General features: G+C 38.1%; 6 protein-coding genes across 8 annotated transcripts in view; 3 read left to right on the top strand and 3 right to left on the bottom strand.

Moving 5' to 3' along the window:
- The first annotated feature begins 12149 nt into the window (after positions 1 to 12149).
- rab14l (RAB14, member RAS oncogene family, like) lies at positions 12150 to 24152 on the top strand. Its single transcript, XM_079256790.1, has 8 exons — positions 12150 to 12227; positions 16788 to 16847; positions 17546 to 17599; positions 18298 to 18475; positions 20060 to 20126; positions 21378 to 21465; positions 21648 to 21678; positions 21778 to 24152. Exons 2-8 carry the CDS (start codon positions 16796 to 16798, stop codon positions 21953 to 21955), a joined length of 648 nt encoding a protein of 215 aa, XP_079112916.1. The 5' UTR covers positions 12150 to 12227; positions 16788 to 16795; the 3' UTR covers positions 21956 to 24152.
- Positions 24153 to 24409: 257 nt separating this feature from the next.
- abl1 (c-abl oncogene 1, non-receptor tyrosine kinase) lies at positions 24410 to 60042 on the bottom strand. Of its 3 annotated transcripts, none has more exons than XM_079256833.1 (12): positions 59820 to 60042; positions 58417 to 58781; positions 34921 to 35085; positions 33284 to 33579; positions 31337 to 31609; positions 31014 to 31098; positions 29329 to 29506; positions 28593 to 28777; positions 28247 to 28399; positions 28060 to 28149; positions 27727 to 27855; positions 24410 to 27349 (listed from the first exon to the last, which is right to left on the bottom strand). In XM_079256833.1, exons 2-12 carry the CDS (start codon positions 58541 to 58543, stop codon positions 25689 to 25691), a joined length of 3342 nt encoding a protein of 1113 aa, XP_079112959.1. In that variant the 5' UTR covers positions 58544 to 58781; positions 59820 to 60042; the 3' UTR covers positions 24410 to 25688. The 3 variants fall into 3 exon arrangements, with proteins under 3 accessions (XP_079112959.1, XP_079112960.1, XP_079112961.1); XM_079256834.1 differs by having other exon boundaries at positions 31014 to 31094; positions 31333 to 31609; XM_079256835.1 differs by lacking the exons at positions 58417 to 58781; positions 59820 to 60042 and adding an exon at positions 40985 to 41304.
- Positions 60043 to 61330: 1288 nt separating this feature from the next.
- On the bottom strand, positions 61331 to 65874 carry exosc2 (exosome component 2). The gene is made up of 9 exons (XM_079256111.1): positions 65548 to 65874; positions 65238 to 65339; positions 65076 to 65121; positions 64878 to 64967; positions 64735 to 64800; positions 64570 to 64638; positions 64124 to 64300; positions 62038 to 62166; positions 61331 to 61477 (listed from the first exon to the last, which is right to left on the bottom strand). Exons 1-9 carry the CDS (start codon positions 65667 to 65669, stop codon positions 61397 to 61399), a joined length of 882 nt encoding a protein of 293 aa, XP_079112237.1. The 5' UTR covers positions 65670 to 65874; the 3' UTR covers positions 61331 to 61396.
- A 1306-nt stretch (positions 65875 to 67180) lies between these two features.
- Positions 67181 to 102067, top strand: ric1 (RIC1 homolog, RAB6A GEF complex partner 1). Its single transcript, XM_079256771.1, has 27 exons — positions 67181 to 67723; positions 73587 to 73694; positions 85431 to 85510; positions 85858 to 85965; positions 88604 to 88749; positions 88840 to 88976; positions 90175 to 90266; positions 90677 to 90765; positions 91600 to 91744; positions 91920 to 91968; positions 92062 to 92232; positions 92327 to 92539; positions 93622 to 93660; positions 94358 to 94468; positions 94707 to 94796; positions 94907 to 95067; positions 95832 to 95970; positions 96055 to 96171; positions 96251 to 96658; positions 96811 to 97122; positions 97224 to 97382; positions 97697 to 97833; positions 97938 to 98218; positions 98688 to 98900; positions 98982 to 99159; positions 99257 to 99445; positions 99535 to 102067. Exons 1-27 carry the CDS (start codon positions 67583 to 67585, stop codon positions 99848 to 99850), a joined length of 4329 nt encoding a protein of 1442 aa, XP_079112897.1. The 5' UTR covers positions 67181 to 67582; the 3' UTR covers positions 99851 to 102067.
- Positions 102068 to 106284: 4217 nt separating this feature from the next.
- Positions 106285 to 121583, bottom strand: ermp1 (endoplasmic reticulum metallopeptidase 1; the record flags this gene model as incomplete). Its single annotated transcript, XM_079256230.1, has 15 exons — positions 106285 to 106634; positions 107407 to 107570; positions 107768 to 107883; positions 107973 to 108175; positions 108981 to 109133; positions 109350 to 109540; positions 109742 to 109916; positions 112734 to 112954; positions 113093 to 113305; positions 115224 to 115316; positions 115487 to 115633; positions 116381 to 116486; positions 116678 to 116805; positions 118503 to 118807; positions 121309 to 121583. The coding sequence occupies 15 exons, from the start codon at positions 121581 to 121583 to the stop codon at positions 106458 to 106460; spliced, it is 2667 nt and encodes an 888-aa protein (XP_079112356.1). The 3' UTR covers positions 106285 to 106457.
- A 2770-nt stretch (positions 121584 to 124353) lies between these two features.
- The window catches only part of oaz1b (ornithine decarboxylase antizyme 1b), a 3876-nt gene continuing 1001 nt past the window's right edge, over positions 124354 to 127228 (top strand). The window contains 6 exon segments of the mRNA XM_079257248.1: positions 124354 to 124526; positions 126088 to 126139; positions 126141 to 126227; positions 126489 to 126661; positions 126956 to 127041; positions 127161 to 127228. The exon segment at positions 127161 to 127228 is cut by the window's right edge and continues 1001 nt beyond it. Of these exon segments, the coding sequence (XP_079113374.1) occupies positions 124402 to 124526; positions 126088 to 126139; positions 126141 to 126227; positions 126489 to 126661; positions 126956 to 127041; positions 127161 to 127228 (591 nt within the window). The 5' untranslated portion in view covers positions 124354 to 124401.

Here is a 127228-nt window from a genome sequence, read left to right on the forward strand (position 1 = left end):
TGTTCTTTTTTCCAATCAAGCATCTATTTTCAACAACTTGTCCCTTTCAGGACGTGAGGAAACCACTGAAGAAGACGTTCATTTATTTAGTTCCTTCACTCAATCATCCTCTCGCTCGACTCTATGCCTGACTGGCTGCTGAGCTGACTGACTGCCTGGTTGGCTCCCTCTCTCACTGGAGTCTCACTATCGGTTCACTCAAACAGTGCGCGAGCTTCGCTGAGGCAGAGGTGGAGAGACAGTTGGGCTGCTCAGGCTGTAGAAAGCAGAAGCTTTATGAAATTTCTCTTTGTGTTTGGTTTGGTGGAATATTAAATGTGAGCAGAGGAAATCTCTGCCTCCTCCAGCACAGACCACTGACCACCACTACTGTGCTGCATCCATGACTTTGCATAACTGGTTTGTGTACGGATTTGGATTTATCTTGGTTTGGACGCTCTGCTTGGCAAAAGGTGAGTGGGATGTATTTTGAATGTATGATGCATGTTATAGTTTACAAAGACATACAGACAAGTTGGATGCATTTGTACACACAAACAAAGCACTAATGATGCAGATGGTGATCTTCACTACATCAGCCTTTTGCGTGCAATCAATAACATGATGTACAGTTGTAACAGCAATATATTTTAAACTGATATGAAAAACAGCTAAAGTTGCAACATTTGCAAAACATCTAAGGAACAAGAGTGTAACTATAGAAAACAGATTAGTGAGCAATGTAATTCAAGAGCATAACAGATCACACAATGAGCAACCATATCTCACAAGCTGATTTAAAAGAATATGCCTTTGTTCTGGCTGTAATTGACCTGGGATTTTAAATCCATGTCTCCAAACAATATGTAATATCCATACATACAAGAGGCAAACTAAATTTCCCTGTAGAGCAGTAACGATTGACCTGACTCAGCTTGGGTTTAACCCTAACCGTCTCAGAGGGATCCAAATGAAAAGAAAAGGGGATGAATCTGTGTGCTAAAATGTGTTTTGGCTTCATTTAAACCTCACAGTTGCATCTGAGTCAGAGAACCAGCTATCCAACTGGGTGAGGCAAGATCCTGCTGGTTAAAGGTTGTGTACTGAGAAGACAATGTTCATAAAAACTCAACAGATAAGACAACCAATGGTACAAATTATTATATGGCCTTATACATGTCATTCCAGTCTGAATTCATTTTTGGTTTCCATTGGTGTTATTTTTGTGGCAATTTACAGTACTTTCTGAAATAACTTTAAAAAATCAATGAAAAGTATGAAAACAATCCTTCTAGCCTGATTTGAAAAGGTCAGCTGAAAGATGTCACATTGGACTTGATTTTTTATGGTTCTTAAAAAACTACTTTGTTAGCATAATTTTATTGAAGAAGTGTTAATAAATATTTGTTACCGTTTTTTTCTATTCAACTGCGCATTTTTCGATGAATTCAACATAGCAAAATAATCCTGCTCTGTCCATAAATGTGTTCTTTTTTTTTAGATGTTTTCTATGCACTCATCATAAAATAATGAGCAAAACTGGATTTAGGCTGCAACAGATTCAGAGTTAATCAACGTTTTTAATGCATACTGGAAGAGGACCTGGCATGGGCTCATAATAAATTGTACTGTACAATGGGAGCTGACTGTCTCCCTAATGTAGCCTCATTATGTTGACAAATGCTCATAGCAGGCAGCTTTTCAATGTTTCATGAGTGCTTTGTGTAACAGCACAGAATGGTGAATTGCTCAATCAGGTCATTTGCCAAATGTAAATGACCATCCCACTGTTTTATATTTCCACAACCGCTACCTCCCGCTAATGAAATACTGCAGTATTTATAAGAGCTTTTACTTGTGCCAACAGGGGAATATGACACATCCCCTACAGACTGGCATGTGCTCTGTGTCCCTGCAAGGCTTTACATTGATTCCAGCAGATTTTTAAAGTGATTTTTATAAGAGCATTTGCCTAGGATTAGTTCGCTCCTGAAAGCTCCATCAGAGCTTTTGGTGGGCTATTTAACAGAGCAGAGGCGGCGAGAGTCTGCAGCCCTCTCTCTGCCCTCACATTGAATCCAGTGGGCTGCACAGATAAAGAGGGAGGATTGGTTTCAGTCAAAGCTGATCTTCCATCTTATGTGGGTAGGATTCTGGAGGACAGGCACAGGTGTGTGAGCGGGCTGAATTCACTACAATCCCTTTAAGCTCTGGTGGATTTGTTCTGGTTAGGCTTAGCCTTACTTTCTTAAAAGAGTTTAACAGTTGAGAAGTGAGACAATTGCAAGGCGAAAGAGGGAAAGCTAAGATGAAAGGATCCTTTGGAGAATTTTAGTTCTGTTAAAATTAGCGTTATATTCTATTGTGCTGTGATCAGTCCACTACCAGCACCTTTTCCTCAACTGAAACGAAGAACATTTTTTATCACTCTCTCTAATTTCTGTTAAAAAGGGAAAACCATTTAAATAAACCAGCATCATAATGTCAAGTCTTCTCAACTTGAGCTTCCTCAAATTATTAAACTTTGTTATAAGTGGTAAAGGCATGGCTTTGAGATTACTAGCTCAAGTTGGCAGGTAAACAGCTTGCAATGCAGTTCATTATTCAAGGTAAGTCCTCGAGGACAGAAAATAGGATTAAATCAAAGTCCAAACAAATGTTGCTAGCTTTAAATGTTTATATGGAATCTTTGTGCCACAAATCTCTCAAAAACAAGATAATGGGATCAGAGCTTGATCCCTTTTTCCGCCTTATATCTAGATCTTTGGAATTTAAATGAATCAAAACAGACTCTTATGGTTTGGATTTAGGTTTGCAGATGCCCCATTAAGAGCATCACTATTACCAAAATTGAATAAAGTTAAAAGTAATTATGAATGATATGTCTCTGTCTGGATTAATCTGGAAAACTGTAGAGTAAACATAGAGGAACATCTTAAATAATCAACCACATAGAAATGGTAAATAACCTGCTAGCATGTCACAGTGTTGTAGATTTATTTTTGCAAACAAGAAATGAAAAAGAGCTTAATATAATATTATCCACCTTATATTTTAAGGACTAAATTCATTTTTGTGTTTTGTTTAAAATTTTCTGTGAAAGAATGACAGAATTACTTGAAAATGTAAAAAAAGCTACTTATCTTTTTACTTTTAACATGACCAAAAGACAGATACAAGTAAAATATTGATAAATGGGTTTGTCGTTAGTTTTGAGAAATGGGGTTGTTGTGTTTTTATATACAGTATAAAATCACACAGGTTGAAAGACACCATTATTATGCACATCCAAGCATTTATATAAATACACTTCTTACCATCTTGTCATGATGAGAAGTGATAATATTGGGAAAATAAATCTGATCTTGTACATTAAATATTCTTCCTGTCTTCATTCTGTATAAAAACCAACATTTAATTGGTTTTAATAAGTTATTCTATGATGACTATTGTTAGCTAAAGAGTGTGATCCACTTTGCGCTGAGAAACGAGTCACGTCGTCCTTCACTTCACAGCTCTTTAGAGAGTGTTGACTCATTTTTGGGTTTATGTCATTAACAAAACCAAACAGACCTAGGCCTCATGAGACCAAACACATGTTTACATATCAGCAAAACAATGAGTTCACAATCATCTTTATACATCTTCCTGAGAAAGTTATCTCTGAAAGGAATATTCAGACACGTTACAGTCTAACAATCCCAAATTTATAATATCATGAGTCAAGAAGAGCCAGCAGTTAATATAACGGCAATAATATGTTTTTAGTTGAAACATTGTTGATACTTTACTTTCTCACTTGTTCCCTTGTTGAGGAAAGTGACGGTGAATTGAGAGGAAGAAAAACACAGAAGGTTCTTAAGTTGCATTTATGACATCCAGATGTTGGATACAAACATGTTTTCAATCCCATGCCCCAAGTATAAAAAGAACTATGTTCTTTGTTCTGACACATTGTCTGTGAAGAAGCACATAACCTTCAGCTGAAGAATAAACCTTAAAAAGAAGAGAACTTATCTTGTGTATCCAGTACTTTACGTCATCTTGTCTGATTATCTGCACAAACTGAACCTCACCAACATCTTGTTTGACCAGAAGCCAAACAAGAGGATGACTAGGTAACTGAAAAGCAGTCAGCAGGCTCTTACCCAGCAGCAAAAAAGAAGGCAGACTGTGGGACTCTCAGTGAAGCAGAAATGATAGACTGAATCTACTGACCCTGGCCTGGTACCCACAAGCTGAGAGTAAAACAGCCTTCATCTGACTGTGAGAAGGACCTACGTCTGGTATAGTAGCAGAAACTAAGGAGCAGTCAGCCAACTTAATAACTGCCCAGGCATGGGTTTGGCACTGACTCCCCGAGATATTGCAGTGGCATTGTTGATAAGTAGCGGTGGAAGGTGGAGCTGAAGGGGCAACAGCAAGACCTGAGGTGGTTTGAGTTCCACAACACTGAGCAGCAATGATTATGAGATATTTGTCATTGCCTGCAAGGGTGGTCTCCTCAAGCTCCAAAAACAGACTACACTAAGAGATTTTGGAAACCAGAGCTTTGCATGAAAATATTATATGCAAATTCATAATGACAAACAAGAAAGTACTACATAGCAGAGCTCACCTGGAACACTTCAGAAGGGAAATCGCCATCTGCAGGGTGGCTATTGGTTATAAATTAGGATGCAGAAGACAGCCAAGTCTCACACTAAATAACAAAACTAGTTCTAAAAAAAAAAAAAAGTCATATTAAATGAGGCAGTCAGCAAATTAAACAAACAAGTTACAAATAAAATGACAAAAAGGGAAAACAAGTATTAATCGCAGAGCAAACACAGGGAATACGAGTAAAACAGAAGCAATAAGACTTGGGTTAAAAGAAAACAAGAGTAGACCTTTATTTCCTGCAACAATATCACAACACAGGTGCAAAGAAACTGCACACAAGCACACTTCACTTTTGTTCACACTTAATTATTTAAAAAAGTCCGTTTTTACATAGTGGGTCTCTTTTATTAAATCAAGATTCAAGTGATGTGCCCACACTTTTCAGATAAATGAAGATATCTTTCCTCTAATTGTGCACTAATTACATTCTGAGACCTTAATTAATGATAACCATTGTGCCAATGTGTACAGCTGCCAGTGATGTAAATACCCTCTCGTTCGATCGAAAGTAAATTTACAAGCCCAGCATTTATATTTATGTTAATACGAATGACACTCAATAACCTGAAGAATTGGCATCTTTTCCCATCATTTTCAGTCATCCAAATATACATCAGTGTTTTTGCAACCTGTGTAAATTTTTGATTTTTTTCAGAGACAAAATGAATCCTTGAGTTTGAAGTTACTCAAATTCAGCTTCCACACCAATGCTTTATTTATTTTTCTGTGTCATCTCTGTAGTCCATGGCTTGCAGTGTTATGGCTGCAACATTATCCAAGGCCAGAGGTATGTGGACGTGGGCTGCTCCAACCCAGAAGTCATCACTTGCACCCACTCACACAAAGGCTTCAAACATCGATTCTGCATCAAGACAGAGAGCAGTGAGTAAACCTCCATAAACAACGTAGTTGCCTCTGTTTCTCCTCTAGTGCGCTTATGTGCTTGAATGTGATACTTATTCAGGGAATATTTAAGGAATAGCAGATTATAAAGTCATGACAAATTCACTTCAACGTACCACTTGGCCACTGGCATAATCACTTTTAATCATACTTTCATGTTAATGTTCTTTTTCTGGCTGATGTGAATATTTAATTTCTCCCTGTGCAGAGGATCGTTACGCAACTTTGTTGTGGTTTGCTGATTATATTTTAAGTCATTCATTGTTTGATGTCAAGTCAAATGGAGAATGTGGACATCTAAGGCAGGATGATGATGGTCAGATGAGTATATCCAATGAAGCATGGACAATCCAGCTGTTTCTTTGTTTGACGTCTCAAGAAAGTGTGCATGGTGAAATGGCTGATGAGGCAGTTTTTTTTCCATTTGCTCAGAGAAACAGCAAGCTCAGACAAGTACTGTCTGTCACGCAGAGTATGACAAGCTCTATGTCAAAATCTTACGGCAGTGTCTTGGTGATAATCTGTGTCTAGTCAGCCTGTAAATCTTCATCTAGTCATGTCAAACCCAAATTCAACAGATGCTTGTGAAGTTCTATAAGAGACCCAGTCCTAGAGTTTGTGTTTTCTTTGTCCTCTGAAAAAAACATTTATCTCTTGCCTTCTCCAACTCCAGTATTGTTTTCTCCTCAGCTGTCCTCTTTCGACAGGGACTAACGCAAAAATGCTAATAATGAAATACATCCCACAGTTATCAGCAGATACTACACCTTCTTTTACAATAATTGGCAATGAAATAACAATAGCATGTTTATAGATCAAAAGTCGATGGATGAGGTGAGGCTCTTCCTGATGAAGCTGTTGCTCTCATTTACAGACAAGTTTATTATGTCTTGGGTTTGGATTTGGATGAACGAATTGCTCCTTGTACAGGGATGCAAGATTGCTGCTTTTCTTTTAAGGGTTATACAAAAAAGAGATGTTGTTGGGTTATTATAAAGAATCCACTGTTTAAGTCATCAAAGAAAAATACTGGAGAAAAGTCCAAAGAAGCAAAATTAAGATGATGTTAAAATAAAGTGTTAGCAAAACATGTCTTCCTGGTTAGATAAACTGGGAAGATGTTTACTAAACTTTTAGTTAGGTAAAGATTTTTATGACTTTATTGGTCTTTTGTCTTTTTATTTGTCCTTTTATGACTTTACATGTGAATATTTACTATATTTTTAATTATTCAATTGTGAAGCTATTTTTATATACAAAGGCATTATATGAATAAGACTGACCTCCTTCCTTCCTTCCTTCCTTCCTTCCTTCCTTCCTTCCTTCCTTTCTTCCTTCCTTCCAACTAAATGCAAAAAAAAAACCTACTTTGATCCCAATAATTATAATTTTTTTTTAAAATTACATGCCAAGCAGAGATTACAGGATCTCTCCAGAAGTACAGCTCCTTACATGGATGAGGGTTTAGATGTTTCATCCCTGCCTGCTAAAATGTCCTTATTTGTACATACATATTAATTGTGTCCAGTTACATAAATTATTTGTCAGACTCATATCATATCACATAACTGTATAAAATGGCCAATATAATTTTTTGTTTTCTCCAAAACTCACAATTCACCAGAGGACTGGTTTCTCCCTCTCTTATGCACTCTTAAGATCTCTTAATGCCCTCCTTATTATCCACTTGCAGCATTTGGTGCTTAGTTATGCTTTTTTTTCCTGCTGAGCCAAAGACCAGCTCATCACTCTTATCTGACTGGCTGTCTCTCCATCTGCCCCTCCAGCGGCCCTGGGAATCGTCCTGACCAGCGGCTGTGCTACATCAAGACACTGCCAACAACAAGAACTGCCAGGGGTGCGAATCCACTGCTGTGACTCAGACCTATGTAACAGCACCCCCATCTGGCATCCCAGTCCACTCCACTACATCTGTGCACTGTTCAGTGTCCTGCTGCTGAGGATGTGGTTGTGATCTGCTCAAAAATAAAATAGAAGGACTCTTCTCATAGCTGCTTGTGTTATCAGATGAATGAGCGTGTAAGTCAGAGTGGTGTTACTGGTGCGCACCACGAAAAAGTTTTTGTCACAATGTTGGCTTCAGAGTAATGATCACAGAAATGTCAAAATAACACTGTGAACACGGTTAAGCAAAAGAATTCTGCAGCATCTTACAGTCATCAGTGAATTTATTGTGCACATCCACTTACTCAAATGTAGCTTCAGGTATGAGAAATTGTGGAACATTTCTGTTGGATTCATCCTGTCAGGTCAGTGAAATAACAACACCTTGTATGATTTATGCTTTCTAAATTCTTAGATCCACTTCAACGGGAAGACATACCCTTTCTGTGTCGAGGAGTTTAATATCTTTTTCAAGATCAAATATGTGTTGGATGTTGGATATGTTATTCTGAAGTCACAGGATATTTACTTTTAAGAGTGAAAAATATGTTCTCAGTTTGTTGGGTAGGGCCACAGGGAACACACTGCATGTAATTCTTCTATGGAATATTGTTCAGTGAAAGCATGTAATGTTGTGAATCACTGTATTAAAATGTTTGATATTTTTCAAAAGAGAGCTGGCTTGATGTCTGCCAGTTTTGTTATGTGAAGATACACAATGGCTGTCTCCAAACAGCTTTAATCTACAAATCCCATCATAAAATCCCATTTTCCATTTTACTTGTGTGGGGTTTTGTTTTAGAAATATGTCACTACTGTGCAAATATAAACCCCAGGCACTCCATGTTTGTCTTGTAAACTTAATTTATTTATTCTACATTGATTAAACTTTAAAACTTTCCACAAAGAGATAGGAAAGCAACATTTTGACCCTTTTATCATTTTTCCTCTCTTTGTCAACATCTAAAGGACTTTTTGGTATTGAGGATACCAAGTGATGAGGACTTACAGATAGAGTTTTGTTCCCGTTATTCTTGCAAACCTGTCTTATAGGGTACAGCTGTACAATGTCGTGATTGTGGCAGTTTTCATACAAAAATTCTTCACAAGTTTTCTCTTGGGGCCATTCAGGACTGCAGGCAGGCTGGTCCAGTAAATGCTCCCTTTTCTACTGCAGCTGTCCCCAAATGTGGTTTTGCATTTCTTTTTGAAAAATTCACAGATACCATTGAAGGTAAAATATATTAATCTAAAAAATTGTGTGTTCTTCTCTGCATCATTGCTGCCATCACATAAGTGTAAAGTAGCTTTACAGAGAAAATTAAATGCTAATTAATTTTACATACACAACTTAATTAACAGATATCCAAGCGAAAGACAGACATATGAGAGATTCAAGAAGATATAAACACAGACATACATATATACACACATACAGTACATATACACATAAAAATATAAATAATATTTAAAATAAATAATTCACAATAAATAAATACCTTGTATGAATAATGAGATGAACTGTGATTTTAAGGTATAAAACAAAAGTGCAGTGGTGTATGAAGAAAAGAAATAAATTAAGCAGGAAAGGTAAAACTCAGTTGAGAATCAGGAGTCTCTGACAGAGAACTCGTGTAAAGTGTGGGCTTGTTGCAGGTAACACTCTCTGTGACAGCAAAGCTGAACGAATCTCCTGAAGAATCAACTCTGCTGTGTGCCCACAGTGTGGTGGAGAGGGTGGTCTGGATTGTCCATGATAGATAACAATTTGTCTGCAGTCCTCTTCTCCACCAGCGCCTCAAATGTTTCCTGTCTGCAGCAAGCTTTCCTGATCAGATTGTCTAATCTGATCTCGTCTCTGGCTCTGATGCTGCTCTCCCAGCAGACCAAAGAGAAGAACAAGACACTGGCAACAACAGACTGGTAAAGCATCTCCAAAATCCTTCTGGACATATTAAAGGATCTGGGCTTCTTCAGGAAATAGAGTCAGCTCATCACCTTCTTGCGCACAGCCCGGCTGTCAGTCTTCCAGTCCAGTCTGCTGTCGATGTTCACATCCAGGTACTTGTAGCTTGTCAATGTTCCTCCCCAGGATGCAAAGAAGCTGTGAAGCTGTCCTCCTCCTTCTTAGGTCAACTGCCATTTCTGGTCTTATCTATGTTCAGCATCATTCACCTCATCATGGGGCAAACTGCAGAGGTCAATGGCCTCAGGTTAGCAAGAATGGGAAAAATAAAATATATTGAACATATATTCATTTAAAAAAGTAATTTAACAAAAAACAAAACAAAACAAAAAAAACAAACATATATATATATATATATATATATATATATATATATATATATATATATATATATATATATATATATATATATATATATATATATATATATATATACACATATATGTATATATTTATATATCAGAATGTGAAACCCATATATTACATGGATTCATTACACATAGAGTGGAACATTTCAAACATGTATTTCTCGAAATGTTGATGATTGTGGCTTGTAGATAATGAAAACTCAAAATGCAGTGTCTCAGAAAATTTGAAAATTACTTATGATCAATGAAAAAAAGGATATTTTAAACAGAAACGTCAGGCTTTTGAAAAGTATGTTAATTTCCATGCACTCAATACATGGTTGGGCCTCCTTTTGCATGAATTACTGCATCAGTGGAGCATGGCAATGGAAGCGATCAGTGTGTGGCACTGCTCAGGTGTAATGGAAGGCCCGGTTGCTTTGATAGCAGCCTTCAGGTCATCTATATTGTTGGTTCTGGTGTCTCTCATCTTAATCTTGACAATACCCCACAGATTCTCTATGGGGTTCAGATCAGGTGAGTTTGTTGGCCAATCAAGCACAGTAACATCATGGACATTGAAGCAGCTTTTGGTACCTTTGGCAGCGTGGGCAGGTACCATGTCCTGCTGGAAAAAAAAATCAGCATCTACATAAAGCTTGTCAGCAGAAGGAAGCATGAAATGCTCTAAATTTTCCTGGTAGATGCTGTGTTTACTGTGCACTTCAGAAAACACAGTGGACCAACACCATCAGATTACATGGATCCCCAAATCATCACTGACTGTGGAAACTTCACGCTGGACTTCAAGCAACATGGATTCTGTGCCTCTCCACTCTTCCTCCAGACTCTGGGACCTTGGTTTCCAAATAAAATGCAAAATTAGCTTTCATGTGAAAAACAGTCCAGTCCTTTTTCTCCTTAGCCCAGGTGAGATGCTTCTGTCTTTGTCTCTGGTTCAGGACTGGCTTGACACGAGGAATGTGACATTTGTAGCCTTTTTAGGGCTTTCCCCCCTTGTGGAGGGTCAACGACCGTCTTCTGGACATCTGTCAAGTCATTAGTCATCCCTGTGATGGTGTAGCCATCTGACCCAAACTGAGAGACCATTTAAAGGTTTAGGATATCTTTGCAGGTATTTTGAATTAATTAGTTGATTAGGGTGTGACACCAAGACTTTCTAAGATTGAAATATTTCACAATATTCTACTTTTCTGAGACACTGCATTTGGGGTTTCATTATCTATAAGCAACAATTATCAAAATTTCAAGGATTGAATATTTGAAATGTTTCACTCTATCTGTAATGAATCTATAAAATGTATAGGTTTCACATTCTGAAATGAGGGACAAAAATATTGAACTTTTACATAATTTTCAAAATTTTTGAGATGAAATTGTGGAGAAGTATTTCAGAAGATCTGCAAAGCGTTGTCACCTAACACCCATCAAATAGCGCCATTGGCGCAACACCAGGTTCAGCCATACTAGATATGAAGGTTCTGGAGGACTGAACAACAAGCAGCTCTTAACATAAGGCACTCTGCCCATGTGATAACATTGTTGTCAAGACTTTTTGTCGACTGTATACAATAGAATAACCATTAAAGTATGCGACTGTTACGCAGCTAAACATTTTACTTCATAAGGTCAAGCCACTGATCTCCTCAGTTATCAGGTGAATATATACTGTAAAGGAAAATAGTACAACACAACTGTGAACATAACTATGTCGAAACTTTTTTGAGATACTGGCGGATGCTGGTGCCATCAAATTTACAAATAAAAGTGTAACATATTGCACTTTATAAGATATTTATGGATTCATTGGACATTTTGAAAGGTCTCCCAGAAATCCCACTCTTTTGGACATTTGCTCTGAGACATTATTATGAATAAAGATTATTAAGAGTTAGAGTTCTTTTTTACTTAACACAAAAGTGGTAAGCTGAAGGCCTCATCTAGTTTTGTTTGTTTGCTTATTTGCTTGTTTGTTTGTTTGTTTGTTTGTTTTTTTTTAACCTAATCAGTTTTAAGCATATACAGTCTATGGTTTTAAGTTATGAAATAATAGTATAATACACAGTACTGGTAATGCAAATAAACTAAGTCGAAATTAAACCTATCTAAATTAAACCTATCTAAATTAAAGGTATTTTACAGCTTTTCATTTATTTATTTATTGTTTGTTTGTTTTGTTTATTTTTTGTTTTATACCTTTTCAACACTGCTACCTGAATACACCTGCTTTGATTGTCTCCTTCCAGCAAGCAGTGCAGTCAAGTGTACAAGCTGCAAATCGCCGCAGACGAGGCTCTTTGTCCCAGAAGCCCATTGTATAGAGCGGAGGAAACCCTGTACCGTGAGCAGCCATCTTGGATAGACAGATCATACTTGAGCCAGGATAACCTGCATACCTCTTCAGAGCAGCTTCACAACTCAGAGCTCAAAACATTTATTTCCTGGTAAGGACAAAGAACAAGGAATTATTGAGACCCTTAGACATGTACTTTATCTAATGTATGTTGATACATGAACATTTATACTAAGAAAAAGCAGGCACTGTTGAACTTCATCTATGTGTGCCAGGAATTAGCTTATTAAAAAGCAAACACAGCTAGCTAACGAAATGCTAGGTTTGTTTTTGTCTGTGTGTTTTGACTCCATTAACATAATGTATGTATTCAAAAGGAGGAATATAATACCTTAAATGACAACTAAGTTGGTCATTTGTTATGTACAGGCAAAAAAAGCAAACTTCTTCCATAAACTGGTAAACTGCCCTGCTATCGCTAGCTGTCGTTTGGTGTGTTTAGCTTTTGTGAAATAAGGCTGAAGCCAAGTTAATTTGTGAGTCTAGAGAAATCATAATGTGTTACTTAAATGACTATATGTGTGCAGAAAGCGGTAGCTGTCTTAGACGTTGTCATTTGTTGGGTTTGTTGTTAAATAGTTATGTCAGCAAGCAGTTAAGTTGCTGTAGCAAATGCTAATTTAGCTGTCAAAATTGCTAATATAGGGCGGTGAATTTAATCAGCTCGACCATCTAGCTAGTTAACCAAGTCGGTGTCAGGTTGTATTTCCTCTTCCGCTTGGCAGCTTTAATTTCTTTGTTATATCATTAAAAACACTTAACTAGTCAAACTGGTGCCGTCATTTTGCCGGTTACTAAGCTAACATTAAGCTAGTGACCGACTTTAGGGGCATGCTAGGTGTTAAGATGTAAAATCAAAAGGTTTACATCTGGCACTGTAGTCATTTTTGTTGTTAATTTGACAGTTCCCGATCAATGTTTTTCTTGTAAAGAAGTGGATGCTATAATCATCTCTGGAGCAGTTTTGTACATAAGGGCTAATGCTAGTTCTTAGCCAACAGTGTGTTAGCCACCACATAGGCTATATGTTTTTTACAGTTACACACAGTGTATATGTGTGTGTATGTATGTGTGTATATATATATATATATATATATATATATATATATATATATATATATATGAATGATAGATAGATAGATATATTTTCACATCAAATGTAACAATTATTTTGAAAACATACGTTTTTCATTTTTCAAGGTGTTGCTAATTTCAGTACCTGTGCGATTTTTTTTTATTATTTTTTTTTTTTACCCTGATGCGCTGTATGGTTTCGGTTTGTGGTTCCAGCAATCTCTGTGTATGAACAAGCTTCATTAATCTACCACCAAGTTATCTGGGTTTTTGTCAATTACAGTCAATCCTCTAAACATGTCATCATTTATACATTGAATATGTTTATATGTGTGCACTGTGGTTGAGTGCTTTGTCATAGCTTTAAACTTGAGGGATGATCTCTCATGTAATTTCAGAGCTTGTAAGGTGTCACATGATTTGAATAGTGGGGCTGAATTTCAGGTGGACATTGGTGCATGATGGTTCTTGTCATGTGTGAAGTACCCATTGGGAAGCAGTTGTATTGTGAATTGTGGTAAAAATTTCAGTTCATGATTGTGGAATGGTTGCAATGAAGTTGATTTAAAATAGTTTATTTTATATGACTACTATTGTATAGGCTTCACAATGGATTCATAATTGACATACAAATTAAAAACAAAAGCAAATTAATTCATATTACAATTTCCTGTTATTGTAAATGGAACTGGTCACTAAAACAATCATATAATTATGAACAGTAGTCTTCTGAATTGTGGTTACATTGTAGTAGTTTCTTTGGTTAACAGTTGTGGCACTAAACTTTCCCTCAGGGGTCCTAATTTAATCATGCCATCAAAGGGCCAAAAGGTTAAACTTTAAAAGTTGGAAAATGGTATAGAAGAGGTGGAAATGTAATTTCTTTAATATGTATGTGTGTGGATATATATATTATATACATTATATATATAATCTATATGTCATTTTAGTTAACCTGAAGTAAAATATGAAGTAGCAAAATCAGGAAGTTATGTATGAACAGCTATGAGAGCCTACTGTGTATAATTTGTGTGATTATCTCCTGTTAACTCATGGTTACTCATTACTCATATTTTAAACTTTTCTCTTTGAGGAATAACTGTTTGCGAAAAGAAATGCTGGCCAATTTTTTTTGGAGAGAAGTGCATTGCTGAGATTGCAGTGTAGTCACATAGTTCTGGTTTGCCTTTTCCCTTTTGATGGGAATTTGTTTTTTATTTCAGTTATGGAATTTTATCTACCATAGATATAGATTAGCTCTCCCATCACACCACTGGTCACAGGAGGGTCATGTGACATAAGGCATCTTGGATAAGGACCATGGAGTCTTATATTTTCATGGCAATGATGTAACTGTATGGATCTGTTTAATATCAAAACTTAAATGGTATATTATCATTGTATTGTAATGCTCACTACAGTTTTATGAACTTTTCTCCTATCATAGCTGGAGCTGAATTTACCAAATCAGGGAAGAATAAGTTTTTCTAAAACTTCCATCCTCTGAAAAATATGCACATGTAAACAAGTTTGTAATATCAGTTGTAAAGATTATTTAATCTTTAATGTGAAAGTAAAACATTGTTATAGATACCTAGATCACAAATGATGGATTTGACATGTTTAAAAATATTTAAGTTCAGTAATCCATTTCTTATTTGCCAAACTAATTACCAATTCTTGGGTACACGCACAACTCGCAGCCAGATTTATTTTCTTGTGCCAACAACAAAACTTGTATACTCAAAGATCCACTTTTTCACACTTTTCCTCTTTCATTTTTCAAACTACAAAAAACTATTCATGTAAACATTTTAATATTTTATATGATTTTGTTTAGCATATTATTAGGAATCAGATTTGTAGTGTTTTAACAGGATTAAGCGTCTTCCAACATGGGAAAGCTTGACCTTCAACCTGAACAGCTAGAATGACACCAATATGTGTTGTCTTTTCTGTGGTGTTCCAGACAAAATGCCCACTGCATTTTGTAACCAATCAATCATAAATGATTAACACACCAGGATGTTTTGTCCTGGTATGTTTTGCCCACGTTAGTTAAATGCACCCGACTGATACACAGAGGGAAGTCTTGTGGTCTTGTGTTTACAAATTGTAGGTATTGTGCAGCTTTAAGTAAAATAAAATATGTTGACACAGAATTAGTTAAAGAAATATTTTCACTGTAACTTGTATTTTATCATTATATATAATTTAATGTTTTACTGAGTTTCAAGTTCAGATGCAAACATTGCATCTAAACTTGAAACTCCATAAAACATTAAATTGGTCAAATAACTGCACTGATAACTCTAATATGACATGAGCTGCATTTGCAAAAATAGCATGCCACTGATTTAGATTTATTTTAGTATGGACAAAAAAAAAACCAGCAGTTTGAATTGTGCGTATAGCCAAGGTTTCCAGTTTCTGAGGGTAAAACGTTCAGTTTAGAAGTGAAAAGAAAATAGACACTTGCTGAAATTTTCTGGCATTAAACTTCCAGCAGACAAGGTGAAGACTGAAGGTATAAACTTACATAAAAGTTGTTTCGATTCATCTTTCTAGTCTGTCAGTCTATACCTGTCAAGGATAAATCTGGAGAAACCTACCTGCTGTAATTGGACTGACTACATGGCTCGCATGTAGAAGTGAAGAAAGAGCTGGGATTGAGTGGATTTGCAGATATGCTGAGCATGCCCAGTGGGACTGACATTTTTGCTAATGCATGTAAATCTGTGGAGCATTTTAAACAATTGCAGCTAGCACAGTACCATTGTAGCATCATCAAATTGAACTAAAAGTTCTTGCACATCTGCTACAGGAAGAGATTCTGGCCAGATTTAACAGTAGATTCTATGATCAGGGGTTCTCCTCAACAGAAAAAGAGTCCTCTGAGCCGAGATTATATATAGACCACAATTCATCTGCAATGCTGTCAGACTATCTAGTATTACCAGATTAATCATATATATCTTGGTTCCCATTCAACACATTCTCTCGGATTTTAAATATTTAAAAATGAGTCACGACTGCTAGATTCAAACTACCTTTGTTTTTTATTAAGATTATGGAGAAACTGTAAACATCGTCTTCAGTTTATTTTAGAAGGTAGTTTTTATTATTGTGGCTATTATTATTATTATTATTATTATTATTATTATTATTATAATATTAAATAATAATAAAAAATATTTTAATATCTCTGTGCCATCAAATGAGTCAGGAACACAGCGTTTAAGGTTGGAAAGTTATGTATTGCTTATTTTTTATTACAATTTTGCCAACAAAAAAAAAAAAGTATTTATTGTGTTAGCTTTCCCATGTATCAGTCTAACATAGAATCTGCACTTGTGCTCTAATTTTGTGTGTATTGTACCACTTATATTAAATTTGTAAGTCCAGTAAGGATAGACTGGTCTGTATAAATGGTGATATCTGAAATTTTTTATATTGATGTCGAGTGTAAGTGCTAAATGTTGAATAAGCTACAGTTGTTAAACTTGCTTGTGGTACCTATAAAGTTTAAATAACTAAGCTGTTTCCTCTTCTTTTTTTTTTTTTTTTAATCCTCTAGAGCCCAAGATGGCCACCGCACCATATAACTACTCCTACATTTTCAAATACATCATTATTGGTAAGTGAGCCCTGCCACTGGCCACCAGTGTGCAGCCATTCTGGTTTGTAAGGGGGAACCTCATAACACATAGCACACATTTTACGTCAACTATATGGTTCATGGAACTTTGTGGCGTTGTCGTATTTGTTTTTATGATTTTTGTTTTTATTATTTTTATTCAAAGCATTATCAAAACTTGACAGTTTAGTTAGATATTTAGTGTAAACAAATGAGATTGTTTTTAAAATACTTGAGTGGTTTTTGAGACTGCCTGTGACTGGCTGTCACCATCTTTATCTGGAATGGGAATCTGAGATTTGTATTTCCTGCCCTTAGTTTTTTTTTCTGCATATTGTATCACCCTCCAGAACAAGGCCTTATACTCTACTTTTGATTTTTTTTGTTTTCTTTCTTTTAAAAACAAACTATCGGTATTAAAACATAGCAGTTTCTTAAACAAAGTGTTTTTCATGTATTTCATATTTGCTGTTGTTTTTACTTTACTGTCTTTAGCAACAAAAACAACATTTTAACATCTGGAAACATTGTGTCCCTCCTGTGTGCTGTCTTCATAAGTCCACATGAAATTTTAAGTGACTTTGCTGACTGCCATAGAAGAAGTGCTACATCATGTATGGGGAGAGCTCAACTTGAATAGAGAGGAGTTGTTCTGTTCCTTGGTTGACCTGAGTTTTTCTCCATGTCTCTCTTCACAGGGGACATGGGGGTAGGGAAGTCATGTTTGCTTCACCAGTTCACAGAAAAGAAATGTAAGTGTTACCCTGCCCAGATTTTTTTTTACTCCTTTTCATCTGTGCATGTGCTTCTGTGCATGCAATGTTGCCAGATTCCAGTGGAGTGCTTAGATCACTTTGGATTTCTTAATTTGCCAGCGGAAGTCGTGGCATAAAAGATGAGTGTGAGCTCAACAGTGAGAGTCTCTTCTCCTGTGTATGAGCCAGCTGCAGCCTCACATTGCTATTCAGCTTGGTAATGTTTGGTGTTACTATTAACAAGCCAGATGCAGAGTTTCTCATTCATTTGTCTTGGATCACATCCTGCCCATATCCACATATACAGACATGTGCACACATACTTCAGGGTGATTTAGGAAAAAGCTTTTCGCAATAAATTCAGAAGAAATTTTCTTCTTTCTAGTTGTTTACCTTTAGCGTACAAAGCTCAGTGACTAAATGTTGTAATTAATTATGCTAATGCTAGTTGATACCAGAATGACATAGATGTATGTTAACTTTTACAGGATGCATGTTAAGTTTATACTGTTTGTATGTTTTAAGTTTCAACAGGTAAAGAACGGATAAAATTGATTATTTTTTAAAGCTTATGAATGATCTATAATACATTTAGTGACAAAAATATTGAAAACATTATCAAATATGGAATTGCAGCAGAATTAATTGACAAAGAATGAAATTAAATTTGGTTTACCCATGTTTCCTCCCTACAGTCATGGCAGACTGCCCTCATACAATTGGCGTGGAGTTTGGTACAAGGATAATCGAGGTTAGCGGACAGAAGATCAAGCTGCAGATTTGGGACACAGCAGGACAAGAGCGCTTCAGGGCCGTCACCCGCTCCTACTACCGCGGAGCTGCAGGAGCACTTATGGTGTATGACATTACTAGGTAAATTATGCTTTTCATTTGTGGAGAATCCACAGTTGCTACATAGTTTACCACTTTAAGCTTTTATAGGTGGTGATTATCATCTGATGATTTTACAAGAACTTGAAGCTGATAGAAAAAGCATCTGAGAACAACACACCGTATTAGACTTCCAGAATAAATATAAACCAAACATATCTCTCACAAATCTGTGTCCAACCCTATTCTCATACTGTTTGATGGTATCGTAAGTATAGGAAACAGCTCAACATGGGGCGTGTCTGTCTAAAATGCAAGCAAATTTTGCTTTCGTAGTAGGACATAAATAGTACTTTCCCTGAAATATAGATATGAAATGTTTACATTACTGTTTGTGCAGTTTCTCCTGGTTCGATGCACAGAAATGGATGCAAAATAGAAGTGTTTGCTCTGTTCTGCTTGGTAGCTGTAAATCCAAAGATGCCTAAATCCTGTAATTAAAGGGTGTGGCTCTAATAAAAACAGTGTTGTGTTTTATTTGTTTCCCCTGAAGTGTAAATTTCAAATTGGAACTTGGGAAGGTACAATTTGTAAGTCCGTTTTAAATTAATTATTAGTACATGATGAATATTTGAAGAAAGATTAGAAGCATGCATTCAGGGGTCTAGAGTGTACATGCAAAAGACTTGTAGCATTTCTGTCAGCAGGTACCATTAATATAGAACACGGGTATTCAGATAGGTCCTACAAGGTCTGCAATCCAGCAAGTTTTCTATGTATCTTTGTTCCAACATAGTTGACTCAAATAATGAGTCTTTGTGCAGAACTTGATACGCTGTATGATCCATTTCATTTAAAGCAGTTGTATTGAAGCAGCAGTACATGGAAAACCTGCTGGATTGCATACCTCCAATTGACTACCTCAGATACATACTCCAGTGAAGTTGCCTACATTTAAACTACTGTCGTCATACAGGACAGATTCTCCCTTGGAGTGTACAGTATCAGTCAAAAGTTTAGACTCACATACTCATCAGTTCTTGGGTGGGTATGTCCAGGCTTTTTGATTTGTCTGTACATGCCATCCTGAATGACAAAAGGCTCGATGTGAACATAAGCATTATATATTGACATTTTAAATGAAAAATCAAGGACACTGTGGAAAAAATAAATAGGAAATGCAGAAATGGTCTCAAAGGTCAAAAGCAAAGCTCATAAAGTTGGATCAATCTTTTAGTCTTGAAAAGTTTACTCCCATAACTTTTCATACTTTTTTTAATGTCCATTTTTTCTTTTATATGTTTGTATGTTAGAACAGACTTGTCTGTATGGCCATGTTAACATTGAGGCCAGAAAAAAAGTTAATTAAATGCCAGTCAGCAATAAGATGGTCTCAAAAATGAACTGATATCCGAAGCATTATGTTGAGATGGCTGGTTGAACTTATGCAAATATATTTTACTTAAGTCAAGCTGTAATATTAATTTCACATATATCCTCCCAGTTTTTGACCTTGTAGGGATGTTTTCATGTTGCTGCTGCCATTCTGATAATCCCTCTTCAGAGATGGCAAGATGTCATGTCTTGGCTTGTTCCCATAGTAACTTCTTTCTGTTTGTCATTCAGGAGAAGCACTTACAACCACCTTAGCAGCTGGCTGACTGATGCCAGAAACCTCACCAACCCAAATACTGTAAGTCATATGAACTAATATATTGCACTTTATTCTTTTGTTGTGTTTTACAGTTATATGTACAGACCTACCCTTTTAAAATACTTATTTATACCCACATCACTTAATGTATTTGCTTTTTCCTTTTTCATAATTATATTTTTTTCCCTTTTAGTGTCTTTTTCTGGTTCCTTGAAAAGTCGTTTTGAAACCACAGAGCTGTATTTCTTAAATAGATTGTTGGTGTGCTGGATGATGTCAATCTAATCAGATTTACCCTCAGAGAATTGGGTTTGTATGAAAGACCACTACCATAAAGTCGTGTGTGGGTGGGTGGGTGGGGGGGGGGGGGGGGGGGGGGGGGGGGTATAATTTCTTCCAGCCAACACGGTACTTTTATATCCATAAATAACAATTAATTATTTTGAATGTATCTGTCATTGTGCGAAACAAAGTTCAAAGGGTTTTTATTGAAATCTTCTGATATCAGCTGACTCACTGAAGGCATGTTTTTGTTTTATATGTACCAGAGATAAGAGCCATGTCACTTAAATTTAATTTTTACTGCCTCTTCCAAAAGCACCCAAAACCTACCCCTATTTTCATCATTTGTTGAAGTATCTGGTTTTGGCCAAATGATGGCACTGTTGTAGCACAATCATGGTCTTGCTTCTAACTGGAAACATCAGCCTGCTTTTAGTTTGATTACTGAATATTAATAACTTTTTTTTTTTTTTGGATCACAACACTGTTCATTCTAATGAAAAATTCATCAAAAGAAATCTTAAAGAAACAATTACTGTTTTCTTTTAAAAAATATATATATAAAAAATAAAAATATTTATTTAATTTGTTGCTAGTTTAACTCTGTAAGGCCATGTGACACTGTCACAGCAGTTATTTTTCATCACAGCTAATGATGCAGTTTATCACATTGTGACGACTTTTATGAGTTTTTTTAATACAACAAGGAAATCTATTTGAATAAAACATGAATATGGCGAGCATGCAGCAGTTCTGCTAATGAGCTTCTACATGGAAGCTCATTGTTTTAGCACAGTAGAGGTCTAATGACTTCATAGTCACTGTGCATTTTGTGTTCATTTGTCCTTTGGTGGAGCTCTTTATCAACAGACATCTCAACAGTAGAGTTGAAGCTGACTGAACTGGTTTTGGCTTTATGATGCCTTGTAGGCCAAGAAAGTTAATTTCTCCCATAGATGCTCTGCTGTCAAAGAGGTTCTCTCACCTGTTGTGTATCTGTGCCATCAGGTGATCATTCTCATAGGAAACAAAGCAGACCTGGAGGCCCAGCGAGATGTCACATATGAGGAAGCGAAGCAGTTTGCCGAGGAAAATGGTGAGACAGACATGAATGCATGTGAGGAAGTCAGAAAAGTGGCTTAAGATTTCCATCCTTTTGTTTTTGTTATTTTTGTTCAAGTCTGAATTTGTGTCTTTAACTTAAAGTGGATAAAGAAGGGGCTTGGTATGCAAACTTGGAACAATGCTTTATTTATTATTTTATTTCTGTCTTTACAGGTTTGTTGTTTCTGGAAGCCAGTGCAAAAACGTAAGTCTGTAGAACTTTTTTAGTTACTGCCTATGTGAACTATTCCTTTTCCTGTATGTATTGTTAGCCTTCTTTCTCACATGTTGAATCTGCATTTAGAGGTGAAAATGTTGAAGATGCCTTCCTGGAAGCTGCTAAGAAAATCTACCAGAACATCCAAGATGGCAGCCTGGACCTGAATGCTGCCGAGTCTGGGGTTCAGCATAAGCCCTCGGCCCCTCAGGGCGGTCGGCTAACCAGTGAACCACAGCCCCAAAGGGAAGGCTGTGGCTGCTAATGACCAAGCAAAAACCCCCGAGCCCTCCCTTCATCTCTCTGTCTGTTCCCCTTCAACCAAACCCCACCATCCATTCCGACACCTCCGTACGTTCACCCCTCCCTGCACCAGAAGCTTCATGAGAGTTGGGCTGCGGAGGAAAGGAACGGGGTGAATACCGACTTGGGCCAGACTGAGCTATGCTGTGTGGACTACATCTCCCCCTCCTCCTCTCTGCCTGATCCCCTTCATTTCTGTCTCACTCATCTTAAAACTCAGTATATTTTCATATCATAACTCCTTTTTCACTCCTCTCCAGCTCTGCGCCATTCACTCTACCCCCTCCCAGTCAGTAGAATCATAGATACCACCACACATTACACTGGTCACTGACACTTTAGATAGATGTAATGTCGACATGATAACAAAGCAAGACTGTTTTTTATGTTTGGTTTTATTGCTATATATGAAATGTAAACACTGCACTTAGTTTAATCAACCTCTCATCAGTTGTCTGTAACCCAGATCTAAATTATATTCCCAAAGTCTTCTCTTGCATGGTTTACAATTCCAACATTTTATCAAGACATGCAGATGACAATTCCCACTTGTGCTTAATTTGTGTGGGGCAGAAAACAATGAGTTAGTGTAATAAGCAGCCACACAGGCAGATGCTCAGTAGTGTTTGTCCAGGAATGTCGAACTGATTGAGCTTTTTCGCAGGATTTAAACGTGCCTGTGACTTTTTAATCTCATTTTTGCTGCTTGGCACAAAGTAAATTGCTTTGTCAGATGTGATAAACTCAGGAGAGATGCAGTAGAAAAGAAAAGTAAAAAAGTCAGAAATCATCACTGTAAATGTTAGAAATTACCCTCAGTTTCTGAGATGTCACAGGAAGAAATGTTGGTGTTTTCCAGCTGGTCTCTGTGTTACAAAGTTGGATCTACAGTTCTTTTAAGTAAGTTAAGATGTCACTTTACAAAAAATAAAAATAAAAACTTTTCTGCTTCTAATGAAAAGATTAATTTACATCAGGTTTTTTGCACCAGCTTTCCAATTCATGCATCGAACCGCTGAAGCTCTCATCATTATCATCATCATATCAACGCTGTCTTTACCAGCATTTCTTTGTCATTGTTTGTTGCCTTATTACACTAATTACTCTTTAGTCTTTGTTTTGCTGCACCTGCTTTTTGATTCACCTCAATTCAATTAAATGTACTTATTTAGGAAAATGCTTGCATTTTACTGGAAAATTAAATCAAGATCTGGTTTATAATGTCTTCAATAATTAAGTGTCAACAGCATGGTCTTAAAGTCTCATTCTAACTGTTTGGGTGTTAAAAGTAATTTCTCACACTCCCTTATTGAAGCTGCACTGAAGAACTGATTTCTTGTCCGTGTGGGCAGTTGTTGCTCTGCCTCAGAAAACACCAAGCAGCATGCCCCCAAGATATGAAGTAATCAAAATCATGTTATGTTTCTGTTCCCTTAAAGTACAATTTCTCTGTAACATAGCAACTCCCCGATTGGACAGCTGTACATATTGCTTCTAAACTGCTGGTGATGACCTTGCTACTGTACTTTGGATTTAGAAATTTATTTGGTGGCTCTGCCAAGATCTGTACAGTTGGTGTGCTAGTGGGTTGCCTGTAATTCATGCTTGGGAAATTCTGTAACATAGTTTCTATTAATAAATGTATGTAAAGGACAGACACCTATACACCCCCCCCCCCGGGCCATCCCGTCTGCACACTACTGAACCTGCTTATTGGTTAATGAGGGGAGTGGGAGTGGATTGAGATGATCACAGTAGTATTTATGTCAGCAAACCTGTTATTTCTGTACAGAATGGAGGATGGGGCATGTTTGTGTTGATATTCTGTTTTTCTTTTTCCACCCCCATCATGGCTCCTCTGTGTGGGAGGGGCCTGCATCGCTGTCTTAACTATACGGGAGTGGGGATTGGTTTATTATTGTGGGAAGTGGGTGGGCTGGGGCTTCATTTTTTTCCTGTGTCCCACCTCTTTGCAGTTTGAGTGACCACTTCCTGCTTTTGTCTGTCCACAAGTACAAAAAAAGTACATATGTATAAATTTTTAAGAAGCTGTGCTAACATTTAAATGCGTTCTTGCGTGTATATGATTTTAAAAATGTTGACATTTTGATTTTAATGACAAAATAATCTAGATAGTAAAATAAATTATACATAACCTGTTTCTTTGTCTTTTTGTCTAATGCTGTAAAATACTGAAATAAAAGCAGGTCTTAAATGGAGACAAGGCCGCTTGTATCTGGTTTAAATTACTCTCATTTTTCATTTAAAGGAAGTCAAGAACTACTGGATACATGAGTGTATTTCAAGTAGCACAACTGCTTTGTATTTTATTGCAACAAAAATTGCACCCAAGTTAGAGAAAGGAAAAAAAAACATTTACAAATGTAAAGTTTGTCTACAAAAATTTGTGAAGGCTTAGACACAAAAGAGTAGTGGTATGTTTGGTACAGGGGAGGAAATTAAAAAAAAAAAAAAAAAGGCAACAATGACAGTACCATATTAAAGTCAAGGCAGGTGACTTTTGTCGTCAGGCATCGCAGTCAGTCAGGGCATGTGTGATGAGCCGACTACAGCACAAATGGTGAAAATGTCCAAGAGATGCATATAAGGAAGAAACATCTTGTACTGGTCACCTTCCAAGTTACAAATTGTTGTGTTAGACAAAGTGACAGATCCATAAACATTTCAGTCCAGTGTTTCCCCCAGGATATATATATATTTTATTTATTTCTGGGGAGGATGTAATCTGCAACATCATTTAAACAATATGACAAGTCCATTCTTTCAGAAACGGAGGCCTGCCAGAGAAACACTGAGTCAGTCTGTTGCCCCGCTTAACCAAAAAAGCAAACTGTTGCACGGCCAAATTAATGCTGATGACTTTTTATGATTGGCATATAGAGAAGTTTGCATCAAATGTTATAGATTGACAATTTCAGTCTTTAAAAAGGTCCAGTCAAAAGACAATATAAAACAACTGATCCACAAAGTTGCTGATCCTGCAACCTGGTCCCTCTTCAGTACAGACTGGAAACAAAAAGTTTTTGGTATAGCAAACATAACCAATGATCAATTTATCTGCAAGTGAAAGTGTCAAGACCAAAACCGCCCACCTAATAGCGTTTAAGGCACTATGTGTTACCAAAGTGCGCAGAGAAGCGAAATGATGAAAGGTCATTCTCCCTCAAATGCTTCTTTATGGCACATAGTTGCCAATACTGCAGAAAATTCCATACAAAAATACAAAATTTCATCTCAGCATTACAACCACTCATCGATGCGATAATGCAGAGATAAAGGTGTTTTCCAGAATTCTTATAGATGTCAAAGGAAAATACAAGCACAAGTTTTATAAGACATCCTGGAAAAAGATGAGGTTAAGTTTATTTGTTTTTGCTCGTCGCAGCATCAATGACAACGCACCATCAAAATGGGGGGAAAAAAGTCATGCTGATGAAGAATTGGCCCCTTAGCCTTATATTAAGGCCAAATGACAATGTGCATTCATAGTTAAGGCTGATGAGAGATCCATAGTAACCACAGGCTGAAGTAAGTTAGAGTGCACTGTAGAGGGAACATATGGTGTTGCTCCTTTCAATCAGGCTTTACCCTTTATCATACGCTCAACAGCCTGGAAGGGGTAACATACAGTTTATATGAATTTCCTAGTCTTGGTAAATTGTGATTTCATGACGCTACCTCTGAACAATATCACTGATCTCTTTGACGGAGGACAGCAGCTTGCTGAAGTCCTGCTGGCTGTTGGAACCACCTGTGGCGGTGGGGCAGATCTGCAGCTCACGCAAGTTGTTCTCAAGTTTGCTGATGGCCTCTCGAAAAGCAAACTTGTTCCTCATCTGCTGGATGGACTCAACGTAACTTGAACAGTGCTTCGACAGGTTCTTTCCAGCCTCCAGCACAGCACTGTGGCTACCTGTCTGCTCTGAGTTGCGAGAAATGGCTGCCCGTAGCAACTCTGCTCCCTCCAGCACCATCTCGCGTGTCACAGCTGAGTTTGATGCTTGGCGGGGTGCAGTCTTGCGGAGAGAGCGTCTGGGATCCACTAAAATTCCTGATGCTCTCTGGAATGCAGGGGAGTTCTGATCATTGGGAGAGGTGAGGGAGGAAGACAAGCCTCCCAGGCTCTGGCTAGAGGATGAGGTGGTCACTGAAGTGGAGGAGACAGAGGTCTTTAGCGGTTGAGGTTTGGAAGTGGAGCCCAAAGGCAGCTTTTTGGCACCCTCACTAATGGTTGAGCGAACTTGGTCACTTGCAGAGACTGCATGATGAGAATCTGCGATGGAAGGAAGGCACTTTGCTTTGATGTCTGTGGGGGAGTTAAGTTCTTGAGTGGGGCTACGTGAGATCTTCCCTGTTTTGGCACTTGGGGGTGGCGGAGGTGGAGCTGGCTTGGGTTTCTGCAACTTTCCTCTTTCCCTGACAGACGAGGAGTCTACAGTGGGCTTGTTTCTGCGAGCTCTGCACTCTTCTCCAGCTGCACCCAAAGCAGGGAACACGTTGGGTTTAGAAAGCTCGGCATGGAGAGCACTGGTCTTGGAGCTTTCCTGTCCTGGCAGACCCAGTCTCTTGACCACCTTAGGTGTCAATGTCTGCGAACTGGAACCAGGACTGGGACTATCTTTGCTCAGGAAGATAGAGGAAAAATCTGGTGATGTGTTCAGGCGTGGTGGGGGAGTCAGGGTGCCCATTCGAGGGGCGTTTTCCCCTTTTTGCTCATTGGTCCTCTTTCGTGGCAGAGCTGGCTTACTTCCCAAGGTGCTTGATTCAAAGTGCCGTTGGCCTAGATCTCGAGGCAGGGTGACAGATTTCCACTCAGTGCCATCGCGACCATTGGACATGTTAGTAGACCACAGGAAACAGGTTGTATTAGATATGGATTCTTCCTCGCTAGGTGGTGTTGTAGCTGCCTTACCTCCAGGACCAGGCACTGCTGGAGCTCCCTTCTTTCGAGGGAACAAAGGTCCTGGGTAGTTAGGAGCACCACTGGTGGTGGCCCCATTATTACTAGTATCCAAGAACTTTGAGGTTTCAAAGCCAGGTGTGGCTTCATTTAGAGACAATGATGCTCCATTGTTGAAATTGCTACTGTCTCGAGGATCTGGGGTCACGACCCTCCTGTCAGGGTGGATGTCCATCTCTCTAAAAGAGGAGCTGCGTTTGGGAGGAGCCGGGGCGTTTTTCTTCTTTTTCATGATCAGGTTGAGTATTCCAATGCGAGTCCTGTCTTTGTCTTTTTGTAGCAAACGATCATCCTCATTCAGGTTGTTGTCCAGAAGGGGGCGCTCTTTCCTGGGAAGCATTGGCGATGACACAGCCACCTCTGGGTCCACTGGATCTGACAAATGCCATAAAGAAATCAGGGAGCCACCAATATATTCAAGAGTCATCCAAATCATGGAAAAAAATAACCATTAAGTTTAATAAAGTCAACTAAACTTGTATTGTTTTGGTTTTGTTGTTGTTGTTTTTTTTTAGTTGCTTTCATTCATGCTCTGACAATTACCAATGACTAAAATGACCTGAGACATTCTTAAATTAAAGCTAAACTTAAAAGGTATTATAAGTAATATAACCAAAACATTTTAAAAACAAAAAAAAATTAACAAATAGCATCTAAGACGTTATCAAGCATTAATTCCAGGCATTCTCTAAAGAAGAATGAATATAAGATACTATTTTGCTGCATGGTGAAAAACATCATATACATCTTACCTGTCCCGTCTCCATCCCGGTTTTCCTTGTTTCTACGCAGCGTTCTGGTCTTAGTAGGTAGCTCTGGAGCCTGCTGCATGGAGCTTAATGTAACCTTCTTCCACTTCTTCCCCAACTCCTTTTCCACCTCTATAACAATAACAAGTTGGTAAAGACTCAGTCAAACATGAGGTTTAAAGATTTCAATAATTAAACAAAACAATACTTGGAAACACTTTTCCATTGGATTTAATGGAAAAGTGTGTCTTTTCACTGGTAGTGTAGATAGATGAGAATTATAAAATGTCATCCCAAACAGCATATATTCTAGATGTGACAGAAAGCAACACTCACCATCAGAGATGCTGGATTCCTGGAACATGTTCTCAAAGGCTTGGTGTGTTTCAGCGAAAGATGGACGTTCTGAAGGGTTCCACCTCCAACCTGATAGGAACAAAGAATTATAAGAAAAAGAAAAATCCTGTCCAAATAAATAAGAATCAACTACCCATATTCTAAATAGGTTTATTTTTGTACTTACAGGCTCTCATGAGTTCATACACCTTCTCAGGACAGCCCTCTGGTCGGTCCATACGGTAATCTTTTTCCAGCAGCTCATAGACCTGGGATAGGTCAATGCCAGGGTAAGGAGACATGCCATAAGTGGCAATCTCCCACAGCAGAACACCGAATGCTGAAGATGTAGGAATGTGATAATTAGTCTCATTTCATTCATCCGATATACAAAACACAAGAAATGCATCAAGAACTACAAGTTAATGGTGATACATTAATGTCAAGAGAAGTATTGTAAAAACAGCAATCAATAAGAAATTCAACTGGAAACAGCTGGTGTACATTTTAATATAGTCTGTGATCAAACTTACCCCACACATCAGACTTAATAGAGAACTTGTTGTAGGCCAAACTCTCTGGAGCAGTCCACTTGATGGGGAATTTGGCCCCAGCATGAGCTGTATACGTGTCCCCAGTCATTAGTCTGCTCAGGCCAAAGTCTGCAACTTTCACCAGGTGGTTCTCCCCAACCAGACAGTTACGTGCTGCCAAGTCCCTGAAAAAGAGAGAGAAGGACAATGATGAGGATTTAAAAAAAAAAAAAAAAAAAAAAAAAAACAATAATATGGGGGAGCTGTTAGGAACACAATAATATCAGAAAACAGTATGTGCTGCTGTAGCAACTGCTCTGCTGCTGGATGTCTGCATTTGTTGCGCATGATACTGAGCCACATGCTGAGTCTTGTTAGGCTTCAAAATTAAAACGCAGCTTGGCAAAATGAAACACATAAATCATCTCCTATCCCTTCTTAGGGACCTTGTTATACGTGCCTGAACAAACTGTTATATCAATGACTTGTCTATGATGCAAAGAAAGTGAGATGAGATTTCTCAGGAATGAAGAAAACAGAGAAGGGAAGATTTAATATCAAAGATGTTTTTGTTTTTTTATCCTTACAGATGTAACTGAATCTGCTAATTATACACTAGCAAACACAAGTGGAACAGACACTAAAGGCTACAATAAGTATTTGTCGACCATTTAAAGAACTTACTACATTATCTTCAATTCAACTTAAGAGTGTGTACACACACATACACACACACCTGTGTATGAAATTTTTTTTCTCCAGGTACTCCATGGCAGAGGAGATCTGTGTGGCCATGTAAAGCAGCACCACAGCATTGACCTCCTCTCTGTTGCACTCCCTCAGGTAGTCTAGAAGGTTACCATGGGTCATGAACTCAGTAATAATGTAGAACGGTGGCTCCCGTGTGCACACGCCTGCAGAGGAAACAAGGATGCAAAGCAAAAAGTCACGTTAAACAATTTATTGCTTTATGTACATTTAATCAGCCTTTATTGGGATGGTAAATTATGAAGATGATATAAAGGTCAAGATTATAAATTAAGGGTTTCCCTGCACACAAATGATGTGTGGCACAGCGCCACATTATCAACTCCAAGCATCACAGATTCCACAAATAAAACCAACTATTAGGCTACAATTTAACGTAAGGGACCTGCAATATTGCATTAGCCCATTTCATTCCACTCTAGCATTCACGTAAAAGTTATTAATAATGTGTTTCAACTCTCACACTGACAGCCGCTTCGTCTGCTGTTCATCTCCATGCACAATGCATGAGGTGGTGCAAAAGAACACCTGAAACAGCAGGATATTTGACAGAAACGTCTGGAGTTTACCAAATGTAAGTATGACATACGGTGTTGAATCACACCGGCTCAAAAGTTATTGTAACTCAGAAAACATGAAACATAAAACACAAAAAGTTTAGGTATTTGAAGAAGCAAACTACTTCTACTGGCCTGCCCTGTAATGTATGTAGTTGGGGTGAGAAATGAAACCAGACAGGTTTTCTGTTGTCCTTTCTTAATGAACTCACTTTAACAAATTAAGATTGAGCTCAATAATTTCAAATACTTCTTTTAGCTTTAAAATAGTCTCAACAGGGGATTCTGATTTTTTTTTTTTTACTTCAGAATAAATTATTCAGAACTGAAAAACCCTGAATTAAAGTATTCTTCTCTGTTTACATGGAAATAGTAATTCTAAATTCAGGTTTAGATGGAAAAGCGTTTAATCGCCTTCATTAACTCCACTTAAGAGCTGGGGGTTGAGAAAGGTTCTGATTGGACAGAGGGTAGACGCGATGCATTTATGTCTGCTGGAAGAAAACGAACGCCAGTCCCATTTTTGCTTTGATTTTGACTGGAGTTTTAAAGGAGCAGCTTGAGACTATAATACTATGTCATGTTTGCCAGCTAAGGAGGAGATAGGAAGATGAGAAAACCAGAGAAGGGAATATGTCTCTCCCAGCATGGAATATGTGTGACAAGACAAGGAAACGACCAGAATCAATTTAAAATAGAATTAATGAAAACATGTTTTCATAATCATTTAAATCTTGGGATTTAAAATAAATAAACTAACAACTTCCTTTAGATTTACCTGAATTCATAATGACTGTTTTTTAAATGTAATTTTTTATTATTTTTTAAGAGGATTTAATTTTTTATTCTGTGTTAAAGGTGAATAAAAGCTCATGTAAACAGAGCCCCTGAAGAACAATAGATAAGCATACAGGTGTATATTTAATATGGCAGCTCAGATATTGTGTGTTTGAACGCTGGGCACTGCATGTACCCTGAGGGCCGAGTCCACTGACCACTGCAATACTGCCTACACATTAATTCCTCACATGCTCGGTCTGTGGGAAACTTTGAAATTATGTCAGGATATTTACTTTTTTTTTCTGAATTTACATACCCAACAGTTGAACCAGATTGGGGTGTTTAATTTCTTTCATAACAGCCGCCTCTTTGAGAAACTCCTCCACCTCCATCGTATCTTCCTGCAGAGTAGTTAGCAAAAAAAAAAAAAAAAAAAAACAATGAGAGAAAGCTACAAACAGGGTGTAGTTGTATCTATTTAGCAGCAGATGGCAACATTATTCAGCTAAATCAAAGATTCATATCTGACCCAAAGATAGTATAGATTGCCTGCAGATGGAAAATGTTTCCACCAGATAAGAAGGATTTTGACATTTACCATGTGCAGAAATAACTTCAGTCTTTCTCTTTGTGACTTGCCTTTAGTGTCTTAACTGCCACGGTGAGACTGTACTTCTTCCAGACACCCTCGTATACCTCCCCGTACTGGCCTCCTCCCAGTTTGTGCTTCATGGTTATGTCAGTGCGCTCCATCTCCCACTTATCATAGTTGGGAGAAACTCCATAGATGGTGGGCTTGTTGCGTTTCGGTGCTGGGTAATGTAGTGTGGTGATGAGGCCATCAGAAACAGTGGAGTGGTGGTGCACCAGCTCTGCCAGGGTGTTGAAACGGCTCTCTGACGAGACGTATAGCTGGACAAGGAGATCGAGATTAGAGTAAATACATATAGAGGGCAGTTCAATTAGTTGTTCATTACGAGGAAAACTAAACTTAGCTTCAGTATAATTTTTTATAAATTCCCTAAAAACGAGGAATTCTGAGTGTGAGCAAAAATGACTCATTGTTATCAAAAGCAATTGTCAACATTTAACCACTTGTGTTTTAAATGCATAAAAGTAGTTTCGCGTACACGTCGTCTGGAAACATTACTTTAAAGGGAGCTGTCTGAGACCAGTGATAGCTGGAAAAGCATAGATGGTAGACTATTCTAAGCTTTAGAGGCATGTGTCAGGAAGCTTGCGGATGAAAGGGTATTGGTCAGGGCTCAGTGGACACAGACTTTTCCATCATACAAATGTTTTTCTCCATCATGTTCCTTCTGTATTATTTTACATGTTTACGGTTTCTCGTTCACAATACCAGGATATCTGAAGGACAGCAAAAAAAATAAAAAGAAAAAAAAGAAAAAAGAAAAAGAGACCAAGCTTGACTGCGGCAAATCTCTCAAACTTTAAGAGATATCAATGTCACCTAGCTCCTCGCCAGTTTTTATTTTTAAAACAACATAAAAATAATAATCAATTTTTTAATTCTGAGTGGATTTAATAACACAGTTGGTATGGAGAAGAGGAAAAATGCTGCTATTTGAGGGAGCACCGAGGAAATCTGAAATCATTGGAGAAATCTCTCATACCAGACTACTGACTAGTACCTCAGTGGGGTGATGGAAAACAAAATGAGAAGGGGAACCTTGTGCGTGCATATGAGCATGTCCCTGTGTTTATCCATTTTGGGTTTTTTTAAATGTGTGCACTGACATATTTGACAACATATGTCTGTGCTGAAGCATGTCTTGGCATGGGGTGTCCGTGTCTGGATCAGGCCTCTCGTCTGCCAGCCGTTACAAGAAACACAGCAGTGGTTATGGACATTCTTGTCATAGCTAGAGTTCTTGAAGCTCGCTCATCCCGCTGCATCACAGGCATCAGGGTGACAGGCAAAATAGCAGTGACTACTCTGGGAAATGCCAAGCTAAATATTTCAAGCACACATCCAGTAACAAGAGATACACGTATCTGCCATGAATGGGGTAGTCCTTATCTTATTTAGAAGTTTCTGCTCAAAAAACTTTTCTCCTTTGCACAGCATCAACTCCATAACATACTTTAGCCTTTGTAGAGTTTGTAGCCTTGAAAAGTTTGAATTTCCCGAATAGAAATTTTGGATCATTTTATTGTGCTAAAAGGGAGGATTAGCTTTGCATAATTTCTTTTACAGAAAGCTGAGACCTTTTTCAGAGGCATAACATGTCTACAAAGTACAAACAGGACTTCTCTGACAGCAAACAGATGCAAACAGAAGGTTGTTAAATCTTTTCTCTGGGGAGTTTACATCAATGAGAAAAGACTTGCAGCACTATTGATACTGCAAGCCAACATACAAAACAGTCTGACACCCCCTCTGACTTCCATCATTCTTTGAATGGTATGCCAAAAAAATTAGAATACAGTTGTACATTATATGTTACTAAAGTGCCTTTAGATGAACTGTTTGCAAATGCAAGTAAAAACAGGATTAACTGCAAGTGTATTTATTCATGGTGTGAAACGCAGTATTTGTTTGTAGGATATTCCACTAGTGCCTACCTTGCCATCAGATGCAGTGTTAATCCTGTAATGGTAGACTCTCCCCTCATACCGCAGAGATATGGACCTCTGCCCAGGGCTGCTTTCACTTTCCCGGACCAGAAAGCTTCCGTTGATGCCTGAACTGAGAAGATACTCCGCAGCATTGCGGGACACAGGCCCATGGTACCAGCTGTGCTTCTCTAAGCTGTTGACTGGTGTGATGTAGTTGGATGGCACCCAACCTTGGCCGTTCTTGGTTTGTGCTTCACACCACTCGCCATTGTGGTTGTAACCAAGAACACGCAACTTCTCTCCTAGTCATCAGAAAAGATACGGATGTGAAAATTATATGTGCTTATCATTGCTGAGGAACTCAGTGGAATAGTTACACTTTTTCCAATGATATCAGCGTGTTCCTTAACTGTTTCTTTCAGTAAAGCGGTTGCAACACTTTCACAATGTCAGCATGAGACAGGTGACCATAACAGGACACTGTGCAAGAGCCTACTGAACAGGTTTTGGGTCAGACATATACTCTTTTCACATATCAGTCGCCCCTTATCAGTTAGAAAAAATGGGGGGAAAAAACATACTCCTTTTGTTTCCCCTCAAACCCAGAATCACCCAAGCAGAGTTTAATACTAATCAACTCGTCCTGTTAGAGCCACAGTTCTGCAGGTTTTCAAGGCATCCTGGCTTCAACACACCTGACTAAAAACTAATTAGTTATTGTACAGAAACTCGTAGGCCATTACATCAATTTAATTTGAGTGAGGTGTGTGACGGCAGGGATAGTTTGAAAACCTACGGGACTGTGGCCCTCATGGGACTGAATTAAATAGTCCTGGCATAGTTGGTTTCCAGTGACTAATCCCACCAACAATTCCAACTTGTCTTTTATATATATATATATATATATATATATATATATATATATATATATATATATATATATATATATATATATATATATATATATATATATATATATATATATATATATATATATATGTATATCATATTAGTAAGATGCATAACAACATTTCTATGATCCAATTCTGGAAATTCTGCAAACAATGTTAGCTAGTCATTTTAATAAAAACTATTTCATATTTATTTGTCACTGCAGGAAATTTTCTTGTTTATTTCAGTGCCTATGTTCCCTTCTTCCTTCCTCCATTTGTCTGTATGATCCATCTGCTTTATTATTTTACAGTTTGTTCAGTGAAAAAAAAACCACATGTGAGACTGTTGTCAGGAAGTGAGTCAGATGAGTATGAGGACAAGTAGGGGAATGCTGATCAGGAGATTCCCAGTGTGGTTCATTTCTATGTCACTTCCAACCTAAAGACACTAATAAGAATATTTTACATACTGGCTAACCCTATTCAAACTATAATTACTACATCTACATTAAAACACAACAGCAAAAAGGGAAACAGTCTGGATTATTTTGTGTGGTTTCACAGTGACCCAGGAATTCAAGACGATCAGTAATGCCCCAGTTCAAGTTTAGCTGTTGAATTATTTGTATAGCATAATCCTATTTTTTCCTGCCTTGTATTTATTTAAATTTCATTTAGTTAAATCTTTAAAAAAAACAAGGCAAAACTATTTCTACATCCAAATAAGCTAAACCCCCACCCCCAACTTACCTTTGGTAATGCTTAGCGTGTTGTCACCACTGGCGACAAAATCATAGAGTGCAACAAACAGGTTGGGGTCATTCTCGCTGGGTCCTGCCAAAAGGTTCTCCTTGGAGTTCCAGCGGGCTGCTTCTGTCAGACCCTGACCCTCAAAGTCTGGTCTCTGGAGAGCTTCTAGAACACACACACAAAAGGATAAACCTGTCAGAATACATGCTAACACAAGAAAAAGGATGATCATTCTCTACTGGAGAGCAACTACAAGATTTTTAGGATTATAATAAGCATTGATGATCATGTTCAGCATTTTCCCAGTATAGCTACTCATGAGTATGAAGATTTAGCAAAATGTCCCTCTCCTCAAAGCATAATTTAAATTATCTTAAATTTCCTTCAACCTGCTCCCACATGCAGATTATAAGCCATGATCCCATCGTGGGACTACAGTAAAAAACCTGATCATGTGACCTGCACCGTCCTTCATGTCTCTCCAACTTTTCATTTCCTGTATTATCTCTTCTTAGTTTAAATTTTCCTTAATGCCTCCAACATCCCCACATAAGACCATGAGACTCTGCCTCAGCATGAAACATGCTGTCTGTAAAATGAATGTGCTTGAAGCTCACGGGTGATGTTCAAAGTGCTTCAGTTATGTTAATTATAGACAGTGTTTGAATTGCAGCTATTCTGGAGCCATAAAACTGATGGATATATCCAAAAATGTGAGAAAATAGGGAGCAAATAAGATGTTTAAAAGGAAAACAGAAAAAGAAAGTGAAGAAACATTGTTTCATCTGGTGTTTGGCCCAAACTTGAGTCTAGCTGTAGTTTTTTCAGCTGTTGGGACATGTATCTGAGAGGCTTCTTACAATTCATTCACCAAGCTCACACGTCTTCTGATCTGAAGCAACAGGATGGAGCAGCAGTGGGTTTTCAGAGAAATGTCCAAAAAAATACTTTAAATGAATTAGAAAGGCAATAGAGGTATGAGTTCATAACTGCCGTAACACCATCCAGTAGCATTTCCAAAACCCCCAAAAATGGGCTAAACTCAAGGACAGAAATAAACTGTACAAGTTTCCACAATAACAACTAGTAGAACAAACAGCTGGCTACAGAAATGTGATCAAATTAAGTATATGGCTACTGGTAAATCAATCATTTGAGGAAAGAACAGCTTCAGGCTCGTACATGTCTTGTTTGTTACTCTGAGGCTGATCGGGTCAACAAGAAACTGGCTGACTAGGATTTTAAAGGCTTTTGCTGACGTTACTCATCTACAGAGTTAAACACTTTGCAACAGAAAACAGAATATTCACAAATCTCAGAATTAACATTTAATGTTCAATAGAAAAAAAAACACTGGACTTCAAAATGTGTCTGTCTTTTGTCATTTATGAAGCTAAAAAGTTTACAACAAAGTTTTGACTTACTTAAAAGGTAAAACTGATCAAAAGGTAATTTTGAATAATTTATACAAGGTAACACAACTGCAAGTCAGCTGGATGTCTGTATGAATAAAAAAAAAAAGAAAAAAAATGAAGAAAAACTTATCTAATTATCATGCCAACTGCCAAGAAAGGATGAAGTTTTATTATTGATCGGCACTATGTCAACAATGATGAGCTGTGAAAACTTTATATATAATTTATATATAGCTTAATTAATTATTAAAAGATGCATAGTTTCAAAGCTAGGCTTTTGATTAGAATAACTCTGCAACTGATCGAAGCAGGTCTATCACCAATCACAACAACGTCAAACCGATTCCTGTTATTATGTGGTGGAAGGTACTTGAGAATAAACCATGAGTCCATGAGTTGGATAATGTAGCATATCATAACTTGGTCCCTACTCCTATAGCTGGTATTAGCTGTGAAAATGTTAGAAATCTTTGACGTGTGTACCTTGGTCTCATGTGCAAGAAAACAGGTTCTGTGTGGGTTGAATTATTCATCCCAGAAGAGTTATTATGTGACTAGATAAAAGAAGGACAATGTGTACTACGATGAAGGCACAGCTGGATTTCATTATACTTACAGCAGAGCTGATTACAAAAACTGCTCTGATCATACCCTGTTACAAAATAGGGATTGAAGAGCCACGTGCTTCCTCTCTAGTTTTCAAGTAAAGAAAAGGGGGAGTTGATATAACTTAAAAGTTTCTCAAAACAAACTGGAAAAAAAACGAGCTGAAACAATCAAAGCCAAATGTGGCGCTTCTTTTAGGTCATTAACCTGCCAATTCTCCTCTGAAAACATATCTGAGTTTTCTGGAGCATAACACCTGGCTCAGCCTCACAACCCTAATTCCACTTATGTTGTTTTACTTATGTAAAACAGAAAAGAACTATTTGCAAATCCCTTTTAACCTATATTGAATTGAATACAATACAAAGACAAAATGTTCATTGTTCGAATTGATCAACTTTTTTTTTTTTTTTTTTGCAAATATTCAGCCATTTTGTATATTATGCTTGCAACACATTCTGACAGGAAAAAGAACAGGGGCCACAAAAGACTGGGAATACTGAGGAATGCTTAAAAAAAACACCCGTTTAGAGCATTCCACAGGTGAACAGGTTAATTGGAAACAGGTGAGTGCGGTGAGCAGGTAAAAAAAAAAAAAAAAAAAAAGGAAGAGCGTCTACAAAAGGCTCAATAGTTCACAAATAAGAATGGTGCAAGATTCGTCACATTGTGAACAACTGTGTGAACAGCATTTTAAGACCATCGTTTCTCAATGTACAGCTACAAGGAATTCAGGGATTTAATAATCTACAGTTCATAATATTATCAAAAGATTGAAAGAATCAGGAGAAGTGACCTTTGATCCCTCTGGCAGCACTCCATTTAAAGCTGCCACCGTTGTGTAAAGGATAACACATGGGCTCATGAACACTTCAGAAAACCAATGCCAGTTAACAGCTTGTCGCTACATCTACAAGTGCGAGTTAAAACTCTACCATGCCAAGCAAAAGTCTTGTCAACAACACCCAAAAATGCCACCAGCTTCTTTTGGCTGGAGCGCATCTCACATGAACTGACGCAAAGTGGAAAAGTGTGTTGTGGTCTGAGATTTCCACATTTCAAATGGTTTTTCCAAATAGGAAAATGACTATCAGGATTGTTATCAGCGCAAAGTTCCAATGCCAGCATTTGTGGTAGAGGGGTGTGTGTTAGTGTCCATGGCATGGGTGACTTGCAAAATTAATGTTAAAAGGTACATACAAGTTTTGGAAAAAAAAATATGCTGACATCTGAGCAATGTCTTTTTCAGGGATGTCCCTGCTAATGTCAGCAAGACAAAGCCAAGAAACATTCTGCACATGTTACAACAGCACAGCTTCAGAGTAAGAGCATATACTAGATCTGTTACTCATTGAAAATGTGTGGCATATGAAGCACAAAATATGAAAACAGAGACTCCATACTTCTGAGCGACTCAAGTTATGCATCAAGTTAAAATGGGAAAGAATTCCACTTACAAACCTTGTTGTTAAAAGGACAGGTGATGTAACGCAGTGGTAAGCATGCCACTATCCCAGGTTATCTGGAACATGTTGCAGACATCAAAATCAAATAATAAAGATTTGAAAAATAAAAGTTTATCAGGTAATAAAAAAATAAGATATGTAGATTTTTGTATCTTTTTTTTATTTACATTTTACACATCCAAACTTTAGTGGAACTGGGGTTGTATATTTCAATGGGATCAAGTCTTAAAAAGTTAAAACCTGTTGTATTAATACAAAAAATAGTGACAAACTTTCCCAAACCAATTATTTCCCTTTTAGAATTTGAACTTTTACAACTTCCCCCTGGGAATAATAAAGTATTTTTTCATTCATTAAAAGAAAAATCCAACTACTCTCTACAGAGTCTTCAGCTCTACTACCAAGCTCCAATTTTAACTGAAGGCTCAGATTTTCCAAATATAAAATAAATACGACATTTTAAGATAGGACAAGCAGCCAAAGATTTCAATTCCAGTTTATCCCCTGGTAACAACAACAACAGCGGTGAGTTCCCAATGAATACTGCAAAATGAAAAACAGATGTGGCCAGAGATCAAGCGAGATAGAAAAAGAGGCACCAGTGAAGAGGAAGACCTATGGGTAAGAAAGACTATATCACTGTGAGTTTGGCCAGGTCATAAAGTGTGGGCAGAACATTTGAGCAGTCCATGCCACAAACGTCCACTTTAAGGGCCATAAATACCACAGGTCTTTGTGAAATGGGTGACAGCATACTGACACGCAAGTTTAGGAAACATACACTCAGAGGTAATGGGAAAGAAAAAAATGTATGACAAATAAAAGCTGCAAAGTATCTGAAATATAAATGTATCGAACATTAAAAAAGGTCCATCAGAGTGAGGTACTTCAGAGATGTGGAGTGGGAAAAATGACCGAATGTCTTGACTGCATTACTAAGATGACAGTCAAAATGATTAAATGCCTATGGCACTTGTAAAGAATGTGTGGGTATGACTGCACTGAGAGTTACACACTGATGCAAGGCATAAACTTTCTTCAAAACCAGACCACTTGAAGAAAAAACATCTTGTCTGGTAATCCTGTCATTAAATCAGCCAGTGTTGGTAACCAACTACCTGGCAGCACATGTAACCAGGCACAGTCCAGGTCCAAAATCATAAATATAACAGAGCAGCCTCATTTCATTAGGGCAGCACAAGTCCCATCTACATACAAATTAGGGCTGAGGGGACATATTTTTCTTGTATCACCTGTAATCACGTTTGTGGGATGTGTCATAAAACAAAGATGGATTCAGATAAACATTTCTGCTATGGCTCTATCAACTGTAAGAGGTATTATGAGGAAAATAACATAACTGGGGCAGGAAACAGATGAAACTGAAGGAGAAAACTGGGCCATTAAACACTGAATAAATAATCTTTTAATCAATTTAGACTACAAACGGTCTGCTGTTATATTAACCCTTTAACTTTTACACAAACATAAAATGCCTGTTTGTTTTGGACAAGAATAAACAGAATAAATGTTTTTTTGCAAATGGTTGAGGTGTTAAAAAGTAGAAGTGAATAAAAATTTGAAACAGTAATGTTATAACACTTAGTTTGGGTTTTACATACCCAAACCAACTGGTAGAGATGGCTCAGGCAGGTTTATTTTCACAATGTTTTAAAATTATTCATCAAAGTCACTGCAAATTTGAGTCTACCAAATGACTAGGACCTTAAAGGGTTAACTACAATTTTTCTAATGGTGTCAAAATTGTTTGCTTGCAAAAGATAAACAAGGGCTTCTTGTTAGAATCTTTGATTTGGGTTAAAACATGTCAGCTTGACATCAGCTGTTTCTTCCACCATGTGATCTAAAAATTTGATCATTTACTGCTGTCATCTTTTTCAATGCAGAACTTGCCACAACTATTGTCTCTATTGGAGAATATGGTTGCATTGTCTTTGGCATGTCCGAGACTTCTAATCAATTAATGGATTATTTAGAGATGAAGGCTGCCCTGGATTTTTTCATGTGGATTTTTCTGTTTCACAGATCATGTATGAATTAACTGCATATTATGTTAAAATAATCTAATACAATGTATATAATATTAATTTTAAATTTCATTATGAGCCATAAGAACATGTTTAAAGTACTGGAGCGTAGCAGAGGAGTGAAAAGGAGAGTGCAGACTGAGATTAGATCCTCTCTCCTCATAAACAAGAGTTAAGTGGGACATGGCAAGGAGTCAGATTTCCTTGTATTCTCTCCCTGTCTTTTTTCCCCCCCACTTTTTTTTCCTGTGCAGCCAGCCAGTGTGTCTGGCCTTCCTCACCCTCCCCTGTGATTACTCTCCGCTTTCCCCTCCCCATTTTTCAGTTTCCACAGCTTAGAAGTCATTGTTGTGACTTAGCACAGCGCTACCTAATATTTCATCGGTCGCCGTTTATTTATGTAGCACTACTTTTTTTTCCTACTTTTCTGTTACGATACTTCTGATGTTTGATTTTATTTCTTCCAAATAAACTAAGATCAAGATCTGAGCAAAGACATAATATTAACTGGGTTAAGAAATATTCTTACCTTCCAAGTAACAGCTGGAGGATGATGAGAGGCCTTTCTTAGATTTACACCCCACCAATTTTAGGCATATCTCCAACATTTTCATTTGCTTTTTTTCCCTCCTTCCCGCTGAAAATGTTGTTAGTTTTCAAATCAGATGTTCCTACAATGTTTCTCGACTACATGTGTCTAACACAGGGGGAAAAAAAGAAAAACAATCTTTTAAAAAAATTAGAGGAAAAAATCTTAAAAGGAGAAACAACACCACGCTAAAACGTATACTGATTTGCTTTTCTTCCAGCTCCTGGAAAATCCTCTTTTACTTTCTTTTCAAAGTGAAAGAGAGTGCTGTCCGGCAAGGTCTACCAACTTTTTCTTATGAGCGTCTCCATCTTTTTTTTTCCCTCTTCCACTTCAGGACTTGCGGTTAACTCCACTTTCAGAAGATAAAACAAGAATCCAGCAGAGCTAACTTGGTCCAAAAGGTTGCTATACTTGTAGATAAGTCAGTTGAGTGGCCATTAGGGGAGTCCGAGCGGTGCCATTCCTCTTTTCTGTCCCCTGTGTGAGTGTGTATCTGAGGCACAGTGACTACTCGTGCTACAGCTGCCAACAAAGGGCCTCTTTCAAGCTCAGCCTGCTGCACTCAATGACATCAGCTTGAGCCCTCCCACATCCAAAAGTAGGAGGTAGAGCACAATACACACACACTCTCCAAGAGGAATAGAAACACCTCAACTGCATCCACAATCATGAAATCTCAGACAAAAGCTCCAAAAGTCTCAATCAAATCTTATAGTTTACATGCAGAGAGTCCTAAAACTTATTTCCTCTCCCTCTTTTGAAGTCATAAGATGATTACAAGATGCTCTTATTCAAACTTTTTAACACCCTCCCCCACACAGTCTTTCTGCCGTTCTCTCTCAGACGCAGCCACGGTTTGTCTCTCTTTCTGCAGTCTGAAATGTTTACAGGTTGAGGAATTAGTTTTGCAACTGGGGTTGTTAAAGACATGGCTAAAGCCCTAAATCTATGAGGAAGAAAGTATAACATTTTCAGTATTCTCTGCAATTTATCTTTCACTTCAGGGCTTATTTTCTATGAGGCTTTTTTATGAGAATGATTAGTCTCTCAGCATGATGGCTTATATTTTGTGACATTGGGAGAACTTTGTGTGACCCTATAATTAAAGATAGAACCACTTGTGTAACCCTATCTAAAGGGAAAAAGAATCCAGGCATTCAAAAACACACCATTTTTTCTTTGACATTCACTGATCCCATTGAGGTCTGTTATCTTGAGGTTTCTGTTGAAAGCTGTACAATGTTACTGCTAAACGTTGGATATTCTAATAAATTATCTCATACATTGCAGGATCACACAACAGGGTACTGGCTACAGTTAATATGGTCAACACCACCAATGTACAAAAAAAAGGTTTACATTTACAAGAAAAACAAACACTTGACTCTTGACAAATACAAATATTTGTAAAATATTAGGTTAGCTATTTCTAGCTGTGCTTTCTGTTTTTTTGTGAGGTACTGTAATACTTTTCTTCATTTTGTCCACTTACAGCCCTGAAACGATTAAAGGTCATCATTTCTCTCAGACCACTTCAGTTAGTCATAAATAACTTCAGTAAAATAATTAGACAGCCTTAATATCAACGACTTTTAAAATCTAAAAAGATATCTATAGAGATATTACTTTGTATGAAAAAGGACTGACCAGATATTCATGCATACCAAATCCATTTCAGCATATGGCCTGTAGAACATGAGTTTTGTCATTAGCATCCATCTGAGAGAGCCCGTATGGGTACTTCCTATTGGAAGCCCATTCCCTGCTTGTTGCAAGTTACCCTGACCATTCATGCAATTTTCACTTAAAAGGTTGCCCTCACAAACCTGATGGAGAGCAGAAAGCACAACACTGATGCTTGATTTAGGAAGAAATTGACCATTTTCCACATCTTAAGAAATCTAACCTGAAAGAATACAAAGATTATAGATCACACTGATGTACATGAGTGGAAAGCTTTGCTGCACCAGACCATAAAAAGTAGTATAAGTGGAATTTACTTGAATTCTATTCATATATTATAAATTTAAATTCTAGCATAATACATGCAATCCCAGGGATCTTTTAACATGCCTCCATTTCAGTGGTTTTTGTTAAGAGCAGCTTCTGTAAGCCAACTATTAAGCCATGTGGTACTAGGCCCCAGCATCATCACTGCAGTGCTGGTATGGCAAACATTTGTCTTCCTCTCGTGCACCACACCAAACACCAATTAAAAAGAAATGCAGGCTTCCTAAAACTCTGAGAAAGGCTTATTAACTAACCGCAGTCACAAAGTGTCGGGAGATGAGAGAATAAGGCCAAGAGGAGAGGGGCTATAAAAATGGAGGCAAGAGGAAAAAAGGTTGCAGATGGAGAGGCATGAAGCACATTGTTTGGAAATGAGCTCATAGGAGAATCGCTTGCGTTTTATAATGTGAACCTAGTATGTTAACAGTTAGCTGACGTACATCCACCCATGAGATGATTTTCTGCACTTTGTTTCTAAAGTGCCCCCTCCTGTTTTCATGAGTTATTTCTGTAAACCTTCATGCAAAGAACAAACATTATTCACAAGCTCTACTATAACAGATTGGATAAAACAATAACAGTGCAATAATCGTTACTGCAGATAACAATCTGCACTATTTTGCCCTTGAATTTGTTTTAATGATATTAACATATTAAATGAAGGCAGAGGTATGTCATTGTTTGAGGACTCCTCAACTTAGTCCATCCACTTCATGCACAAGAATACACACATAAAACTTAATCATATCCTCTTATATTGTAAGAAGCTGAAGAGAGCCAACAGTTAGCATAAACTCTGAGCATCTATGTTATGGAACAAGAGACTTTCGAATCAAGTCAGCGGTCTAATTACAGAGAAGGAAATGATAACAGACTGGGGGTGACATAAAGCTGTGTACGTTCCTAATAGTGATTCTGCACTGCATATAACTTATCATTTTAGTGTTGTGCCTAAGTCAGGAGGTAAAGCAATCTGTAACTGTCAAGTAAAGCTAAATATCTCTCAGGAATCAGGTATTATCTGTGTGGTGTGTGGATGTTTGTTTGCACATGTGGCTGTTTACTCTGGGCCCTCCAGAGAATATAGCCAGTGTCTGAGGCATGCAGACCAGCAGATGAGGTTAAGGGGCTTAGATTTCCACATAATTCTCCACTCAGAGCAGTCCACAGGGAGAATGGACACTTAAGAACAAAACAATCACTGCTGTAGTTCAAGGTTTAAGTTAGGGCATCAGCCTGTGATGGTAATAACTTAACAATGGTGACACATCAGTACATTTAAACACCAGGAAGGGAATATATAGATAAGCAGATCAATTAATTGTGTTAAAAAAAAATTAAAAGTTTTAAAATGTTTGTAAGCATGTTGGACCAAAATTGTAGGAAAACCAAAGCTCTAAACACTGGACAAAAATGGCCGGATAATGTGGGTGTGGGTCAAATTACTCCCTCTTGTATACACTCAACTTGACTTAAATTGGTTTAGGGACTCTCCACAAGCTCCATAGTTCCCATCCCAAGCTTTGACCTGAATATAATACGTAACCAAAATAAAAACACTTTGTGCACCTTTTATGTAAAAACAATAGACTTACAAAATGTACAGAGCTGTAAAGATGTTCACTTCCAACATAGTACCAGTTTGCCACAGACTAACTCATGTTACTACAGTCAACAGGGAGAAATCCAATACCAAAATGCTACAAACAAAAAAAAATAAATAAATAAATCTCATGTGCTTTGGACAAACACAATTCCCCTTCAATGTCTAATGCAACAAAGACAAGAGTCCAGTTAAATAGCAAAACTAACTGTCGCTAGACTCAGCTGAGTGTGTCAAACACAAAAACATCATTTGTGGGAATGCCCTTACAGGTTGTGATGCGTTGCTGGTCATCAGTGTAAACTTAATGTAAACAAATCTTCACAGATTTTAATAGAGAACAGCACTTTATGTTGATTTTCTCGAGTTTTTTTAGACAGCCTTCCATGTTTGAGGGATCTTACACATAAAGTTGACAATTTAATATCCGACACATCTGGTGCTTTCATAAACATTCGTCTTGTGTAATTTCCATGTGTAATGTGCAACAAGTATTGTTGCAATTAACATATCGAATCAGCATTGTCTGTTGGGAGAACGTTCAGTCTGATTGGCTGTGCATTGTGACATATAAGTACAAAAGAAGAGTTATTTTCATTTCTCCAAAATGAGCCATCCTTTTTTTTTGCGGATTAAAGAAACAGATTAATAAATAATTATGATTCGAGAAACACAAGCTCTCTTAATAAAAAGTCCAAAGCACGTCCTGCCATGTTCCTATTTGCTTTCTATTTTCTTGTTTCCTCTCTTTGTCTTTGTCGACAGTTGGAAATCATCTCTGTCGCGTGTGTAAGTGCCAATTTGTTTATCTGGGTGCTGGCAACGTAAGAAAACATAACAGGGGGCCTCTTGTCACAGCCCATACTGAAATAGTCAAACTGCATCTGCTAACACAATCCATATCTCATTGGCCAAACCCCTCTGATTTGAGGTGTCCCATTAAAACTGCGCACACAGCTCAGTTTTATGGCAATCTTCAGTGCAGACTTACAGGGAAGCAAACACACTGAGCTGTCAAAGGAGAAGAGTTTATGCAAAAGGAAAGGAAGAACTATGATATCAAAATAACAGATGCAAAAAAAAAAAAAAAAGATTAAGCAAAACCTTCTCTTGCTTCTCCACAGTCTGTTTTGCCAGTGAAATGCAAATTATGCTTGAGAAGATATGCAAACACAAAAAACTGAAATTCATTTCATACTTCAGTACAAAGACAAACAGGTCAAGGGAAGACAAATACACACTTTTCTGATTTAAAAAAAAAAAGTGCTAACCTGTGAAAACTAAGCAAAAAAGTGACCGGACAAATGAACTGCAAAGCAACAACCAGTGAGTGAGTGAATGCATGTGTAGAAGTTAGAAGAGCCTAATCCATTCATTTTTATCTGAACTACTCAGTTTGACCCAGAAAGTTGGCATTAAAAACAGCTTTTCTTCATTGTTTTATGAGTGTGCAAACTATGAGAGCCAGGCTCTATCAGGAGGAGAAAAAAACTGAAGAAAAAGAGCATGAGTTGAAGGTTTGCTGTGCAATAGCAACTGAAAGAGAAAGTTGGTATTAAACAATTAAATTCTCTTTTACTTTTAACTTAACTGTGTAGTTTAACAGCCTAAAAAGACTATGTCAAATTCACTGAGGAAACAGGACAATAAGACACTTCTGTTTTACCCACTCCTCCTGCTATTAACTTTAATTGTTTTGGAGCTATTATCTAGATGCTTGGGGAAAGACCCCGTTTGTCTGAATGCCCAGTGAAGGAAAAACAGCAACAGATATACGGGACAGCAACTCTGGGTATGAGCCTCTTTAGCTGCACTGCAGTGGTGGAACTGCTTGGGCTTAGTGCCTAAGTGGATCCAGATGCAGCAAGCATTGCAGGCACCCTCTTACAGTGCTATGAAGAGGAGTTTAATGCAACACAAAGCAACAGGACAGCATGCCAGTAAAGAAAATGTTGTGTTGATGAGAGACGAGAAGGGAAGCAAACAAAGCCCAAACTAGTCACACAATGCCTATTTACTTGTTTATATGTTAAATCTCAGAAAGGTTCTTAAGAGAAAAAACAGAAAACTACAAAAACAAGCTTTTAAAGAAAAATCAAGAGGCAAAAGTCCCATGTTTCATCAATCAGTCATATAGGATTGGTTATCTGGCAAGCTGAAAGCGGACAAAGGATTTCTGCTTAAGGCAGCTCAACTTTACTAAAAGACAGAGCTGATACCATCTCTGGCTTTTTGGCATCCAAGGTAGCAGATTGTCTGTAGAGAAAACAACAGCTGTGTCTGAAGCTGTGGTTGCCTGCTTGGGCATGGAGCGGGGAGCAGGGGGAGTTGTTGTTTTTTTTTCCCTGAGTCCATGTGCATGTGTGTGCATGGAACTAGGTGGCAACAAGCTCTCAGGCCACATTCCTTACTCAACTTACAGATTCTGTGAATGTGAGCATTATGAATATATGTAATGGTATGTAATGGTAGAGTGAAGGAAAAGATCCCACATGCTCCTTTGTGACTATAATGAAATATAGCTGACATTAGATACCCATAAGTCTGAACAATTTATCAGAAATGATCACTCAGCAACACAAGCTTTTAACAAGCACAAAGATATCTCAGTAGATAATTCTGTTCTTGTCAGAAACTGGTCAATCATAACACTTTGTCATTCAAATGGTGAAATTAACTCAAATGTAAAAAAACAAGGCAAATCAGTGACTCAGACTCAACAGGACTGTTTGTCCTAAACCAACAAGCGTACACTTTCAATTGTTTTGTGGAAAACACTGTGTCCCAAGTGCACTCTGGAAAAAAGCTTTGGTTACAAGTGCTTGTTTGCAGATTTGTGATTTTTTTTCTTCTTCAGATGAATCCCGTAACTGTAGCATCTTAGTTTATATACTTCTAGCTTGTAGTATGATGAATAAAAAAACAAGTGAAAAAAATTGTCTGTTAATGTGTAACTAAAAACTACTATAGAGCAGATACAGTGGATAACTTAATCATTTATGTAAAACAGAGCATTTGAGAGTGTAAAAGCATTCAAATGAGCACAGCACTTCCACAGAAACACTGGAAACAAAGATACAATAATGAGTTTCTACCAGGAACTCTAAAATGTTTCTGTGCAAGTTGGCCCTGAATCAGCTCTGATTTCTAATTTCACTTCAGCTTTACTCCTATAGCACTTAATCTGGAACAGCAGATGAAGTAAGATCCCAAATCACCAGCATTACGTGGGAAAAAAGTACTGACGAGGCGTGTGACCACACCACAGACAGCAGCTAAGCAGAAAAAAAATCTGTCACTAAAGCCCTGTTTACATGACAAACTTTCCAAGCTAAACCCCAAATTTTTCCTTCTGTGTATCAAGAATTGTCATTACTGAGAATAAAATGGACAATAAGGAGTCTGAGTCTGAACAATGCAAATGCGCATTACAGGCTTGTAGTGGGCGGTGAAACTTTCCAGCTGTATTTTAATTTGCAATAAACAATTGACCTGGTAATTTTATACTTGATGAGAAACTTTGTCAGACGCAGGGCAGGATTGTGCACACAGCATGTCTATGTCTTTAAATATCACATGCTATGCTCATTTATGCACTTTTATGAAGCGTTATCAAACTATATATATGTATATCATTTTAGTGTACTAAATTACAACATTTATTTATATTAACCTTTTTATGATATGCATGAGCAGTCAGTGTCTGCAATTTCCTCCTGGATTAAGTTTATTTTACTTATTCAATGTTTTTTGTTGTTTTTAATGCCTCATTTTTTGCATGTAGTTAGCATGTTGCTTGATTTGGTTTTAATTCCATTTAGAAAAATGTTTGTTAAAGTGTATAATCAAATGAATTTATAAAATGAAATTAAAATAAATAACAGCAAGAGAATAAAAAGACAAAAAAGAAGGGAAGAAAAGGATTGCACCAGTTATTTGTGAGAAGAATGCAGAGGTCACATACTTCTCACTGCAGCAGCTCACCCCAAATTTAACTTTCTCTGTGCAAAATAAGCTAAATTACTCAATACACATCTGGTGCAACAGATTATATACAAACACATGCTATTCTCTCTCGGACACAGAGTGGACTGGGTGAAGAGACAGACAATGAAGAGGCTTTGGCAGAAACCCCTGAATGATATGGTCATTCTGGCCAGATAACTCAGTTATACAATAGACATTTTTTCCTCTGCAGACAGAGCACAGGTGAAAAGAATCAAATTAATGATTCACACTCAACAATAAAATGCACCGGTCTATACATAGTGACTGCTAACAAACTAGTCCTTTTCACACAGCAGTGGTGCAGAAAAGGAATCCTCAGTAATGCTAAGCTGTTCCCCCTAGTGTGCTTTTGGTGTCGTGGAATTAGCTGCTAGAAAGTAGCATTGTTGGTACAAGTGGTATTTTTGCACAGCTTGTCCTCCTACTGAACACAAAGACTCCAGATTGTATTTGCAAATAAGCTTCCTTGTCAACTCAGGTATTTATTAGCAGTTCATCAAACCCCAATGAAGATCCATCCGTTCTGCCTTAATTTTTTTTTTTTTTTTTTTTTTCAGTTCTGTCTTAAATGGTTAGGGTGAAAAGGACTGACTAAACTAAACTTTCCTCTTTCTGGGACAGGGGTGTCTATGAGTATGCTAACCAGGCCCAACTCACAACTTTAGCAACCAACAGATGGCACTGCCTGCCCCATCCCAATCGCACGACGCAATGTCAATGACAAATCCTAGATTCCAGAAATAATAATTTTTCTGAATCTAAAGGTGGTTGTCAGCAGACTTAAAAAAAACCTCTAATTATAGCATTGATTTTCATATATTTAGAGACAAATTTTGCAACAAAAGTCTTATTGACAAGCTTACCAAGTTATATACCAGGGAATCATGGTGTTCATAAGTCACAACCTAATGTTAAAATGTTTACTTCACGTAGCTTTTAGCTTTTTCAGTAGGGAATGTTTAAATCTTCAGAAAAGTATCTTCTCATATTAAGTACAACTGTAGAGAGCCACATGTAATTAAAGTAATTTAAGATCTTTTACAATGTTTATGCACCAGCACAAGCCATTCTATTCTATTCTATTCTAATCTATTCTATTCTAATCTATTCTAATCTATTCTAATCTGTTCTAATCTGTTCTATTCTATTCTACAGTCATTTGGCAGAAGCTTTTATCCAAAGCGACTTACATATGAGTGACAACACAAACAGTAGAGGATATTCGTAGGAAGGTGCTAGTGGACTGTCCAGTTGGACGCAAGTCCTTCCATGAAGTCCTATGGGGGTTTTTTTTGTTGTTGCTTTTTTTTATTTTGTTTTTAGTTTATGTTTACTTCTTTCCCACTACATAATATCACCTATGTTATAATACAAAGAATTAATACCATAAAGTTTGTTGCAAAGAACTGGGCTAAGTTCTCCAACTTTCCAATAAATATAGCTATACTAAGTGTTGAAGTGCTCCTTAAAGAGCTGAGTCTTCAGCTTGCTCTGAAAAGTAGACAGGGATTCTGCAGAGCGGACAGAGTTTGGGAGATCATTCCACCATCGTGGCACAACAGAGGAAAAGAGTCTAGCTAGTGATTTAGTCCCACGTATTGGTGGTAACATAAGGCATCTTTCACTGGTAGAACGTAGCTGTCGAGAGAGAGTGTAGGCCTGGATTAGGGAGTGAAGGTAGACGGGAGCCGTTTGAATTATCATTTTGTGAGCCAGAAGCAAAGCTTTAAATTTGATGTGTGCTGCGACCGGAAGTCAGTGAAGAGCGATTAGCAGCAGAGTGACATGAACTTGTTTGGGTTTGTTGAAAACCAGACGCGCTGCGGCATTCTGGATCATCTGCAGAGGTTAAAAAGAGCATGCGGGCAGACCTGCAGTAAGGAATTGCAGTAATCTATGCGTGAGATGACCAGAGCCTGAACCAACAGCTGAGTCGTGTGTTCTGTCAGGTACGGTCTGATTCTCTTGATGTTGTAGAGAGCATATCGGCAGGTACGGAAAACTGAGGCAACATGGACCTTAACGGTCAACTGGTCATCCACCATGACACCAAGATTCTGGGCAGCAGGCGTAGGAACAAGTGTGACAGAGTCAAGCTTCACACTAAATTGAGGATGTAAGGAAGGATTGGCTGGGCAGACAATGAGCTCTGTCTTGGACAGATTGAGTTGAAGGTGGCGAGCCTTCATCCATGCAGAGATATCAGCAAGGCGAGCTGATATTCTCATTGTGACGGTGTCATCCGGAGGAAAGGAGAGGAAAAGCTGAGTGTCATCAGCATAACAGTGATACGAGAAATGCCTTCTGGACTGAGACAGTATAAATTAATAAGAGGGAAGTATTGAACGCCTTTCTTTCTAAAACATAGGGCTGGTCATGAGCTAGCCTGACAATAAAGTGGATTATGATTAATATTATTATTACTATTTTCCATATGGCGAACCCTTGATGAAAAGGAGAAACAGTCACCAAACAGTAGTAATGTGCTGGGTAGTCAGAGACAAGTGTGTTTTACACATACACTCACAGGCTTATGCAGCTGCCCTTAATGAAATAGAGCACTGAGCTAAAAGCTGACTTTAACTATTAACAAATCTCTAGATTCCATGAGGACCACTTGCTCCAACAGAGGTCAGTAGAGCTGTCCAAGAGAGGTAACTGAGAAAGGTACACATACAGACTGAAAAATCAATAAACCAGTGGAAATTCTATAACAAAGACTTTCCGAGCTATGGCAAGTTCAGGAGGTAAACAGATTAGATAACTTAGAAATATACTTGTTGAGAATTTCACAGAATCTATGTGTGTGTGTTAGTGTGTCCATAAATGTAGTGACATGGCCAGCCACAATGAGAGACAAGCCACTGGGGGCCTAACAGCTGGCCTGAATGAAAACTACTATGAGGCGCCTGCTTTGTGCATGTGCGTGCATTCACACATGCACACCCGCACCCACATACACACCCACACCCACATATAAACACACACACACACACACACACACACACACACACACACACACACACACACACACACACACACACACACACACACACACACACACACACACACACACACACACACACACACACACACGCCTCCTATCTTCAGAACCCACAGGGATCATGGGAGTAGATTTGGTGTCTAGACTGTATAGATTCCTCAAGTTCCAGCCAAAAAAGAGCCAGTTACTCTCTAAAAGAGAAATGGATTCACTTACCAAACACACAATGGTTACAGCTGCTGCATTAAGCACACACACACACAGACACACACACACACACACAGAAATAAAACAACAGTATGTCTCTAATAGGGAAGGGTCAGCTCTTTACTCCTCTATCCCAAAGACTTTATAACTTTATGAAGTCAATATACAAGAAGGCCCATTCACTAATTTTTTTACGAACACATTTTTTTTAAAATTCTACTGACGAACATTTTACGAAAATTGTGGCATTCATCAAAATCTTCAAATCCTGGACTTATTTTTCGCTAAGAACAAATCCTACGAACACTAAAGAGTACTTTTACGAACATTTATCTACCAATACATTTGAACAAAATCCGTCTTAGCGTTGCTTTCTGCTTTTCAGTTAACTGAAATACAAAAAGTATAAAAACTACAATAAAGTTAAGTCAGGTTTTATAAACAACATTTTGTTCAAGTACAACACAATTGGTTATTTTAGGAAAACACCAAGACACGGAAGATCATGTCCTATTGTTATAATTTACCTCTGAGGAAAACTAAAGTCATTTTAAGACATTTAATTCATCGAACTAAAGTAATTTTGACACATTTACTTCAATCAGGAACAAATCAAAGTTAAAATGGATTTAATTCTAATGCAGGTCTTCCAAACAGATGCAAAAGGCTGCATAAGTGCTAGAGCTGATCCATACACCTCAAGCTGTTTGCGCACAACGTGGAAGTCTTGACTTTTTACAAGTATTTTTTGGGTGTTAACTGACAACTGGCCTTACCTATGCAAGGTAAGACAAGTTGGCCGTCTTAACTTGCGAGAGCTTGGTATTCACCAATCTAAAAGGAAATATGCGAACAATTTTGCAGTCTACAAATAAGTTGATGTCGGATGGAAGGTTTTTGTTTAAAAAAAAAAAAAAACAACTTATCAAATATAACTTGAAAACAATTTTAAGAAGATTTGTAAGAAAATACCCATATTGTTAATAATTCATTCAAAAAAATTCATTCAACATATTTCTCTTAATCATCATGTTCAGTGTTTCGTCTGCATACTTAGGACATTAGCTGTGATTCCAGGAACCTGTGACATAACTGAGAGCTACTGTACCTGCTCCACAGCTGACAACTTGTCGACAAGCGTGGCTGCAGATGTTTACTGAATTGCTCATCTTTGTATTAAGCATTACGGCAGAGAGGAAATGTGTTTCATATCTTTAGTCTTTAACTGTCACCATCAGGTCTTTTAGTAATTCAGAAATTTAGTAATTTTTTTGTCTTAGTTTCGAGTCTGGCCAGGACAGGCTTCAGTGTCAAAATATAGAAAAAAGTATTGGATAAAATTTACAAGTAAGAAAAGAAGCCTGGTTGTTCCGAAACTGACATATTTCCTAGCAAGCAGCAACATGCCAAAAGTCTGTGCATTTTCTGTCACCCAACTTGTCTGGCTGAATGAGGAACATAAGTTGGGATTGTTCTCCCCAAACATACAAGTTTCCTGTATTTGAGACAAAGACAGTTTACAGACAGGAACTGTAGTCTATTAACCCCTTACAAGACTGGCTTGCTGTATTTTTTGGTAACTTTTGGGGAGGGGGACTAACAGCTAAATGACCTTTGTGCAGTCTCAGACATGAAATTAATCTTGGTTCTACAAGAAAAACATGGCAGCAATGTGCTTGCTTTATATAAATACAATAAAACTATAATAAAACACACATCCTTTCATGTTTGTCTTCTGTTTTTCCAGTAATGACTAAGGAATTGATATGATCAGCAGCAACTATCAGGGGCAATTATAGTTTTCCATACAAGAAGACAAGAAATTTAAAAAAAAAAAAAAAAAAAGAAGTGCATACTAGCTGGTCTTTGTTAAAAGGTTCAGGTTTGTCCCTGTTCCAATAACTGATAAAAAACACAGAATGATTCATTCAAGCATGGTTGCCAATTCACTGAAACAAATAAAAGAGCTAGGTAACAATGGGCTTCGTGGTTGCTCTCAGTTTACTTGCCCATGAAAAAATAAACTGAAGCTGTGTAAGTAGGTCAGTTGTAGCTAGCAAACTAGCTTCTAAACACTGCATAGTGAAACAACAAACCCTACGGCTCATTTTTTCTGAATTACAATATAATTTGTCTGTAATTAGAATGTATTTTAATTACTCACAGTACCCATAAATAAATCTAAGTACCAGGTAGAACCCCCGCCCCCCCATCAACATGTGGAAGATTGAAAAGTTTAGAAGATATGATCACAAGTTTAGAAATCAACATTAAACTCTATCCCAAAACTTGTCATAGCTAACCTATTTTCAGATTTCTTAAATGATTGACAAAAAACTCATTCCTTCAAAAATTACGTATTACTTTTCAATACACAAAGATTACACCACTGTGGCTAGACAAGTTTGTTGGTGGGCGCATGGTATTTTTCTGAAGGTATTATTAGTACTATTTCTAACTAAAAAAATTAATTGTGGTTAGTGCTTGCGGAAGACATTGGCTGTAATTTTGTAAAGTTTGATAAAATCATAATTAACAACAAAAAGAATTGATGTAGCAGTGATGAAGGCTTGCGGATTCTGCAAGTATGACAGTATAATAATAAAGAGTGCCTAAAATGTCAAACTAATATTAGATTTTACATCAGATTGTGATTAGAAATGTTCTTTTGCTTTAATTCTATCATGGAGGCACATTTATTAAACAAACAAACCAAATAGAATTGATAATGATAATGAATCATCTTCAGATCTGTTGTATTAAACATGTCTGGCAAGGTAACATTTATTTAATTTGGACTTTTTTCTCCTAACAGCATATTCAGACATTTTGAAACACACTCAGCAGCACACAAGCTGCTGCAAAGACTATGAAAGCCAAAGCTCCAGGAAATTCACTACCGCACTCAGCCTTTACAATCTGTGCTAGCTAGCCAGTGAGATCATACATATCCACAGTGAAATACACAGGGAAGCAAAAACACAGACAGGTCTTTGCTTGTCCCCCCCTGTGTCTTCCTCCCAAGCAGCTGCACACAGAGGTCTGAACCTGCCTGCTGGGAAGCAGTGTGGCGCTGGCTATTCAACTTTTAACTAGCTAAGCCCCACTAAGAAGAGAGAAAAAAGAACATAAAATTGTGTTGAAGTTACCCTCCGCTTGCACTATGGCTCACATACCCTCTTATGGCCTAACCTGATCATCACAAGAAGAAAACAGGCAGAAAGGGAAAACAAATACGCCCCCATCACTGACCCTTTACCAAATTTGACCCATTTACCGACAAATGCTATCATTCTGTTTTCCTGACCTTCCTTGTCCTGTCCCCCTCTTCCATGTTATGCAATACTTCAACTCAGTGGAAAGAATTGCTGCCAAGGGATTCAAAGTCCTACACTTTTGTTAAATTTATCAGTTAACTGGATGCAAAGAGAATATTGTTGATCTCTCATACATACATACATACATACATATACATATATACCCACACATACATACAGACACACACACATTATATATATGTATATAATCATTTCAAATCTACATTAGCCTGCAAAACATACAGCATAATAATTTGTACAGTATGCTAAAATGCTCATTTTATAACAATTTCAGTAAAACCCCTCAGTTCAGAATTGTTTGTCTATCTCATTTTACGATATGGTCAACAATATCAGTTCACTGCAGATTTTTAAGTGTATGCTGTCCAGTTTGGCTCCTTGACTCTCAACTACAGACTGATGCTGATGAAAAGAGCATACTTCTAGCATGTTTCTGGAACGTGTTTAATAAAACTCATATGTAAGTCGGTTTGCATAAAAGCGTCTGCTAGATGACTCTAGAATATAATAGAATAGAATAGAATAGAATAGAATGACACATTTGAACTGAAGGAATCTTTCTTAACACAGGATTTCACCATATACGCATATGTACTTTTTATTTTATTTTGATAAAAATGTTAAATTTAGGGTCCATTTCCAACTATAATTACTGACAATAGTTTAAGATTTTCTGAGCTTTGGTAGCTTTGTCATGATTACATTACAATACTCCAGACATGGTATTGTACTGCAGTAAACACAATGAAATCCCACGTTTCTTTTTCATTCAATTCTTTTTTAAACTGCAACCACCATGAATATTCTGGTTTTGTAATATAACTTAAACTCTGATATTCTCCTTCCACCCAGTCATGTTACTGACTGATGTGCATCATGTATGTACCTTATAAATTCTTTTCACCAATTTTTTATTACTTTTTGTTGCCTCCTCCATTTTGGCATCAAATTTATTCAGAATGTATATTTGAGGGAGGAAAAAAAAATCAATACATCAATAAAATGTGTCAGTTTCAATATTCAGTACATTTTATGAGCGCAATATTTAACGATATTTGGCTTAAATTTTCTGAAGATTTAACACATTTAGCTTTAATTTACATTTCACATAAAAACTCTTGTGTGAACTGGGTGGTCTTTAAGTATCAAAGATCAAGAAATGAAAAGGATAAAACTTTGTGTGGATTTATGTTAGATTGCCTGCTTTACTCTACCTTGGCTGTTTTATGCGTCATGTTATTCTGTTATTCTGTGCAATAAATGAAAACACAGACCACCTTGATGGTACTTGGAGCTACAACTTGTAAGTAATAACCCACTGACTATGAAAACAAGAAGTAAAGTAAGAGATGAAGTCAGAGCTGGTATTATATAAGTTACAGAAGTCAGAAATGTTACAAAAATTTTATCCAATGGGACAGAAAAACAGACAATTTTATTTGTTAACAAACTATAAAATAGATATCTGAGAAAGTAACAGTTGTAACATCTCCAGATAAGACTCACAATTTGATACTTTGGATATCATATCGTAGCTTTATAAAGAAGGGTGAGGCTCTGTGTCCACAGTCTGCCAGGACCTCCCCAGAACCGAAAAGGCCTGCCTAAAGAGTGTAATGCTTTCCTCATGCAATGCAGAACAGATTTCATAACAAGACTTTGAAAGTCAATCAATAAATACTGATTTAAGTGATTAATTACCAGAAAAATCCTTGGTTTCACTTTTCAGTTGTAGAAAATAAACAAAAATGGTAAAGAAGCAGTCTTCAGCCTTTGTAGTAAAAACTACACACTGTTTGACACAAGCACAAGATGAGACACTGTTGAGCTCTGCAACTCACAAAAAGCTTATTTATAAATTATTTTTGCTTATTTTTCTAAGTTATTTGAAATGGGGAAAGTGAAATGTTTGGCTGTGTACTCAATACTGGGAAGTACACCACACAGTTCTTTGTCTATTTTATCGATTTTCCACAAAAATAAGTGCAACTTCCCTGGTTTTATGAGCTGTTTGTGGATATTTTCCTGGTAGTCTCCTCTTACTACCCTGTAATACATTATATGCCTTTTCAGCTTTTAAATGATGTGTCTGACATTAAACTCAAATTCAAATTAATGTTTAAATATACAAATCAGATCAATAATTACATAGATCAATTTCATAAAGTATCAGTTCACTTGTAAATTAAATTACAGATAAAACGCGAAATAGCAGTATTTTTTAAGTACTTTGTAGTGATGTATGTTCAGGGAAAGTGATTTCTGTGCATTGGTAAATTTTAAAATGGTAACAAATTGGGTGTACAACTTAAAAACAGTGTAACAATAATAAATAAACTTCACTATCAAATCACTATGGCAGAGATACCAGGTGAATGAACTATATTGAATTTCTCCACTGAAGGACAAACAAAGTCTATCTCATGTCATGTCCTCTCATCTAAAGTTTCTTCTCAGTAGAAGCAGTAAGTCAGTAAGACAGTAAGTCAGCCCAAGGTGGGCTGTGGTGGGCTAAACCCAACCATCTCTACAAGAAAAAGTGATCTGGGGAACTGCTTGTGACATCAACCCTCAACATGTCTTACCATAAGCTGTTAAAATGGTATAACTGCGTGATTTAAAGGTTACACAAGTTTACATTTATTATTTAGTTGTAAAGCTGAATTCGTAATAATGAGTTGTTATTAGATCATTATTATAGCATTATATTATTATATTATTATTATATCATTATGTCAACATAACATCCTCAGCATCCTCAGTTCTTGATTACGAGGACAACTTTTGATCAAAATCGACTGTTCTAACTACAGATGAAAATCAGATCACATCTTTCCTGTCTCAACAACAGTCCAAATGTAAAGTAGGATGATAAAAAAAACAAAAAAAAAAAAACTGAAATTTGAAGACATTGTATTTCTGGCATTATTAACAGAGGTACATTAGTTTAGTACACTCATGGTAACGATGTAATTTCTGCAACTTCAAAGTTTAGTTGACTGGACATTTGGTTTGGACACATGACAGAGAATTATTATAGAAGCTTTTACATCTTTGGAAACATAGCACTCCAAAAACTTAAAACTTACTCAACTTTTTCAACTAATACCTTGACTCAACTCACCAAGATAGTTTGAGAAATTCTTAAACCATCAACTAGAAATAACCTTAATGAGAGTTCATAAGAGTTTGACCTTACCGTGAATATCAAAAACATTTAAAGGCTTGGTCACATGGCGTGATGACTCTCTCTTTCCCCCCTTGATGAAGGCTGGTAGACTGGGTCTCCTCTGATCCCCTACAAGCTTTCCCGGCTGCTGCCCCATAAGGGCAGGATGCCAGGCTGCAGCCGGGACTCTCCAAGCTGGACTCAATTGCTCAGCAGGAAGGGAGAGGATAAGGAGAAGACAGGAGCCTCTTTCCTGGCTCAGGCTGTCCTCTCCTTGGGTTCAGTAGGTGCAGCTCACCAGTACAGATCTGTGTTACTCCAGGGTGCCCCTGTTTATCATACATTTAATGGAGTCTGTGAACTTCAGATGACAAAACAAGGCATTTGACAGGAATCTAGAACAAAAAGAAAAAAAAAAACAGTCAGAATTCATTGGGGATTTAAGTGAAAAGGAATAATAATTATCTGCCATGATTTTTTCATTGTAAACTGTCCTACTTTAACATAAAGATGAAGACCAGAACAGCTTCCACGATTTTACATGTTTCTTGATCCCTTTTGTGGCTATACAACACCTCTTCCAAAAATTATGTTCATGTTGGTGATGGAGGGCGAAATGTTAACGCATAGATCTTAAATTGTTACAATGGTCATAGGTTCATTTAGATAAATCAAGATCTGGTGGCTTTTAAGACCAATAAGCATGTTTGTCTTTGTATTAAAAAAGTGCAGCAACCCATGATGCTGTTGTTATTCTGGAATAGACCCCTTCCAGCCTATTTCATTACAGGATAAAGATGATTCCAGCCTATTTCATTACAGGATAAAGATGATTACACACAATAAGTTTGTACTTTGTCGTTTTTCTTTAAAGGGACAAATTGACCAAAACCATGTCAGTAAAAATACCCCCAACAGTAAAACAGAGCCCCTAGCCCTCTCACTGTTGGGGGTCAAGGGTGACATTTGCCCTTTAAATCAGGGTCTTTCTTTACATTGTATTGTCTGGACTGCATCAAGGCAGCTACTAGATTTATTTTTAACACCAATCATGCTCTTTAAATAAGTTAGTGTTTGTTAATCTTAGCTTATTACAGGCTACACACATAATTACAGCGAAATCCTGTTCTGATTTGCAACTCAGCAAGGGTCTCGAAGTAAAAACCTATTCACTACAAGGACATACACAGAAGGTTCATTTCATTTTTAGTCAATTTTAAGGTATTGTGACCCTTAACTCGTCCGAAGGTACTTTATTTCATTACAAAAGCAATGTCAAGTTAATTTCCAGTAATAAACATGATCGTAAACAAGGACAGACCTTTAAAACTGCACACAAAAAAGTACAGTGAATTTAAAAAAAAAAAAAAAAATTAAATAATTTTTTTAAAAAAAAGCATATAACGGAAGTAAAGAAGTGAAAGCAAACTTACACAAGCAGAGAAACATTGAAAGTGTTGGTTAGCTGGCGACCTCCAGCTAACGTTGAAGATAGCCATGAAAGCTAACCAGCGTCTGCTGGTGGTGCGCAGCGCCAGACCCGTGAAGGCACATCGGACAGTCAACCACTGGCTGCTTCGCTGCTAATGACCTCGGACAAGTGCACATGAACGTCTCACAAACACATTTTCTGGTGAGCAGTTTTGCACTTGGCAACTGCTCTTTTCCAAAGTCACAGATATGAGTTTGTTTTAAACTTCCGTGTCCACTCTTCCCGTGTTGCTGAGCTTCTCCCCCTGTGGTACCCGGACTACAGACACTTCAATCAAGGAGGCGAAGAGAAGTTCAGGGAACTCTTCCCAAAAGAGACCGACAACTCTCTCTGCAAGTCTTCTCCTTTGTTCACAGTCCCCAAGCTCTTTGTTACCGACTACTCTGTTCTTGTACGTATTCATTGCTTTATTGCAAAAACCAGGGAAGTAAACTTTGGCCGAGTAACAGTTGTGTCGCTGGAGCCGCCATACTTCCATACGCAAGGTGGTTTACAGAAATATGTGGGTGGGGCTACGTGTGACGTCGCATGCGTGCGTGGGCTAGTACTTGGGAACGCTGCAGAAGTTTTTATTGTGCTGGAAGACCAGAATGCACAAATAGCACTGCACAAAGGGAGAAAAGATTAACAAACCCCGCTGAGATTCAAGTTATGAGACTTGCTGTGAGCATAATATATCCATTTTAATTCATACCCTTTCGTTAAAGAAAAGGCTGAACTTACAACAGTCACTCAAATAACTGAAGACTTAAAAAAGTAATAACTAAAAATTTGCAAAAAATATAATTTAGTAATATAAGACACTGTTTTTTTATTTGAGTTGAAGAAAAAAATTGTTCTTGGACAAATAAGAGCATTTTTCTGTTGAACAGTGGGACAAAATACCTATCAACAGGTGCAGAAGTCTGACTGGGAGTAACAGAAAACACCTGACTGTAGCAGAATCATTAAAGGATTGTTCAACAAAATATTAGTTTATGAGTGATGTAATATGTAATAAATTATCTTATTTGTTTGCTTTTTAAAAAAAAAATCTGAGCCAAAATTTGAAAATAACGTAGTGTTACAAAATTTTTATTTATTACTTTAATCAATTTCAGCTTATTTTACAGGCAGCTGTTTTTTTTCCTTCTTTAATGAAAGGGTATGAATAAATACGAGCACAATAGCATCTCCATTTAAACACCTGTTTTTAAACACATTTGCAATATTTCTTGTTCAAATACAAACCACTCTGACAATTAGTAAAAATGCACAGAAATGACAAGATTTATTTCAGACGATACATGAAATTGCTTTGCATAACATCAACTACCAACAAAAGGGTTCCACTAATTTCTGAAAGGTAAAGATACAAATGTATACATTTTCTCTATCAACACTCTTAATCATTAGTTTATTACTAATAACAACAGACAAAAGTATGTTATTTGAAAAGAAGTCTGCTCAGACTATGCCTAAGTGGTCAGAGATCCCCTTACTTGTCATTGTAGTTTTATAATGGTGTTTCTGGGCCCTTTAACTTTCATGTTCCAACAGCTTCTGTTGCGTTAACATTACAATCTCCTCCATCACTTCAGGCTTCAAGATGTCCTTGACCTACAGAAACAGCATAAAGCAGATTTATAGATCTGTTGCATAAGAAAAAAAAAAAATGTCTAAATAAATGTAAAAATAAAAACCAATCTGATCTGCATTAAAATAAAAGTGAACATATTTTTTTTTTTATAGATCAGTTAGTCTAGATTATTTTAGCACTTTTTTTTCTTTTGTTTATTGTGCTAGTTAAGAAATAGTCTACTGTCAAATTGCAGCTTGAATGGAAAACTTGGTTAACTTAAATAATTTTTAAGGAAAAAAAACTGTCAAGAAAAATGCTTTTACAAAATCATAACAAATAAACTTCTGAAACTTCTCAAAAGAATAAATTGTATGAATTCCAACCTGCAAGATGATCTGCTAGTCAAAACAAGACTCCTACCCATTTAACATTATGGCCACTAGATGGCGCCATAAATTATGACAAAGTTTCTATGTTGATTGCAATTTTATCCATTGTCATTATTTATATATGTGTAACAAGGACCATTATCCAAAACTAAAAGTTTAATTTGAACTAATATTACAGTATTATTATATCCCAGCTCAAAACCTCCTACCTGATGCTGGAGTGATGATTCATAGCAATAGAGAACACTGGTGTCATACAAAAGGACTTTGTGTGATGCCAAAGCTAGCAGGCAGTTTCTCAACCGTGAAATCACCTCTCGATCTGACAGGCTAACAGGCTGAGAGGACACAGACAAGAGACAAAAACAACTTTAGTTCAAAGCAGCCCATAAGTACGTGAACGAAGATATATTTCAAGCTCCTCAGCACATATGCCTTGGAATAAAACAACTGATTTTACATAAGCATGGATGAAGAATATAACCCTAAAGCAGGGTTGCTCAAAGTCTTTCCTCAAGGGCCACGGTCCTGCAGGTTTTTGATGTATCCCTGTTCCAACACACCTGGTTTACATTAAATGAATCCAACAGCCAAAGGAATTCTGAACAATGAGTGATTAGTTTGAGTGAGGTGTGTTAGAACAAAGATACATGGAAAACCTGCAGGATTGGGGCCTTCAATCACCAGAGCTGGACACCCCTGGCCTAAAGACACATGATGCATATTTCTAATTTTTCTGTGTACTTTTGCTTGTTCATGCTGACTAACAAATGAAGTACAGTGCAATTTCATACCATTTATAGTTTTTCTAAATTGTATTTCTTAGAATCATCTCAAAATTGATTCAACACTTTTTTGTCATGAAGCAACAACAAAATATACATCTCCAGGAGTTCTCCACCTCTATTGGGTTTAAGGTCTGTAGTCAGGTCTTTGCAAATTCTTACAGATGCCAATGTTGTGTTGTCTTTCTTTCTGGCACAGAAAATACAAGGAATGAGGCTTCTGACACCTATTTTGACAGTATGGCTAGTACAGGGGTGGGCAACTCCGGTCCTCGAGGGCCGCAGTCCTGCAAGTATTAGGAATTTCCCTGCTGCTACACACCTGACTCACATCAATGGCTAATTAGCCAACTGGTGCAGAGTTTAAAGTCAAGCTCTGCACCAGTCTGCTAATTTGGTCTGATGTGAGTCAGGTGTGTTGCAGCAGAGACACTCTCAACACTTGCAGGACTGCAGCCCTTGAGGACCGGAGCCCTTGAGGACCGGAGTTGCCCACCCCTGGGCTAGTACTTAAAAGTATTATCAGCAGATGGCTTCTTCATTGTGGGGAATTGTGACCAAATATTTCAGTCTCAATATTTTCTCTAAATGTTTCACTTTCCATGGTATCAGAACCATTTAGGTGCCTTTTAGGGAGTTCCCAGATGACTTTCATGTTAGTTTTAGTAAAGAATGACTTGTTTTTCCACAGTTTTTCTGTAAAGGCCTGTTTGGTGGAAGGCTCCACTGATGGTTGTCCTTCTGTTAGATTCTTTCATTAACTTAAAAAAAAACTAAGGGACCCATTTATATACCATTGGCCTGTTGGGTTTTTATTAAACCAAGACTTTTTGTTTCCTATTTGTCAGCATTGAAACACAGCCAGGTATTGGAAGTCTGTTTGTGTCTCCACACTTTATCTATTTTAAAGTTAATAAGACTTTTATACTGTCTGGTTATAGCAGAAATGTTTTAGTAACCCTCTGATTTGTTCTTTAATGTATGTCTTTCTTTCAGGTCTGGAAGCCTCTACCTCAACATCCTTGTTAATTTTCAATTTTCATTCTGACATACGCTTGTGAGACCCCAGAAAGACACGCGTTTAATTTCTGACCTGTGTCCAAATATTTTCTGCGGGGACTTGTCTAATTGACCAATTACTTGGCTAGAAATAACACATGAAAAGAGTTTGAACTATTTGCCAGGCATATATCATCAGATTTGCAATTTTGTTTTTATAACGAGATTTCCAAAAGTGTTGAAAATACTTATTGTAAATTATCTGTATGCTGGCAATGTCACATTATAACCTATGCTTTATGTAATGTCACCTTTGGAATTGTAAGGGAATCAGTACAGGATCAGCAGTATTCCCCAAGAAAACAGAAGTATCAGCATTTTCATCACATTTCTATTCCACCGTATAAATCAGTCTATTGCTGTGTTCTTCATTTCAACCCTCATCCATAAGGATGAAAATAATGTCAAGCAATTATATCAATATTTTGCTCTTGTTTGGTCCTGATTTTACCTCCAGACTGGTGTAAAAGCCCCCTGCTTCCTCCTCCTGTTGTCCCGGGGTGGGATACAACCAGACAAAGCCGTTATTCCCAAGGATAATGGAAGCACCACATGGCAGGTTGTGGAAATGTGTTTTTTGTCTTTTGATTAGAGATGGGGAGAGCTGTACCAGCACTCCTTGACCCAACTGACCGTCAGAAAGAGGAGAAGCCAATCAAATGAAAATGAAAAGTTATTTCTCATTTTTTAATTTTAGCAAAGAAAAGCGCAACTTTATCAAGAAAAGTAAAATGATATAAATGTTTATTTGCATCTGAACAAAATATTAACTGCACTACTGCCAATGAGACCTGTTATAAATTTCAATTTTAACATATGATATATTTCAGAAATTTCAAGCCACGTCTGTGATAGAACAAAACCACAAAGTACAAGTCATTGTCTACTATAACTCACTTTTCCATATTTTAAACTCCGGGTGTGAAGTGACAATGCTCCATCTGAGAAGACAGACTGCACCTCTGCCTAAATCCACAAGAAAAGTACAGCATACAAATTAGACATTAGGATAAAGACTGTGGACAGCAAATTATGGAAAAAGATCATTATGAACTGGGTTACACTGATGAGATCGCCCTCCTGAAGGTACTCTCTCATGGTGAGCTCATCTTCTGCTGATCTTCTCCTCTAAAAGACAAGTTCAAAGAGTTCAACCAAAACTGTAATACATTTTCTGCAGTGAAAAGTGTTTTCTGAAGTCTCACCAGCTCTCCTCCAGGCAGATTTACAGCTGACAACAAGAGAACAGAGTCCAGTCTAGAATTGGTCTCCACCTTCCATCGTTTCTGCTGTACCTACATTAAAAAAAAAACCACACATACATTCAAAGTTATTATTAATCAAAATTACCAAATCTAGTTTTAATCACATTTTCTCTTTCAGATAGGGACAAAATCTCTCACCTCTGTAATTCTCCCAACTACTACGTCTCCAACCTCACCATTAAATCTGCAAGTAAATAAGATATGAACTAACTAAAAGCAGTGCACAACTCTGTGATTACTTATCAAATGCACCACAGTTTTGGATTGTAGATATTAATCAGTTTTAGTTTAAATAATTACCTGGTTTTAAGGGCCTTGACGCATATCAGTTTATCCACCCTCTGCACCTCACCAGCGACTGAAGCTGTCAACTTGTCATCATCAACATAAGTCCCATGACCCCTGAGGAAAAAATGCACAGTTTTGTTTCTTACTAATTCTGCCAAAAAGGTTTCATTGTTGACGATGGATAGATTACAAAGGTTTAGTGCACTCCACAATTTTCAAAAAACAGCGACCCGCTACAAAGTGTAAGCCTTTTATTCAATGTAATCAGCCTTACACTGAATGTTACAGCCTTGTCACAACCCGAAACTAATCCAGTGCTCACCTCATGAAACCAGTGTCTGAAGTGATAACATCACCGGGGACGACTAGATCTTTACGGTCGAAGGCAGAAACCGACAGCGATACAGTTTTTCTAATAGTGGGTAATCTCATGTCTGCAGCCATGCTTCCTCCTGCGCTTCCTCTTCTTCTCTGTTTATGGCGGTTTCTGCACAGTTGCAACTACAACCTTTTACTACTGAATTATTCCTATTATTTATCCTTCCTAATATTACCCTTATTATGAAGAGGTCTCAGAAAAGCTTTCAGAAGAATAAAATGCTACAATAGCAACCATAGACATTAGCAACAGCCCATTCCGTGAAACCAAACTTTGTGCCTCCTACTTCTTCTGTGCTACTGTCACAGCGCAGCATTACCTCCCCCTTCTGGTACGGAGTAGACTCTACAGTGGACTTCACTGTTACAAATTCCTTTTCTTCCATACAGTACTAAATTAAAAATCGTGTGCCAATTCCCGGTATAAAAAAAAACAAACAAAAAAAAAAAAAAACCACATGATGAGGATATTATTTAAAACAAACCTCATGATGATGATAGAGGATTCTTCACACCCTCTCCACAACACCGTGATGAAACAACAAACAACAAAGTGTGTTCAGTGAGAAGCTTCTTCAGGTCCGCTGTAAGATTGAAAGATGCAGAAGATCATTCCTGCCAGCAGCCATCAGCCTCGGGACAAGACCTCCTCTAGTTAATTATTATCTACAACAATATTGAATTTCCTTTGGGGATTAATAAAGTATTTTTCATTTAGTTAATTAAATTTAACATTTGGTGTAGATAACATGTCTTCTTAACACAGACTTTTTGGTTGCTGTAGCAATGTTTGATTTAGGCTCAAATCACGTTAGTCAAATAGTAGCTCCCAGCTGAATAAACAGTCTTTACTGATGGTCCGGAGTGGTTTTTATTTGTTCACCCGTTAAACCATTACAAACCAACGTAAGAGCTAAACGACACAAACACAAACAAAACAAACGTTACATTTCTGACATAACCTCAGTTACATACATTAACATATAGCCTTAAACTTTAGTTACATACACAAATCCAATTTTTCATTTTACAGAAGATAATGACTTAATGTACCTTGTTGCCACATTCGACTGGTGCTGATACTGTCCCGTTTATTTACCTTAAACTGTATTTTTCATCTGTGTCTTTCAATAAACCCTTTTGCCGTTTCTATCGTTGCAGTTAATCATCGTTAGTTACCGTTATCAACAACTGTTAAAGCCCTCTCAAAATTAAACAGTTCTACGTTTACAGGAACAATGGTGTGATTAATACATTCACATTTAAAGGTGAAACTAAAAATATAAACTCCTGTCAATCTTTACACAAATCATTATGATAAAATAGTCGGCCTACTATTTGATAACAAGGACAGGTAAGTACGGGGAAAATCACTTCTGTTGTTTGTGCAGTTACGTCCTTTCGCCACCAGATGTCAGCGTCGAGTCACGCTGCCTTTATCTCACCCTTGGGTTCACGTAACAGTGAGGTGACGTCAGATATCAACACCACGCAGGCTTCTTTGTACTGACCAATCAGCGTTGAGTCGGATAGACTCTTGTAAAGATGGCGACGGTGAGGCACAGAGGAGTGAAAACTGGACGCTTAGCCGCTTATAAACACCACTGGTCCAGACACCGTCAGAACTGACACGGCACCTGAACCTAAAGTTAATCGACCCGTTTGTCTGTCGCAGTACGCTGTTTGGCCTTGTGTGTAAACGCCGCGGATCTGCTTGTCTTTGTTTTTGGTAACACAGTGGAGCGCTCATTAGCTTCAAGTTGCAAAGCCAATGCTAGCCTGGGGTTAGCAGTGTAGCTCAGTCGGCTGCTTGGATCTTTCTACATGGCATCTGTAGATCGATAGGTCAGTCAGTGCCAAAACTGAGCTAATTCAATGCTTTTTAATCGAAACCGCCGCTCATGAGTCACTTGGAATAAAAACCACTACAACTCAAGTAGGACTTGGCTTTGCTGTCCATACGAACCAAGTTTGCCGACATGTATTTTCTAACCGGCTGGCCACGGAGGCTTCTCTGTCCGCTCAGGAGTGAAGAGGAGCCCTTCCACATCCAGCCCAGCTCACAGCGTGTTTACTTCGCCCTGCTGTCGGAGACGCAGCTCAGCATCTGGTTTAGTAGGGTAAGTTTAGTCAAACAATGGCCGGTGTCGTCTTAGCCAGAAAATGACAACACTGCTACTTTCACTTGAAGGTGCAGCGACCATTCTTACAACTGCAACAGTTTCACAAGCCCTACAGCATGGTAAACCGGCTACATGTCTAAAGTCTAGTTCATACTGTAGTAAGGACTACTGTGTTATCGTTTGACTATGATAAATTAAGAGTATTTGACTTGATACACTCTTAACTAGAAAATAAGTGATGTATTAAGCTTCATTACAGTTTGGCTGGACGTTCACATCAAGTTCTTATAAGGCTGAGCCGAACAATTCCTTTGGATTACTCTGTATTTTTTCGTAATTCATAGCAAACATCTATTGTTTTTATTCTCTTTAAACTTCCTATAAATGGTTATCAGCCTGGCATATCCACCACTGCTCAACAAACACTCTCAGACAACATGTTGAGGCCTGTTTTGACCAACAGTCTTCTAAGTTTGCTCAGGATCTTTCAGAGTGAAATTATAAACATAAGTATTATTGTCATTGTCAGGGTAGTAAGTGGTCTTGTTGTTTACGTTTTTCTCCACAAAGGAACTTTGACAGCGAGTGATATAACATTGTTTTTCTTCTGATTAAATTTTGCCAAAGTTTTTAAAAGGATTTAGATAATAAAATATCATTTGTCAGAGATCATTTTAAAATGCCAAGTGACACAGGAAAGGAATGAACACTTGAAAAAAATAAACTGACAAAACCATTTGCACAAAAATTATTGATTTATTTGGTTAGTTGGTTTGTTAAGGACAAGCTGGGAGATTCTAGCAAAGCAAAAAGATTACATAATTTAAAAAAAAAAATTTTTTTACATTGGGACTGCTCAGGGTATTTCCTTTCATTGTGGGAATGTTAACATGCTGGATGAAAAAATATAACAATTCCGAAGTTTTATTTGTTTGAGAATCACCAGCTTCAATAAAATGCCATCTGTTTGTACTGAGTTGTACAAATACTGCTAATAATCTCGTACTTTTTTTGCATACTCAATTAATTAACTTGTGGAGCAGTGCAAACAGCTGCATCAAACACATTGTTAAGTTCTCATCTGTCCACCCGAACCTCGTATGGGCACTAAACATTACTGATGTACCACAGGCTCATGCTCTGCGAGGAACATCCAGCCATCAAGTTGCAACTTAGCCAGGTCTCCACAGGGAAGCTGCCACAAAGAGTCTCATCCTCAGGATAGGGTTTTAACCACATTTTTAACATGTGGTTAAAAATGCAACCCCATTTTTAACCACATGTAGGAATGCCCTTAGGTCTCAGCTGACCATCCGTGGTTCTTTTCCTGTTTATGTGGATCAGACGTTCCACCTGCAGTCATGTTTGGTCTACATCTCCTGTCTGGCTAAACAGAAGATCCCTGGAATATAGCCGGACTGGTGGTCTTAAATAAATGTTTGCACTTCCTTTTCTAAGGCTGATTGGTTTAAATCAAGATGAAAAAACATTAAAACAAAATTATAGCCGCATTTTAAGGGGATACTTTACGTTAACTATGGTGCCATAACCATGGTGAGCCAAGGCTGTAAAGAGTGGTTCCAGACTAAAAACCAAACTCTTTAAAGCTTTGTCTCATCCTGAACAGCTGGATAAACAAATTCTGTTGTTGAGAGGCAAACTTGGAGGCAACATATTACAAAGATTAGGAGCAAGGTAATTTTGTAAACTCATCTAACCAGAGTCATTGTGAATATGGTGATGTAATATTTAGGAGAGAAATGTTGATGAATACTGAAAGAAGCTAAGATTTTGCAAATGATTCATTCTTAAGAGAAATGTGAATAATAAAGAATGTAAAAGAATATAAATAGTAAGGAAGGAAGAGTTTGAGCAAAATCAAATTGTTCACAGACATACTGTGACTGTGAAAGATTATATAGATAAATTTGTTACAGAATAGAAGTTGTTTTGAACTGGAATCTTAAATAGGGATCTGTGTTTTTATCCTTCAGTGAAATACTTTTGACCTCATTTATTCAGAGAATTTGATGTAGTGACCTAAAGAGGGTCATTTGACCTTATAACCTGCAGTTTAACTCATTGTTTACAACAGCTTGTGTCCCACATAGGCTGTATATTATTGAGTAGTGGCAACAACAATGGATCAGGGTCACTGTTAACTTCTTGAGGCACACACAGGATGTGACCACATTCTGCTTCCCCTGTTTCTTTATGACTTTTTTCTGAGTATAAGCACAGAGGTATGTTATTTAGAAAGAGGAATGTCTCAGCTGTGCCGATTAGAGCAATTGCCTTCCGCTTGATATGAAGCTTTCATGTCTGTTTCCTTCATTACTTGCATTTAAATCCAACCATACTCTTCATGTAGAGATGCGTTTTGAGAGTTGTGGTTATCTATATTGTAAGGAACTTCCTTTTTGTTTAGTTAAAGCAAACAAAAATGACAAATACTTTGTTTATAGCTGAACTACTGTGTGAAATGTTATGCTGTTTTGATTGCACAATTATCATTATATAACAAATACGTTTCCCCTTTTACTCATCCCAACTGCTTTTCTATGAATACAAATACTTTTGCAGTAAAAAGATTTGACCAAAATTAATATTCTGTCATGTGAGAACATGTTTGTCTATACTAATGCTACTGTGGCATAATCCACTCTACTGTAGGTTTCCCTCTATAAATAGTATATTGCATCACTCGAGTTATCCGGTGAAATAAGGTGATTTGTAAATCTGCCTTTGCCCCTCTGTGTCTTTTTTTTTTTTGTTTGTTTGTTTGTTTTGTTTTTTTTATTTATTTCCGTGTCAGATTGCATTGAGCCATCATTTTGCCACCAGGTGTTGTTGCTTTTGATCCCATCTGTCCTCAGTTGCAGCCAGGGCAGCCAAGGCTCTGTGAGTTCAGTTGAAGTGCTATTGCTAATCTGTGTAGCTCAGTATCTTAGCTTTGTTGCTCCTCTGTTCTGTCACAGCTGGACATATTCTGTAAACATGCTTGTGTGTGGGTACTTGCAAAAGAAAAAGAAAAAAAACACTAGTGTTGTTTCTCACATGTGACTCGGAGTAGTTGTTTGTGGAATTGTGCTTCTCCTGAGATTTCTGTAAAGCTGGGTGCACACATGAGGATTATTGGGCTGTTTTTGTGCAGATTTCCCTTTTTCCAGACTAAGGACGGCAAACGCCTGATTATCTGAAGTTTTGTAAGAGTATCCTATAAAATTAAGTGGTAATATAAGGTGTGTTAAGAATAATTTTTTTCACGACAATCTCCTCAAAAACACGTCAGGGCCTACAATTGTAAGCATTGAACTTGCTCAATATTTACAAAAATCTTCACAAGCCGATGACTCCAGAGTTGTGGCTCTGTGGATTGTGACGTGGAACGGAATGTAGCCAATAAAGAGAGCAAGCTGACTGGGGAACAAGGAAGTACACAAATAACAAGAACCTGCATGGCCGATGTAAAAGTCCGGTACACTTCAGAAATGGAGGATCGACTTGTGGCGCTGGGGAAGAAAAAATATTTATTTGTCTCTGCCAAGTCATCTTGGTGGTGTGTTCTCTGGTTGTTCTTATGTTTACTCTTTGTTTCTTTCAGATCACGTGTGATTATGTGAGATTTCTATCTCAGAATAATTTTGTGTGTGCTGTGCTGAGATTATCTGAGCACAACACACATACAGTACAATCAAAACTGTTCAGTGACTTATATATTTTTTATCTTCATGTGTGGGGTCCCCAACAGATAAAAACTCTTCAGATTGAAAAAATCTTTGAGTGTAGCCAGCTCAACACAGACTGGGTGCATGTAGGTAGGGTGTTACAAGGGAAATGAAAAGGCAAGAGTAAGCATCATGTGAGCGGTTTCATTTGTACAAATTGCAAGTCAGTTTCATTTGTGAAATTTTCATCCAAAGTTGAGTCTTTTAAAGACTTTTTTTTTTTTTAAATCTCAGGTCTCTTTATTGTTTAAAGTTTGTTAAATGCCATTATTACTTTATAATAATGGCCATTATTGTCCATTATTACTTTGTAATAATGGCCTTTCCATTTTTTTTTTTTTTTTTGCTTTTCCCAGTCACATTTACACCATTTGTATCTTTTGTTGCAATGACAGATCTTTAAGAACTTTTATGGAAGCATTACAAAGATATCTGTCAAGAGGTCAGGTTTTGTTTATTTGTTTTGTTTCTTTTTCTATTCTATAAACATATTCAGCTTTTATTTATTTATTTTATATATAATTGGCTGGAAGATATATCTTGATGTCATTTACATTAAGCTTTCAGTAAGTCAAACTTATCATTTTTTACTGACGTTTTTCTCCAAACACCAACAATGTTTGGAAGCATGACATCCACAGCATTCTCCTGCTCAAAATAATAACACAAATATAAAATGAAAGAAACTGGTAAAAAAAAAAAAAAAAAAAAAATTTTTAATGCTGTGGACAGCTCGGGATCATTTGGAGGTGATTGTGTAAAGAATGTCACGCTCCTTAACATAATACTGCACATCCTCCTCCGCACAATGCATGAAATCAACAACAGTGTTCAGTCGGATGCTTAATCAGCTCTGCAGCATAAAAAAAACTGGTTATACTGCAGCAATATGATCTACTTTATGGGATGAAGAATGAGTAATTTAATTTGATGTAGATATCTCCCCAAAATTACATAATGCTGACAGTCTTAAATCAGTACTGAAAGCAGTTGCTGCAAACAGGGTAGCTATAATGGCCCATAACAGGGTGAATAACTACATCTATTGAGATCTAGTAAGAACATTACACTCCTTTTTAGATATGTAAAAACTTCCGTGAGCGGAAGTACAGAGACAAAAGGAAAGAAATCATTTAGTTCCTCAGAATTAGACCACATCTTCTTTATCCCTATAAAGCTGTTACTGTGATCAAAGCCTTGCAACAATACCAAAGCTTTTTTCCATTTTAAGTTTTGGAGATCCTAAAGAGATGAGATGTTTATATTTCTTCCGAGTCAGCAGTTTCATTAAATTTTAATTCTATGAAACGGAGACCATATGGCAGACATGAAAACCTTGTGTCTAATTACAGTGAGTAGGTATCAGCGCAGCTAGAATTACTGGAAATGGTTCCCTACTTTAGTTACCTGACTGACATACAGTTTTATTTTCTGGGGTTAATTTGTTTTTCCCAATAAATAGGGCTCATGGGATAGTACTAAAACTTTTTGCAGTTGTGTGTCATTCCATTGTTGTAAGAGCATTTCAGATCATATTTGTTCTGTTTTGTTTTTCAACAGAGAGCACTTTAAAGGCATTTTGATATATTTTCCTGCAGCGTATGAGCTGACAAGTATAATCCAGTCAACATTAGAAATATCACTGTGTTTCCCAGTTTTGTCTCTGAATGTTTTGATAGAATCAACATGCATGAATCTTTCATAGGACTTTGGGTATTGTTGTGCTTACAATTACTGTTAGTTACTTTTTAATTTCTCCTGTTTCATTTTAGATTCAGTAAAAGTTACTGTTTCAATATTTATTTAGAAAAGTTTCAGTCCCAACCCAGCAATAACCTCATTCATTTAACACATTAAAAGTCTTCATTATGAAATGACTTGTTCTGTTTTGTAGAGTGGTCCAATGCAGCTTTTTATCACATATGATGATGTGGGACTGGGTTGTTATTTATTTTGAATCATTTTGTGTATAATTTACAATATAATTTTTTTACAACTCTTATGTAGTTTACTTTTGAGACCTGAAATAAAAGGGAAATGTTTCCGTTATGAGGCATTTGGATGGTTATAACTTGTGTTGGTATTTTCGAAGTGCTCATTTTCTTCTCTGTGTCCCTCTTCCTCACCCACAGCCGAGTGTTTTGATAGTCAGTTATATCGAGTCTGCAAAGGCGGCGGCCCAGTTTGGCTTCTACCAGAAAGCAGAATGGAAACCAGACGACTCCATGATAGCTGTGGCTGTAAGTACACCATCTCATCTCATCTTGTTTGCATTTTGACTGATTAACTCATGTCTTCTCTATTGTCCTGTCTGTACATAACTTGTCTGATAATTACAAAAATTAAATACTGATACTGATACTGATGGTTGGTTTTCTTTATTACCTTTGTGAGTCTATTTTTTTTTTTTTTTTTTTTTTTAAAGGAAAATTATTATTGGAAAACTGAGGATTTGCACGAATTTCTTTACAAAGCAGCATGTTAAACGGGGACTGTTTAAGTTTTTGAACGCAACAAAGCATTCACACACACTAGAATAACTGCATGTTATTGGAAAGACCTAACGTTTCCACATCCAAATTGTGTTTGATGAAAATGGCTGCATAATAAACTGCTTTTCATCACACGTTGGACTCACCTAAAGACCTCTTTCACACCAAGCAAATACTTGTGTACCTCACCTCCTTCTCTAATCACGTCTTTTTCCTCTTATCTCTGTTTATCTGTTTCCTGCTCACAACAACAGTACCCACTCTTCTGATACGTTGCTATATTGATTATTACTCATGGAGTTTCAGTCATTGGCTAGGTGGTGCTTCAATAATCAAGCTGTAATGACGAGATTTCTGTAATGTTCCTCTGTTCCATAAAAGCTTGAAATGGCTTCCTTGTAGCTGTGGTGCGTTACAGTGTAAGGATTAGGGCATGTATGCAAGTGCTTGGCTTATTTCTGGTTCAGACACAAATGTTAAAGGCTGAAAATGATCCTGTCACCACTTTGTTTTCACTCACATAAACAGTGTCTACTGTACAGTGACATTTTGTGAAATTATGCCTATTTTTAGCTATAGAATTGCTTTAAAAAGAAAAAAACAGCAAGTTATCAGTTTATTTAGGTCAGGGGTGTCAATCTTCAGCCCTCGAGGGCCGATATCCAGCAGGTTTTTATTTCCTTCCACCAACACAGCTGATTCAAATCAAATTGATCCAGCAGCTTCTTGTCAAGCTATTTATGAATTTCAGTCAGGTGTGTTGGAGCATGAGACAACAAAAACCTGCAGGATACCGGCCCTCGAGGACTGGAGTTTGACACCTTTGATTTAGGTGATGCTTCAACAATTCAAACAAAGGAAAGTATGGTGAGCATTGATTCAACTGATCAAAGTAAAAGTAAGACTATCATAAATCAGCCTGTGAAACTGGCATTGTCAAACAGTTTGAAAGCTTTTGTTTCACTTTACCCATCTACAGTCTTGACTTTGAGTTAGGGCTGGGCGATATGACCTTTTAGTAATATCCTGATATTTTTATGCCATGTCACGATATACGATATATATATATCGATATTTACCTTAGCCTTGAATTAATGCTTTGGTGCATACAATCACATCAGTAAGATGGTTTTGTGTCTCCATTAAAACATAATTGTTCATACTGCATTAAGATATGCTGATTTTAAACATTCATGCCAAAAGGATGAAATTGTAACGAAGCAAACTGATCAAAACCGTATTTATTGAACAGTTAAAGCAGTGGCAGAAACATGTCATTTTAAAACAAAATAAAGTGCCTTTGCGTGATGTAATAAATGCAACGTATGAAAATACGTGCTCTAGGGGGGGACTTTTCAAATGATGAACTATTATAAGGCTTTGCTTTATGGATACGTTTTTGAGTTGTCGTGTATTTTTTTTTAATCGCAGAGTTTAGCATAGAAATCAGTCTTATAATACAGGCAGAATGTCCTCGTATCGTCTCCAATAAACGGCTTTAGCCAGTTTTTAATTCAGGATTTGATTCCCACTGCTTTCTGTACTTTCTAGAGACATGACGAGCTAGATAAATATGCTTGTTTCACACACACAGTGGATGAGGTGAGTAAGTGACAGAGGTTGTGAATGTAATCAAATATAATGAATTATTTTTGCTTGATGTGAAAAACTTTGCAATTTACGTCCCACTCTGTAATCCAGAGCGGGATCAGTGGCGGATTTGGCTGTTCATTGTGACTGTGGGTGGAGTCGTGCAGGTGTCCTCTCTGCTCCTGTGACTGACTGCAGCTGCAGCCGGAGCGACTGAGTGCTTTAGGACGGGGAGAGACTCTCGTTCGTGACAATAACTTTACAATATGCGCTTTAAAGTCAGTCGCCAAAACACCAGGAAAGTCTCCAATAACTCCAGTAAAAGTTGCTAGATTTGTCGCTAGTCGCTTTTCACAAAAAGTCGCCAAATTTAGCGAGACAGTGGCTACATGCTGCCTCACATGACATAGCATGTAGCTCACGTTATGTATGTAACGAGGTGCGCTTGCTTTAACTCTCTGTGCAAAGCGGTGCAGAGTCGAGGAAGAGTGAGAAAACCCCGCCCACAGCTAAAAACAACTGCGTGACATCAGGATACTCGAATATGACGGATAGAGGCATTTTCTATATTCACACAGGGGACTAGCAACGATATATTGAGTATATTCGATATATCGCCCAGCCCTACTTTGAGTCAACTCTAAGTTTTGATCTAGTTGTAGTGTATCAGTCACTACTGTGTACTTTTCATTTTTGGTTAAATGTTGACATGTTGACTTGTATAATTCAGAGATAAAGCTGTTTGAAAGTATCAGGTATTCTAAGTTTTTTGGAAACCAAGGGAGCTTCTTTTTTTTGTGTGCATTTTGTGATTTAATGTAAGTATACTAGTGGACCTGACTAGGGAGCACAGACACCAAATTTCTGAATAGCTTTTCTGTTTGGATAATTCTGAAATATCATCCTCAGGCCCTTCTTTTCTCTCATTACATCTCTGCATTGGCTGCACCAGCAACAAAAAGTATGCCATTTAGGAGTTAACAAAGCTTGAAAGTTATGATTTTAAAGATTCCTACCCACCCCCAGGGAGATGAAATAACTGTTCTAGCCAGCGTCTTTCTGTGGGCCCACTCAATCTTCACTTTTTTTTTTCTTCTTATTTTTAAACACAGACCTTTCTTCTTCTGTCACACTGGTTTCATTTATTACAAATTACATCCCTGTTAATGATGGTCACCCATGAAAATCAGTCAGATGAATAAAGTATAACATTATGTATTGTGATTATGGATGCATGTCACGGAATTTTTTTTTTTTTAACTTGTCACAACTGTGTAAGCATGGGCATACACATCTATGAAATATCAGTATTGTTATCGTTGTGTATTATGATTGTTGTACACTATTCACAAAAAGTTAGGGATATTCAGCTTTTGGATGAAATTTCACAACAAGCCTAAAATGCATTCAAACCTGTACAGGTGAACTTAATGTGATCTTCTCTAAGCTTTTAAATGCACATGTCCAACTGTTAAATGTTTCAAAAAATTTTGCACAAGTTGCTGTTCTCTAACAAGGAGCTTAACGGCAAAAATCACGGCAGGTGTGTGATCCTTGAATTGACCAATAAATGTCCTGGTTCAATTAGAGCTGGTGTTTAAACAGTTGTCCTCATCATGCTGTTCACATTTTGACATCATGAGACCAAGACGACACCTAACAATGGAACAACAGTCCCTTGCCATTGCGATGCTTCAAACAGGACGTTCTCAGACAGAAGTGGCCACTGAGCTTGGAGTGTCACAGAGTGTCATCAGCAGGTTGCAACAGAGATATGGAGAGACTGGAAGAGTCACAGAAAGGCCTAGAAGTGCACGTCCTTTGGCCACATCCCGTGCTGATGACCGCTACATTGTGAACACTGCCCTGAGAAACCGGATGATGAATGCCACTCAACTCCAGGCACGTTTAAGAGAGGTGAGAGGCACCCAAGTGTCACGTCAGACCATTCGAAACCGTTTCCATCAGCGTGGTCTGCGTGCTAGACGACCTGCACGGGTACCTGACCACACCACCAGGCACAGGCATCATCGTCTTGCATGGGCCAGGGAGCATTTACGCTGGACGAGGAACCAGTGGGCCTCAGTGCTGTTCTCTGATGAAAGTCGATTCACAATGAGCAGAAATGATGGCCGGCAACGATGTTGGCGACGTCAGGGAGAGCGCTATGCATCAGCCACTGTTGTCACCAGGCGAGCTTTTGGTGGTGGCGGTGTTACAGTGTGGGCAGGGGTGTCCACTTGGTACAGAACTGCCCTACACTTTGTGAATGGTACAGTGACAAGCCCATACTACCTGAATAACATCATTAATCCAGTGATTGTGCCCCTACATGAACAGCACAGGCCTAATTTCATCTTCATGGACGACAATGCTCCTGCTCATCGAGGCCGCATCATCAGGGAACGGCTGTTGGAGACTGGTGTACCTCAAATGGAATGGCCTGCACTCTCTCCAGACCTGAATCCCATTGAAAACCTGTGGGATCAGCTGAGCCGTCATGTAGAGGCTCGAAACCCTGCACCCCAGAACCTCAATGACCTGAGGGCTGCCCTTCAAGAAGAGTGGGATGCCATGCCTCAGCAGGCAATAAGTTGCCTTGTGAACAGCATGTCAAGCTGTAATTGATGCTCAAGGGCACATGACGAGATATTGAGACGTTCAAATTTTTTGTTGTGGTGTAACTACCATTGTTGTTACCTTTTGTGTTGAATTAATTTTTTGAGATGAGGAAATCAGTAGTGCATCCTTCTACTTAAATGTCTTACTTTTATGATATTGTATCACTGTAGCATGAACATATTGCATTTTCCATAAATTTCACCTGAAAGCCAAATATCCCTAACTTTTTGTGAGCAGTACATGTATTGACAACTATACATACCTGATTTCATCTAAACTTGACAGTCAGGATTTCACTAAAACTGAGCAGAGACACAGTTATCGTTTAAGTTTTTTTTTCTTTTTAGTTTTTGAATAAACTCCACCCTTGTTTTTTGCAGATTTGACTCCATCTTGGAGCATAGAAACTCTTACACTGCAATGTGCCTGGATTATCCTGAGACATTATCTTAATAATATGTTGTGATAACCACCCAGTTGCTCATGTTAACCCAAAACATTACAGCCTTCACAATTAATCTGTGAAAAAAGAACTTTTTGGCACAAACAGAAACTGTTTTTTCCACTCACTACCACCTGAAATCCTGAACTGTGTAAGTAAGCGAAAGAAGTGTCATGTTAAGTAATCTCACACAGGGCGAGTGCCCAAGTCAGCATGAGTCATTCAGGTTCTGAAGGTCATGTGATCAAGCTGCAGAACTGAAACAGATGGCAAAACAAAAAAGTTATGATTCATTAGAATCAGTCTCACCTGCTCGAGAAATCTGCTGTTTTGCGTTTGTGTCGGCTTCCATCTGTGTAATAAGAATGTCAGATAACTGGTGTACAATTACAACCCTGTTATCTTGCTTATTAAACCATTGTTGCACTCACACCACCTTTCTTTAAAAAAAGAAAAAATAACATGCAAATTGTTTACAAAGAAGAAATGATTATAAAAGCCAATCTTCTGTTGTTTGTTTCTTGTCTTTAAATGCCATGCTCCTAATGAAACTTTAACTGCAAACTGTTCAGCATGCTTGTGTTGCGTCACTTTTTCCTTTAACAATGCTCTGTAACAGTTCGAGAACTGAGGAAACTATCTGAAAGGTAATACACTCAAGGACACAAGGTGTGGTTCAGAAGTCAGTATGCTAGTGGGTCATATATGTTTATCCAAAACACCACCTGTTGTCCTCTAGATTAGTAGATGTTTGAGAAGAAATTATGACACACTCAGGACTGTTATGCAAATAAGACAAGGTCAGATCAAATCACTGAATTGAAAATTATTTCTTTATCTATCACATGTTCTTGTTTTTGCAAAAATGTACTAAATATGACTTGAAATATAACTGCATAGTGCTATTTCTTCAAACATCCAAGTCCTGCCCCAGAAGTTGAAAACAATACAAAAAGAAGAAAATACCTTCTTGCTTTTTGAGGTACTTCTTTTTCTTTCCTTTTTGCATCTCCCTGCCCTTACTTTTGTCTTTACTTCTCGTGGTGAAGCCAAAAAATACATGAAGGAATGCTGTGAATGTGTCTGGGAAAGCAGTAAGTCAGGCTCTGTCCCATGCATGCCTTTATTCGTAGCACAACAAGGAGCTGATGTACAAGTTAAAAATATCGAGGTCTCTACATTCACAGTTTGGTTCTGACCTCTAAAGAGTATTTCATGTTGTGTTTAACCTCTCACTGTTACTTCACAAATTCCTTTCTAACACTGCTTAAGATAAACATCAGTGATAGCTCAGATTGGAGATTAAAGCAGCCATAATGACTTTTATCCATGCTGATTATTTTGACCTAAAACAATTTCATTTTGTCAACTTTAATATTCCATTTGGCGTGACTTTCTTACACCTGTGATGTGTGTATCCTTTTTGTTTCTTTTCACAGCTCAGAAATTCCGTCCGAACAGGAAATCATTTAGACTAAGATATTTGTTTACTTTAAAGCAACAGTGTAGATGTGACCTGCCTTTTGCTCAGCGTCATGCTGTTTCGTTCTAAATACTTTTCTCAATAGTATATTATTATATTATAACATTATCACAGTTTTTGGTTAGAAGATTACAAACTTGTAGTAAAATATATCTATTCAATTGCTCTCACTATATTGTGCCATTACTCCCACCAGTGCAATGATTCTAGGTAAATTAACAGGAGAAGTTCATGGTTTTGTTTAGATATGGTTTTTGCAAGAGCTGATTGTGTCTCAGACTGGGAGCATCGTCTACCATGAAGAATGTGTGAAAGTTTGGGCTTTCTTTGTGGGTTAATGCATACAATTTTAGTAACTTCTGATGTTTTGATTGTTTTACAAAGATACAGTTTATTTTTCCAATTTTCCAGAAGTAATTTGGTATTTTGCTGGACAGAATTAATTTTAATTATTGAAAAGAACAACTTGGGCTGAAGAATAATGAGAGCTAGACCTGCTTAGCTAGTAGTCTTCACTTACGTACCAGCTGTTTTCCAGATGTTTGGCTTCTCACACACCCTGCAGACCTCAAGGCAAAAAGCGTAATCACCCTCCTAAACCAGGGTTTGAACTATCTTTAGCCCAGTGCATGTGTATATGAAACGGACCGTACAAGAGAAGTAACTCAAGCAACGAATGAAACGATGGGGATGGACTATTTTTCTGAGAAAAATAAAAAAGCTGTTCAAACTAGAGAAATACTTCTCTCCATTTAGCTTCTATTCTGTGTGTTTTGTGATCAGTCTGAGAACAAAGTGTTCCCTCTTTGTTTTTAGACTTACACAGCTGTTCCCAAGAGTGGTTTTTCCTCCAAACACTGTTCATTTACCATGGATTATGTCCACAAGCATCTTATACAGTTATATATGCATCTTCTTGTAGTATTGTAAGTTTAAAAGGTTTAAGGTCAAGAGACAGTGAAGTTTAATGTTCAATGAGAGTCAGAATGTAGAAAGACAGAGTTGCATCTTGAACTTAAAGAGGCAACATTTGCTGCTTTTCTTATTAACTGCAGCCCTCAGGGCCTGATATCCTCATCTTCACATTCATGATTCAGACACAATAACAGAGGGATATTTCAGCTCTGCAGCAAATATGATTTTATGGGAAACTCATATTTTTAAGCTTGACATTGGCTGTTGTGGGTTAAATGTTCCTTTATGTTTTTTTTACTGTGTTAAAACCCACAAAGTAGACGTTTTCTGGTACTGTTTTACAGGCTGTTTTGTGTTTGGACAGTTTTTGAATTTATGTTAATTTTACCATATTTAAAACTAAATTAGTGCACATATTATTGCTAACTTCTGTTTGTCCTTTTGTTGCAGTCATAATTCAGGTGATACCTTAGTTCACAGGGGAACAACAGAGCATGATATGACACTCTTGTCATGTTGATTTGGTCTTTTGCTCTCTTTCTGCTGCCCTAATCATTGCTTGTGCACAACACATTGCTGGTAATGGTAAAAAGAAATCTCCTGACATTTGTCAGAGCACTTTTCACATATTACACTTTAAACTGGTTTGGTATCTATACCTTTGGTTGTGTCACCACAGCTGACTTTTGCTCTGGTAAGAATGTGCAGGCATTTGTCCATTCTGGCCCCCATCAGCAAGTAACCTCTCTGCTTTGTGTGAGAGGTCACGGTTTTGAGTTTTTAAAAGTTCACTCAACTTTAGGAAGTCTTTTCAAACCTTTGGAAAAGTAAGCTTGTGTGTGTTTGGCCTGTTCAGACTCCAAAAGAGAGGCTTCAGTACGCTATTACACGCTGTGCAATGCTTTTCTGCTGACTGATACTCTTTTCTGCTCAAAGACTTTTGAACTCTTTGATTCTGTTTGCATATGTGAATCGGAGTCAGCTTTTCTCTTAGTATATTTTTTTCTTAAATCAGCATAATCTCAGTTCCCCCCTCTCCAATGCATCATCATATGTGGATAGATGTTAGGAGCTACAGCCCTACCTGAAGTACAGTATCAGTCCTTTATGTGCCACTTGAATAGCAGTTATTAAGTATTTATATGAAGTGTTAATACATAAGGAAATATGAGGAAGTTGTATCTCTTGCACTGATTATAGCATCTCCCATTAGTGAGAGGGCACAAACAAAAAACTTTCTGTTCCCCCTACAACATGGCCGCTGATCGCCTTCAATTCTCAAGGCCTGTTTCTTTATGGGGCTTGAGTTGACAATGACAGGCATCCTGCCTCTTCCTGTACTATTATATCTGCATGTGTGAACATACCAAGAGTACAAGCAGTGCTGGAAACATGGGTGTATTACTGCTGTCATCCACACGTCATTTTTCCTCTGATAAGTTCAAATAACCATCTTCATAATTATATGAATATTTCATGTTTTAGAATAATAAAACTATAGATGAAAGGCAAAAGGAGAGCCATCTGTAGTCTATCCTGAGGTGATAATGGGATTTCCTACACCTCCCCTCCTATCTGCAATACTTGCTGCTTCTTGTAATTGTCTTCCCTTTAAACAAAGGGATGGCAAAACCAAGTTGTCTGCTAGTTCCACGGAGTACCTGATTAAGGTTTTGCATTATAAGTGGTATTTTATTTTATTTTATTTTGACCATAAATTTTTCACAGATCAGGCACTGAGGTCTCCTTCATTAAATCAAAACATGACTGCATCCAGTCTTTGTGTCCTTGGGTTGAACATATTTATATCAGAGTTTTTACCCTGTTCCTCCTCGTGGACAGCCTGTCATTTCTCCTGGCCGGCCACTTATTGTCTCACACGTGTATGTTTTGATTGCGTTTATCCACAATGTCCTGTGCTGAACCCACAATGCCCTTTCGAAATACTTCACGCTTTCATTTTCAAGCTGACCAGAGTTTGCTTCTTTGGTCAGCACAAGCACTGAAATGTGTGTTCACTCATTGTTCGAAACATGCTGGATTTAAAATGAACCAAACTGTGTCAGACTGAATGTGTCCCTAACCACTGGATTTAAAAGTTTGCATTTGCAGGGTGTCTGTCGGTTCAGTGGAGACGGGAACTGAACGCTTCACAATGACTTGATGTGAAGTTTCTCTTTTCATCACATATTTGCATGATACATGAATGTTTGCTGGCCCATGCATTGTTTCTTCTAATGTTTGATTTCTTTTGTACAACTTTAAAGACAGACTTTCTCCTTAACGCTAATATTTTTTTTTTTTAAATTGAACACCCATGCTGTTTTATTGTATTTAGCTGTAGTTGTGATGATAATAGAATTGATCTGAATGCAATTATGAACCCAACCACATCACTGGAAAGGATCTAGCCATAAAAAGTCTAAATATTTCCTGTTATTAAAATTGTGGACCATTGGTAGAGCGGTAAAATTCCTAAGCACTTTTTATGTGCATGTTGGGATGTAACTACACAGGTCACTGACTTTAATGAGAGCACTGATTATCTTTACTCTACATAGCATTAAAATGGAAATATGAGGTTACTTTTTTCCTGAATACTAAATGTTTTTTTTCAGCAGACTGAAGTAACTCTACATAAATTATTCATGTCAACCTCTCTCAATTTAATGTACGTCAAATAAATTATCCACTACCCTAATTATTAAGCTGTGTAAATAAAGTTATTTAAATATGAATTACAAGTATTACCGCTAATTTTTGTCGTAACCGAACAATACATTTTCAGCATGTGCAGTTGCCCAGCGTATATCAGTCCAGTGCATCTTTGTCTGTTATGTTTACCATATCATCACTTTATTACATTACTAATGTTTTATTTGATTCGTTTGCATTGCCAACTTCCACTGGCGGACCGTTTTAAATGCTATGATACTGAAGAAGTTTGAATATGATTAATTAATTGAGCAGTAGATTTGATTTATTTGAACAGGACTTTTAACTGAACTTGTTTGGTGTCTTGGGATGACTTTTTTTTTTTTATATTGGTGCTACATAAATCAAGTAATTTATATTCAGTTCATATTTGCATAGCCACAAAACATGCTGGGAGCGTTGTTTTGCCTCTGTATAAACATCATCATTACCAGTTCTGTAAGTTTCCAAAACAGTTGATGAGTTTAGCAGACTTCAGCTTGGCTCCCTGTTCTGTCTCTGGAAGTTGCAGCTCTTCTCTGGTTGACTTTGTTGCTGCTGATATGGCTGTACTGTTCCCTTGGTTTAGCTGCAAGAAAAAGCTCAAAAATCACCGTCGCAAGACCACAAACACTGTCACACACTGAGAGAACATTAGCATGTAGTAAAGTGCAAGTGAGTAAAATGTAAATAGAATTTTTTCCTTGTGCCAAACGTGCTTTAACTTGCTATTTTTATTATGGTCATTACTATCATTATTGTTATTGTTATGATTGATGCTGGGTTATTTTATGTACAGCCTCTGCAAAACCTACGTTATTGCTGACAATAGAGTTGAGATCAAGTTTCGCTTCATGTTTCATTCTGCAGACCTGGGTTCACAAGTTTCCTTTACAGTAGTGTAAAGGAAACAACACAAATGGGTAGTTTGTCCACTGGATTGAACAACCAGTGTGTATATACTATTGTAAAATGCTGACATGGTTGTTTCTGAGCATCACTGTGCTAGTCGCTGTGGTTTCTTGAGCATTTTCTAATGAATTTGAGTCTCTGGACTGTTGTGGAAACAGCTGTCTTATGATAACATTCCATTATTAATAGTATTATAACTAAAATCCACCGCGTCGACAGATTGCAAGCTCTGCTGCTTAATTATCAGTCATGTCCATCTTCTTATGAGAGTTTCTAAAGCCCAGGTATATTTACTCCCGAATAAAAGACTGTTATATAGAAATGTACCTAGTTTTTGGAATTTCTGTGTGCTGTGTGTAAAATCTTGTTTTGTTATTTTGTTTTACCGTAGTGCTCTTTGAGTGTCTATCAAGGACAGAAAGCGCTGTTTAAATGCAGTCCATCTGTTATTACTCAGCTGCTGCCATATATGTTGTTCATTTTATTCAGATATTTTCTTCTTGTTCCCTTGCATCTGTTTATTTTGCTTCATTAGTGAATATCACAGTCTGTTTCTTTCATTTCCATCAGTTGTCCTCCTTCTAATTCATTATGTTTTTATTTTATCGCCTCAAAAAGCATTGAGTGGTTTGATGAATTTCTTATGACCTTTTAATTAATTTGTTTCAATTTTACGTTTTGTTCACATAATGTACATTTTGACAAACTTTTTCAGTTTTTAATTTTTTTTTTTTTTTTTTTTTTTTAATGGGCCAGCACTTCTTCCATTATTCTGTCTGATACTAAAATGTGTGTGTTTTTTTTTTTGTTGACTTCTTGTTTTTAGACTGCCAACGGCTACCTCCTCTTGTTTGATGTATTGGGTGGTGGAGATGAAAAGTGTCTATATGAGCCTGTCTATCCAAAGTGAGTGCAGCACCACAAATCTAAACTCACACAAAGATTCACTACAAACAAACTGTGCTAAAGTCTGATATATATTAATATAAACATTTTTCGTGGCAAATGAAACACATTTTAGAAATTATGCGGACACCTGAGCGTTCGTGCAGCTTCCAGTGCGTAGATCTTTGTGCATCACATTCCTAGGCAGGATACCAGGGCAAGTCAGAACATATTCAGTGGTCTTTGTCTCCATGAGTCACTTCAAAAGTTAAACATAAGTTTTAAGTTAGGATTTCTGACTTGTAAGACTTTCAGCAAGTCAACTGAAAAGCATCAGTAAAATAAAACTGTTTGTGCATTTTTCACAGAGGAAGTCCTCGTGTGAAGGTCACCCCGGGATATAAGGAGGAGCAATGTGCCCCTGCTTTGTCTTTAGAGATGAAGAAGCCTGTTGATCTGGAGGCCACCATTACTAGGTAGATGATTTTATTTATTTATTTATTTTTTTTAAAAGATTTCCTTTCTCTATTGTCTGTTTTGTCTGCATGAGACTCCATTCATTGTTTTCCACAGATTAGATTCACACTCGCATTTAGAACACTTGCATTATATCTAAATACAATATAAATTAGACCCTACATTACTTCAGTTAAAGACTAAGATTTTTACTTGCTTACATTGGGTTTCAGTACTTTTTTTCTAATGCTTTAAAACCAAAGTGACGGATCCAAAGTGGTTCAGAAGGAATTAAACAAGCAGCACCATTTTTCTAGATGATCTAATGTCTGACAAATGCTTAATTCAAAAAATGGTACAAACAGAATGGATTTTTAATTAAACTGATTAGATATCATGGTGATAATTTTAATCTTTCCACGTGTGGCATGCACATTATATTGATGACAAACCTGCCCCTTGACTGTTAGAGCGGGACTGGATTTTAATCAAATCCTGGTTTTCATTCACTCATTATCTATACCGCTTTGTCCAATTAAGGGTAAGTCTATCCCAGCAGTCTTTGGGCGAGAGGCGGGGTACACCCTGGATAGGTCGCCGGTCCATCGGGCCAACACAAAGACACAAACAGACATTCACACACACACTCACTCCTAGGGACAATTTAGAGTAACCAATTAACATATCATGCATGTCTTTGCACGGTGGGAGGAAGCCGGAGTACCGAGAGAGAACCCATGCATGTACAGGGAGAGCATGCAAACTCCACACAGAGAGGCCGCTCATTGAGCCTCCCCCCAAGCCGAGGATCGAACCAGTTGTGAGCTGCTGTGAGACCATAGTACTAACCACTATGCCACTGTGCAGCCTCAAATCCTGGTTTTCATTTTTGGAAATACATTTATTGGTTCACGGTCTTCTAAATTAAACACGGATGGGATGCCTCTCTTTCAAGACTCATGAAATAACACTCTCCAAACAAAATCAGTATTACTCCGGTTTGTTTTTGCTTGATTTTCACTATCCAAAGACACATGTTTATACATATTGAAATTCATTCACATTGTTTTGGCTCAACCAGTTTCCCCAGTGGATATTTACATTCCAAAGAAAGACTGTTTTTGTGTATGTACAAGACTTTTGGCTCGATATAATGGCTGAAATAGTCTCTTCTTCCTCTAACGGAAAGTCAGTTTTGGCAGTGAAAGAAGGCTGACATGCAGTGAGGAGTTCAACCCTTCCACTGGTATTTATAAAGATGGAGGGCTGCAGACAAACACATGAATGGGCAGACATTGCAGGGTACTTGAAGAGGAAGGTGATGATAGATGAAAGGAGATGAGTAGAAGTGATGAGTGAGCCCCATTATAATAATCAAGTTCTGAGGATCCAAATTTCTTGACTAAATTTACTTATTGAGTGTATAAACTTAATGTTCCCTTACGAATATTTTCATCACACGCTTGCTGAGATGGGAATGTTTATTGTACCCATTTTCTACTTGAAGGTTAACTATGTTATTAAAATTATTTATTTCAACAGGTGGTACGAGCTAATCTCTATTATTAGTTATGTGTTGCTTATATAAACATCAATCCATTAGCAGTCGTTTGCCTCCTGTCTTTCATTGCTCTTCACACCTCCCTTTGATTTAAAAAGTAATATGAACATGAAACATGTGGTCTTTGTTGTAGCTTAAACAAAAATCTCAATATGTTACACAAGAATGTTGTAAATGAACCATTTTGGTGGCTTTATTTCCTTTCTGAGATCCTATAAATTTAATAAATAAGATCATTGTTTAATGATATTGAAAATAATGTTTTTCTGTTTGCAAAAACATTACATGTCAACCTCAGAAAAGTATTAGATTTCCTGGTCAATATATATACAACATCAGTGTCACCATGGTTAAATTTACTTATTTTTATTGAACCAATGCAAACAACTTATCTCATCAAAAGGGCTTTTTTTTTTTATTGTAATCCTATGTCAATTATAGTTTGTTTTTTGTTTATTTTTACTGTTTAGTTTCCTCCCTGTGCAATCTTGTCTTTTTCTTGTGACAACTTTTTTGTCCAGCAGCTTTGTTTTTGTCTGCCTTTTTGTATTGTCTACATTTTCCATGTCCCGGCACTCTCCTGCCAATTCTTCTCCACTTGACAGAAATTATAGGTTAGTCATCTGAATGAGAGCACTCTATTGGCATTTCACAAGCACAGCTTGATTGTACAGGAGATGAGTGGGTGTCTCCTGCTGTGAAGCTGCAGTAAAAGACTTGTGCCTCCTCCACAGTCAGTCCACCTCGCTTACACTCTTTCCTCCTCATCATTTCCCCGACGTCTCTGTCCTCTTTCAGTCGGGCTTGTGTTAAATCTCTCACACATTTTCAAATACAATAAAGTCCTTTGCACACAAAAACACAGGCTTGTTTGTTCCCTTTGGTGTAAGAAGACAGTGGGACAAAGCACTGGCAGCTACATCACAACTGGTCAGTAAAACTGCCAGGGCACAGCTGGATGATGAATAGTGCTCTGTTTGCTGTCTTACTTTAACTACCACCCCTGTTTTACTTGTTTTGGACTCCTCCAGTATCTCTTTATATGTATTTTATCTTAACAAAATGCTCATTTCTATGTATTTTTTTCTCCTCTCCAGTCTGCAGACCCTCCAGGAGGACTTACTGGTTTGTACAGCAGACGGCTACCTTCATGTACTGCACTGGGATGGGCTAGGCAGCAATGGTCGCAAGGCAATCTGCCTTACTACAATCCCCTTTTCGCTAGACCTGCAGTCTGCTCGAGGTTTGAGAACACCCATGAACACTTTAGAAAATTTACAAACACATTTCAATGTTAAATTCTCTCAAAATCGCACACCTGTGAAATGTGTAGGTGGGCCCTCTCTGGACCTGGAGGGAGTTTATATCCACTGTATGGAATATTGTGTAACTCTGGATGGCTTCGCTGTGGTTCTAAGTGATGGACGCTTGGGCTTTATCACACCACTGAGCAACACCATCACCGCAGATGTAAGATTTCCACAAACACAAGCTGTTTTTACAGAAGTTACTCAAGGAAGTCATGCAGAAGATTAATGTCCATATGTTCGCAGAATTGTGCTGTACAAACCCTACCCTACTTATAGATTTGGTCCCCACTGCTCCCAGTTTAACTGGAGCAAACTAAAAGATCCATCCATGAACAATCTGTGTGAAAAATGCTGTATGAACGGAACTGGAATGGTAACATTCGGTGTCCATATGATAATGTTTACTCACCATAGCTTGTAGTTATAAATCAAGCTTGATCTTTATTGTCCTATTAAACAAGTCTGCTTTGGAAATTTTGAGTGTGTGCACGTGCAAACACTAGAATTCATCAAAAATATTAAGGAAAAAGTGAGTGAGCCCATCGGACTATAGACAGCTGATGTAAAACAAAGGTTAAAATTGGTTTTAAGGCTATAAAAATTCCACTGATCATGCCACTGACCAGCTGATTTATCCCCATAAAGCCCCAGACAGCCTGGCTCCTTGAAGGGAACAAACACAAACCCATTTCAAGTCAGAAACTGCCCAATTCATCTGTCAAATGATTTCTCAGTTTGCTAATAATAAACATGCTTTGTGTGATTATTTCCTTCTCAGCTAGTGACACAATGAAAACATAAAGATACTCTATATTTTCATTTAAAGGGGATTAAACAGTTTAGGGTATTGTTTGATGTAAATTGAATCTGACTGGGTGGTCTCAGAAATGTTTCACTTGATGGCATGAGCAGCAATGACCTTTATTTCCCAAAGAGATAAAACTTTCAGAAAACAGATATCCAAACCAATTATGCAACATGTTCATGTGAACAGAGTCCATTGTGTTTTAAACTGGGCATCGTGAGTTTTAAATGATTAGATATCATGTTAATACTCCTCAGTAACTTTGCTTGCAGCTATTACTGTTCTTGGCAGGATGTTAGCAGCTATGATTGCATCCCTGAGATATATTTATTCAACTCCAAGCTTACCATTAGCATTTTGGCTGGAAATGATGTTCCTAAAACTGGACAGTGGGTGTTGAGGTTGCCATGACGATGTAAATATGCAGCCAGATATAAATGTCAAATCAAAATTATGACCGAGCAGTCTCTGGAATATGTTAAACGCTGACCTGGGAACGGGCATCTTTTGCTAACTGTTAATTATAAACCATCGTGCATGTGTGTGTCTCCAGCAGCTACAGGGAGTCTGGGCCGCAGACGTGAATGATGGCACCTGCGTGGCTGTCAACAACAAGTACAGACTGATGGCTTTTGGCTGCGCCAGGTCTGTAAAGCTGTCTCTCCCTCTGTCTATATATTTACAATTCAGTGTTGGGTGTGTTTGCTTGCATGTGTGTGTTATAGCAAGGTTGTTGTCCATGTGGTGTGTGTGCACTGTGAGAATCTGTCAGTTAGTGTTTGCAGAGGCAACCTAGTGTGTGCTTGTCAGGATCTCTTCATGTATTATGCAATCTGCCAGGTTGGCATGTATTTCCTTACAGAGTGATGCCTCATGTTGTTCTCCATGTTTTCGATATTTTTTTCTTTTTTGTCTTTGTAATTTTTTTTAAGTATCAAACACCCAAGAAGTGTTTTAGTTGTTTGTGTCATTAGAACAAAGATGCTTCTAGTGTAGTTCAGCATATAATGATCATTAAAGAGCAGGTACTGATTCTTTTTCCTATTTCATTACAGCGGCTCAGTGCTGGTCTACATGATAGACACCACAACAGGATCCATGCAGCTTTCCCACAAACTGGAGCTCACACCAAAACACTATCCAGGTTTCATTTGAGCACTTTAAATGCATTTCTTCACCTCAGTCTGCCGTCTGGTCTTCGTCTTCCTCGTTCCCATATCACTTTATCTTAGTTCTACTTAAATCTCTCTCCAAGTTTACTTCTTAACTCTCAGTTTTTTGGGTTGCACAGTTTTGTGCTTCTTAGTTTACATCTGTTTCTTTCATTGTGCAATATGATGTAATGTTGTAGCCCCCTCTAGTGGGTAAACTGCCATTTTGGCTAATCTGTCACCATGTCAACAATAACATTGACTGATGTGTTTTCACTTTTTTTTTTTTAGTTGTTGTTTTTAATCTCAGCATGAAGCTTGTGTTACCTTTATGCTCTCTGAGGTGTGACGCAAAAGTAATCGCTCGGCACATGTAGATGGAGTTTCTTTTTGCATTTCACACACTTTGTTGTTCACAAAGAGTTTATTTTTCTCATCTTGATTGGTGTCATTTAGACATTTATTTATTCACAGTTTTCAATATTGCAAACACAAGTAGATTAACTGACTGTCAAGTTACAAAGAAAATCTACTGACAATGTGTATAAGACAAAAGGTTTGTTTTAAAGCTTTCTCTAGTATTCCTCTTATTATTTAGCTTCTTAATGAAGCAATGATTCATTTTTGGTACCACTTAGTCCAATTCAGGCTTGCAGGGAAGCTGGAGCCTTTCCCAGCAATTCTGATGTAATGATATTAAAAAAAACAGAATGAAATGCTGAATTTTTTTTCTCAGTTTGCCATTAAGACTGGAATTCATTTCAGATTTAGCTAAAGTATCACACTGAAATGCATTCTTATTTATTACTTGCCTGTTGCCTTTTTAGACATCTATAACAAGACTGGCCCTGTCAAGCTCATCTGCTGGTCACCTGACTACAGCGTTGCCATGGTTACATGGGAGTGTGGTGGCTTGTCACTTTGGAGTGTCTTTGGAGCTCAGCTCATCTGCACTTTGGGAGAGGATTTTGCGTAAGTGGACAAACACACATACACAGCTCTGAACACCTCAGGTATAATTTATTACAGCCCAAACACACAGCCCTGGTCAGGAGACTTTAGTGAAATCATATTCCTAACTGTAGATTTCTGTTTTAATAAAGTTTTCACGTTGGTTGTTTTAAAATGTGTGTATTTTTCTCCTCAGGTATCGTTCTGATGGTACTAAGAAGGATCCCCTTAAAATCAGCTCTATGGTACAAGGATTTGTTAGGTGTTGCTCTTTGGTATGATTTTGATGTTTTTGTTGCCCTTGTGTGTACCGACACATGCTCTTTGCCCCTCTCCAGAGCTGGGGAGCAGAGGGTTACCACCTGTGGGTGCTCCCTACCAAACAGGACAAGAGGAAACAGGAGGAGCAACAGGATGTGGACATGGATTTAACTCCTCACCCTTCCCTGCAAGCCGGCATACTGCAGTTCCACTTCATTAAGAGTGCCCTCACAGTCAACCCCTGCACGGTGAGAACTACAATGGAGACTCATCACCGTCCACACACGCAAACAAACAATAGCATTTTAAATATTCATGCTGTGTTCTCTCTCGTGTGCACAGAGCAACCAGGAGCAGGTGTTACTCCACGGTGAAGACCGCCTCTACCTGACCTGTGGTGACCCTACACAGATCCACAGCCCCTCTGACGCACACCAACACACACACCTACATCCATGCGATGGCAGCCCGTTGCACCAACCCCCCAACCACAAATCCTCTCTCTCTCAGGGACTCAGCACTTTACTGGGACACAAGCATTGGCATGTGGTCCAGGTGAGGGTGTGCACACATCACACCTAGTAGAGACATCAGTTTGTGAATAAAAGTGCATTGCAACCTCGTGTCATCTTTAGCGGAGAATTTGAATTAATTTAATACATAAAGTAATTGAGAAATGTTACATTACTTAACGTCAGATTATGATCCTGTAAACTGCCTGCTTACCTGCACGTTTCCATTATCTATTGGTAATGGAGATTTGCATTTACGGCAGGGGGTTCCAGCTCCGGTCCTCAAGGGCTACAATCCTGCAGGTTTTCCATGCATCCCTGTTCCAAAACACCTGATTTAAATGAATCAGTCTTTGTGCAGAATTTCATAGGCTGCGTGGTAGGGGTGGGAAAATCTAATCGACAAATTGAAAATCGGGATTTTTTGTTTCACAATTTTAAAATCGATAAATTGTTAAAAAATAGATTTTTTTCATTCACTTACATAAAATTAATCCACATTAATAGTTGTGTCATTTTTTATTGGTTTTATTGATATTTTTACTTGTCTTCTTGGGTATTATAGCTGCAGAATGATGATCTGGCTACTGTGTTGTTTTTTCTAACTGAAATCAAGAAAAATTAGTAGCAAAAAAAAAGTTTTATCTTTTTTTTTTGTTTGTTTTTAATCCACAAAAATCAGCAAAATCGAAGAATTTTGAGAATTGCTCTTTAAATCGAATTGGCACCCAAAAAATCGGAATCGAATCGAATCGAGACAAAAGCATATCGTCACAGCCCGACTGCATGGTCATTCAGTGTATGTATTGGAACAGAGATGTATGGAAAACCTGCAGGACAGCGGCCTTCAAGGACAAACTTTGGACACCTCGGATTTACTGCAATGCTTAAAGCACAAAGAACAACTATCTGAGCCTACAATTATTTTCTGGGTTATTAAAGACAAATGAAAACGAGCAATAAATGCTGTAATAGCTCAATTGAAATATAGCTGAAACCACAAATCGGCTTTTAACTTTAAAACTGATATAGCCTATTTTTTTATTTATTGATTAGGATGAATTTGAGCTTCACTGTGTATATATGAGGTTTTAGTCACAACTTGGTTTCTTTTGTGTTCTTTAGATTCACAGCACATACCTAGAGAGCAACTGGCCTATACGGGTAAGTGCAATAATGTGTGTGTATTCTATGTCTTTCTGGTCTATCTGCTGAAATGATCAGGAAATTGATACCAACAGAAGTATTTAGAATAGTCATTGAGAGTTTTTACATCATTGTTAACCCTCATTATCATTATGATGTTTTCCATTAATATCAAAACTTTCAAAACAATTTGTGATCAATTCTGTCCTTATTTTTAATAGACTGGGTCCATATTTCCAATTTTAGTCAGCACCAATGTTTTTTTCTTTTGAAAAGGCTTGGTCTAACACACTTTTATCATTATAACCAATGCGGAATATTATTGTCAGATGTGATGAGCAACCAGTGATCCTTACAAAATTGTTGCTGTTTGAAAGTCACCAGACTGTTTAGACTCGAAAATATGTTTTCAAATTTATGATGGGCACAGAAAAAGTTTATTGTGCTTTTAAAACAAATATGTGTCCGCATATGAAAATTAAATTATTCTGTGTGTTGTAAATGTTTTCCTTTGTCTTGGGCTGGCTGTCATTGTGGAACTACAAAGCCCATTTTGTTAATTTATTACTGTAAAAGCAAAGCTGAAGATGTGATAGCCCCCCATTTATGCAGCTATCAACCACGTGTTTAGTTTTATGTGTTATCCTGTGTTTTGTGTTAACACTTCAAACTGTTATATTGTTTCCTCTTTGTGTGTGCACGCGCGTGTCCACAGTTTGCAGCCATTGACACAGCAGGCCAGTGCATGGCTGTTGCAGGGAGGCGGGGCTTTGCACACTACTCCTTATTCACAAGGAAATGGAAGCTTTTTGGGAACATCACTCAGGTATATTTGTAGAATTTAAGAATATGAATATGTCAGTGATTGGATTAAGCACAGTTATCATTAAATGACTGGAAAAGTTGGTATTATCTCCATTTAAACTTTGATCATTTAAAAAAAAAAAAAAAAAAAAAAGCTTGAAGCTGTATTTCATGTATTCCACACAGCTATTTTCATATAAAATAGTTCACAATCCAACATTTGTTAGCTTCAAGTATTTGTGTTGGCTTGTCTGTTGCAGGAGCAGAACATGACCGTGACAGGAGGTCTGGCATGGTGGAAGGACTTTGTGGTGGTGGCATGCTACAATTTTACCGACCAGCAAGAGCAGGTGAGAATGATGCATTTCCAATGTATGATATTTCTGATTAACCCTATTTTTTCCCCAAATATTTTGTCTCACTAAGGTGTCTCTCCCTTTTGACTCTGTTTTAACACTAGTTGAGGCTTTATCAGCGCTCATCCAACCTGGACAACGCCTTCGCCTCAGTCACTAAGCTGCACTCAGACACATTGCTACTCAATGTCTTCAGAGACATGGTCATCCTGTTCAGAGCTGACTGCTCCATCTGCCTCTATAGTATAGAAAAGAGGACCGACAGGTTTGGATCTTGTTTTAAAAAGTCTTAATTTCACAACTTCTTTTCCCAAAGATGGTCAAATCTGTTTTGTTTTTGTTTTTTTTAATCAGTTTCAAACCCAAAAGGTTTTTGTCTCTACTGCTATAGCTAAGTCAGTACATGTAAAGATATTTTCAGAGTGTTTATGATTTATGCTTAAAGCCACATCAGAAGTGCTTAGTTTCTTTTTAAATGGAGTCATTTATCCAAAGATTGAGGTTTTATTTTGAATTTGAGCATCAGAAAATCTCTTTGGATGCTCTGTAGGTTTCTGTTTTGTAGATTTGCCAAATGAAATCCTCATGACTCAACCAGATGCACCTGGACATGCTGCAGTAGCAGCTTTAAACTTTGAAGATCTTTTTCTGAAAAAAGATGCTGAAACAGCAGAAAAAAACATGTTTTGCACTGAATTGTACTGAAACAGGATTGAAGTTTTCATGACAGAGAAGTTCATCTACCGAACCACACATTGTTTTACTGCCACACTGATCCTTTTTATGGGAACACCAGCTTGTTGCAGTGTGATGAAAAATTATTTGTCAAAGTTTTGGAAATACATTGAGAGTAAAAGAAAAAAAGTTTTAAGATGCAATAAGATTCTATTTTACCCAACTTATTAAAACAGTCTGGGGGGGGGGGGAGGCTGAAAGGAGGAATAGTCCAGACTTGCCTCCTGTTGTCAGTTTTGTTGTTTAAGTGGTGCTTCTTTTTAGTTACCCGCAATTTTGCACTTGTGATTGCAGTCCAAACCCATCAGTCTATGTGGAGTTGCTGCAAGAGGTGTCAATGTCTCGCTACATCCCTCATCCAGCTATTGTTGTTTCTGTCACGCTCACATCGGTGCGCACAGAGACTGGCATAACATTGAAAGCCCCGCAGCAGGTAACTCAGAAGCCGTGTTTAGCATGTCATCAATAAACTGTAACCAGAAGGATGTTAATATCTGTGTGTGCCTGTCTGTGTCAGGCCTGCATGGCAGAGAGCATCATGTTAAATCTGGCTGGCCAGTTGATCATGCTGCAGAGGGACCGGTCAGGACCGCAGGTGCGAGAGAAAGACACACCAGCGGTCAACAAGAAGTTGGTGAGTTCAGATTCCTCTCATTAGTGTTTTAAATCTCTAACTTGATATATTCCTCTAACTTCTTTCTTTCCTTCCCTAGCTACCATTCTGTCCTCCTATTGTGCTGGCGCAGTGTGTGGAGAATGTGTGGACAACCTGTCGCTCCAACAAGAAAAAGCGCCATTTGCTGGAGGCTCTGTGGTTGTCCTGCGGAGAAGCAGGAATGAAAGTGTGGCTACCACTGTTTCCAAGGGACCATCGTAAGCCACACTCGTTCCTGTCCAGACGCATAATGCTGCCCTTCCACATCAACATCTATCCCTTGGCGGTGCTGTTTGAGGATGCCCTGGTGCTGGGGGCGACCAATGAGACTGTGCTCTACGACGGGATGCAGGGGTCTTCAGAGCCACTGGAGGCGCTGTTTCCCTACTGTACTGTAGAGAGGACGTCCCAGATCTACCTCCATCACATCCTGAGGCAGCTGCTTGTTCGCAATCTGGGTGAACAAGTATGTGGAGCATTTTTATAGAAAAGGAGCAATGTGTTTATGTGTGTTTTTTTTTTTCTTTGTTTTTTTTGTGTGTGTGTATGTGTGCAAATCTATATGTCATTCAACTGGCAATAAATACAACTAAAAATACTTCATGTTTCCTCTTGCAGGCATTGATGTTGGCTCAGTCATGTGCCTCGCTCCCCTACTTCCCCCATGTCATGGAGCTGATGGTCCATGTGGTACTGGAAGAAGAGGCAACCTCACGGGAGCCCATACCTGACCCTCTGCTGCCCACCGTGGCTAAGTTCATCACTGAGTTCCCTCTGTTCCTCCAGACCATCGTCCACTGTGCCAGAAAGACAGAGTATGCTCTGTGGAACTACTTGTTTGCAGCTGTGGGAAACCCTAAAGATTTGTTTGAGGAGTGTCTCATGGCTCAAGATCTAGACACAGCAGCCTCCTACCTGATCATACTTCAGGTAGTACCTGGGATTGAAAAGAAAAATAAAACACTTCTAGTCTTCTTTCACTGTAACTAAATGATATCAATCCTTCTATTCTGGTGTTATTTTCCTGTAAGAACATGGAGGTTCCAGCGGTGAGCAGACAGCACGCCACTCTTCTTTTCAACACTGCACTCGAACAAGGCAAGTGGGACCTCTGCAGGCACATGATCCGATTCCTCAAAGCCATTGGCTCAGGGGAGATGGATACTCCACCCCCAACACCCTCTACTCAGGTGAGGAACTCCAGTTCACATCAGTTCAGCCTTTTGTCTCCTTGACTTCCTCCTTTCTCCACCACCTCAGCCAGACAAAGAAGTGCAGGACATGTTAGAAGAAGCAGAACTTGATTTTTAACAGTCTGACTGGAGTTGTTAGTGTTGTTTTTTTCTCCCTGCAAGCACTTGTGGTGGAGTCTGATAAACACGTCTTTCATTTTGGTGTCATTCCTATGAATATGTTTGATCAGAACTCCACTGCTGTGTAACTGTGTCATGTGCGTTGGGTAATAAATGTTTAAATAAGCATGGACGTGTGAATATTTCCTCAGGAACCCAGCTCAACGGGAGGTTTTGAGTTCTTTAGAAACCGCAGCATCAGTTTGTCTCAGTCAGCAGACTCCATCTCTACAGGAAAGTTCAACCTGCAGAAAACCTTCAGTATGCCCACTGGAGCTTCTAGTAAAGGGTACGGACACACCGTTGGCCAGCATAGACTGTGAATACTAGAACTGTATTTATCCTTAACATTAACATCCAAACTTCTTTTTCTGTGCCGTTTCCGCCTGCCAGTCGGGATGTGGAGTGTGCAGAGAACATGTACATTGATATGATGCTGTGGCGTCATGCCCGTCACCTCCTGGAGCAGGTTCGCCTCCGTGACTTGGGATGCTTTTCTGCACAACTGGGCTTTGAGCTCATCGGCTGGTTGTGTCGTGAGCGAAACCGTGTGGCCCGAGTCGAGGATTTTGTTTCAGCTTTGAAGAGGCTCCACAAGGATTTCCTCTGGCCATTTCCTGTTATTCCTGTGGGAAGCCTGAGCTCACCCCTGAAGAACGGACGCTGTCGCACAGGTGGGTCGGCAATAGGAGTAGAGGCTGATGCAGATAGCTTTAAAGGTGGAGTATGTAAGATTTTCAATATTTTCAAAATAAATTAACAAAAAAAAATAACTGCAATCATAATTAGTAGGTTCCAGTCTGTTCATATTTGATGTGTTATTAAATACAAGCTTAATTAATGATAAAGACCCTTCTTAAATGTTTGCCTACCAGTAAAAAAAAAAAAAAAAAAAAAAAAAAAAAGTGCTTTTTGTCATTTGTCATTAATTAAACTTGTAATTTAATAACGCATCAAATATGGACAGACTGGAACCTACATGTTCAAAAAACTATCTAATTATGATTGTAGTCATTTTATTAGTTAATTTATTTTGAAAATATTGAAAATCTTACATACTCAACCTTTAATAGCTTAATATGTACCTTTAACTTCAATTGAAATGTAGTTCTTCACCCAACCAAATGGTTTTTTGTTCCTCAGTGTTGAGTACGCAGCTGTTGAAATCCCAATCTGCAGACAGTCTGCTGAACAGTGACATGGACACAGCACCACCTCCAACTGCTCCCACCAACCACACCTGGATGGATGGGCTCAGTCAGAGGGCCAAAGACATGGACACAGCTTCATCTGGTCATTCCAACCAACACTCACCACAAACGCACAACGCCTTCCTGTCACTCCTCACCAATAAAGGTAAGAAGGCATCTAACATCCACTGAAATACAGGAAAGGACTCGGTGTGTTGAGCAGATTTTTCACGCATCATCTCTGCAGTGGAGGAGTACAGCATCGGCTCGGCCACAGACCTGACAGAGACCAGCTCAGTGGTGGACGGGGACTGGACAATGGTCGATGAGAACTCCTCCACGTTAAGTCTGAGCCAGGCTGAGCTGGAGCACATCTCCATGGAGCTGGCCAACAAAGGCCCACACAAGTCTCAGGTGCAGCTCAGGTGAGATAGTCTGGTTTGATTATTTTGTTTTTCTGTAACATGAAGGCAAAGAAGAACTTTATTTATCTTTTTTTACACACGTCTGTGTGTCCCTCAGGTACCTTCTCCACGTTTTCATGGAAGCAGGCTGTCTGGAGTGGTGTGTTGTGATCGGTTTGATCCTGCGGGATGCAAACGCCATCAAGCAGATGATCAGCTTCTTGGACAGCCCCGAGGTTCCTCCAGAAACTGTGCAAAGCATTCGAAATGGCTTACTGGCGGTGGATACATGGGCTTCCACTGACTGGTATGTGTACAGCGCTCTACAAACGATGCAGCATTCCCAGTTTGGTCTTGCTAATGCTTAATTCTGCACCTTTTCTTATCTCTCTCCAGCTTGGGATACAAACCGTTTCTCAGCCTGATCCAGCCACAGCTGCAGCAGCTGATGGAGTCGACATCGGAGCAAGTGCAGCCCGAAGCTTTCCAACCCACCAACCAGAGTTCCAAACTCGGTGGCTCTGAAGGGCTGGGAGGAGCCGCAGTACCTCGAACCGAAGACAGTAGGGGAGCAACGGCTCCTCTGGGCTTGACCTTACCGTCCCTCGAACCCACAGGGGTTTTTTCCCGCCCCCCTTCTGAGGACTGTCCCCCTGAACAGACAGAGGAGCAAGCAGAGGAGGAGGGAGCCTATGACTGCACCTTGTCCTGAACCCTAGGGCTTCTCCAGGACTCCCAACACATGAACTTTAGACCGAGTGAAAGAGATGAGGACCCAACAGCGGATGACTGGAAATAGACTATTTTTGTGGATGTGTGAGTGCTTATGCGCGTGTGTGTGTGTGTGTGTGCACAGAAAGTACCTCTTTTTTGCAGGTTCTTACTTCAGTCAGTATTATCCAAGCTTAAGGATTGCCCTTTGTTTCAAGTATAGCCTCGATGGATACCGACCACCCGGCGGCTGAGGTAGCTGCCAGGGTTCAGTTCCAACATTTCACCAAACGGGTTGTTAAAGAACAAGAAAAAAGGTCACCTGTGTCAGGTCTTACTTCTACTTTGAGGTGTTTGGAAACTCATTGTTTCACTACTTTAGGACTATCCAGACAGACAGCTGCTGTGTGTTGTTGGGTAAATCCAAAGAGAGAGAATCAGTTCAGTGTAGTTAATCATCATGCTGCATTGCTAAGCATATTGTAGAACAAAGTTTCATTCATGAACCATTTACAAGATGCACTAAGCCTCCAGAAAGTGCACGAGAGATGTTTCATATTTTCATACCTCATTGTTTTCTAAATATTTTGATACCTTTTTCAATAATGTTATGGAAGAGGACAAATTAGACTATTTTTCTACCAGAGACAATTGGTAGAAAGAGAGAAAAATGATATGAGATTATCTCTGATTATGATTATGATTATGAGAGGAATCCACTGTTGTGACTGCAGACTAGTTTCTTACCACTGATCAGTACTCTTCTTCTTTTCATGCATTGACTTTCCTGAAATCCAAGGCCAGGAGTGTTTGAGCCAGAATCCTTCCCGTTCTCCCATGTGTGGCACAAGTATTCAGACAACAAGCAAAGCAGATCAGTGTTGATCATTTAAGAAAAAAAAAGGAGAGGAAAGATTTAAGGCAAAAACAAACACGTTCTACACGGTTTTTTTTTTGGTCTTTTAAATATGGCTTCAGTTTCTCTTCACCTGTGAGAGGTTTGAAATGTGTTTGCCATCATAAGTGGAGAATAGGAACGTGTTATTAGAGCCATTTTAATTTGTTTGGACCTATTCCTTGTTTGGTATTTCCTCGTTAGCAGTGTTAAGAGTGAGTCGTGTGTATTTTTAAACTGAGGGAGTCATTTTGTTGCATCCTCTGATAAGGACTTCGGTTTCGTCCAGTTCAATATGCATATCACATCTGATTCTGTGTGCGAATTTCTGAATGCGTCCACCATATTGTATTCATAATGTGTTGACAAGACTTGTGACTTTAATCACTTGGGAATGATTTTATTGCATTAGTCATCATTACTATTATTTATTGGCATTATAGCTGAGTGATCATTGGTGAATTGATTAGAGATTTGTTTTATTGACTGATAACTTCCCACTTTCAGTGATCAGAGTGGTGCATTGGCTGTCGACCACAAGTACTGAAACATTTGTGGGATAAGTCAGTATTACATTGTGCAGTGTATTGAAATGTTACTCAAGCTTTATGTTTTTATGTTCACCACTTCTCTTTTGTTCCTCTGTCATCGTAGACCAAACATATTTTATAGTTTGTTTTTTCTTCTGCTGAGTGTAATCTGTTGAAATTCTGGGCTCTTAAACGGTTTATGTCAGAAAACGGTTTTCCTTGCAGTACACAAAAGGGCAAATTGACAGCACAGCACAACAGTGTTGCTGTTGAAACTCTGTGTAAATGTGTTCTAGTGGACCCCGACTTCGCTCTGAACAAGCTTACATCCACGCTACGCTATTCCCGCTGTAAGCGGTTGACTTGAAAACGGTAATTTGATGAACCAAAGACTTTTAACGTCCCAGAGGCCTTTTGTTAGAACTGGTCACTCAAGTAAATATGCAGAGGAAACAAAAACCTCAAACACACACTCATCCCAACCCCTCACTAGAAACATCACCAACACTGCTCTAATGCTGACGGCATGCATGACAATTTCCTACGGAAATGAATATTGCAGATTTTTTATGGTTTCCTTCTCTGCAGGGGGAGGGGCTATCAGTCAGGTGTGTCTATTTGTGGACAGCTCCCCCTCCCTGCTGTGTACAGTTTAAAAAGTATTGCCCGTTTGCTTGGAGTAAAGTTTCTCTGGGCCGACAGGCATCATAAATGCAGTGTAAAGATACTCTCTTGTACATTTGTCTTTTCTACTCGTGTTTGGTTTTCTACTTCATTTTTTTCCGTGTACATAAAGACCAATAAATTATTTTTAAAATGGTTTCTTTGCCTCAAGCGGTGTTTTACGTTCACACAATAAAACCACTGTACACAAAGGATGATGCAGCCAACAGTATTATAAGAAGCATTTTAATTGCTGTGCAACTGCTAACTTAAATCACGCTTTTTGCATAAAGTTAAACCATCCTGTCCATTTGCAGATGGATACCCTGTTAACCAAAATCAACCCCAATAATTACCATTAACACTAGTGAAAATGATGAGTCTCATTAAAAACATTCAAAAAAAATGTTTGAAATGGACATAAACACCCAAGAAAAAAAAAAAGACATTTTGCAATAAAAAAAAATAAATGACATCCATTAATATTAAGACAATTTTAACAAGTGATCCAAAAAAAAAAAAAAAAAATTCAAAAGATGACTTATGGACAACACAAATGTTTTTCTATTTTCTGATTGAAGAAAAAAAAAAAAAGCTACATTGAAGTGTGAGTTTGCACTTCACATCAAAAACGCTGCAGTGCTCAGTCAGTTACGTTAATACATTGGATCAGGGCTACTTAATTCATTCCTTTCAACACACTCTACTCAAATTAGCGAGTCACTGTGCAGAACTTCATGTGCTGTTGGAGTCAGTTCATTCAAGTCGGGTGTGTTGGAGCAAGGATACATTGAAAACCTGGAGCTCGTAAGACTGAATCGAGTAACCCTGCATTAGATTCTGTCGCAAAGTTAAGCATTCAGATTCACTTTCTCCATGAGTTTCTTTTTATACATTTGTATATTATTTTATGAACTCTCTAGCAGCTTTAGACAAACAGTGAGAGTACATCAGTGTAGGAGGAGTCATTTCACAGCATTTATGTCAAACATCTTTCTATTCTGTCCCACAGGTACAGCAGCTCCTCACTGCCTTAATCATCCCATTTAATACCACAATTATAATGTGAAACTTCTTGCAACAACTTGAAATATTCAAACTGTTTTTTTCAATCATACATGTGATCAAGCTAAACAAAAATCTATGCAATCCATAAAAAAAATATTAACTTAAGAGTGGTTAAAGAAACAAACCTTTTTCTCTATCAGACTACATATGACCCTAAAGAGTTACATATATTGTCTATTTAACAGATTAAATCAATCTTCTATGATTTAAATCAGCCCGCGTCACCACCTAGCTTGACATGTATCTGGGCAATTCCTTGTTAAGACTTGACTCTGCTGTTTAATTTCCAAGTGCTCTTCATTACATGTTAAAAACCAAAAGGACAAAATTAAGGCATCTCGGGAGCCCTGATCACAAAGGAAACTCAGCAGTTCCTGCACCATCAGCCATCCTGGTAAATAATGACGAGTATGCACATCTTAAGATTAGTTGGTGAAAACCTCGGTGATCAGGTGATCCTGCCAACCAGCTGTCTGATCAGCTGCTTCGACGGCTGCTGCTCATGTTGTGACTTCATTACCAACAGCTGTGAAGCAGCACAGAGCTTCTCAGCAGCAGCATCTGCTCTGGAGGGAGGATGATGCTGGATCTGTTCCAAAGTCAGCTATTACTGAATAAGAATGACAGGACCACACCATTTCTGTTCATTTCAATATGATATGCAAAACATTGACACATTAAATGTGCTTTGGTAATCCATTAAAGTGAACAGCATGTGTGCTTTAACTTCCGTCTGACTTTCAGTAGGGGGATGATAAACAGCTGTGAGGAATGGCTACAATGCAAAAACATAACTTTAAATAAAGATAACAGCATCTTACAGTCGAGCTGACAGCAGATGCAGATTTTAAAGTTTGCTTATCAAAGTGAAACTGAGGCTCTGCAGTCAGATGATCAAACAATCTGACTCTTGACCAAAAGAAAAAAACCAAACACATTTTATGACAGCTTTATCATCTTCCTCAGCAGATCCACCGTCTGAGGAAGATCATGAAACTTCAGATCGCTTTTAGGTCCTCTGGTTTTTTTTTTTGGTTTTTTTTTTTTAATTCTGCCCACATGCTGCATGAAAACGGAGTATAGAGGGACAATCTGTTTAAGGCTGTGACAGATATTAACTGTCCTAACCTTGACATACATAAAAAAACAGAGCGACACTTGATAACTTTCAAGACCACTGAGACATTTGTGTCCACATCAGTAAACGTTTTGAGTATCTTTGGAAGCAAAACTTTAAGGCCTCCATTTATGTTGCTTCTTGTTTTGTGTGACTGCGGCTGAACGTTCAACGTGGACCACGGCACCTTGCTGGCAGTAACACAGAGTGACATTATGGTTGGTAGAGCTTTCACGTTTGAACATGAGCCCACCTGAAAAAAGGTGGAGTCAACAAACCATCTCCTCACAACAGAGGTATCCCACAAACAAATAGGTTGATATAGTTCCCATCAAATAATCTCTTGCTTACATTAGTTAGCCTCAATCAGCTAAATATTAAGTCTCAAACATTAAGATTTACAAGCTTTAAGAACTGTTATCTTGGTGTTGGACACTACTATCTAATATTGTGGAGGTAGAGGTGACACCACTGTTAGGTTGTACTGACACAAAACAGATGATGAAGAACTGGATTATGTTGTGAAAGTTGACAAAAAAAATTGCAGATTCACAAGAAATTACAAGAAAAACAAACTAACATACAACACTTCAAAAATGAGAACATGAGAGGCTCCAGGAGCACCAGTGGATTGTTGGACATTCTTATAGATTATTTTGTGACTATTTAATTCAAAGCAAACTGCAGCAAAGTTTCTTTAAAATGAAGGATTTTTGGCCTCATAGTTTTCCTAATTAGTTTTTGTAAATAATGGAATAATTTAAGTCGATAAAGACTTTTTTTTCTTTTTAGTTTTCAGATATCAGCCACAATATTAACTCCACTGTAGGAAACTTGGGTCATGCACTTATGTGGATGTTGCTCTAACATGCCCTGCCTACATAAACATAACTGCAGTTTTAATGCTGTTCTGAAACAATGCTGTAGCAGTAATTCACACATATACTGATTTTGAACTTTATTTAAATTCATTTCAGTTGGCAAAAAGTTAACAATAGGGAAAACTTTCATTTGCTCTCATAGATGAAAAGACGTATACAGTTATGAAAGGGGGAAAAAAAATATGAAAAGGAAAGTGAATTTTCAGCTTTTTTCCTTCTCATTCATAAAGAAAAATGTATTCGCTGGTGCTGCTGCGGGCCCATCATGCTACTGTCACATTTTCAAGAATCATTCATTACAGTAAGAGCAGTTGCAGATAAGCCTACCTTCAGTGCAAAACAACAAAGTGACAAGACACTTGTGCGTTCTGACTACTGAACAGCATCACTCGCTTCCCACCCAGTCCCCATGAATACTTGGAAGAACTTTAAATGATGGGACTTTCCTTGTTTCTTTGTGAATTTCTGGCCTTCTCAAATAAAATAACTGATATGATGTTTTCCTAAAACACAGACACAATTCTTTAAGATGTCAGGGTTTTAGAAGGAAGAGCTGCTTCTTCAGAACAGCCTCAATGTTTTGATTTTAGCCTGCTGTCTTTTTTTTTTTCCCTGAAGCACATTTTTTATGTGTCTGCATGCCTCTGTAGGTTTGAGCAGATGCAGACATTCCTCATGAAACCACATGAATATGATTTACTACAAATCAGCGCTCTTCCTTGGGAATAATTATGAACATTGTCACAGTTACATCATCACTAATGCAGGATCTTTTGCTCCAAATATAACAAATATTTGAAAATGACCAGAAAAGTTCCAGTTTATGTGAGAAGAGGGGGCTCAAACAGAGCAGGTCTTTGTTATCCATCCCAACTATACCCACCAGTATGTTACGACACGTACAGTGCAGATAGTGGTGTTATTTTTGCAGTGGAAACTAGAGACACATTTACTCTGACAACAGCCCAGTTGGTTTGCTGGGTAGGGGAGTGAATAGAGGGGAGAGGGAAACACATGCAACATTCAGGGAGAGTGCCAGAATCAGAGAGGAAGTAAATGGGAGAAAGTTAGTGAGATGGCGAGTGGAGAAAAGAGTGACACAGACTGAAGAAAGCAAAGGCACAACTGATAAAGTAGAAGAAGAAGAAAAATAAAGAAAATTATAAACTTAAACTCCTTTGTTTCACTAACCCAGGAGTGAGCACAAGGCTTCAGCCTGAGCATCCATCTGTAGGCTGACTGCTCGGTGCATCTTCCTGCTCGGTTAGCTGCAAAGCCTACTGACACAGTGATGGAGGTCTCTCAGGCAGGCTGGGACGGAGCGCGAGTGTGTTACAGTGTGTGTTTGTGCCAGAATGAAAAGGCAGCAGGGCCGGTCCTCGGTACTCTTCTTCGAAATGTCTTGGAGCCACCGTGGCCCTCAGCTCTCCTCTGTATCAGCGTCTGTGATGTACTCAGTATCGGTACATGTCATAAGTACTGACCCAGGAAGAGGGAAAAGCCCACGAGGGAAACTTACGGAGGATTTCCTCCAGCTGAGCAGTCCTCCGGTCTTCTCCAAAGAAATAGTGGGAGGATATACCAACAGAGATCATCCCTTCAGGACCTGCTGGGTCCGGTTCCCTGGGGGGCTGACAGACAGAGAAATGAAACCCTCAATGTCAGCTCAGTCAATTAATATGTGAGAACCAGAACCAAACTGACACCTGCATCATATGCTACATGTTTTAAGCCAATGATGCGTACTTTAAAGAAAGTCTTCAGGGGTTGTGGAGTTCATCATGGTCCAAATGAAGTAAGTAAAAAAAACATCTCTGAAGCTCAACTTTAAAGGTTTTCACACGGCAGCATGACTATGCATTCAAACACAGTAGTGAAGGGTTCCAGCAGGAACTAATCTCCTGCAGTCATCACTGGCTGAGGCTTTTAGATCACGACTGGCTGAAATCCAGAAATGTCAGGAATGAAAACAGGGGGAAAAAAATTAAATGCTTTCAAATCTATCTGGGCACACAGAGCAATGCCATGCTGCTAAAAGTACAACACCAGCATGGGATTCTAATGTTACTGAGGCCAACGTAACAGTCTCAGAAAAAAATAAATACACAACATATCCATTGTTGAGTGAGGTGGTAGAATATTTGCAAACAGTTATAAAACTGCCATAATAAGTCGAGATAAATCTAATAAAATGTGTATTAAGATAAAAAAAAAATTGTACATAATAATTTGTACATCTAACAAAATAAATTGTAAGTGCTTGCTAAATGTACCCAACATTTAAGGTCAATTAAGGAAATAAATCATCAATACATTTAATGCATTGCCTTTAAATAATTGACAGGGAAAAAACATCAGAAATATGAAATGTTAATGAGCACAAAATATGGCTGCAGACAGTACCTGTATTTCAAACCAGAAGTTCCATGTAGGGGCGTTAAGGCCGTGGGAATAGAAGACGAAATATTCTCCACTCAGGTCAAACTGAGGTGTCCCATCCCCGAAAGACCAAGTGGAGAGGCTGGCCCCTCGGTGAGGCATCAGATACAGAGACATGTGGCTGGGTCCTGTATAAGACAGCATGGGACAGAAAGGACACTTTAACTTCAATATAAAATTTCATTTTAAATTTATTTTATGTTAACTCAAGCAGTAAGAGCTAACTTTCTTTTTTTTATCTCTTCACCAACTTCACAGCTTGTGCCTAGCCCAGGTTTGATTATGTGGTTTATTATGTTGAAAACTGATCTGGTTTGATCCTGACCTTTCACACTGAACGTCATCTTGACTGTCCCCCAGCTTGTCTCCTCTCTGGACATCAGGCTGAACTTCACTGGAGAGCTTGGAGACACTTCTGAGGCAGGAAGGTACCAATTCTTCCTACAAATACACCAAAATTCTTCTTATGGTGAAGTTTAAGATGAAGCTGCCAAAATCTTACATAAACAGGGAACTACAAGGCAGCAGACCTGCTGAGGAACTTGACAGGCAGGAACCAGGGGTAACCGCAGAAGGGTCGGTCTTCTTGGCAGCGGGTCCGGACGCTGTCGTTGAGCTCAGGGATGTGGGGACTGATGTGTTGTATCGCCGTGAAGTCAAAGCTATTTATCCAGAGACCAGAGTCTCTGCTCTCCACCTGGCCCTTGAGATTGTGGAAGGTGCGTGTTGTGTGCTGCAGGAAGATTTAGTAGCTTTTTAAAGACTGAATTCAGCTGCACAGACATGCCTGGTCATGCAAATCTTCCCCCGTTTGTCTCATCCACATGTTTTTATCTGTTAGTGATGATCTAGACTTTAAATGCATGGAAAGTGGTTTTAGTCCTTTTTTGTCTATATCCCATCCTTTCTGTTTATGTATACTACCAGTCAAAAGTTTGGGCACACTTTCCCATTAAATCCAATGAGAAAATGTGTCCAAACCTTTGACTGGTAATGTATGTAAATAACTAAGTATCCTGCTGTCTGTTTTGCTCCACCGCATGCAGTGCATGGAGCTGACTTATGCGTTAACTTATTACACGAAGAAGAAGTATTTAACTGTAATGATGGAAACAATATTAACAAACCGCCAGCGGAAATGACTCTTTTTAGAAAATATAGACACTTTAAATCCAGGTGAAAAACCTTGATTTTCTCACATAATTATGTGCATAATTCTGTACAGTTTAATAACTTGTGTCGACTTGCTGTCTGCTCCTCATCAATTCAATGAAATTATTTACCTATATAATGATTTTATCTGGTTTTTTGCACACTTTTAATTATGTCTTAATCTCTTCCTTATGAAACACATTGAATTGGTTTTAAGTACGAAATGTTCTTTGCCTTGACTTGTCTATGAAATGTTCTTTATAAATAAATTTGTCTTGCCCTTTATTCAGCTTAGACCAGCAAATAAGTCTAAATGATTCATTCATATCACCTCAAAGCTGGGGCAGTTCTGCTATTCTGGTAAAGAAGCAGAATGATGAACCAACCTGCAGGAAGACTCTCTTTGGTCGTGGGCTGTCTGAACTGTTTGAATAAGGAAAGAAGAGACCGCTGGAAACCAGTAGGAACATGATAAGGAAGATGGAGCCCAGACCAGCCAGAATCCACTTTGTGCTCCTCACCAAATAGATGAAATGCAGCTGAGTCACAGAAAAGTGAGTTAGTTATGTGGACTTGAACAGTGCTTCACAATGCACTTTGAAATTTTAAGAAATTGAAGAAAAATTGCATATTTTAACAACAATGATGAATGTGCAGTTAGTCAGACTATTAAGAAATATTTCTACTCCTTTGCCAATTCAAACACACATATTGTGTTTTTTAGTCAATATTGTACATAATATGGGAACACTCACAAAAAAAGAGGAGAGAAAGATGGTTGCTAGGGTGACTAAGGTGGCCATCACCACCTCGGGGGGTATCTCTGTTCCACTGCGGCCCATAATGGGAGTGAAAATCTCAAACACCACCCAGATGAGGAACATGAAGTGGACATATGGCAAAGCCAGGCCCAAAAGGTACAGCACACTGTATTTCAGTGAAGCTCCTAGAGGAAAAAGACATCCCAATAACTTCTTAATTTCAAGAACTCCAGAGATTTTATAAACCTGAATGATCTCCAATAAAATACTGTCAGAGTCAAAGCATAACTATTACATTACTGATGCATTCAGTGCTGCATACAGTAGGAAAAAACAAGTTCTAGGCAACTGCTGTGAACACTGCTGGGTTGAGATTAATTGTTTACCTTTGTGTTTAAATTCTTTCGCCAGCAGCAGTCTGGTTACCAGGGGGAAAGCCACCATTAACATGGGCACATAGGCTGAACACAAGCCCTGCTGGGTCAGCCACACCAGACTGCAGCACCACAACAGCAGACTCACATCAAAATACAGATTACCCAGCTCCACCAGACGCACACCCTGCATGGAAAACACACAAGCGCTCAGCTTACAAATCAAGTATAAAAAACATGAGGGAAATATCAGCACTGTTCTGAGAGGCTGTTCAGTTTGTTTCAATCATCATGCATGAATTACTCTTTTAATAAATGCTTATTTGTGTTTATTCTAAATACAATAAAACAAAACTATGTTTTTACACAGTAAACCTCTGTTGACGTCAGTTTGTTTTTTTTTGTTTTTTTTAAACATATTTATTATATAAAGTTTACCATTCGACTCACATCATCAATTCACCAACTAAACTCATAATCTACTTTCAGCAACTTAAACTGCAAAAGGGGAGATAACGGAGAGAAAAATATTCAGCAACAAAGGGTCCATTGTGTTGCAATATTTTGCATGGCATATTTTCAAAAGGGGCTGCACGGTGGCGCAGTGGTTAGCACTATGGCCTCACAGCAAGAAGGTTGCTGGTTCAATCCTTGGCTGGTTTGGTCAGTGGCCTTTCTGTGTGGAGTTTGCATGTTCTCCCCGTGTATGCGTGGGTTCTCTCCGGGTACTCCGGCTTCGTCCCACCTGCATGATAGGTTAATTGGTCACTCTACATTGCCCCTAGGAGTGAGTGTGAACGTGAGTGTGGTTGTTCGTCTCTCTGTGTGTGGCCCTGCGATGGACTGGCAAGCTGTCCAGGGTGTACCCTGGCTGTTGCCCAAAGCCAGCTGGGATAGGCTCCAGCTTCCCCGCGACCCTGAATTGGAATAAGCAGTTCGGAAAATGAATGAATGAATGAATATTTTCAAAAGTGGATGTTTTGTTGCCCTGACTTAAAAGAAGAAGCCTGAAAGAATAACAAAAAAACCTTTAAGTACACCGTGAATGTGACCAGGAACTTAAGATATCATTAACTGAGTAAATCTATAATTATTTTTTCTCTTATATTAAACAAAATACAATGGATGTATCTGGATTTTTTAAAGTTTATATGTGGAAAAAGATGCATCTAGTTGGCTCAATAAAAAGTTTGTTTCACTAAAATTACATGAAATCTGGCAAAAGCTTAGTCTCTGCTCATGAGATCAAAGGCAACAGTCTTGTAGACGCAGCTTTAGAAAAAAAGAGATTATCATTCTTACACTTAAATAAAACTAGTCAAACTTAATGAATATCAAGCACACAATGCATCTACACACTTCTTCACCTTAATTACTGTAACCGTCTCCCGTGTGCTTCAGCCCACAAGTATTAATAAGTATTCACCTTCCTCCTAATAGGCCGATCCTTGTCTACCAAACACATATTTCCCATCGTCTAAACAATGCCCCTAACTTCCTCTTAACTTCATATTGATCTATGTTCAAATCTTTTCATAATTTTACACCTCCAGACCTTTCTTTACTCTTCAATGCACAGCTCTCAGATCATCTTTTGTTTTTCCATGCTTTCATTTGCTTGTATGTCAACAACCGGGGGGGTTAGAGGTATTCAGACATCGACCCCCATAGCCATGGAACTCTGCTGCACTTTTCAGCCATAACATCAGGTCTTTTTATAGTTTTAAATAATATATAAACCCACCTGGCCAATGGCGCGTCATCTTTTTATTTTAAATACGTGTAATTTGGTGGGTTTTTAAATGCTTGTGTTTTGTTTTGGTTGAAATGTTTAAGCGTACTTGAGTGCCCACAAAAATATGAGTAATAAAGTGCAATCACTAATTCCTGAAATTTACACAAATACAATCCCTTAACCCTCTAAAGCCCAAACTAAGAAAAATTGGGGCAAAAAGTCCATTTTTTTTCATCTGAAGTCTTTAATTGCCCCTTTAAGTACATTTGAAAAAGGAAAAAAAAGAGATTTGTTTGTATTTTTGCTATTTATTACAATGTGATCTGCAATGGACTGACGTCCTGTCCAGAGTCTCAATGATATGTGGGATAGGCTCCAGCTTCCCTGCGACCTTAATTGGACTAAGCGGTGAAGAAAATGGATGGAGGATTACCATGTGATGTCAAAATTATTGTAGTGTGATATTCTGCTTCCTGGTATCCATTAAGGGGCAGAAAACAAGTATCAGATTGTGTTCAAAAGGATTTTGAGCAAAGTTTCGATCATAAAATTATGGAAAATGTCTCAGAAACTGTATGCATCAGATACGATATGTTTGGCTTTGTTGGGTTAAAGCAGGTTTTGCTTCAACAAAAGACATTCTAAATTGGATATCTGGGAAAACACACACACACACAAAACCTCCTCTGCTGCCCCAACTATCAAAAGTCACAGAGAGAGAAACCAGCAGTGAGGAACCATTTTCTGAATGAGTATGGACATGTGACTAAAAGATGACTACTCTTCTTACACCTCCAACCTTTCATAATCCACAAGGATAAACTCACAAAGAGCTGCTGTTCTGTAATCACTGTGGAGGAAGAGAAACCATTTACAGTTCTGCTTTCCCCTTTTTAGATTATAATAAATGTGAGTTCGGTCAGGCACACATCTCGTAGAAATAGCATGACCCCATCTTTAACTCAAATGAAAACAAGAAGATGGCCAGAGAGTGTAAGGAACTTACTCAAACTGTAGCCTTCAAATCCAAGTTTAGCTTTAACACAGACTATGTTTCAACATTTGTCTCTTAAAGGTAACTATACTCTAAAAGGAGGTTACATTTTGTTAACTTAATCCACAATGTTGCTCCTGTTGACGATTAATTTAATGATGTCTTAAATTCAGAGTTTCATATCTGGAAAAACATCTTCATTTTCCTCCATGTTCATAGTACCCTCGCTACCATCGGAGTAGGTAAAGAAAGCCCTCAGTCAGAAAATCACTCACCCCATAATACAGGTTCTTGGCCAGTGTATGTATGAGGATCATCTTTCCAGTGGCTGCAGATCCATACAAGCAAATGGAGGCGTAGAAATGTGTGTACCAAAACATGGAGCGGCCCAAGAGAGTGACGAGAAGCGCAACAATCAGCACCGACAACAGAGTGACAAACCAGCTCAGCACCGCGACACCTGTGGCGCAGGCCAGGTCACGAACATAACGTCCTCCTTAAGGAGACAGAAAAGAGGGACAAAAGTAAACAAACAAACATCAGCTTCGTCATCAGAGCCATGAAACGAAGTTAAAGTCTAAATTAAGGAAGAAGAGGAAAAATGCAGGACATACCACAGGAGATGGAGACTTACCTCCGTTACCAGGCAGGGATGCCCTCTTGGCTAGATAGAGGAAGGTGGCTGCAGCTACCATGTAGTTGAGGATGGCGCCTACACGTGCTGGGTAAGCTACTACAAATACCCCTAGCAGGTCAAAAAACACCATGTTGCCATGACGATACTCTGAGGAATCCGCCAGTTTCTCAGACATCACCAGGTACTTCAGAACAGCCAGGATGTTGTCACCTTGAAACACAAAGAGATAATTGGATTTTTGCTGTGGAAAAGTACATGGTTGCATAGTCACAAATAGGAGGTTTAAACAGTTGTGGGTTTTGGTTTCCAACCTCACAGTCAGAGGAAGTAAGAGGTTTTAAAACGTGTGGCAGTGATTAATCTCCATCATATGACAGAAAAGGGTCGTCATTTATAGAGCTGACAAATCTCATGCAGGAGAGAGTTTGCTGTCAACTCAGCATCAAGTTCAGCATCTGACTAGCAGAACGCTATGAGGAAGTGCCCTTTAGCACGGCCTCTCAGATTATCATTTCTACAACAATAAAACCATGTGCATATTGTTTGTGATGAGGCTTAAATGAAAAACAGCTTCTTAAATCCTCTCATTTCCACATGAAATTAAATTAAATGTTATTGGTAACAACAGTGTGTAAACAGACATAAATGGGTGACTATTCAGGATGCCAATCAAACTTTCTGTAACAAGGCACGGGACAACGCTCTCACTCAGGAATATACAATCTCCTCCATATACAAGAATGTTACGTACACAACAATCTACTACCAATACTGAAGTTGTCCAACACACTTTCATACTCACAGTCTAGATTTATTCCATGACGAGATGTAAGAGATAAACAAAGAGACTCTCATTCACACTTATTACTCATATTCAGCTGGTCCCACTGACATGTGCCAGAACACACAGAACACTAGTTTATTCATGAAACTGGCTACACTAACAAAGTACTACATGGATAAGGAATGTGATTACATGAGAAATCGGTTCAAGGTAGTTGTGTGTTTCTGCTACTGGAGCTGAAGTTTCTTATCTGTGCTGCCTCGATGTCTGCACTGTTTACAACACACAGAGACAGAGACAGAGACAGACACACAGACACACAGACACACAGACACACACACACACACACACACACACACACACACACACACACACACACACACACACACACACACACACACACACACACACACACACACACACACACACACACACACAGGCAAGACAAAGCTCCATTGTTCTTCCGCCTGGTCGGCTCACTGAGGACACAAAATCTAAACAACTCGTGTACAAAATCTACTTGTTCGTGTAGGGTTCAGCACTTGTGACTTAGCCACAAATTATCCGATGTGAAGTTTACTACCTAACTGTAAAACATGGTTAAACTGTCACTGCAATGCACTTTGAGGCATTTAAATGTATATTTTGCTTTTAACAAGCATGAACTTTCATGTAAGCTTTGCCAGCAACATTGTGAAGAGCTATGAAGAAGATTCAAAGGAGAAAACTGTCTGTTGTTTATCACAAGTTGCAAACAGAGCAGACTAACGTGTACAATCTTCTCCTGTGTTGTGCTCTACTTCCCACCTCACCAAGCTGTTCTGAATCCTTTTTCAAAGACTAAAAATACACACCACCTTGCTCTGAAAACTCATGTTTGCTCTCTAATAATTTATGCATTTTGTAGTGAGTTGCTGTACACAGAATAAGAGGAGGGAGATGTCCAGTGGCTGCTGAGGGAGAGGGGAAAGATGCCAGATGTCCTGGGTTGTTAGTGCTGACTGACTGTATTCTCTGCTAAGCAAAGCAAAATAATTCAGCAGAACAGGAGCACAAAGTAAATGAGAACAACTCTGTTGCTGGTGCACGTTTGTGTACGGATGCATTTCTAAATTATCTGAAAGATAACAAAATCAAAAGACTGCTGACCAATAAGAAGAGAGGAGAGACAGGACAAATAAATGGCACGAGTTTGCATCTGTGATAGAAAAATGATGCAGCAGTCGCTGTTTACTGTTCTCACGTTGAAATATGAACACAACAATTGGTTTAAAGCTAATCTGTTTATAAGATATTGAGATATAATATAATAAAGTTAGAGTGCATGTGAGGTCAGCTGCATACCGGCTCTCTGTATCGAGTCTGTCAGGATCCTGTCTGCAGTGTCATACTTAGTGTGATAGATGAAACCATTTTCAATGAAAGCCAGATCAATGCCTGCAAAAACATCACAAAGATACACAGACACAATTGAAATCTAAAACTGAAAGGGTTACATTTTAATATTTTATTCGGCAGCTACAGGATTTCTCTGAACATTTTACATAAAAACCAACACAACACCATCTGTATTTTATTTCCTGTATGCAGATAATTTATGGTCCTACCTGGGATGTTACCAAAGTCCCGATAAATGCGGAAATCTGTGTCAGAAGGAATGATGCCGCTCTGAAAGACCTCCTGACCGACCACAGAGGCAAAGGGGTGTTTAGCTGCATTAACATAGGCCTGGACCAGCCATGGGTTCTCTGGACCTTTTAGAGAAATAAAATGAAGCAGTTGCAATATTTTTTATACTGGACAGTAATCCAAGATCCCTTGTTTTGCCATTTTGATGAATCCCAGCTGCTGTCTGTCCTCTGTCATCTTTACCACCATTTATGGCAAAAATTATAATCAAGTTTACTTTGTTTATATTGACTTTGTGATTATTAAACAACATAATTCAATAATTGTAAAAAAGAATAAACTAATTAATAAACATTTTGTGTTTGTTTCTTGTCAGACTTCTTGAAAGCAAAGCAGTCGTCACAGCCGAATTACTTTAACTTTCAACATGTTTGGAGTAAGACTAAATGTACTGGCAGAGAGTGAATGTGGGCTTTTAGAGAGGCATAAAGGCAACTCTGCTATAAAGAAAAGGAGTAGAGTGAATTTATAATGAGAGTGCAGTTTGAAAATTTATACCAGTTATCTTGTTTTGCTAATCCCAGATCATTTAAAAGTGCGCACCACTCCTTTCCAGTCGCAGTACTGATGATCAAATATATCGTGCCAGTACTACAAAGCTTGATAGTGCTTGTCAGGTCAGCTACAGTTTATAAACTGGAGAAACAAGAAAAGGTAAAATGCAGTTTTTGTAAATGTTCTTATTTGTGGAGAAAAATAATTGGCTGCAAACAATAGCATCTGTAAAACAAGCATACAGTGCAAACTTGAATAGAAACATGCAAACTAACAAACTGGACCAGTTTGCTGATTAAACATGAATGGTATAATACCTGTCTGAAAAACAACTTCTTTGCCTCCAACACCTGCAGCCTCCAAGTTAATAAAAGCTCGCACCTGCTTAGCCCAAGGATGCTGGGTAATGAAACCATGACTGGCCTGAAACAAGAAAACAGAATCAAAAAGAAAAAGAGGGAATGAGACAGAAGTGTGTATATATATATATATATATATATATATATATATATATATATATATATATATATATATATATATATATATATATATATATATATATATATAAATAAATAAAGGGAGCTGTTTTCATTAAACAATGAATATAATTTTACCTGCAGTATATTTTCCTCTGCTCCATTAAAGAGGAAGATTACACCGTGGTGAAGAGGAGTGGACTGATTGGCCAGAGAGTTGAGGACTTCAAGCATCACTGCACAACTAACTGCATCATCGCTTGCACCTATGATAAGGAAACCGGTATGTGTGTGCCGGGAATATTAATTTTATGTCCACATTTACATCAGGCAACATGTACTTATCCAAATCCACATTTACAGGCACTGGTATGACTGTGCAGCCATACAATTTAACCCAGTAGAATGGAGTGCAATAAAAACACAGATGGCTGAGCTGATAACCCTGAAGTAAAGTGGGACAGAGTCAAACACATTGTGTGTAGGCGCCGTGTGGAAACATGTAAAGAATTTGAGGAGCTGGTTAGAAACGCAGCTCCCACTACTTGTGTGGTGATGAGATCACAAAGGAAACAGGGCAAAAGGGAGCAAAAAGCATGTGAACAGAGCATGTGATATAGAGAGATTACACAGACTAGAGGTAAGAAGCAGAGCGGAGTATGAATGCAAAGACCTACAGATCTGAGATATCATGTGCTCTGGTCTTGTAGAGTGACTGACTATAGGGTGGGAGTAAGGCCGGGTACTAACATGCTCCTGTCCCGACCACAGTCATTTTTCTTTCTCAGGAAAGAAAAATGACTGCCAAGTGGTTTAATAAATTATCAAAAATCAAAATGCCAGAGGCAAAGTTTAAACTTCACTTTTGTGTGGAGACCACTGTTACTGTACCTACACATATATTCAGCCTATTGAGAAGAAAGATGTGTGTGTGACATGACTGCTTGTATTTTCCTCTTTATTATTTCTAGCAAGAACATATGTCAGATCAAAGACTTCTATGTGTATCTTCCTGCTCCACACCTCTTAGATCAATTTCCTTTTGCCAGTTGTGTGAAGTTGTGTTAGTCTGTGTAATCTACCAAAACATGTCTCCTCAACAGGCTCAAGGATGTGAAGAAAAACAGCAAATATTTCCTGTATTGTAATGCTTCCTTTCCTCCACAGACTGAATATAATAAATAAATGACAATACTGCCCAACTTTGAACAAGAAACCATCAAATGGCTTGTATAATAGAATGCAAAGGCATGCAGACTGCACTAAAATGTCAGGAATTCTTGCTTCACTCCTGATACAACTCTCCCCCAACTTTTGTTTTAATTACGTTTGCGAGTTTTGGTGTTATCCCACTAACAAGTGAACAATAAATGAATTAAAACAAAAGCAAATGTTGCCTTTGGCAGCAGGAACTTACAAATCGGCTGTGACCTTGTAAAAAACACAAGACAGGCACTTTACTGCAGCAGCTTAACGGTTATTGTTCCTGACCTTTGACCTTGTCACTCATTATATTGCCTATGGCAAAGATTATCGTGCGTATCTTTATTCAAAACCAAAATACAAAAAGGAGGACATCCCCACGTTGCAAATATTTACCAGAATGTTCATTTGTGCAGATTTTACTATAACAATGAAAACAGAAAGTGGAAAAAGGGGGAAAAAACAACATGGATCTGTTTTAATCATTGTCAACAGATGCAGCTACGCTGCAACACAAATACTTTTGTTTCATCATGTTAGCACAAGTTGTAGTGTAGGATTATCCTAGGCTGGTTGTCTAATTGTAGTGTAAAATAAGTCTGCTTTCAATTATGTAAAAAAAAAAAAAAACACCTCGTTTATGTCAGACATAGCAAATACTTTAGACCAGTTCAACACATCTCTGTGAAACCAGTAACTAACTCACAGATGTTTGGACCTAAGTGCAAGCTGTGATGCAAACCTTGATTATGACTCGTACCTGGGCTGTTGGCCACTGTGTCAAAGTGGCAGTTGGCCAGCATAAGATGCTGGCTGCCACCTCTGGGCTCCAGTCTGACAGCGATGTTAGTGACACGGTCATAGAAGCTTGTGAATCCTCCAAGAAAGTCAATAGAGAAGGAACCAGTTGGACGCTGCACATCCACTGTGAGCTGATGAGGCCCCGCTGCAGTCCTGACTCGGATGGCTTCTATCTGCTCCAACAAGTAACCCACTGTCAGGACTTCATTCTCCTGGCTGCCCACCGGCCGAGGGCCAACACTGGTGATCTGCTCCAAGTGCTGTCTTGATTGCGAGGTGAGGAAAGATGAAAAAAATCTATTGTGGTTATGTTAAATTATAGAAGAACCAAGTCTGCTTGTTTAATGTCACACTAAAGACAAGAAGAACTGGACAGCTTCTTCTTTCTTTATGACTGTTCCCTTCTGAAGTCGCCACGGTAAATCTTGAGCTTCCATCTCTATGTGTCCATCTCCAAGACAATTACAGGATTATGTATTTAATTGGCAAAGAATGAATGCTGAATGTCATTTCTGTGCCTTTATCTGGGCTTGGGACTGGCACAAGGAGACCGCTGCCTTGTGGCCATTTGGTCAACATGCTGTTATGGCAGGAAACATAGGTTACAAAATATTTGTGCAAGACTTTGAGTGTCAGTTTATGTTGTCTATTGAGAGTCCATCTGTGTTGTCTCCTAACACTGAATGGGAAATTTTCTTCCCAGTTGTTGTCAAACTATAACACAACACACTGAAGCATGAATGGAAACCACTGCATTTTCACACACTCCTGAACTTCTGAACAGCTCGTATACTGATTTTTTTATTCTAATCATTTTGATATTTAGTTTTGCCCTCGGTTATTTACAATGAAATGAATAATTCTAGTGTCCCCACAAAGTCACAGCTTCTTATGGCCTCTGATAATTTCTGCTTTTACCCCCAACAGCAAGAGCAGCAGAAGTTACATGTCACAAGTTCAGAACATGTATGGCTTTTTCTTTGTTTCAGCTCAAGTATATGCAAAATAAGAGGATGTAGAACTATAATGTGAAACAAAAAACAGGGAAAGGAAAACTGATAGAAGCCAATGGAGGAAACGTCCTTTAAACTGCACCATGTTCTTCACAAAGATTAAAGACTGACGTTCATGTCACTGAGGAACATAGATAATTTAGTAATGTAAAGATAATCTAAAGAACACAAAGAAGAAACTGTGAAAGAGTGACCTACAAAATAAACATATTTATATAACCATATACAGATCACTTTTTGTTATGTCCTGAGTTACAATCTGTCCTGACACAATCCACTTAAAGTGAGTCATATTTCTGTGTGACGTTCTCCAACACTTGACAAAGCATTTTAGATAACCAGAGCAGGAAATAAAGCCAAGATGTCTGTTTGGAGAAAGAAAAAGAAAACAGATGTTCTTTTTTCTGAAGAAAAAAGTGGCAGCTGGTGAATGCAGTTCATAAATATCCATGCTGCCTCTATTACCGCTAAACTTATACAACACTATTGTATAATACCAGTGAAAATTGTACTGAGGTAACTGATGATCACACTTAGCCAGCAATGTTTAATAACTTTCATCAAACCGCAGATGGTTGATCAAATCTAGTTGTTTAATTTGTTCATAAGACTTATAATTACAACCAGGATTTGCAGTCACGATTAAGACCAAAGAACATGCAGCACTCATTAATAGAGGAACCAGCCAAATTATAGCAAATCCTGCGACCAAGCACTTTTTAAGACCTCAATCCCCACCCCCAACCCCCGTCCTGCTGACCTCAGATTCAGTGCTGTAATCCCTGCATCCCTCCTCACTGAGACTGAAAACTGCACCGAGGCAGAATGAGCCTTTAATCTGGAAATGTTGCGCTACTATTACTGATCGGGAAGTTTTTCTTAAGCCATTAATATTGCATCAATTATCAATAAACTCGCATACTATTGATTTATTTTTTTATTTTATATATAAGTGCCTTATAAAATGTTGATATTAAAGACTTAGAGCAGACTAAAATTATTTATGTCATTCTTTACTAATTCAGACATTTTGTTAAAATACCTATTTAATTAGTAGAGAATTTGTGAAGGTGTCAGTGTGGATCTCTTGGGCTGCCTTATGACATTTGCTGTAAGGATGCTTTTGTTCTTTCAATTTACTGCCTCTTGCCACCCCCCAAAAAAGAAAACTTTACCAGAATATAAAAGATAAAAGTGAGTTGATTACCTCTGTATGTATTTATGTATAAGCTGTGGGTTTTACTATTGTAATTTCATAAAATAATTTGCAGTTAAGTTACAAATACTATTTTTTGTGGTTTTCTGTACTTCTAGAGTTTGGCATTGCTCTAAAATCCATTTCCTGTAAAATAATATTGTAGGATAAGATATCATTTTTATATTAAATGTGCTACTCGAATGGACGTGCTTGGAATATTTTTGTACATAATGTTGTTGGTGTTTAAAGCTTGTCTGTGCCTCCTCGGGTGGTTTTGACAGGATTGGTGTTGGGTACTGTAACCGGAGGAGGGTTACATCATTTACACATCAGCCCAGAGGGTTGAAGCAGCCTTTCTTGTTCTCAATTAAACACAGTAAGGACACCTGTCCTCCTGTCTGCAGCTTACTCTGGAAGTACAGGTGGAGGTGAACCGGAAGAAGGACCCGGCAGTGGTTTTTAGGCAGGTCTTGTTGCCAAACTAGAAGTAAGGTTAGCATTGTTGCTTTGACACAGCAAACCAAAAGCGGAATTAAAGTAAGCACAAAACTCACCTGGCCCTCACTGCGTTAAACTCCCCGTTCGGGTTTCCAACGACAAGCTGCTGCAAAGACAAATGAACGAGTCCCCACAGTACCAAAATAAACACTGAGACCAGAGTCGCTGCGAGCCCTTCCCGCAGTAAGTACAGGCTCACTTCGGGCTTCCTCTTCGGGTCACCGTTGTAGCCATTATCCCCGCACCGGTTATGAGTTTCCTCGTTTTCTTGAGAAACATAACGCTGAGTCCCGAAGGGTTTTATTCTCCGGACAGTGGTGTCACTCTCCATGTTTGAGCCAGCAGTACCAACAGCAGGCAGAAAGCGCTCTGGACTCTCGCTTTTTTTTTTTTTTTTTTTTTTTTAATTAGACAACCAACGGATCGCACTGAGGGACAAACTTGACTGAGCTGGTGGGCGGTGACTCAAAGTGTTGCAAATGTTCACAAATACACTAAAACAAAAGAAAGAATACATAATAAATAAATCTTGTTGCCTGAAGCTTTAAAGGAAGATTTCCGGCAAATTGGTTCTATTTCCGTTTAATTGTAATACCGCAATCTGAAATTCACGATGCACGATCAAAAACAAAAACAGGTGACATTATATTGTGATGTACTTTGAAGCTTTATGACACAAACTCCTGCATTTTTAAATTTCTAAATATTTTTGTTTGGCTAACAGAAAGTAACTGAACAGGCCAATCAAGAGAGCTACCACATTATGCTTGAGAGTATAATCTCATCCTAATCTTTAATATACTTTAAAATCTCTCTCTCTCTCTCTCTATACATATATATATATATATATATATATATATATATATATATATATATATATATATATATATATATATATATATATATATATATATATGCTCAAATGTAGGCAAACAATGCTTGGGACAGCATCTGTGCTGAACATGGACTGGAGACTCCTAAGTTTGAATGAATGGGAAATGAATGGTGGCGAATCAGAGGGCTAAGATCCTGTGGGACTTCCGGACATAGTGATCATGGATAAGCACAAGAGGAAAGCTGTAGTGGTCGATATACCCTCCCCAATTTTGGAAACATCAGGAAAAAGGAACATGAGAAACTGGAGAAATACCAAGGCCACAAGGAAAAACTGGAGAAAGCCTGGAAGGTGAAAACAATAGTAGTACCCATAGTTATTGGAGCACTGGGAGCAGGGCATGTCCCCCATGCCGAAAAAGCACTCGCGGATACCTGGATGGTAAATGGATGGAATAGCAATGGAGCAAATGGAAAGATGACTGCTCTTCCTCCTGAGCTAAAGCCGGAGAAACATGGAGAGAGTGTATATATATATATATATATATATATATATATATATATATATATATATATATATATGTGTGTGTGTGTGTGTGTGTGTGTGTGTGTCATCTGCCCAAGAAGAAAGGCTTATATGAAATCAGTCCTCCAAATTTTCTAATGGACTTTGCTTTCTTTTCTTTTCTTTTTCTTTTTTACAGTAGTAAAACAAATATAGAAAGAAAAATATAGTTTAGTTATTATCAAAAGAGCTGATGAAAACTTCTAATGACAATTGATCTAATTTTACCAAATCTCAAACCTCCCTGGCAGCTGAAGATAAACTATGTTGCTTTGTTTCCACCTAGTGGACGAAATGACTGAACAATATTAAAAAGAATTGAGATCCCAATAAATTGATCACTTTAGTTACATCTACATGGACAAAGATATAAACATTATCTGCTCTAAAGCGTAGCTGACGCCTCAGTCCGTTAAATGTCTTAGTTGCTTTGAACCGGCTAAAGTTAATTTATGAATTAAAATTATCTAGGTAATTACCATTTAACTAAAGTATTTAGAAAGAATATGAAAAAATGTTCAACTGCAACGAAATTAAAAAATAATTGGTCAAATAACGTGTAATTTTTCGTTATCAAGTAGTCTAATTACCAGGTTAGCGAATTATTTTTACAGGTACTTTTCCACTGAACGCCCCCTCACCTGACATACAGCTAGTTAGCAACACAGCTAACCTGCTTGTTTACTCTTCTCTGAATGGATGGAACAGTAACAAAACCTAATTTGGTTAATCGTGTATCAAGATATAATTCTCAGTTTTCATCAGATAGTTCTGAAAAAGGTTACGACAAAAAGGTTTTCTTCGAAATATTTAGGATTATGTTACAGACTACCATCTTAAATACGTAGTACTATTTCCCACTGTTTCATTCGAGGAGCTGAATTACGATTTCCGCTTTCAATATAAAACCTATTTTTAACCTGTTCCAATAACGGGATTGTCTTTATCAGTGTTTTTCAACCATTTTTGAGCCAAGGTACACTGTTGTTTTTTTTTTTACTGAAAAATCACAAAGCACACCACAAACCAAAAGAGTTTTTGTTGTTGTTGTTGTTTTTTAAAGTCCATATTATTATCATAAAGTCCACCTTGTCAAAGCCTCTTAAATAGAAATCAGATAAACACTAGAAGAAGGACTTTTATTATCTTTCACTAGGGCCTGTTTGGATGAACACAGAGCTGCTTCTTAGACCATTTAGATGAAATTGGGCAATTTCTCAGGGCACACCTGATGATCTCTCGCGGCACACTAGTGTGCCATGGCACAGTGGTTGAAAAACACTGGTCTTTATTACACATAAATGGAAGTAAAATTAAATATATTCATGGTTTCATAAATAATTCAACCAATCGGTACCCAATTCATTAATTTATTTAAGCTGGATATGCAAAGTGAGAAGGGAAATGTCAGTATTCCATTGTGTTTGGCGGGCAATAATGAAATGTTGAAAATACAAAAAAAAAAAAACTAAATGCAGGCCACATGAATTCAGCTTTTCTTTTTTTTTTTTTTTAATGAACCTATCTTTTTATGTTTGCATTTAAGATCACACACAGCGCATAATTAATATTGTATAGTTTCCCCCAAAATCATACACTTCTTTTGAAGTCAAAAGGAAGTGATGTTGTGTTATTCTGTGTGACTTGACGACTTCCTCTTCTTTTTAAGAGGCTCATACCCTCTGACCGATCATTAGCTAGCCGAGAAAGCGGAGAGAAGTCGGCCAGTCGTGTCTCTATCCGAGGCCGGATGGTAAAATCCAACCTCCAGCGGATCCTAAACAGTCATTGCTTTGCCCGTGAGAAAGAAGGAAAACAGCAACCTATTACTACCATGGCGAATTTAAGTAGTGGTATCTGTGATATGATTGGGAAGTAAGTAAATGAAGAAATGTACTTCACTTAGCTACGTGCTAATCGTGTTGTGGGGGAGGGGTGGCTAAGCTAATGTAGCTAGCAATCTGAGAAAAGCGGAAGTCAGCGGCATTTACTTGTTTAGTTTGTTTAAAATTTGTACCATATCTTGAGTAGCCTATTCAAATATGTAATGGTAGCTTTATAATAACATAAAAACTCATCTTGAAATGGTAGATGTTGACTCAATGGGCCACTCAAACAGCTTTAGCTGTCATTAGCTTCAGACGACAAACTTGCGTTGCGTCACTGTGGTTATCTTCGCTAGCAAGCTAACAACCTAGCATTAATAAGCTATTTTAATGGATAAATTTAAACTGTCTGGTATGATTAGCCATTCAGATGTCATAGTATGTGATGTGGAATTTGAATGACCCTTTTAAGGATCTATCCTTTTAGATATGGTTATATTTGGTGATCTAACCTCATAGTTTAATAGTTAACGGGTTACAGCTTTTAACATAACATTTTGACGTAACGCTGCGGAGTCTCGCGAAACAAAAGATGTAGATTGAGGGACAATGGCGTCTGCTAATTGTTGGCCCGGAAAAGGACACTTGAAAGAATCGAGCACGTATTGTAAGAATTCTGCATAGGTGATCCAACAGCGGGCAGTTTGACCTCGTTGTGTGACAAGGCACTTCTGTCTGTAATTATGTAACAGACATTTTACAGCATCACGCGTCCTGAGGACAGGGCCAGATTACGCGTAGGTGCCCACACTGTGGCGCAGCTTTACTAAGTTTAATATTTAGAAAAAATATTTGTCATGGCATGATATAGTCAAAGAAGGTCATAAATAATACTTTTTAAAAATATTACTTGGGTAATTGAATGGCATTTTAGGTCAAAATTCAGCCTATTATGAACTAATTGCCCATCAATTGTATAAATTAATTTTTACACTTTCAGGTGCTTTGGATAAAATGGCAATTTTACATCTTTTTTCAGTTTTTAAAAATCTGGCTAACTGAAAGAGTCAATGTATTGGTAGTAGCTAATGAATGTGCTGTCATCAAAACTTGTAAATAAAGTCTTTCTGTGATCAGATTTCAAGTGCATTATGCCATCAACTAAAACTAATAAAACACTTTTTATCACGTTAATTTGTTTTTATAGGTCTTTGGGTGCTTTACTTGGCAGGAATTGTAGTGTTTGCACCAAAAAGTTGATCTTGCTGACATTTGGTAGTTATTAGTGCTTGGCAGAGTAAACAACTTTATTTACACTAACCACTGTGAAAGTAGAGGTTAAATTGTGAGTCTTGAGTTGTGCTTTTTGTAACAAATGCTTGTGGTAATTTGCCTTTTTTGTTGTTCGAGCGTTCTTGTAAATGTTTACAACTCTGTAAACACAGGACCATTGTTTTTTTGTTTTTTTTTTATTACAATAAGTGGCATATTGAAGCATTTGGGTCTGCTGTCTGTTGTGGTTCAAGAATGCAAAATTCTTTCAGTAGAAAAGGACAGTTGTAAATATTTTATATTTCAGTAATTTTTTTTTTTTTTTTCCCCCTTTCCAGCCTGTCCCTGCACTGTAGTAGTACCCGTGGCCCAGGGCCTCTGTGGTGCTCCTGATGTCCCTCTCCCACCCCTGAAGATCCCAGGTGGGCGAGGGAATGGCACACGGGATCACGCTCTTTCGGCTCGGCCGCTCTTCACAGTAAGTTAAACAAATACCCGAGTACCGTACACTTCCTAAGCAGAGCTGTTAAACACGCACAGTTGTTGTACCTGAGTCATCTATGTGTGCAGTATTAAAGGATAATCCTCTTTCTTCTCTTTAAAATCAAATTTATAAAATTAGCTTGTTTTGGGCACAATTTTACTATAGTTTAATATAAAAGGAAAACATTATCTACACAAAACCGATGCTTTAATCCCCTGCAGCTGTTGTCACATTTATTTTTTATTCCTATTTTAGGACCGGAAGTTGACTGTAACAGAAGAGCCAGCAGGCAATGGGCGGCCAAGGATACTCCACTTCCAAAGTCATCTCACAGTTACCAAGATGATCCAGTGGGATGCTGTTGTAAGCAGTGGCGCACTCTATGTGGAGATTCCTTTTGACCCTCTTCCTGAAGGCAGCAAGGAGAGGTAAGTGCAGATTAGGAACAGTCATTATAGGTTTTTTAGGATGACTTGGAAAATTCTTGGTTTTAGTATTTAGGCAATTAAAGTGGGAAGTAGACAAGTTACAGATATGTTGACAAACTATACTGTTAAATCAGTGTTAAAATGTTGGCAAGATTGTATAATGTTTAGGCTACCTGGATTCTTTGCACAGTTTTTGGGTTAACTCAATATAAGGCACTATTCAGTGTTTTTGCCTGCTTGTTGCAGGTTTGTTTTCCATTTTCTAATTCAAGCTGCCTTCTGTTCACTCTCCAGTTTTGCGTCTCTCCTGGAGTATGCTGAAGAACATCTGAAAGTCGTTAGCGTGTTTGTCTGCTTTTACAAGAACAGAGATGATCGTGGTATGTGCCAGCAGTCCCTCCCATCCTAAACACACTTTTTAGTTTGTCTAGTGTTTATCCATCCTGGATAATGTGTTCAGATCCTGCAAGTTAAAAAGATCCCTGTCTCCCTCTTGCAGCTAAACTGGTGCGCACCTTCAGTTTCCTGGGCTTTGAGATTGTGAAACCGGGCCATGCCCTCGTCCCA

The sequence above is a fragment of the Telmatherina bonti genome (genome assembly GCF_933228915.1).
Source record: "Telmatherina bonti genome assembly, chromosome: 17".
Lineage (NCBI taxonomy): Eukaryota > Metazoa > Chordata > Actinopteri > Atheriniformes > Telmatherinidae > Telmatherina > Telmatherina bonti.

What these genes read in the sequence shown, in the direction of transcription:
- rab14l (XM_079256790.1), top strand. Translation starts at nt 16,796, where the DNA reads ATGGCCACCGCACCATATAACTACTCCTACATTTTCAAATACATCATT. An exon ending in CCAGTTCACAGAAAAGAAAT is followed by an intron (nt 17,600 to 18,297) that starts GTAAGTGTTACC and finishes TCCTCCCTACAG; the next exon opens with TCATGGCAGACTGCCCTCAT. An exon ending in CTGGAAGCCAGTGCAAAAAC is followed by an intron (nt 21,679 to 21,777) that starts GTAAGTCTGTAG and finishes ATCTGCATTTAG; the next exon opens with AGGTGAAAATGTTGAAGATG.
- abl1 (XM_079256833.1), bottom strand. Translation starts at nt 58,543, where the DNA reads ATGGGGCAGCAGCCGGGAAAGCTTGTAGGGGATCAGAGGAGACCCAGT. An exon ending in CAATCTGGTTCAACTGTTGG is followed by an intron (nt 29,507 to 31,013) that starts GTATGTAAATTC and finishes TTTCCTCTGCAG; the next exon opens with GCGTGTGCACACGGGAGCCA. An exon ending in GTATGAACTCATGAGAGCCT is followed by an intron (nt 28,150 to 28,246) that starts GTAAGTACAAAA and finishes TGTTCCTATCAG; the next exon opens with GTTGGAGGTGGAACCCTTCA.
- exosc2 (XM_079256111.1), bottom strand. Translation starts at nt 65,669, where the DNA reads ATGGCTGCAGACATGAGATTACCCACTATTAGAAAAACTGTATCGCTG. An exon ending in ATCTGCCTGGAGGAGAGCTG is followed by an intron (nt 64,801 to 64,877) that starts GTGAGACTTCAG and finishes CTTGTCTTTTAG; the next exon opens with AGGAGAAGATCAGCAGAAGA. An exon ending in AGGAGGGCGATCTCATCAGT is followed by an intron (nt 64,639 to 64,734) that starts GTAACCCAGTTC and finishes TTGTGGATTTAG; the next exon opens with GCAGAGGTGCAGTCTGTCTT.
- ric1 (XM_079256771.1), top strand. Translation starts at nt 67,583, where the DNA reads ATGTATTTTCTAACCGGCTGGCCACGGAGGCTTCTCTGTCCGCTCAGG. An exon ending in TTACCGACCAGCAAGAGCAG is followed by an intron (nt 94,797 to 94,906) that starts GTGAGAATGATG and finishes TTTTAACACTAG; the next exon opens with TTGAGGCTTTATCAGCGCTC. An exon ending in CCCCAACACCCTCTACTCAG is followed by an intron (nt 97,383 to 97,696) that starts GTGAGGAACTCC and finishes ATATTTCCTCAG; the next exon opens with GAACCCAGCTCAACGGGAGG.